Source organism: Gavia stellata, chromosome 28 (genome assembly GCF_030936135.1).
Source record: "Gavia stellata isolate bGavSte3 chromosome 28, bGavSte3.hap2, whole genome shotgun sequence".
NCBI lineage: Eukaryota > Metazoa > Chordata > Aves > Gaviiformes > Gaviidae > Gavia > Gavia stellata.
In genome coordinates this window covers 181,667-324,257 of record NC_082621.1, presented here as the reverse complement: position 1 = coordinate 324,257, position 142,591 = coordinate 181,667, and the positions used below count along the sequence as shown (strand labels likewise).

Below are 142,591 nucleotides of genomic sequence, written 5' to 3'. Positions count from 1 at the left end.
GACCTCTGTGAATCAACGACGTGGCTGGGAGGGCAGCAGGCGGCGGGAGCCGACAATAATCACAGCTTTCATACAGTAGCCTGTCTTTTCACAGCCACTGAGAAATGCAGAGAACGAAGGATGCCGATGGTCCTTCCGACCTAGTGGCAAGTAGTCACTACTCTGCTGCTACCTCTACAGTGTATCTAGTGCCTATTATTTGCCCTCTAAGTGGGAGTGAGCAGGGAGGAGAAATGTGGAGCTGTAGAGGAGGGGCAATCAGGCAACAGAACATTTACAGGCCATTTATCTGGGTGCCTGAGCCCCTTAACTCCCTCACTGCTGCTGTTGTCTGCAGGCATCATGTTTTTAGAGCACTGCAAAGGTTGTATGGGTGGTTGCCTGAATATGTTAAACTGGACAGATGTGATGAATCTTGCTGGTTGTCCATACAGCTCTTGCCCCTGTGCTTTGCTTCATCTTGGGAATGGGGAGGAGGGAGCAACAGCTACCACGGCACTGCTCTGAAGTAGCCTGAGCAGGAACAAGTACAGGCTTACTTCCACATGTTGGAAGCAATGGTGGGGCTCTGGCAGGGACACCATCCCCTGTGAGCTGTGAGACAGACAAAGGGATACCATGACACTTCCCAGGATCTTTCCTGAGGGACCACAGCTGGGAGAGTGGGACGGTGCAGGGCAGCTACCCCTTCCCAAAGGCTTTAACCACATGCATTGCCGCAGCGCTTGTGCAGTGCACCAGACTAAACCTCCCAAAGTAAACCTCCCAAAGCACACCTTGTGGAGATGTGGGGGCCTCAGGCATGAACAAGGTTCATTACAGTCAGGGGAATCTACAGTGCCCACTCCCACAGGATCCCCCCAAGTAAGGTAAGGAGAACATGAAACTCAAAATTGCCTCTGCGAAGAGGCAGCTATATTATATATGATCTTCCCTCTGCCTTCCACAAGACACATTCAGGTGACCTCTCCCAGTCATATTCAGCAGGCAGCACTGCAGGTGAAGCTGCAGTGCCAGAAAAGCAGCTCGTGTTTGGAGTTACCCAAAAAAGACAGGATTTTTTGTGAAATCTTCTGGTTCTGGTTTTGTGAATTTGTTTATCTTCTGTACTGAAGGGAAATGTCATTGCTATATATCGCGCCCCCCCCCCCCCCCCCAAAAGTATAGCTCTAACTAGCTGGAAGCCTGTGGTATGAAAATAATGATATTGGAATGAAAGTATTTTGTGCCCAGCTGCTTCTAGAACAGCCAAAAAAAGACTAAAATGAAAAAACATGTAGCAGCCAAAAAATGTGCATTCTGCCAGAGTGAGCAGCACCAGAGCTCAGATGCAGACCTTGCTGGAGCAGAGCTAGACACAGAAATGTACAGCTTGCTACAAGCTAATGAAAACCAAAATGTAGATGCTGCCACTTCTGAACTGAACCCAAAACATGCATCTGCCACACTCATATACAACCCAGACATCAACTGTTTGAAGCCTTCTTTGAAGGCTTGGGCTCAGGACTTCAGGGTGGGATGGAATTTTGGGCAAATGAGTGTCCCCATCTCCTTCTCTCCCCCTCCTAAGAGGACTGCAAGGGCAGTCTTTGCAGTCACCGTTCAGCAAGCAGCTTAATATTCTGGCACTCACTTCTCCACCAGCTTGCTTGACTATAAAGAGTATTTGGACTCCCACAGTGGTTCATTTAACCAGACTTTTCAAAGGAGTCCCTCTCCCTCTCCCTCGCTCTCCTTCTCTACGGAGGAATAAACAAGATAAAACAGGAAGCAAAATCAAAAGAAGTAGAGAAAGGCAAAACCAAAAAAAAATCTGAAGGAGGAAAGGAGAGCCACAATCACAGAACAGACCAAATAAAACCATTGTTGGTCTGTGCTCCTCCAAAGCAAGCCAGCAGCCTGCCTGGGAGCAGTTTGGGAGAATTCTTTTTTATATGTATAAGGGAGTAGATGGAAAAGTATATAATGAAAGTGTTGTGGGTTTTTTTCCCCTTTTCAGCATGGGAACAGTTCCAAGGAAGCTGCTGAAGTTAATGACAGGTAATTTTGGAATAAATGAAAGGCAACGATACATCTGTGCACAGGATGTGACAGTGGCCCTTACTACCTAGCGGTCAGAGCGCCAGGCACTGTGTTTGTGTTAAAAAGCACCAGGTAACTCAGTAAGTGATGACAACCTGGTGCACCAGCTGCACGGAGCAGTTGGAGCCCACAGTGTGGGATTCTAATTCTCAGCTTCTGCAGCCAGAAGAAATGCACAAGGACCTAACCTCAGTGCATGCTGCCTTACAGATGCATGGAAGGCAGGCATCTCCCCACCTTCATCGGAGTGCAAAAGGAGGATCCAGCACGCATGAGTAGGGCAGGAACTATACTGATTGCAAGCTGGGCAACCTCACAGTCAGGTGGGAATGGGGGTTAGCTTAGGACACTGGATACCCTAGATTCCTGCATTGCCAACGGAGGGAATCAGGTTCCCCGAAAGAATGACTCAAATCACCAAAGCTAGCTTCTGGTCTAAATTACAGCCCAGAGAGCTCTTGGTCAACTGGGAGCGCTGGATCTTGTGAAAGCTGGCTGTAGCTGACATGGTGTGAACTCCAGATTCACACCTTGCTTGCCCATTCTGGCATGGTGCAAATCTTCGACTTACAGGCACAGAACAGAAGGAATGGCTGCCTCCAGAGCTCGCTGCAGGACAACGGCCACCAGCCACCCGAGGAGTCTGCTGACATGTACAGGCTGTCTTTGGCAGATGAGTCAGCACAGAAAAGAGAGAAACAAAAACAAGCAGATGGAAGAAGTGGAACTGACATGTGAAAGACATAGCAAGTGAGGAGGACTTGAGGCCTCTAATTAGTGCCTGCAGAAAAACTAACGAGCAACACTGCCAGTGCAGGTGTCCTGCCTAAAAAAGTATTCCATATCCACAGGGTATGACGAGCAGCTAGCTGACTGGGACAGACAGCCCCTTCAGTCTGGATCATGACAGAAATATTCTGCTCCTGAGAGTAGTAACTTGATAATTGTCTTAAAGCCCAGATCTCCCCCAGGAGAGCTCTGCACCAGCTGCTTCTGCAAGGATGGTGCCCCATCATAGGAGCTGCAGCTTCTGAGGAAGGACACAGGTGTCCGCACACCGGTAGGCAATGCCCCACTGGGGGAGGATATGTCCTGGGAAAGACGAGGTCTGACACCAAGGCTGCATGGATCTGTGGGCTGGGGGTCAGCGGAGGGATGACTCAAGTGACTGAGGCAAAGCACAGGTGCAAGAACTGGGAGAGCAGCTGCTTCTGGATCCCACACTCCCATGACTAACTGCAGTAATTGCAGGGCCATGGAGGAATGGGTGATTCTTGCCAGCCTGCATTAGTAACCAGTGTCCTTGGCTGCCTGCCCATCTCCACAGGAGGTCTGTTTTCCTGTCGGTGTGATTTCTGGATAGCCACTGTATCTAGGAGTAAATTAGCTTCCTCACAAAATATGTTTATACCCTACATATGTAACTCTCTCATTACTCTTGTCATCAGGATCTTACTACAGGGAATAGTCACACCTCAGAAAAATAAGGCCAATTAGTTCTGCTGAAGATAAGGCAAGACACTGCCTATAGGAAAGGAGAGGACATCTATACCAACAGATGTCCCATAACTATTAATACCCCATTATTAAGAACACCTGAGAGGTAAATGGATTCCTTGCTCTTCATTATGTATCACTACTTTATATTACTGAGCATCATTATTGATCTCTGGGATTTTCACAGTCCCAAGCCTGTAAATGAATTAGTGTGTGCATCTGTATACATGGGAACAGGTCCTTCCCCCCAGAGCAATCCTCTTTCATAGAGACTTGGAGGAGTTTTAGGCTGTGTTAACAGAACCCTGAGGGTCTAATCTTTCTTGATGGATTTGGGTGAATGTTCTCCTCTGGTGTCTTCTGTGTCAGCACAGAGATGGATCCTTTAACTTGTTCTTAGAGCTGTTGGAACACAGGTTAAGTCAAAGGTGCTTAACACTGCCAAGCAAAGGAGGGGAGTTTCAGCACATACTGATAAATGAAGAAGTAGTTGCACGGAGAAAATCTGATTTCAGGTCACAAGCATATGTATGGCAGAGCCAGGAAAAGAAACTGTGTCCCCAGAGTCAGCTCTCCCCAACCTAGCACAACACCCAGGGGTTTCCTGCTCCGGCATATGGCTGAGTCCCCTGACTGTGTGCCCAAACCCCAGCAGGTACAGGCATGCAGCCAGGCAAGCCAGACTGAGACAGATCAATTTTAGCCTGATCAGTGGTGGTGCTTGTCTGGGAGACCTGAGCTCCACTCAGATATCTGCAGATGTTCTTTGGAGCACAGACCGAGTGCTGGGGTGGCACTGCTCCTCCTGCCACAGTTATGCAGAGCTGGAAGCCCCGAGGCTGTGGCTCACCCCAGGGACAGACCTAGCACTTGGCCACTGCACCCACAAGTTCCCAGGGCTTAATCACTGAAGTGCTTTTACCAGGTGCAGAGTGTGTTGCTTCTCTCATCTCACAGTATAAGACTGGCAGGTATATAAATAGTTAATTCTTGAAAGTAATGGGAAGCCTGATGTGAGAAAGTTGGCAGCAGGGAGCTGCTTTGGTTCTTCCTGCACAGAAAGCAGAGTGCACCCCCTTAAAGCTGATAACAGGCTTCCAGTCTGAGAGGGGCATTTGGCTGTTGATGAGCAAAGGCTGCTAAGTTACCTTGCATCCTGAGAAAAGCGCATTTGTGTGTGCTGGATTCATTGACAACAGCGCTATTGTCTGCAGCCCCTAAGCCCAGGCTGCCGTAGCTAATTAGCATGTAGAAATCAGCATTCTTGCTCTACCCCTAATGTCACCCAGGGAAGAGTGACACACTGCCAAGCAGCTTCCCAATGCTGTGCCTGCCCCCAACAGGGAACGAGGTCTTTTCTCTCTGCACTTGTGCACGGTTTCTTGGATTTATATCCCTGATACAACACAGGAGCTCCTTATGCACGCTAGAAGCAGGTTCATTAGGACAAGCTGTTGGTGCATCAGTCACAGGGGATCACAAAGCAGCAGAGCTGCTCCCCAGGCACTTGACCCAGAACACGTACTGCAGGAAGCAATACAAATGGGGAACCTCTAGCCCTTATCTTCCCTTCATCAGTCCACTACTGTTGACACCCCAACTCTTACCAGACATCATAAGGGCTGCTATAGCCTACCCAAATAGGTTTCTCTTTTATCTTAACTGCATTCTGCTTATTTAGCCTCCGCTGGGGATGCAGAGATCCCAGAAGAGTTGATAAAGCATCCCATTACCTATATAGGCTTCCCATTGGATTCAGAAGCTGACAAGGTCACAAGAAAAGCACATCTGCTTGTTTCCATAGGATTTCTACTTCCTAGAAAGACTGAAAACTGGGAATGTAGGAAGAAAAGTTTTTTTCTTCTAAAAAGAGAACCTCCTAAACCTCCACAAACCACTAAGAAACTTGCAGCTCCTTTTAAACATTAGGCTGGTATTTCATGTAATTCTGACCCTCTCCATTAACATAAGATTTCTGAAGTTTCCTTTACCAACCACCTCTACCCACAAGGGCCCAAAAAACCCTCAAAGGACACATGACAGCTCCCAGAAGATCTATGCTGCAACCCATCTATATAATAAGTCATGGCAGCTGCGAGACATTTTAATTGCAAAATTAGGTGATAACTGATTTTCTTAGAAACTCAAACAACGGGGTTCCTATGGGTTTACAAATGTTTTGGTCATCATCATGCAACTCTGGGCTGAATCTTAAGTTTTCTGTCTAAAACTGAGTATTTTTTGAGGAACTCCCAAAGACAGCAGCCTATCTCTCCATTGCAAAGCAATGGAAATCAGCCACCTTGTCTGTAGTTGTGCCTGTAAGGCTTCTGCATCAAAAGATGCATCGTATCTGCAAGACCTTTTCCCAGGAGTGCCTTCTCTGCTGTTCACAAGCTCTCAAAGTATCTTTCTTTTACCAGAATCCCCGAGGCACTACCAACATGGTTCAGAGTAATACAAAACTATTTTTATCCTACAGAAAAAATACCAAGATGTTATGAACAACCAACAAAGCGGTGTTTTGATCCATCTAGTTCGGACTAGGCTCAAAACGTTGCACTGTTTCTTGGTATAATGTAGGACAGTTCCACGTGGCTGGTGCACAGGCCAAAATGGTATATTCACTTTCAGGAATCAACCTGAATTTTGCCATTAATTTCAGTCAGGCCTAAGAACGATCCCACGTGCCTAGGGTGTGATGTCTTCCAGTGCAGCCAATACTGCAGCAAAGAAATGGCACAAGTTTGTCCAGAGTTAAGCTGCCATTGTTCAAATGAAACTTTGCTTTAAATGCCAAATATAATTGAGTTAATAGATCAATATCTGCCATTATCTGACAAGAATACGTAAAATACAGCTCTAAAAATCATTTAGGACTGTAACATACTGGAAATACTTTTCTCGTGTGAGATTTCACTATATCCACAGACTTCGGAAAAGGTGATATTGCAATGACACTGATTCAACAATTGGGGCTCGCTGAAAGAAGATGCCTTTCCCATTTTCAACTGGGTTACCTGTTTTTAACAGTTCTGGATGCTTGCTGAAAGAAATTATAAATGTAACAGGTTCTTTGGCGTCGAGGTTAAGTGCAGTTAATGAATAATCACATTCCATGGTAGTATGGGTTTTACCTGCAGGGCCCCAGTTGCTGGATGATTTCTTGCATGGCAACATTTTTGTGGCTCATATCTAGAGTGTGAATTTAAGTATCAGAGCAGCTCTTGAGCACACTTGGATTCATTCCCTGTCTGTGCACCCAGTGCAATGGCCAATTAGTTGTACAGGATTTAGGTTTGGCCGCAAAAGCTGTGCAAGTGATTTTTCTGGTGGGAAAGGCAGAGGAAAAAAAAAAGCAATTCTCTGCGGTTAGCCTGGATGGGAGTGAATGTGATGTTAAGGTTTGCGTTGATAAGCCTGCGTTACTCCGTTTGGAAGCCCTCTGAGACCTCTTCTAACTATGAAGTCCATCACAAAGAGACTCACAGCAAGCCTGCCGTGAGCTTGGTCAGGACTCCAAGCTTTCCTCAAGGGTGAGTTTATGGTCTCTGTAATGAGCTCAGGAGATCTTTACTTCTGATGGAAAATGCTGATTTAAGTCAAAGAAAACCAGCATGAGGTAAAGGTTCCTTGAGCTCTCTAAACCCTGCCTTGGTGCTCTTGCTGTACTGAGTTCCTCCTCAGGCTTGACTGCAGGCTGACTCTGCCACCCAGCCCAGCAAGAGACACCCTTTGTGTGCAAATGACAGGCAGCCTCCGGAGCCCAGCACTGTGGCATGCTGCAGGGAGATGGGGCAGGGGTTAGAGGAGCTTCTGACTCCTCCTGCAAGAGCTGATAAAATGTCTTTGTGCAGGCAGCACTGGGTCATCTGCTCTGCAACAGTCCTTCCAGTAACATTGTTGATGAGAGATTATTAATCAGTATATGTGAGAATGGCAGAACTATAATAAAACTCTATTATGGTTCCAAGTTGGGTTCTAAGTGTTAATTAATGGGCACCTTCCAAGGCAGAATAACGTTACAATGACAATTTCCTGTCAGCAATCCCATCTTTACTAATTAATCTGGTATTTAGTGTAACAGCATTGACCATAATGAACTTAAATTACTGAAAAGAAATATATAAAGCCTTTATTAATCATTAATAGAATCTTTCTGGTGTATTATTTTAATAAAGTTCCATGACCTGTAAGATTAACAATCAGAGGACCCAAGGGAAAACGAAGTAGAATGGATGATCAAATAGAAAGAAATCAAAAGCATTTGAAGAGTTCATTTCTTCTGTTTCAATTTACTTTCAAGCTCATGAACTGCAGTAGGGGCATAAAGTCTTTCCAGGTTTGACCACTAAGTTAGGGTCCTATTGCATTAGAAAGTGGGGCTACAGTAGGACTGCTGAGATGCAGCACACCTAACATCTATTTGAATATAAAATGTCTTTTTGCTTTCTGACAGTGAAGTGAAACTCACATCAAGGACTCTTCAAATGGACTGTCTGAAATGGAAATCTGTCACGGCTCACTGCATGTAACTTTTGAAACGGGCTGAGTGAAATGAAGGTTCTGTGTGGTCAACCAGAGATTTTGAACCAGGCAGGGTCCAGTGCAGCTGCTCACTTCAGGTTATTAGCTGTAATTCTAAGGTAAGCTTGCTAAGAAGTATGTCATTATTTGAAAGGGAAGGGTTGCATGGCACTTCTTCACAGTCTTGCACAGCTATGCTGGAATAAGCGTTGGTATCTTTATAAACAATGTATTGCTATTCAAAAATGCCACCTGTGGTATTCCAAAAAATCTGCTCTTTCCTACATGCCCAGGGTGGTCCTAGAGGCTTGTGTGGATGGGGTACCACCAGAGCTCTTACTAGTTGTTTTGACTGGCTCTAGATAAATCAAGCAGCTTTCTAGTTTTCTTATGGTGCTGGCTGTCAAATTCTGTTGCAACTGCAGCCACAGGGGTCTAGAAAGGAATGTTTGATATATGTACTGATAATCACACATGTAGCCAAATGTAAGTCATCCCTCTGACATCACACGCATAGCTCCTTATTGCAGATCTTATGCTTTAGGCATACTGTTCTTTCAGCACAAGAATGCATTTGCCTTCAGTATATTTTGTAATGTTTATATCCACTTCCAGACTGTTTAGACCACCACCCTTCCAGGAATGAAATGAGATCATTTGCTCCAAAACCATCAGCCTCACATCTTTTGCTCTGATTTGACCTTGCAATCTCCAAACTCTGTTACTTAATAATGTATTTTTCAGTAGTGGCAGTATGAGCAGATGCCCATACGCTTCTGGATACATGTATTACTGTAAGTTTGTTTTTATTAGTCCAATTATTACAATACCTGGACAAATGACAGTCTTGTTATGTGGGGTACCAGTTTTTCAATTTTTGCATGGCAAAGTGTATGTATTTTATAAAAGCAAATTATTGTCATTTCTCTGGAACTGTGTGGTCTCCAGATAAAAGTAATAGTGCCTTATCCTTCCCATTTGGTGTGCTTAACATTTATGATTGTTGCTCTACCTCTATTAGGCATTCTGCCTTTTTTGGAGCACTAGTGCGCTTTTGAATTAAACATTTTCAATTTTTAAACCTGCAAGTCTCCAGGTTCCCTTAAGCTAAGACATCTGAAAAACGATCACGTTTTCAGCAGCCACTGGCCCCCTGCCTTGCAAAGCAACATTTTGATTCAGTATTCCTCCGCGCTTTGCCACTTTGCAAGGGATTGTGTCAGGAAACTTCGCATTTCAGCTCTGCCCTTTGCTCGCTTGGCTGAATGATCTGATTTCCTTTGGATAGGGCATTATCTTGTTGTGTATACACTGACGACATACTGCTGTTTAACAGACATACATACAGTGCTCTTACAAAGGGTAAATAGACTGGAAATGTTGAATTCCCATAGTATTTAAAAGAATCAACACAGAGACAGGAAAACAAACAATCTAGCACAGTACACAGATATGCTTCATGCTCAGCTGCCTGTTGGCGCACAAGTGAGAAACAGATAAATACTAACAATCTTTGCCTCTATAAAATACTTCTACAAGTAACAGGAGAAAATAATCTCTCACAGTCCATTCCCCTGTTAGTGTGTCTTCTCCTTTAGGAGCCAACTTCTCTTGTGTCTGTATTCTCTGACTTCAAAACCTATATGCATCTTCACCCACAAATTCTCCTGCACTGGAATCTATAAGCATCCGAAGTGTTAATGTGGAAACTTTGAGTACAGATGCTGAAGAGGGAGTTAATTTTGCTTTTGGCGTGATTAGTACGGCAGAGTCCTGTCAAAGACAGTCTCATCCATTGAGCAAAGACCACACAGGAATTAGTCAGCTATAGGTAGTCTCAGCGCTTTGCCAATCTAAAGTATCTCCCTCCACCTCGATATATTTCACACTGCTTTACCAACCTTACTTGCTGAACCCTCGCAGGCAAATTCCTTTGTCCCCAGCGATCCCTCTCTAACTCCATAGCTGAACCGCTTTGTGGTGATCATCGCTTCTTCCTAGGACTAGCTATGAGATGAGATGAGATGAGATGAGATGAGATGAGATGAGATGAGATGAGATGAGACAAGGTGACTGACCACAGGCCAGGTCTATGCAGAATATCGCTGCGCTGGACGACATCCCCTGCACCTGTTTTGCATGCTGTTGTCCTCTAGGAAGCCAGCTGATTTTCACAGGAAAGTTCACAGCTTGCTGTGTGCAACCAGATGTTTCTCTGAGCAGTATCACAGCCTTGTGACATTTGCTGCTTAGCAATGATTGAAAGTGATGAAAACTGACCAGGTATACACAGAGGCAAGTAGGTCAATAACTACATACAGCTCGAAAGCTATGTATCAAATATGCCCAACTTCCACACTTCAAGGGGCGCACAAGGGAATGCACATGAGGCAGGACACTTTCCTAATGTCTCTCATTCTACTTCGTCGTTAACTACGAGCCTTTGACCATTAATGAAGGCAAAATACCTAACTATGAAGACCAACACCACTCCGGTGTGGCAGGAAGTGAGCGGCAAGACCAGACAGCCCAGTGTCATGAAATGGAGTATCAAGGAGCTCACATTTTTGCTTCACTCGGGCACAGCAAGAAGAACATACTGCCGGGCAGTGTTTCCCAAGTATCTGCGTAGGTAAATCTGCTTCCCTTTCACAAAATCTCCTGTGCAAACCTGTCTGGGGTGGGACTGATTTTCTCTGACAAGTCACGTGGTGGCAGAAGGAGAAGGGGCGACACAAAAAGCCCAGTGTTCATTAATGCTATTACTACTCACAGAGTCCGTGTATGCAATAACAGTAGTCATTGCACCAATTCTATTGAAAACTTCAGTCAATAAGAAAAAATAAAGCTTATCTGCAAGAAAACACAGTGCTAGCAGAAAGTCTGCAAACATGATGACCAGCCTTGTGCTGAGGAAAACCTGGTTGTCTGCCTGGAATCTCAGCTGGTTCCCGGCCTGAAGCATAGTACTGACTCCAGGATTCAATGGGTTTTGCTTGCAGGCCTTTACTTCCCTGGGGAAAGCATCCATTTGGGTGATACATACATGAGAAGAGTGCCTAAGGGGAATGATGTATTGCACTAATTCATCAGCCTGGCAGCCTGCCGTTCTCATTGATAGGTCTTTATAGGAGTATTTCTCCAATGAGAGAGCCATGCAGCAACCAACTGGCCCGGGATCAGAGTTGGCGTAATTCATACGTGACAATCTTTCTCACACAGGGACACAACTGGGTACCAAGCAGAGGCAAGATATTGTTCTGCTTCTTTGTCTTAGGGATGCCTCCTAGTTGGTCAAAGTTCCTACATCTGCATTGTCTCCAGGCAAGTTGTCTATTGCCGGAGCCATTCCCAAACCTGCTTTTCTGGTCTTTTCTTGTGTAGACAGGTTAATTACTGCTGTCCCAAGCCCAGCCTTGCAACTCTGTCACCATTAGAAAGAGTCCGGCTTAGATGTGTTAAAATACAGCTGGGTATGACCTAAGGGCAGTTATAAGTCTCTAACTAGCAGGAAGCTCTCCGTAGGTAGGATTTGGTATTGGGAGCTCCTACAGGCCGTGAATTGAATCATCTTTTTCTCTCTGACCAGCTCCATTCTTCTGCCTGCATCCCCTCCTTCCCCTCGGCCATGCAGGCTGTGAGCTCCAGGACCAGGGCACCATTTTCCACTGCACAGACATGGCATTCATGCAGTAAGCTCTGGGCAGAATGATGCAGGAGCTACCCTGGAACAAACATTAAAGTCATGCAAACATGAAAAAGGTCATCGCAATTTCAGTTCCTCTGCCCCTTTTTCTCTGTGAGCTTCTCTCCCCTTCCATTTTCATGGTTTTGATTTTCTCGGACTCTCCCCCCCTTTACACTTCCCTCTCCCTCTTTTCTCACACTTCTCTAATCTGCTGGAACGGGGTAAACTCTTCCACAGATGTAGTTACTTCCACAGTTAAGCTGGACACTTAGTGAGAGATGGACTTGTTTGTCCTTGAAAAAAAAACCTTGTAAGGAGGAGCTCTTGGGAGGCACACGCTCTTTGATTTCCCCCAAGAGCCCATAGTTCTTAGGGGTTGAGAAAGTGGAGGAAGTGATGGTTAAATCATTTGAATTTGGGAAAAAAATCACACCTCTCCAGCCACAGAAGCGAAACGACAAAGAGAAAACTCTCCAGATGGAAGGGAATACACAGCACTAAGGAGCAGTGTGGACAAAGAAGTGAGACCTGCTCCCAGAGCTGACTTACCAGGAAAAGATCAAAACCACATCTCAATATATTCAAGCATACTTTGTAAAAATGCAGTTCTGTCCTCCAAATCTGCAAGGACTGATATGCCTCCCAATAGAAACTTAATTCGAGGACCAAACTGTGAATATGCAAAGTTCCTTTTTTCCCTTACATTTTAAGACATACTAGATGAATCATAATGCAAATTTTTAACAGTTTACAAAAAAATATGAGTTTGCAATTGCAGCTATTAATTTTTATTTATTCTTTCGGGTTTTTACCCCTTTTATGCTTTTGTTGTTATAAGACTTATGTGAAGAAATCAGACACTTGTGCTTGTAGTTTTTGGGAGCACTTCAACTGAGTATCAATCTGATTATTTAGTGCTGTGCCTGCACCAGAAATTAGCACATAAACATGCAATCTGTTGTATTTCAAAAAGGAAAAAAGAAAAGTAGTAGATATGATACATAGATGGAAAAATGTCTGTACATTTTCATAAGCTGCCTTTGGAACTGAACCAAGCAATTAATACTAGGGAGTTTCCATTAGTGCTTAGATTTGATGGCTGCCAGCAATGTTTATTTAATATCTATTGGAAAAAAAGTTATCACATTTTGAGGTGACTTTGCGTGATCTATTCTGCTTAGTAAATATTTGCCTTAAACATATTTAACAAAAGTCTTTTCTAAGATGCTCAATCTGTGTTCAGACTTGCTGATGGAGGCAAACTTGAAAGTGATCCCAGCACAGATCACAAGTATAAGAGAAACCCCAGAGCCCCCAGCAGAAGAGACCCCAAGGAGACAAGAGTCAACCACACACCAGGTCACCAGTCTGGGCAGAGAAGACACCCATGCTACAGCACTGCTGGTGCTCTCTGGGCATGCCGTCCTGCTCTCACTGCACGCACAGGCAAACATCGCTGGAGCCTGAGGCAGGCTGCATGGGCAGAGCAGTTCCCTGTGGGAACACTTGGTGAGACTAATTCTGCCTGAGGTCCTGATCTTCTTCTAACTTAACTCAAATAGTCAGGGCACTAAACAACTAACAAGCCATTCTCTTTTCCCTCCAAGAAAATATGTCTCCATTGTCCCATATTTACAGTCAGGAATGAAATGTCATTCCCCAACTGGAAATACATTTTACTTTTGTCCAGACTTTTTGGATCAGATCCAAGCAAAACATTAACAGCATGTGTACCTGCAGTGCACAAATAACCACGTCCTCTCTCACAGGGTTTCCATCTCCATCCAAAGACAAATAGACCTAAGTCACATTCCACAGAGTGGCACTGACACAAACCTTTGTACCCAACACGCATGTTCAATCTTCCTCACAGAAGCGGAAAACAGCCAAGGCATAACATTTCCTCCCTGTCAGTCTCCCAGTTTATATTTCATTGGCATCTCTCAACACACCCCAAGCAAATTATTCAACAAGCTAGATCCCTGTGGAGAGAGGGCGTATGAAACACCTCTCTGGCCAGTGGACCATCAGTAACATCCCATGTGGATCGATGAATATTTTCCATTAGTGTCAGTCAGCCTGTGATGAGGAATGGAAGGGGAGCAAGGATATTGAAATTATTTTCTCAAGCAGTATGTGACATAGAGCATTGCTGAATGGCTGTCTCCTTGCTCAACTCACTCACCATGGCACAGGAACGCAAAGACAGTATCGCATGGCAAGGCCTGGTCTCTGCTAACTTCAGCAGCAGCTAGTAGGTTAATCCTATACCTTCTCAGTCCATAGGTTGTTTATTGTTTAATAAATAGCGTATTCAGGCTCACTGAGCTCAGCATCTTCTTTACAATAGTACTGGGAGTGGGTCCCCTGACAGCCCCATCGTGACACAGCCTGAACTGACCATTCCAAGGAATGAAACAGTTGTGTGTCATCACTGAGCCTGTGAGTCTTGGAAAACCAAATGATCCTAGTCCATCTTTCACTGCAGGCACTGCTATGAGTTATTAGTGATGAAAGGACTTTCTAGCAGCCCACAAGTCCATTACCAGAATGCCAGTTTCAGCCTTCTCAGAGAAAAGCCTGTGCCAGACTTCTTAATAACTGTGACCTTGCAACTCTGACATCCACTGCTTCAGCTCTGATTTGGGTTACTGGAATGCTATCATGTCCCAGAAAGTCCAGAAATTAACAGATTAAAAATGGTTCACAGAACAATGAAATATTATCAGGAAAAGAAGTTTCTCAAATGTACCAGAAATTCTAAGCAAACCTCAAAATACTTGACTTGAATTCTGTTTTTATTTTCTTTTCCCTTGGGAATGAAAAAAAATAGTGTTGTAGCATGCCTAGTGTCACTTGGCACTAAAATCACAGTATTTCTTAAAAATTTTAGCAATATACACCTAAAAACTACCTTGAACCTCTGAAAAAATCGAAAATTCTGTAATGACACTTTAGCAAAATCCGTCTTGGGAAAAAACAACAGTGTAATATCCTATGCTGAAGCATATTTTTCTCATTCTACTAAATCCTGTTGCGAGAGTCCAAAGGGTCGGGGAAAAAAACTTACTACATAATTTCCCCCAGATATTTTCATTTGAAATCCTACTAAGTTACTCATCCTGGCCTCAGTTTAACACATTCATGTATTAGCTGCCACTGTTTCTATTTCACAAGGAGATGACAAGAATGAGAAATAGAAAACCTGAAGACTTCATTCTTACATATGCTAATTCCTGCTTACACTGCTCTGACATAAAACCACATCTATAGCCCATCTGAGCCTTTGTTGTTCTACAGGAGAGATGTAATACAAATGTAATTCAGACCCTATTTGAATACATCTCATCTACCTTTGCTGCTGTTGCAGAAGTGTGCCTTCGTAGTTTTTATGTATGGAAGAGGAGGTAACTACATTTTGGAGATAGCTGTGTAGAGATGTTACCTGCTGCAGCAAGATGATGGTGTAATGCAGAGCAAGTGTGAGCTGATCGGCAGAGCACAAAGTACCCTTTCTGCATTGCAAGACTGTGAAAATACATTATCAATTCAGAGGTGAATATTTATTATTGTTGATTAGCACAGCAAAGTATACACAGTAGTGGTCAAACAGCAAAAATCACAGACTGACTCGGAATTATTTGCCTGTGATTTGTCTGCTTTATCTCTTTAGTTCATAACAGAACAGCCTTTTTAGCGGTTTCCAAGTGTAATACACATTGATAGTGTGCCTTGGTCTAAATGCAAGAAAATACAACTGAGGGTAGGCCTCCCTCTGCATCCCACTCATATGGGCTCCCTGATAAGCTTTAATTACAGATTTGACCTTAGTCTTTGTCTGAAGGAGGAATGTAAGTATGAGATGCTGTGTAATTGCTGTCAGAAGTGGTTTAACTCATTAAATGTCTACATGAGCAACCTTCTCCAGTTCCTGGTGTTGCCAAGTGGGCTTTAAGGAAATTAAAATCCTAGGTCTTTGTAATGAGCCTTATAGCCAGTTGGGTGATAATTAATGAACATATCTGACATCATTAAGCCAGTATGTACTCATCTGCATCACTAGTCAGCATTAACTGTAACGGCGGCATAAAGAATAGCACTGGAGCATTTGAGGGAGGAGCTGCTGGAACAAGGAGAGAGCGGAGGGCTGCAGAAATCCCATGAACTGGAAAACAGCTAACACCTTCTGCTAATAAATAGGCAGCTTCCTTCTGAATGTACCCAAATAACTGAATTTATTCACAGGTGTCAGTGGCCCCCGCTGCTGACCATTGCAAAACCATGAATTTATCCTTAAAAAACACCCTAAAGGTCAGGAAATACCGTTTTCCATGCTTTACAAGTGGGAATGGAAGCACATAAGGATGTGTTCAGGGTCAAAAGAAGAATTGGCATAAGAATTAGAAACAAAACTCTGATTAATTTTTCTTTTATACAGTTGAAGAAAAGGGCTGCCCCCCGCAAGGGTAAAGTTGGTTTCAGCACAAGATAAATTCTTAGGAACTTGCCTGAGACCTTTGGAAAGTACCCAGAGATAACAGTGAAGAGTGGCATAAGAACCCGAACAGCGTCCCAGGGAATTGTGCTGTTCACAAGACTAATCTCATTTTACTCACAGTTTGTACGATCCACCTGGGTTCACCCCGTACATTCAGCAGTACACTGCAAGTCTTCAGTCTGCATGTAGCAGCCTATGTGAAATCCCTAGGAATAAGTAGGGCTAGTGCCTTTTCTTGTACCTGTTATGCTTACCGGCAGCACAGATGTTTCTTGACTGTGTAGATACATCTGCGTGTCTGCCCCCACTAAGTAGAGAGTGCAATCTCAAAGGGTTGCCTGTAATTCATTAAACCAAGAGATCTGGTATTGGATCTGACAATCAGGAATAACATGCTGATTGTTTTTATACAGTAGCTTGGAAGTGAGCTAAATCAAAGGGAATTCTGACATAGATTAGGTGATCCCTGAGATAATTACTAAGTATACTGAACAGAGTAGTGTTTACCTACCTATTAATGTGTCTACCCACATATTTATCTGTGAGATTATCAGACACTCTCACACTGCCCTCTGCTTCCTCTAGGTTTGTGCCTGATAGTTAATGCTTGCTCATTATGCAGCTTCTCAAGCTGGGCTTTTACCTTTCCACCCAGCCTACCCTAGGACTTAATTCTGGAGTTAAGGTCTGTAATTAGCCAGCAGTAATTTGACATTTACATTAAAAATGCCGAATTCTCTTTCAGAAAGAAAATGTTTCTATTCCATTCTAGTGGTAGGAAAGCTCTGCAGACGAAGATAGGCATTGCTGAGGTTCCCACTCTTACAATTAATTTCATGGGCTCTTTGAGTACTGGGGTGGTTTTCACTGCCTTTATCCCTGACAGCCAGTGCTTTCTACTTGTCGAAAATGACAAGTACAGAGATTCCAAACCAGCTGCCATCCATGGGAACGGTGGGGCTGTTGCCTTAGCGTTGCTGCAGTAAGATGATTCCGCAAACTTTGCCGCAACTCATGTTTTCCAGCAGCTGTTGTGATTTCAGTGCTCCTGTTGTGCTGGCTTTTTGCCTCTTTGTTATTTGTCTCTCCTGTAGATGTTGTCAGAATGAGACCCCTTCCCCTGGAAGCACCTGTCACTTTAGTAATAAATAAGCAAAGCTTATCAGTGATGGACTTTCTACTGATTACTTTTCCAAAATTATCTGGACAATCATCAGTCAGTCCTCTTAAGATGGGAAAGGTAGATTGTGTTGAATGGTCTTGAATCCTTCTCTGCTAAAGTGAAGAGGTATTTTCACTTTGGAGCTAGAACTGCAAAATAGTTTATTATCCCTGAGCAACAGAGGGAGCTGGAGAGAAGAATCTATCTAGTCAACAGGTCAAACCAACTTGTGGAAACATAGGTGCCACCCTGGTTGGGTGACTGTAGGGAACAAACGGCAGTTCCATATTTAGTTTTGTAACATTTACTGCTAGTTGCCCTGAAAAATCCCAATGGAATATGTAAGAAACAAACTTCCCTATACATGTAGATTTCTGAATGGCTTGGGTTTTCCTCCTCCTACCTAACGAAGTCTGGTCCCTCTAAGAGATGGAAAACATCAAACCTACTGGTCCCAGGGACTCCTTCCATTCACAAGGCCACCTGACAACCTGGATCCAGTCAGATCTCGTGTGCTGAGTGGGAATACACCACTGAGCAGAAGACTCCCTTTTTTAACTTCAATTCACATTCCTCTCACATCACACATTTGCAGTACGGATGCTGCTTCTCTCCCACTTTGGGATCCCATGTACCAGGTGCTACTGGATGATGGATCTGCACACTGCTGTCAGCCTCTGCTGGTGCCCAGCTTCCCACAGCGAGGGGGATCCAGCCCCGCCCTGCTTCATTCCCATCCCTCGGGCTCTTCTCTGGACTGTGCTCTATCTTTCTTCACCTGTCAAAACTGGGGTCACTTTTGCAGCTCCAAATGAGTCTAACTTAAGGATAGATCAAGTCTGACAGGCAGATATATGGAAAAAGGCATATGGAATGGAATATCACTGCATTTATTACACAGTTATAAATCGTAAAATGTTGAGCAGACTTGCCAGGTATCAGAACAGAGGGTGTGGGGAACCAGATCCCAAAGTTTCAAAACATACCACCTCCCACTGCAGTCAGAGGCAAAAAGCCACCTCATTGTCAGGCTGCTGGGAACAATCCTGCATTGACAGATGGCTAGACTGGAAGACACAAGAGGTCTTTAACATCCGATTTCTGTAACTCTAAGATAGATGCCAAGGGAAGGATTCCATGGTCTTAGCAAGAGGCAAGAGCTTCCTCTAGCCAATCCTAATAGTGTGGCTGTAGAACTAAAACACGTTTTCTGACATTAAGGAACTGGTGTCCTTTTGAGTCCTGTGCTCTGTCCCTCTGCTGATTCAGCATCTCACCTTTCCCCTGCAGCTCCAATTTGTATGCCAGAGCCCTGGTCCTCTGGAGCAGCCTTTTGGGAGACTGTTTTCCTTTCTTATGGCCTTGGCTGTGCAAACTCAATGAAAATGCCATAGTTGGCTTGACTCCAGGCACCAAGCATCATTATGTTACCCTGCAACAGGGCTGGTAAATGACATCTGGTACTGGCGTAACCAAATTCTGCCTTCAAGTTTAGACACACTGATCTGGTCCCCTGAGATCTTCTACAGACACCCTCTAATAGCAATCTTTTTCTAGTGAAAAGCCCTTTGATCTCAGCATATAGCTTCAGATTGGAAGGAGACAGAGGAAGGAACAACTCTGTGTTTCTTGAGTCTCAGCAATACTTGGAGCATTATCTGAACTCTCAGGTCCTGTGTGGTTTTGTGCACTCCCTAGGTGTGGTTTACCTGCTTCACTCAGGTCTCATGTAGCCCAAGGCTCACTTGGCATTTCCTAGCTCTTTACAGCACTCTTGGCGTTCTGGCCAAAAGGCCAAGGGCAGTAAAGTAAAGCAACCTGGAGCAATCCCCACATTTTGGCACACTGGAGTACAGACTCATTTCCAGGAGGAATTTGCCAGGAGTCCAGGCTGGGTTTGTAAGTACACAGACTGTTGCTTTTTTGCTTTTTTTTTTTTTTTTTGAAACATACGTTACTGAAAGGTTGGAACCTCAGACAACTCTACTAGGCTGCACATACCCTTTAGATGATCCTATCCCTACCTCAGCAATGTCCTCCATCTATTACCGAATCAGATATTAAGAACAGGGCTGGTTTCACCTCTGCTGCTCTGTGCTCAGAGGAAGACCAGGACTGGAACACCAGGAGGTGCTGTGGGGAGAAAGGCAGCCTGTCAACAGATGTATGAAGAGATGGGCTGGTGTAACATCGCAGCAGAGCGATCGGAAGTAAGACCAGAGCAGCATCGGTATTGCAGGGTGGGGCTGCAATTTGTGCATGCATATGGATGGGAAGAGATTAACGTAAGAATCTAGCATTGTTCTCAGCGCTGAGCAGCACCATTAACCTTTCACAGTCATGGCAAATAGATAACATGAGAAAGAAATGCGTAGTTCAGAGTGTGGATCTGAGGCTAGGAGCACAGAGAAGATAGTGGGGGTCCTGGCAATAGCGCTGCTTTGCTTGTCAGTGAACAGCGTCTGCCTCTGTCAGAAAGTTCTTCTGTTTGATCAACGCACTGTTCCAATAAAGAGCTCAAAACCCCTGTATCTAAGAAATGACAGAGAACCATTGATCTGAGGTGAAAATCGAACTGCAAGTGAACCACTTGTCTTTTCCATGTGTTTACTCTGACCTCAGCTGATTACTACAACTGTCACTTAATAATCTTATTTCATCAATCAACCCATTGTAATTAATTGAAATGTATGTATGCAAAATGGCAAATGCTTCTCTCAGGAAGGGCCTTAAGGGAATGTGCTGTCAGCAGCAGTGCTCTGGAAAGCTTGTTCCATTTATATAAATGAATAAATATAAATGCTGATGACTTCATGGCCTGAATATTAATGCAGATAATTAAACATGTTTATTCTGGCAGGTAACAGCATGTTAGGCCCTGGCCTGGGGAGGCTCCATAAACAGAACCTCCACCTCAATTCTCTTGCTATTGCCTGTGCTGCATTAATATACTCTTGGCCCTTGATTTATCTCCACAGAAAGGTAGGAAGGGGAGGCACAAAGGCAGTCAGATAGGAAAGCTAATGATGTGCAAGACACAGATGAAATGTCCTCCTTTTTGAGTCAGCTTGTTAATATCTAGGTAGTGGAACAAGCCTGGCGTGCTGCTTTGAAATTGTAACTGAGACTGAAGAGTGGCTCGTGGTGTCTGGCAGTTACAGTCTTGCATGGATATGTTACAACTCTTACCAGTAGGCTAGAGTAGTCTCCAGCCCTCTTTGCAATACACCTCTGGGAGTCTTTCCAAGCAAAGTCTTGCCCAAGTGAAAGCAGCAGGACTGGGCTTGAAGCATGCTGCCCAAAAAGTCCTGACCACTGCCATAGCACCCTGCACCAGTGCTCCCTGGATGAGAGGAGACAATGACACAGCCTCTGGCCTCAGGGTAATCATATGTTTTAGTCTGGCAAGGGTCTGTATGTACCTGGGGCTCTGTCAATGCTGCAGGCTGTTGCACCAGGCTGTGTTACTGCAGTTACCTTTTCCTTCAGGCCCACTTAGGCACCTCTACACCATGCTGTAGTCTGCAACAAAGATGCCCCCAGCACCTCAGCAGGCACACGCACCTCTGCTCCAGCAGTGCCTTTGTCCTGGTTGCTCCCAGCAACAAGTACTCTGCTCCCAACAACAGAACTCTAAAAGAACAACGTACAGAGTAATGAGCTTTATGATGTTTTGGATGTTTCAGGGAAAGGAAAAACCTTTTTAAACAGTTGGCAAGACTCTGTCCCTTAGGAAAACCAGCTCTCATTTCACTCAGGAGCACATTTCCCTCCCAGCACAAGGCCATTGAACAGTTTCTACTCAGAGTCAAGGCCAAGAAGTCTAGGACATGTTGCAAGAGAAAGTTCACACAGCTCCCAGCCATAGTGCTGAAACATTTCCAGTTGGTGGCTATCCTTTTCCAGCCTTCTACCTTCATTTACAGGATCAATTAGAAACTGTTCATGTAGAGATGTTCGTTTCCACAGATTTTATCTGATGGCGGTATGAGAAAAATTACGCTGTGCCTCTTTGTATGGTTACCCCCAGCACTGTGGCTTAGCCTTGGCTTTTTATTGGTTTTTGTTATAACCCTTCATAATTGTAGACATTTAAAGAAATGCTCTGTAGGTCAGGTGTAAGTCCATGTCTTTACTTGTTTACCCATGTACACTTTCACCACATCTAGATGGTTTCTCAGCTGCTTAGTTTTCATTTACAACACCAGAAAGCATTGTACTTGCTATGGGACTGTGGCAGGGGAAACTGCAACCCCTGTAGTCTGGTTGCCAGAGTCAATTTAAGATTAAGAAGGGTTCAGTGGTTTTTGGAAAACTGCATGGTGATCAGCAAAATAATGAGCTGCTACAGTAAAGCAGAAAGTTTGCTGGGCAGGGCTCTGCCAGCAGTTCTTTGATTAGTATTACCAGCACACACTTGCACAGATGCATGTCTGGTTGCTTGGCTAAGGGTAGAGACAATTCAGCCTTCTTTCCCCCTCCTCTGCAACTCTCAAGAGGAGTATTAACTGCAGCACACACCACATAAACCTCTCTACAATTCACTGACCATACAAAAATTAAAATAAATTAATAATTAAAATTTTAAAATTAATATTTTTGTGCTCAGCAGTTCTTAAGGAATGGGTACAGAACTCTGTATGATACACTGAACAGTCTAAAGTCTGCATCCTTTATAGGAACTCAGCACTGAATTTTCTTCCTGGGACAAGGGAAAATAGGTTTCCTTCATCTGCTAATCTAGAGCAAAAGCCTGGTGAGGAAAAAGGGCTATAGGATTGGGTGCACTAGACATTAGAACTTAGTTCCCCAGACAAGCACCAAGAAAGCAGGCCAGACCTGATGCTTTGAACAGAGGGACAGGAACACCATCAGCCTCTGGAGTTCCCTATACGTCAAAGCCCTCCAATCCACATAAAGGCTCTAGTTCCCTGCCTTGATAAATAATCACAATCACCAGGTGAGAAACAGGTTAGACAAAGTTCTTTGAAGATTTCCCTCACACAGTCAGTTTTAGCCTCAGTGACAGTCTGTCAGTACTTGGTTGATGGTGTGAGGCTTTGAGCACCAACTCCTCTTCCTCTAAAGTATAAGCTTTTGATCTATGTTTGTCTAATCCTGAACAGGTTTGAGGCATTTCTCTCACCAGTACTGATGATTTTCCTCAAGAGATTACTTAAGAAATAGAGCCTCAGTGAATCAAAAAGTCCTCCAAGCTAGGAATGAGAAATGTGTGAGAGTGCAAGCAGAGGGGGAAGCCTCCACACACCTCCTAAGAAAGTTTATGGAGAGGTTCTTATGAATAGGAGAAAATGAACCAAGGAATTAAGAGCTCATGGGAAATGGTTGACCCAGCATCCCTGCAGGAATAGTATAAATAGTTGCCCCGATTCACTGCATTCACATTGGATCAGCCTGCCTTTTGTCAAATCTTGCCTGGTAAATGCTTGAAAAGTATCTCAGCAGCAGCTCTGCCAGCTTCAGGAGGCTCAATCTTACCTCAGGGTTTCTTCCTGTTCTGCACTTCTCCACCAAATGGGCTCCCATAGCCTGGCTTGGCTGGAAGAGCTAAGCCAGACCCTAATACAGCTAATGTTGTTGGCAACCCTGCACTATGCAGAGGAGCTAGCTCCAAGTAGCAAGTGTACAGTACAGCGTTGGGCACTAACACCAGCTTGAGCTGAAATGGTACTTTTATCAAGCTTACAAACCGCATTTCAGCAGGATTCATTAGCAGGACACAGCCACGTGTTGATAGCTTTTCTATCTTTGGCTCGCCATTCAACCCATGAGGGCTTTCTGCTCAGTAAAACCTGGCATAGTGCGACACATCCAACTTTCCAGTCTAACACAGACCCACTACAGCATAGCCCTGACCGAAGCACTTCATCCACTGTAAGTTCAGTACCACCCCTCCAAATCTTCAACAGGCTGCTAGAACAGAGCCCACAGATAAAACAGCCACAGCCTCCACCCAAATCCAGCTAGGGCAATTCTCCTCATCTTTAGGACAGGGCACTGATGTTGTGAGTCTCTGCAGATGTGTCTTCATCAGCTAGCTTGGAAACACCCAGCACATACATGTGAACACAGGGGATTGCGCTGTACACATCTGCAAGATGCATGCATGGAAACTCTTTGGTAATGATGCAGCATTAGTATTTATGGACATTTTCGTTCACAGAAAAGAGAATTTAGAGGTTGCTTGGGAGATGCCCAAACAGTCTCAGATTTCATTAGCTGATAAAGCCATAGCATCCAGGAATCTGTTTGCTGCATGGATTGTGACTAGACAGAAACAGAAAGGACTGTAACAAACATGAGTGTACTGGCTACCCACCCATCCTGTCTGATGAAAACATGAACCCTTGCATGGTAGGCACAATGAGCCAGGACAGCTAGTACTCCAGAGTCAGAAGAATTAGCTGTGAACCCGAACAATTTTTTTTGATGAACACTAGCACTGTTCAGCAGTTATAGGGAAGCCAGCTCTCATGTTGTAGGATACCATCGTCAGAGGGAACTAGAAAGAATGAACTGTTTCACTGTACAGCTTGGTCCAACTGAGCACAGCCTTTCTTTTGTGCTTTTCATCCAGGAATTGGCTTCTGATCAGGGAAGGAGGAAAAAAAAAAAGTCAGACCAAAGGTTGCTTTTCACAGAAAGAACTTGCAAATCTTTGTACAATTAAGTACTTAATTTCAAAAGCCTGCAATAACCAGACTCACAGCTCATTAAAAAAAAAAAAAATCCCAGCAACAGTTTCTCCTGCGACCTTTTGACTTCCAACAGCAACTTCAGTACTGGAATTGTTCCTCTGCAGGCAGCCAGCATGTCACCTTAACATCAAAAGTCCATGTCAAGCCTACCTTGAGTTGCATTCAGATCTTCTACCTCTCCATGGGCTAAGTGCTATAGTTCTTTAGCAGGCCTGGTGGCAAACAACGTAGAAGGGAGAGCCTAGCTACTGATTTGACCAGCTACACGAAGGTACGATTACTTTGCATCCTGCTTTAGGTAAAAAGACTTTGTGTTCTGCTGATAATCTGAATTTTACAGAAAATCATATCCTGAATGCTTTTTTTTTTACTTGGATGTTGCAGCAGCACTCAACACAAGTCACAGCCTGCAGAATCTGCCCTCCCTCATGTGCCTGTGAAGATTAAGTACGTGTTGCCTGCTAAATACTATAATTCCTGCATTCTCAACATTAAAGGCTCAGAGCCTGATGAGCTGTGAATGTCTTTACAGCAGAACAAGGAACTGCTTTGCAGAAGTGCTCTTTACATCTAGGTAACAAGCAAACAAGAATTGATGCTTTTCAAGTCTAAGCTAATGCTTATAAGCTGTTGGTAGGCACATAATAAATAGCACATCTTTTCAAATAGAGATGAACCTGCACAGATAAGAATGATTTCCAGAGTCTAATGTGTGTATGACTTGAGAGCAACTTGTACCACCCTCCTCTATTCTGTAAACTCCCGGTAATATGCTGGTCCAAGGCTAAAACTACCTGTCTCAGATCCTGGCCCTTTCATAGACTGCAGGGAATACAAATTAGTCTTCAGCCCTCATCTTGCTGCTACCCAGCAGTTGGCTGCAACTGAAGATGGACTGTCTCCATGCTTTGGGCAAAAGGCAAAGCAAGAGACACTCTGCTATTCCTACCCAGGACAGGATGAAGAGATTAGTTCACACACAAATGCTTAGAAGGACTGTCAGAACCAACTGCTTCTCTGCTTTCCTTAAGTGACTCCTAAACTCAGACCATTGCTTCTGGGAGAGGTGGTTGAGTATCGATCAGCCTTCTTTGTGTTGTCTGTTCTATCTATTGCAGTGGCTCTAGAATCAGATGGGCAGCACAAGTGACAATCCACACAGTTTTGCTTTGCTCCAGCAGCTTTTACAGAATACAGTCACACTGCCACCACAGAAATAAAGATTTCTTGACCTTTGGAAAGTGCACTGCTGTGCTTCACAGGTGAATGACTTGTTGAAGCAAAGACCTGACGTGCAGGCATTCTTGTTTGAGTCCAACACGGCACCTTATGAACCCACATCAGAACTGAAGAACAGTCTCTGACTGCCTCTGCCACCCCAGAAGAACAGAGCCTGTACTCTACCCCTGGCCTCCACACCTTCACGCTTTAGCCTGCAGGTAGCCCCTGCACACATTCCCCCACATTTCTAAAGCGCTGCATTGATTCTATAAGCACGAGTCTTGAAATCCCTTCAGAAAAGCCCTTCTGACCTCTTTTCTGGGAAGATGACTCTTCTTACTGCCTGTTCAAGAAAAGCTATTACCTATACTCCAAACAATTAACATCATATCAAATTCATCTTCTTCAGCAGACTCCACTTTGATCCAAGCCAAACATCTTCAGTGAAGAAAGGTGCATAGTACAACATGTGCTAAAGAACCTCTGCACAAAACCTGGAGAGCCTGAACAGTCCTTTTGTAGTCTCAGGATCATAGCTAAGATTCTAAAGGAGAGCCAGGAAACACCCAGAAAAACGTAGGGAGAGGAGGACAAAGCCCTTACCCTTCACAGCTTAGCCTCAGCTTGCATCATCTACCCTGTGAACCAGGTGAATTCATGGGCATTTTCTACCAAGATGGATCATTATAGATTATGCACAAGGTTTTTATTCATAATATCAGCAAAATAAAACTGACACCAGACTGAAGATGAAAACAATCCAGCAAATCACGAAGAATAATTATAGGAATGTACTGAATATTTCTTTGATTTACCATTAACTCTAGTAGTGAGTCAGACAAGTGTTCTAATTGCATCCATGAATAAGCTGCTCTCTTATAAATGGCTTCAGATCTGCAAGGAAATAACTCTGTGTATGGATCCACATGCAGAGGGACGATTTTGAAGAGTAAACTGCTTCAGCAAAAAGCTATACACGTAGTCATTGCAGCTCATCAGCAGTATTAGTAGGTCAGGTACCGAAATACATACAACTTCACAGAATTCAAAAGGAACACCATTTCAAATTTAAGGCACCCACAGAAAAGCCAGTCTAAGGCAGCAGAATAAAGTTGTTGCAAAAGATACCTTTGTTGAACAACTCCCTATCATCCCAAGCTACAATCAAGCCCTTGTCAGTCTCCTTTCAAAGGGAAGGAACAGTCAGTCTGGCAAACAGACACTATCTAGGGCTGGGATGCCTCCAGCTTGTACACAAAAACGCTCCTGATCTACCTAGGACCAGAAACAACTCAAAGTAGGGGCAGTAATATCTAGTCTCAAGCAGAAGGTGAACAGGAGAGAAGAATCAATCGTATCTGTAAAGTGTTTTGAGATCCACCATTTAATGTGATTGCTGTATGACTGACCCTTGTAATTTAGGCAGTGCCAGCACAACATGCTTGCCAGAGCCCATGTTCCCCTAGTCAGCTTGCACCAGCCTCAGTGTAGAAAAGGCTCAGGCACTCTCTATAAATCAGTGAAGTCTCGTGAACCTTTGCTCCACCATGGGCCTTGGCTCTGTAGAGAAAGACCCTAGCCAGACAACACTGCAGCCCCACTTCCAGCCCTTTCTGGAAGCTCTGTGCCACACCAACACAAACACTAAATTCTGCCATCAGTCCCATAAGCAGGGAGCTACTGCTCCTTTGAGGGAAGGAGGTGGACAAGTTGGAGTCCCAATAAATTAAAGATGCACTTTTAAAGTCCCTTTCCAAACAATAATGACAAAGTGAAGTGGGAAGGCAGGGAGTGCAAGGCTGAAGAGCCCCCCCCCCCCCCCCCCCCCCCCCTTTAAAATCCCAAGCAGGAAAGAACAAGGGAGATCTCTGTACAGCCCAATCAGAACAGAGCCTGCTGTGGGAATCCCAGTTGCTGTCTTCTCCTTCCTTTGCCTCCTACATATGTTAAATAGATTTGCCACTTTAATATTCTTTTAAAGCAAGCCTCAAAGAAGCTCATTTACAATGCATAATGACTACAAGGCTCTGCTAGTAGATGCATTTAAAATCTCTACATCATAGCATGGACAGAAAGCTCCCCTTCACCTCCTTTTTGAGCAGAAGCTACCATCCATAACCTATCAGGAATGTAAAGGGTGTTCCCCAGCAGCCACCAGCCACCACCACCACTTATCCTACCTGTGTAATGATGAGTCTACAAATCAGGCTGCAGAGTCAGAGGTGGAAAAAGCAGTGTGCTGGCACCATCCTGCATGTTCAGGTTGCAGTAAAAACTGACATAATTTGGCAGCTGTATTAAAAGGGGATTCTCAATTATACCCCACCCCCTGCTGCTTTAGCTTTCTCCAGGCTAAACAAACCCAGCTGGAATTTCTAGCTTGTGGACTCTTCCAGCATATCAGTCTTCAACATGCGTGCCATGCAGGTGTTTCCAGTAGCTGCAGCAGCTGTGGTGGCCCCAGACTCTTGCATGTTAAAGAGTTCTGAGCAAAGAACTGGACCAAGGAGGGAAAAAAGGAGTGACAATATGGTTCAGTCTTAACCCCTTATGGGGGAAGTGTCTGATACAGCAAGGAGAAAGGTATCAGAGGCACTGCACAAACATTTCAGATACAGATGTGCTGCACCATGTTCCAGGAGAAAGTCTGCTGTTTTGTTCTCTTAAGGATCAGAAACTCTTTGAGAAGCAGTAGAATCCTACATCAAAATTCAATATTGCCAAACACAAAGGGCTTTTGAGTAATATTTTTACTTTGATGATTACCCCCTACGGTCCACAAACCTCTCCCTGTTCCTTCAGTCTGCAGCCTCCACAATAGCTATGAAGCAAACAGCAATTACACATTTATTCCAACAACATTTACGTAACCTGAGTGGGCTCTGTCAATGCATACCTCCATGCTGCCTAGCAGCAAAACGTAAAGGACAGTCTGAATTGGTAACAGGCTGCTTACTCTCTGCTGGTCTCCACATCAGCATCGCTGATAAGGATGGAAGACAAAGCTATACTTAATTAACATACATGAATTTTAACCAGGAATTCATCCTCATATATTAGAAAGCCCTGGACAGCTTCTGCCTGCCCCCCCATGGCTTCTCAACAGTCTCTCTGGTAAGTTAAGGCAGCCTCAGAAATACTTCAACTCATTTGTGCTGCTGAAAAGGCAGGAACAGAGCCCTGGAACACCTGCTTTGGGCTGTGCCTGATCTCAGATGCTATAACAGACAAGATCCAGGCTAAATGTTTTTGATGAGCCTGCCTGGTGCTACAGCTGTGATTCCTACTCTACATAGCTGAAGGCTCTGTGAAGTAAAGAACAATAGAAACCCTGCATGACATAGCCAGGCATCAGGCAAAATGTATTACGCAGAGTCAGATGCTAAGAATTCTCAACAACACCTTAAGGGGGAAAAAGGGATGGGCTGCAACAATGCTAGTGGAGTGGCTGCGAGACAAAGCCAGTCTCTTACTGCCCCAGTGCAATGTTAGCTCTCATTAGCACAGGATTCACTTTGCTCCCCAAAAGTACTAAATTCCTCTCCTTTGCATTAGGAAATAGTTAGCATTTAATAGCCTAGAGAAAAGGGAAAGGAAAGAAGTCAATTGCTACACCCCCACCCTGTAGTTTTGAAAGTTTCCGTACAGTGAAGCATTACACTGATACACTGGCTCCTACTCATTCAGAGAAAACACAGCCTGGACATGATGTCAAGAAAGTCCTGACCAGAAAGACTGGGTTAAAGCTCTGCATCCAATAGATTCCTCCTGCAGCTGGGACCAGGGAGGGGATGTGTACACCGAACAACAGCAGAGCTCAGGTTTCTTGGAAGTTGACCCTGATGTAGCTGCACTGAGAAAAGCTCCTGTTAAGTTACAAAAGCAGAGCAGTTTTAATTACAAATATGGTACTTGACTGATGTCAAAGCCTCAAGCAAACCTACAGTAAGCACCAGCCTTTCCTTTGTTTCTTCCCTCTCTCTAGTGAATAGCATTCAAGGCACAGGCTGATTGCTAGGACAGTTTATATGCAGCCCCTTTAACTAGGTGTAGAGCTCTTTAATGATGTTTGATTCTGCTACTCCTTGCCCCCAGGTAATTACTGTAAAAGGCACAGCATGGCCTAGCCATGTCTCAAAAATGCATTCACCTCAGAGGCTTCCTACCCTGGGAAGCGTCATAAAGCAATCTGTTCTTGCATATGAGCAAAGAGGGAAGAAATGCAGCTTGAGCCTCATGTATAAAATGGCATTTCCAACCCATATGGTGGTTGTGAAGCTCCAACTGCTGGGGCTTTATTACTGAAGATAGAAATCAGACTAGTGAAGTCAATATGGATTCCATGATGGAGGCCATATTGGCTCCCCTTAAACTGTCTTACTTCTCTGGAAGCATATCCTTCCTTTATCTAACTGTTTATTCAAACCATTTCACTTCATTCAAATCTTAAATGAGATGCAGATTACTACAAAAGTTCAGATTATACTTACTTTATTAGAAGCAAAGTTTCCACAGATGTAGTCTACTCACCTCCAAGGAAGAAGGGCAACGTCACGGGTGTCATTCCTACAGACAATTACCTAGCTGGAGCTAGTACCTTACCTGCTAGAAATCACAACCTTTGCGTCAAGATCTGAGGGACAATTTTACAGTGGCAGACGCAAAACAGTCTTGCTTGGCCTTTTACTGGCATCTAACAGGCAGCATTTAGTCATACCCCCCAGCTATCTTTTGAAATGTAGATTATGAAAAAAAAACAAACCCCAATGTGGGCTCTAGAGATAAGAGGAGCACCAGTCTGAAGGTGAGGCTGTGTTGAACAGTCTCGATAGTTGTGAAATATTGTCACATAGAAGAAAACACTAATGTATGTCAACTGAGCAAATGCTTCCAGCACTTACACTCCCAGCAGCAATGCCTAGTTAGGCTACATTTACCTCCACTTGGCAACTGCAAGACACTTGGTAACACATTTGCTCCTCAGGTTGACGGAAATTACAATTCTGATTCCAGCTCTGAAATTCTAATTTACATTTTTTACCTCCTCCAGCAAGTCTCTGCTCCCTTCCCCCATTCCAGGAGGCTAGACTTCAGATATTTTTTTCATATATGCCTCAATGCAGAGACTGAGTGACTGATTCACGTAAGAAGAGCTAAACAATTAAGTAAAATACTTGCCAAAAAATTTTATTTCTTTTGAGGATTCAAATATTTATAAACATACTTTCTATAACTTTCCAAGACAACCTAGCAGCATCCAAGCACCAAACAATTCTCTGAATTTAGATACTTTTTTTTTAAACAACTTTATGAAAACAGGTTCTGTTGCTGCTCTGAAAATACAGAATTATTTATGAAGTTGAATAGCTTGGCAAAAGAAAGAAGCAACATATTTTCTTCCATAAAAAGCCATTTATTTTCTCTGCACTCTCATTTTGCAGGCAGGGACTATTAGAAGCAGATTCTTATAGGGCTTATTATAGGTCACTGGGATACTAAAGTGCATCTGTTTATTATCTCTTCATAGGTGCCACATACACTTCTCAGAAATAAAAGTGACACAACACTGGTATAGGCTTGTGGTTTTAAGGATTGGTTTACACTGAGAATCAAGTGTTGGCTTTTCAGGGGCTGTACTTGTGGATGATGTTCCTGGTTAGGACAAGTTGGCACTTTTATATACAGCAGGAGAGCTGTTTGTATAGTTTTCAACACAACTGTAATCCATGGCCTAAGATTAACCAGGCTGATGCATTAGCAATCAAAATAATACTCCATCGTATTAGTATACACCCTTATTCAGGGTATGTATTTATGCAAAATGAAAATATGGAGGTTACTCAGGAGTGCAAGTATGTTTTAATTCAAGCCCTGAGCCCAATATTACTCTTGTAAAAGACTGTCTTCAAAATGTCCTCAAGTATATAAACAGGAACTGGCTGCAATGGTAAATAATATCACCATTTCTCTGAGGAGGCCATGTTCTAAATTTTCTAATTTTTTTTTTTTACATTAAATTTAAAGGACTATTTTGAAATTAGAAATGTTAATCTTTAAAGAACAGTGGGTAATTCCATCTTTATATGGCAATGTTGTTTAAGGAACTTTATTGTTAATAAAAATGTAGTTATTTTACTCTGAACAAAAACACTACATGCATATAATCACTGCATAAGTGACTTAAAAATTCTCAGTCCTTAAAATAATTACTAAAGTATGAGCACTGATGAGAATTTATGAGCAATGGAAAAAGAACTGCAGACCACTCTCAGAACACAAGGTAAGCATCAAACTCCTGGCATTCATAGCAAGCAACACTGTCTAATACCCACTCTCGAGTCACCATGGCAACATTGTTCTTTTGCTGGATTGCTGTAAGACAAAGACACAAATGATAAAACTATTACCAATGAGTCAAAGCAAGCTTAAGGTGAGCTTACTGATGTCTTTTAGATTAAGCTATTTGCTTTATCTTTGACATTGTAAAGGCCTTGATAAAAAGCATGAGTCTAAGAACAGTGATGTGGCACTATTACTCCTTTTAACAATGCAGGTAATATTGCTGCTCCAGAAAGAATGGCTGTTTGGCAAATGGTCAGGCAGGAAGTTTTGAACACCACAGAATAAACACTAAAAGCAAAGAGTGCAGTCCTTGTTATCTTTCAGTTTAGGACCTCAGTGACAGAGCCTCAGTTCCTGTCTGCTCAGGCATACTGAGCATGTGACAAGGAATGATTCTCATTAAGAGAGAAGCAACAGAAAATTACTGAAGCAGTCCCAGACTGTTCTTCACTGTTTCAGGATCTCTTTCTTTATTTTCTCATTTTCCCAGTGCCATGGAAACAGCTGTTGTTTTTACATCATCCTCCTGCTCCATTTTTTTGTTGAACTCCACTGTAGCATAACTAGCTTCAATTCATCTGATAACTCCCATTATCTCATTTAAAAGTTAGTCTGGAACACTTACACATTCAAAGTCTCATGGTTTCTCTGGGGCATTTTGATTGGAGAAAAAAAAAAAAGGCCGGGAAAAAAAAGGCAAGGCTATATCTGTTAATCCTTTGTAGCTAGATATTCTTTCCAGTCCAAGATAATCTTGTCCCATCTGAGGCTTTTTCCTAGATCTTACTAGTCTTCCAAGGGCATGCTTCCCCACATTTTAGAAACTATCTCCAATCAGAAAAGTTTCTGTAAAGCTGATGATATGCAGGACAACTGAGCCAAGAATAGGATTTGCCTGCCAGAGCACCTTTTAAGACTCTATTGCTGATTCTTGAGATAATATACCTTGTCGTTTCAGATTTTTCTTCCAAGACATACCTCCTTCTCCAGATGCAGTAGAATTTTACTTCCATTCTTCTACAAACCTCTCTGATATTTAACTATTAAAAGGACTGAGGTGATAAAGACACTCAATGCCTACCATAAAACAGTCCATGACAGTGTGTCGTTTTACCTCTGTAATCTGTGTTTTCCATCCATGCATCTGGCTGCACAACCACAATAGCAGTAGAATTCTAGGATTTCAAGATAAGAAAACAACAACAAAAAAAGTTACTGTTATCGGTACATCATAAAATCACTCTCACACCTATCTGCAGAGAGCGATAACTGGGCTAACTCTGCTTCACTGCATCACTTCAGAGAGGACTTTAAGAAGTGGTAGTAGAGGGAAAAAGACATTAGTTCCTAAGACTTTTCTGCGATTTCTCTTCAGGAATGCTGTGACTAAGTTAAGGCGCTAAAGGCTTTTTGCGCTGGAAAGTGAGGCTCAGTGCTGATTTCAAGAGAGATTAGCTATCTGGCCTACATAGAGTACTCTGGTCAGTTTTCCACTACAAGTTAGCCTGTCTTCTAATATAGAGTGGCCAGAGCCTAAAACACAAGAACTGTTGCCATGCAGTTTGGCATCATTACTGTGCAGACAGTTCTCTCTAACATACCCGTATGCATCAGTCTTTGACGAGCCCATGAAGGCCATGTAATCCTTCAACATGATGTGTACGATGTAACTGTAGACCATTTACTATGTTAAGTGTAACATTCATTAACACTTACTGTTTTGTGTGTGAACAGATGAAGTTGCTTCACTACAGATGCACCACAAAGCTCCACCATCCATTCTAGATGTTCTGAAGAAGTCAGATAAAACAGTCTATTACTTCAGTGTTTTACATCATGTTGAAACTGATACTATTCCCTAAGCTCTCATGTGTTTGTTACAAGAGATGAACTATTATAATTTGAAAGAAGTGTAAGCCTTAGTAGAGAATAAGTCCTTTCACTTTCTAGCCAGCTGAGGAACATCAACTCACCTTCTTCCCTCACCCTCTAGTCAGGACTAAACATAACAAAAAAACCCTGAAAAAGCAAAACACTACATGCCCAAAACTTAAAGAGAAAGTAATTAACAATTTATTTCCTCTTATTATAAGGATGTAAGACATGAAATTAAAATTAAAAATCAGAAATTAGAACTGTGATTATCTCTCATTAACAGAAGTAGCCAAAGTATTTAATTTCCACCAATTTGTTGAATTGATAGTGAAGATGATAAATAACTCTCTCAAGTATAAGAGCCATAATTGATGATCACTGCAGCAGGTGAAAGCACTGCATCCTCTGTAGTAATTATTGTAAATGTCAAGAGATGTCACCCAGTCAAAAATAAAGTTATATCGGACAAATTGGAAAGTACCTGCTGAATAAGCCATAAAAACGGGAAGAGAGGTACAAATATTTTAAGTAGAAAAATTCTAGCTTAAATTTTCAAAACATCTACAATACTTTATTTGATTTTAAACTAACAAAAAGAAGCTATCCTGCCCAGCTTTTTCTATGTATATAAACTCCTGGCTTTGTTGTGTATTTCACTTTTAACATCTGCTGCTAGAAAGAGAAGATTACACTGAGGATGTGTCAACTGCTAGAAAAACAATACTTAGGAACTGTTTACTAAGACAGAAGAAAATAATGCTCAAATACAATTGTTCAATAGCATCTAAAACAATTACCAGACAGCATGATATTAATGTTTTTCCTTCACTGCTAGAGAATCAGAGATAAACTAGATAAAAAGCCTGTTTTGAAATACAAAAAAATTGCCAGAGCAGTTCTCTGAGGACATCCAAAGAGAGAAAACACCATTTCCATTCTCTCTGCAGACAGAACCAGATAACTTTCTTTACCTACACTATACCTCATGTAGGTATTTTGAAAGTTTCAGAGTAAAAGAAGTACAAGAGTATCCAAGAAGAGGTCAAATGTAAAACTCTGGTGAATGCACACAATCCCCCTCCAAATATTTTTTCTATGCTAAGAGTTAATTTAATTCCACTAAAATGACACACCTGTAGTCATATCAGTGAAAGGACCATAGCAACAGATCTCAAAGTCTTTAAATATCTGAAAAACAAGGAACATGTTAACAGAGTACATATAGTATCTTTAAAGGACAATACTTATTATGCTGGTTTCACTGCACTTCTAGGACTGGTTACTAAGCTGTCGCTGTTTCACAAAGTATATCTGAAGCTCTTTGTAACCTACAAAACAAAAGAATATCATCAAAAGCCCCCAACCCTGTGCTATCCTATAACGATGTTATAAAAAGACAGCATTCACTCTAAGCTTAGTGAGTCACTTGAGCATACTTGCACTGCTGCTGACAGAGCTCACCTTTAATGTATAAAAATGCTTAATTTGTACAACTCTGTATATACAGAGCAGCAGACAAATTAGAAGAAGTTCCAGATATTCAGCTAGCATAGCCACATATCTGAAACAGTCACAGCAGGACAGGATTTTCCTCCCTGATGTGCTCGTACCTTTTCAGTCAGAGACTGTCTAGCCCTCTTAGGGCCTTGGTGGTTTCTCCCATTGATTACATCTCCTCTAACTTCAAAGTTCTCCTGGAACGTAACATAAACAAGCAATCAGAAGTTAGAGACTGAGAACACTTTCCTGGTCAGAGTTCTGGATCAGAACAGGAAGAAGCTGTCAGATTTCAGAACTGGAAACCTTACAATTAAGTGTGTGCAGAAAATTAAAAGGCTTTTCAAGAAAAATTATGGAGAGTAGTAATGCCCTGCAGCATCAGAGTTTTTAAAGAAACAAATGATAGTCAATCTGTATAGTAGTCTAGCAAACTGTAGAAAGAAGGGGCACACTCCAAGACTATAGTTAACGTTTCAGTAAAGTCTCATTTGATAGAAATTATCAGTACATAACCTCTAGATCTTCAACATCTATTTTATCTCAAGGCATTCACTTAGTATACAGATTAATACCAAATACAGTGCTGCATGTGATAATTTCAGGCCTACATCTGACTCAAACTCCCATTTCTCCAGCACTTTCTTGAAACTTCTCCAAAGCTTCCATGCAGTCTAACCTGCTACAATAGTATGAAGAGCAGCTGCACATTTTCAGTTTACTTGAACAAAAATTTTGGTTTTCATTATAATTGGAGGCTCTTCTCCTTGCTTAAAGCAATGTGAGAGTGTATGATGATGTTAACAGCTGTGCCAGGGAATTCTGTAGCAACTTCCCCCTTTCAGCCCAAGCACAGGAGGGCCTTTAATACCCCTTCCTAGGGCCTTTTTGGGACTAAGATTTTTTTCTTCTTCACCCTTGGCTTGACAAAAGGGCATATGGATTTCATACCAGAAAGTGGGCATTTCTGCTCATTAGATAAATGAAATCCATACTGTGTCACTAATACAACATTCTCCAAAAATCTGTACTAGAGAATGACAATCCAAATACTACCCAGGAATACAAAAATCCACCTAAATCAGGGTTATATCAAATAAATTTCTACTAGGAAAGGTAGTAAATGCTGGAACGAGTTTTCAGTAGTTGGCTATTCTAAAGTTTAAAAACAAAACAAAACTATGTATATAGCTATGTTCCAACATTATTTCCTTAAGCAGACAATAGTTCTTTTCCTTTATGCTGTAATCCATCAATATCAGCAGGAACACTTAAAATAATATGCCTATAACCTGTTCCAAAAAATAGGGACCCGTTTCGTCTTCAGTAACGACGAGTATAGCCTAAGTGTGGCTTTTGGTCCTAGCATTTTTTAAAATTAGAATCCCAGTTTTCAGAGCCAAATTTCCATATATTAAATGTTTAGACAATATCTGAGGCTACTAATAGGTCTATCAATGTAACAGCATTGCTCACACATTTGACATTTCACTCTTAAGATAAAAGACCTACCTCATCCAGTATCCTTCCTTCTGTAAAAGACTGAATTACCCCTAAAGAAAAAGATCAGAACAGGACAAGTAATTTTATCCAGTAAAATTGTTCTTCCACTGCCAATAGTCTGACTTCATTGCTATATTAAATTGAAGGTATTTGTACCAAGGAAAACTGAACACTGTATGATGCCTGAAAGAACTTAAAGAATTTTTTTACCTTTTATAAATAATACTAATTTTACACTAAGTGATGCTATGCATCTCAAATATCTACGAGGGAGGAAAAGCTTTCGTCAGGGTGGGGAGCAATCTAATGCAGTTATTTGAAAGAAAGAAGCTTGATGTTGCTGTTTGTTTGGTTTGGTTTTTAAAAAAATATTATTTATTTATTTTAAAGTGTTTACAAGAAGCTCTGCAAAACATCAGATGCCAAGACAGGAAGAGAACCTTTTGGGTTTTTTTTACTGGAACAAGTGAAGAGTACATTTGTGGTAGAAGGGCAGAGACCATTTAGCTCCAAACCAAGTTGTACTTACACTGATAACTAACTACCCATTTTCTTCCTGCAATACCCAGAAAGTACTTCAAAGTCCGTTCACACACCAACTCCTCATCTGCAGAGCAAACAAGAATAAGACCTCTTTCAGTTTTGCCATTAGTGAAAAAAACAGCTCGGATTATTTGTACCTAAAAGCAAAAGTTTTTTGCTAAGTGCAGCAGGAAAATATCAACACCATCTATAGAAAGGTTCTGAAATTCTAGTGTCCTGATTCTACTAAACTGAAGGAAGCCAGCAAAAACTAATCACATGCACAATTTCTGAACCCTTTTCTAGTTACTCAGTAAAGATAAGAGGCAAAAAAGTGCAAAAATACTAGTGAAGACAGAGGACACTAACAGTAGGATTCAGTGCCTAATGTTGGCATGAACTTTTAGATGACTAACCATTTCAGATCATCTTCTACTGTACCAGAACGGGCACAACTTCAGAAGGCAATTTAGCCTATCTGTATTTGTATGAAGACAGAACAATCTAGCTCTCCAAAAACATATGGTCATGGTGTCTATGATACACTTCCTGAAGAGAACGGCAAAAATTGAGTCCACAGATTTGGAGTAACACGATTTTCTGGCTCCTTTTCTACGTTAATTTTCAGAAGCAAGAAAGGCTGATGTGATAGATTGTATCCAAATATAAGCCAGCCAGAAGTGCTTCTACAAAGTGAAATGCAAGCACAGTATATAGCATACCCACACCCAGATTTGGCTCAAAATATTTTGCTTTTTAAGAAAACATTGGTTAAAAGCTAGTGGTACGTTCAGTAGAGAGCTTAAATATAACTTATGCCTAGACACAGCAAGATAGTAAATTACTGTTACTGAGGAACATTATGCTTTCCTGAAGTCAATATAATGCTATCTGTTTCAGAATACAACACAAATATATTGTGAAATTTGAAACTGTAGTATTGTACTGAAGTTTCTGTAAAGTTCCTTCAAGCTTTTAATAGTGGGATTCTTCAGCTCTACCAAAGAGCAAAACCTAATTTAAATACCTTAATTAAGCATGCAAATAATAGTTACAATGAAATGTTAGTACTGCTTTGTTCCTATGGAAGCATGCCTTCACCATCAACTACCATTAACTATACATACAGTTAGGTCCCACTTCCAGTTTTCTATTAAAGATAAGTTTCTTCCCAAAATTTAGACTGAAACAGCATTTATAATCCCTGCAAGGAATTAGGAAACCAAAATAGCATTATTTCCAGAATGTTTGTAACTCATTTCTTTAGGAACTATCTTGCTTTCTTTTTGGTTGGTTCTGAACTATGTTAACATGCTATAAACACCTGAAAATTGTGACCAAACAGCTGGAGAAAAAATATTAAGTAACATTAACTTCAAAGCACACAAGGAAACAAAACATACCCTCACTCTGATTCTGTGAAATAGAGTAAGAAAGATTCCCAAGTCTAAACAACAACAACAAAAAAATATAGAGAAGAAAACAATTAATACCTTCTCCTCAGACTTATTCAAATTTATTGCTGAGCTATCTGCTTGTTGGTTGGCCTACAGTTAAAATTCTATATGGTGTCTAAATATAGGATTTGTTCACATAGCTCCCAACAAACCTGTTTTCATTATGACATGGGTTGTTCCTTCAGTAATGTGATTAGATAAAGTGCTCTGAGTTCTTCTTGCAAACTTCCGGACCACCAACTGAAAAGTAGTTGAGAAAATTAATAGCTAGCAAAACAGATTAAAAAAAGGCAACAACTCCACTTCATAGGAATATAACATATTAAGACAGCTACTTTAAAGTAATGGTTTTATTTGTGTTGGCACACATTAAGGGAACCAACCAACGAGCCCCTGCCCCCCCAAGGCTTTCTAGAAATAAAATTCTTGCTTTGGAATAATGTGTTTTTCACCTAGACAGTAGGCACTCATTTAAAAAGTTCAAATTTCACTAAGCTTAATATTGCCATTTACAGGCAGCATTCTTTATATTTTTAGGAGTGAAAAAGTTTGACTTGAGTTGCTGTATTACTGATCTGCAATTCCTGTAAGATTAGTTTCCATTATACTTAGATCTCTCTATGTTGAGGACTATAGTGGTAATCAGGAATAATTAACAAGTGTCCTCTAAAACTTCTGATATATACTTACATGTTCTCTTTGATTCAGACCTGATGCCACAATTGACATTTCTCTCCTGTTAGTCACAACTGGACTTGGAGCATTTTCTTTCCCAGCTGTATTGTGTAGAATAGATACAGGAAAACACACACTTCTCTTCGATTTACATTCTTGAGTACAGCTTTTATTAGCATTCTGAGCCACAACAGAACTATTTGTTGCTTCTGCAGTTTGAGGGTTAAGAAGCCTTACAGGGGAGGAAGAGCTATTTGGACTTCTGGTCACATTTCCAGAGAGATTTGATAAGACAGATGCACTGTTTAGTCTCGTCCCAGATTTCTGCTCATCTGCGTTTTCTGAAGGAAAAGAGAAATTACTCCTTGAAACAATTTCATCCTTCTTGTAGTCATGGTGGAAGGCTGTTGCTCTACCTTTTAAGCTTAAATGCTGCAGTCACTTCCTCCCCTTTTTTTATTACTTCATCTTTGCCTCTATCATTACTTTTTCCTGATCTATAGCTGAGACACTAGAATACCTGTGAAACTTTTTGTAGCATACCTGTCAAGAAGTACCAATTTATATGTGAGGCAGATAATAGCTCCCATTACTGGCAAAATGTTGTCCAACCCCATCCTGATGGGCAGCTATACAGCTGGGCTACCAAACAAAACCAACCAAACAAGTAGTAACATCTATTTAAATTGACCAGGAATATATAAATTAAAATCCTTGATTTACAAGAAAAAGTTGTATCTTGCTGGTATGTAAAAACATTAAAAAAGCAGGAAAAAAGCAGAAATCAAAATGTGTTGGATCCCTCTTAAATGTTACCTGCTTCAAGCTGACACTGACTATATTCTTGCACTGCTTCCTGCACAGGTTTTGTCTTTTCAGGAGCTTTGTTCTTCAGAACACTGTCACACTGAAGGCCTTCCGCCAGATCTGTTCTCTTTAACAAACAAGATTTAGAAGATGGAAGCAACAATTCTGGAGACCTTGAGAGAGGGAAATTGGTTTTAATACCTTTCTTACTCTTCTAAGTATCAGAACCATGTAGCAACAGCTAAGCTATTGTAATTGCTCGAAAGCCGAGAGGTATTTATTTCAAGACTATTATTTTTTTAATACAAGATTAGAAATAAAAGTAAAAAAACCCCAAAACAGAACAAAAAAACCCCATTTACCTTTCTTTTTCTAACTCTTTGATTTTACTGTTGAGAGAATCACTTGGCATAACATGGAAATCGTTGGCTGAAAGTCCCTTTGAACTGCTCCATTTATGGTTTTCAAGATTTCCTTCTGAGGTTGACTTTGCCCCTTTAAAAAAGAAAAATAATTCTTAAACAAGCAAAATAAAAGCAACTGTTCTTAATTGTTTCTTCAGGTAAGAAGTCAAGCATTCTTTGAAATCTCTATCCAGATACACTTTAGAGAGGCAAGTGCCCCAGAACAGAAATCTACACAAAATACTAAGCCAGTTGAGGCACAGCTAACAACTACATTTTATTTCACATATTAAATCATCTACGAAACTAAGATGTCAGCTACGTATTAGGTGGAAAAAGTAGGATATAAAATAGGCTGAAGGCAAATTTACACTATTTAGTGCAGTTTGCTTATGAATCCCCTCAACACATTACCGTACCTCTGTTGATAAGCAGTAGAGAGGCATTTATCTGATGCTAGAGATGCCTATAATTTTTATCAAACCATCAATAACTCTAATCAGTTTAAGTTTTTAAGAGTCAGAAATCCATATTCTAGCGTAACAATGTAAACATGCATTGTATTAATGAAATTATTTTAAGTAGTTTTCCTATCTGAAGGAAACTAACCATTGATTTGCTGACTTAATCTTCAAGCAGCCTATTTATAGTTATCTTCCAAATTTGGTCTACTGGGCTTAGAAATGTCACATTTCAAAGTCTTCTCTATGAAATAATATCCTCAAAGTGTAGTAAGATTGAACACCATGCAATTCAATGAGCTTTGTTAACAAAGCATGGATTGTAGTCAGTCTCTTAGTGTTAAATATACTGTTAATGTTTTAACAGCTCAAGATGTCCAAAAGATGAGATAGAGAAGACTGAAAACACAGTGCAGCTGTTAAATCAGTAACACAAAATCAGAAAAGGATTCCAGCAAATTTCTTCCACAATAAATGGCCCTTCTTTCCTGTCAGGAATCCAAGGATCAAAGCAGCAGCCACAGTAGGGAAGGATGCTGTTACCTCAGATTTTTGAATGAATTGAACAAGTCACTGTGTATCTTTCAAAGACCCAACCTCTTCACTTTTTCTGTCTTAGCTCCCTTTTCTCCATGAAGAAGCTTCCTGATGCAGACTACGCTCTGACAACAAAAACTAACTTACTAACACACAAGCAGAAGACCCATTAGTACAGCTGCACCATACTGGCTGATAATTTCACATTTTTTGTATTCAAGATAGAGGTTAATCTAAAGGTCTCGTACCTCTCACTGTACAACACCATCATTCAGGAGATCAAAAGCAATCTACAGATCGTCTTGTGATATTTGACTAGCACCCACAGCAGTGATGAAAGCCTTTGCATTTAGATAGAAAAGACTCCACAGTGAAAACCAAACACAGTAAAGGCATGATAAGACACTAAATAACTTTGAATTCCAGGATGTTAAGTTAATTCTAGCTGCCTTCGGAAAATAAAGATAACTGACTGAAGTAAGACCACAGAATTAGAAATAAATTTTTAGCAGCAAGTAGGATAACTGGTGCGATTTATCTAAGAGTTCAATAAGCATTAAATCTTTGGAAATCTTGAAATCAGCATTGGGTGCCTTTCCAGAGCATTGAAAACTTCAACAATGAACATCCGGACTTACTATAGGCTTTGTTAAAGAATGCTCTATGCTCTGCTGCAGACAGGTTGTCAGAACAGTAATCTCAGTACCCATCTTGCCTTAAAGAAAAACCTTAAATAAAGCCCTCTCACTATTACTTACATAGCTGGCAGCAGCTCACTTTATCCTCAATATACAATAAGCCTTTGGCAATTACTAAAGTATTCTTCACCATTTATTTACTGCATTGTGCACTTTCCAGCTAGGAACTCTGTGTTCATGTCCTGTTCAGGGGATTCACACATCAACTATAGGTATTCTCCTCTTCTTTGCCCATCAGCAGCCTGACCTGTACTGTATTACTTTTGACAGTTAATACGTTCCTAACCTAATTTCTGTCTTGTTTCTTGATATGCTAAAGGACAATTTCTACCACAGGAATAGAGGCCAAGTCCTTTTGGGCATTCAGCCACTCTCCTAGTCCCTTACCCATTCCAGTGAAAGAAAACAAGAGTACAACAACTAAAACCGACAAAACAGCAACATGGATTACTACTGCCAAGCCACAAGTCCTACTCACACTGTTTATACAATTACACCATGTAATCTCACACAGACCTGCAACAGGAGTTTTTTTAGACTAAGTGTAGTACCTAAGTCATAAATAAATCATGTATGTCTCAATGAACAGCTGAATTTAGGTAAAATTCTGCTAACGTATCAATTTTAAATTAACACTATAATTTGTGGTAGAGGGAAAAAAGAACTAGTAATAGTCACACACTGTTTGTAAGAAAGCTGGGAAAGGTGTCCATTGCTATTTACCTCTTTCTTTTCTCATTTGTTCCATTCCAAGTGTTCCTTCACTACTGGAATGTGGCAGTTCCCTATGGAGAGGTAAAAATTCACAGTCCTGACTTCCATGCTGCTTTAGCACTGCTTCAAGTACAGCCATTTCTTGCTGAAGTTTCTTTAGGTTATTTTGCATAGCATTCTTCTGCTGTAAAGGATACACAATTGTGCCAACAGTAGCAAACTCAGTTTTAAACAGTAAGATTAGTTTCTTTAACAAACACTTGAAAATTAGGAACAGCAAAATTATTTTGAACTATTTTTTACCATGTGTTCAAAAGGCTACTGTGGTGCTTTTACTGTAACAAATAATGCACACATGCTGTATCAAAAGCAAAAGAAAAAAACAACTGCACACTCATTTTGTGTTCAAATTATTTCACTTTAGACAGCTCACCAGAGTTTAATCACTCAGGAAAAAAAAGAACTTCTGCACAGTTTTTTTTAAAAGTCATTTTGCCCCAAATGCATTAGTTTGCATTAGCCAGTTAATTTAAAATTTAATCATGAACATCAAATATTAAACTTCTGCACTTTTCACCATTACTGAAAGTCCCACAGAATGTTTAAAAGGAATAAAGTATTTTGTCCTACTCTTCCTTACTTTCTCTCTCAAAAATTACAATACCCTCTATTAAAACATGTCATATACACCTCCTCATAAGAGCAGCTCAGGGCTTCAAAGGATCCTTTTAAAAACCTAAAACCTTCACCATACAGGATAAAGCAGTTTCCACAGCACCAAATAGTACATTTGTAGCTCTAGCACTGGCACCATGTGGAACTTCCTTGTTACTGAATCAATAACAAACCCCCACCATGCACCAAACCAAAACCTCCCCACCAATCCATACTGCCACTATTCCATTCAACCCAGGCATATCCTAGAATCTCTGTCAATGAAGCTACATCAGGGAGCAGTGTCTTGCCAATTGAACACATTTTGCACTTACGCAGTAAACAGAAGAACCACCCATAAAGTACAAAAAATGAAATTCAATCTTCTTTGACATACATTAAAACCGACAGGGCTGTTAATGCCGAAGAGAGATTTGGCATAAGGGCTACCTTGAAGTTAGAGAAGACAAAAAAACCCTAACACAAAAAACCCACCAAAAAACAAAACCAAAAAAACAAAACACACAACAAAAACAAAAAAAAATCCCAACTGACAACCACCCACACCAATCACCCAATACATAAAGTCCGGTCATCAAGCAGTAAGCAGGAAATTAATAGTAGAGAAAAACGTACTGTGCTAGACACACCTTTCATTGGACAATGCCTGTTGGATTTTATTTCTATAATATTCGAATATGGAATGACTTGATTTAATCTATACCCTTAGAAGGCAAGTCTCCATGCTTCTAAGTATCATAATGTAGCAAATCCAATCCATATCACCAATCATTATAAATTCCTATCAATAAAGCTTTTAAATACAGGAAGCTGAGGTTTCCAGCACTGGTCAAGTGTGGAGATTAACTAGCATCTCCCACAATTAAGCACTATAATCAATACCACATAACAAGTTATGGCCATTAGAATGTAATGCTACCACGGAAGACAAAGTTGGACAAATAATGGCATAGAAGCAGTTCTACAATTCTCAATTATGCTCTTGGAAGTAACCTAGCAACACAAATAATTATGATGAAAGCAGTTTCTCACTACAATGACTTCACAGCTTTCTGGTTCTATCCTAGAACGCAAACTACTTTTAGAATTTAGTGCATAAACTCACTTACCTGTGTAGTAAGGATTTCACCCTGAGAGAACAGTCCACATGAATCTTCTATATTACTTGTTTCACTGTCACATCCAGATGCTTCACCTTGAAGAAGGTGGAAGAAAATGTGAGTTAGTTAAAGAAAAAAACCAAAACAAAACAAACATTATCCGTAATTTCTTCCCACACAGACCTTTTATCATTATAGTTAACAGTTGGCTAAAGTGTCAAGTTTTGAGAATACTTAAGTTAGAAGCACTAGTAAGTAAGGAAGAAGATCTACTTTAAGTTAACATTTTGAAGAATACCATGCCACACATATGGCAAAGTAAATACAACTCAAAGTGTTTCAATAGTGATGAAAGAGTCCTAAATATTTATGAAAGCCATAAAAAGGTCAAAATAAGCACTACAGAATTCTATAGCCAATTTCAGCAAACATTTCATCTGGTGAAACACCTTAGGTAGGCTTTATGAAATTTTGCTGATAGGTGCAAGTATCACATTGCAGTAAGAAAGCTAGCATTTCACTCAAAAATTAATTCCCATCAGACAGACTCAGTCCAGCCTCTACTGCCCAGTCTATTCATTTTTGCTCTGAACAAAGAATACTGGGAGAACTTAATTTTCGGGAAATAAACCACCAAGGGTTTTTTGCTTGATTGTTTAGGGCTGATACATTCCTTTAAAAGAGCAAGCACCACATAAATACAGAACAAAGCTCCCATGCAAACACCAAAAACCTAGGTGCAATGACATTACAAACACAGCTGCAGAGGTAAAAATCTTGGTTTGTACCTAGGTTTGCTCCCATGTTTGGGTCTTCTTGGCATTCATCTTTGAAGTTAGTTTTGCTTCTCTTCAGCCCTCCATTACAATTTTGAAGAGTTTCTTTACTCTCATTCACATTGCTCACTGGTTTGGATGTATGAATGTGTATTAAAGGTTTCTTCAGCTCTTGTGCTCCATCAACTGATTCTTCAGACACGTTGGACTGGGAAGAAAATAAGTTGATGGAGCATTCTGACTCCTGGCTTGGTGAAACACACCCATTACTTAGGGCAGTTTCAGGCATTTTCTGCATATTATTGTCATCATGACTTCCATTGTGAGGCAATGTGATGGGACTTACTGAAGACTCTACCACAGATGTCACCTGTTTATTGATCTGCAAAGGTGTGCTTACTGATTTGCCAAATATTAATGTCTGAAAACATGGTAAATCTTCATCCTCGCTAGATTCTTCATCTGAAGATTGCAGTTTCTGCACTCTTCTTCGAGATCTTTGAATACCTCGAGATCTTGGCTTAGAACTAACATTTCTATTGTGTAGTTCTTTTACCAGGGCATTGTCACATCTTTTTGCAAACACAGCAGATGTCTCTTTCCTATCAGTTTCAGAAAAGCTGGTGTTCTCTTCAATATCATCGTCAGAGCACAGTAAGCCATCAGGGGTTTCAGACAAACCTGTAAAATCACTATTCCCTTTAAAAGGTTCCTCTAGAGCCTCTGTAGCGAAACACTCAGGCATCCCTGTGCTAGCAGTTTGGGTTGCTTGTTCTTCATTCCCCTTTACTTGTTTTCTTTCTCTTTTGCTTTTTTTCCCAGTGACTTCACAGCTGAATTCAGCAGGCCTTTGCTGACAAGTTGCAGGACAAATCATTGATCCAGACTGAAAATGTAGTATTGGTCCTTTGCTGTCAACAACTTTTGCCTTTCCTGCTTGATTGCTTTCTGAACTGAAGCATATTTCATCAACAGTGTTTAAATAGGTTCTTTTGAAAATGTGCTCTTCCGTATTATTCTGATCACTTTGGCTTCTATTACTTTTGACTGGATTCTGTCTCAACTCATTTTCTATCCCTATGTCAGTCTTTTCATTTCCCTGCTCTCCTTTTTGCGACCTGTTTTTGTCTTCAGTTCTAGCAGCATCCATTCTTACTGGTGTCAGATGCCCTTGATTTGCAACATCTTCTTGATGTTCCCCTACGTGCATCCACTCAGTGTTGCCGACAAAGCAAGTCACAGGACTAATGCAAGTAGATTCATAGGTCTTAAGCTTCTCTTTCTCACAAACCCTACCCAAGCTTTCAGCAGTTGTTTTCTCTTCTTGCAAGTTTTCTGTTTTTAAATATTTGCTATGCTTATTTTCTACCTGATCAGCACATGATAGCTTTAAAGTTTCAGAAACAGCATCTTCTACTGCACACACCTTCATGGGAGTAGGATAAAGGCTAAATGATAGGCGTTTTGAATGCCTAAATATATTTCGTAGATACTGTGTGTCTAACTCACTATCTTCCGCTTCTTTGGTCAATTCCAAAACGTCTTTAGCCATTGGCAACTTCTCAGTTCTGAAGTCTCCTGGAACATTTTGCTTATCATGTCCACTACCCTGGGGAAAAGTAGCAGGTGATTCAGTCATCTCTTCAGTCAGGTGGGAAGCAGTTTGTACAACAGTCATTGAAGGACCCTGTAGGAGGAAAGGGCTACCTAGTATTTCACCTTTTTGAGAACCTGCATCAGGTGCAAAGGAACTACAATTTGAACGCTGACATGAAGATGTAGGATTGAAGAGACTTTTTTGAGTTTCTGCAGCATCAGATGAATTCTTTAGACTAATCTGTATTTCATTTGCTTCCAGATCACCACCCTTCGGATTAGTGAGTGGCTTGTAACTCAGCATACCCTGGGACTCACACAGGTCTTTGCATTCGGAAGCGTGAGGTAACACATTCCTTCCATCTCCAGAGAAAGACCCTTCATTATCACTGTCATACTTTCTTGCTCCCTTAATTACTACTCCTTTTCCTGTTTCTTTTGTCATTTCTTCAGAAAGTAACTGAAGCCTCCTGCTGCGCCTGACTTGTCTTTGCTCAGAATCAACTTTCCTTGGTTCTTCACTGCTTGGATAGCTATCAATCTGTGGCTCAGCTGGATCAGGGGAAACAGAGTTTCTATCCACTACTAACTGCAGAGCACACATGGTTCTAGCAGAACGCCTGCATCTTTTTGGTGCAGAACTACTTTTTTTAGTGCTTTTCTGATCACAGTTATTCAGTTCTAGCTCCGCATCACAGTGCTTGCCAGTCACCTTTACAGTAGCTTTTTTCCATATGGATCCTCCTCCTCCCTCAAGTTCTGCTAGTGTATTATCCTCTCTATTCTCAGAGAGGTGACTCACATTAACAGCAGAACTTTCATCACATCTTTTCTCTTCAGCATCTCCAAGGCACCAGTTAACAATTTGAGGACACCCATCTGCCTCTTCTGTATTTTTTTTCTTGATGAAATCCTCAGGTTGCAAGACACAGGCAGTCTTCCTTTTTCGTTTTAGTCCGTTTTTGCTGGAATTATTCAAGCAATTCCCACCAGCAGCCACATCTTCCTTTTTTGTAGTAGGCAAAATCTCTCTCAAGATAATAGAGGGATTTGACTTCCTCTCTCTCTTGTATGTTTTCCCAAATATTTTGTCTTTGATGCTATCTGCTGTTTGTTTTGACCATCTCTTGTTTCCTTCAACCACTGCAATTTCCATGGAATCTACCATAGGGTCAGTCTTTTCTGAAATGCAGGAATCCTTATCTGATAAACATGTATCTCCTTCACCTGAAACATCAGTTTCTCCAGCAGAATCATCCTGAGAAGAACTGGAAGACAGAATCTCACTGCTTTTTGAAAACCACTCATTGACTTTCTGAATGCTTCGCTTCAGTCTCTTCCTAGAGACTTGATTCAGGGCAGCACAGTGAAGTGTCTCTGGCTGAAGCAGTTTCTCCAGAGGAAGTTCTTTTTCATGGAAAGAATCATTCTCAGGTTCATACATTTCCACAGCTTCCGCACTTTGTACTTTTTCCTTGCTTTTATCCAACTTGCTCTCTGAGCTACCTTTTAAGTCAAACTCTTTGCCTTTGCTATTGCACTGAGTTTGCTCTGCATCCATTTCTTCTGTGTTCTTAAAGAAAGATGTGCCCCCATTCCTTAAGGGACTGGCATTACCTATTCTGTCACACTGCTCTGTGAGTAGGTCTACAGCAAGAACATTTAAAGGAGAACTCTGGTATTCAGTCATATTCACTTGGCCAGGTTTGACATATTCAGTGATGCTCCGAGTGCTTTTCTTGCTCAAGCCTTCCTTTGAGAAACCACTTTCACCTGAAGATTTATAGGTATTATAAATTATTAAGACCTATTTTACATGCACAAGAACAATGACAACCTTAATAGCTGTTTTCAAAGAACTGCTCTTATTTCCCCCCAAAACAGAATATTTCACTGCACAAATCTCCCTCTAGAGAAAGGGAGAAAGATCGAATTATGTATGACATATGTTCATCCAACTTCTTACATGAATTACCAGACAGTGCTCTCAACTTGTATTCTAAGGGATAATACGGCTTATGCAGAATAGATTAAGTTTTGCATTTCGACCAAGTTATTTTTTTCCCTTCTGTTCCTGTGCACAGAATATCCACATTTTAAGTATCAAGTCTACAGGTATAGTCTTGTATTGTACTGTCACTAGCTGTAGGCATCAACAAAACTACAACATACTAGACTGCAAGTGAAATCAAAATGTTAACTTGTGGTCTTTCTTTCAAGTTTAATCATTTTTGTTACCAAAATAACAAACACACCTACGACATTTGGTAGAATTATTTCTTTAGCACTCAGCTTGTCAGTCTGTGTATTGCAAGAATATTCATTCCCCTTCTCAGCACTCCTAAGTTCTTCCAGCTTTTCTTGAGGTGAAATCTGAAGCACTTCTTTGTCTTCTAACCTGTTGGGAAGGGAAATCTACTTTCATTACAGTGAAAACCACAATAGACATAACAGATGATGATGCTTAATTTTCCCTCACTGCTCTCTGAAATAGTTTTTGGAGAAGTCATGCTTCATGATTGACACTTCCCACAACTAGATCCCTTCAGAATTTCAGGCCATTTCTTTAAAAGATCCCCTCCCACATTCCTGAATTTAACATTTACTTTCTAAAGCATAGTACATGCTTTTCTCTTGAAGATCTAATGTCTATGTAAGCAACAAAACATTTAGAAAAGAGCTTTAAAGCATATTATATGACAAACTGATGGGAGTCAGCTACCCATTCTGCCTTGATGCCCTTGAAGTTGAACATCACTTGTCAGCTTGAAGAACTCTATCAGTCCTACGTTAAGAAACTAAAACATAGGAATAAGAATACTGAAGTACCGTCTCTAGAAAACATGCAGTCCTCAGTCACCTTTACTCACCCAGTATTGCTTGCCTGTTTAAAAAGCTCTTCAGATGAATCAGAGCCTAAAAACAAATCAGCTGTTACTCTGGTTGAAATGATTCAGAGAAAGATGACTTGCGAGATTCAGTGTTTATTATCACAGAAGCATGCGTGCTTAGTTCTTTCTAGAGGTAGATGCTTTCAACTTTTATCAGATGAAATCAAGTTCAGTTGTGCAGTATTTTACCTAATTATAATGATTTCTATGTATTAATATCTACATGGCTCCAGCATAAAATTCTGTTTAAATACAGTGACTGGTTAACAGAGAGCTACTAAGAGTTAATTAGCTGAGAGTTAGTTTCTAATTTCTAAATTTATACATGCAACAGCTGCTAGTATTTAGAATTTTGAACTGGAGGTCAGAGCAAGATATCCAAATATATGTCTCGGATCCTTTGACTGATCTTGGCAGAAACAATAAGGAAAAAAGAGAGGCAATGAAAACTATCTGTTAAAGGAACAATTCTTTCCTTGAAGGAACAGGGAGAAAATAAACTATGCACAGCATATATCTTGTTTCTCACAGCAGTCAGCATCAGATAAAAAGGAAGTTCTGAAAAGCTAGGATAGACAGAAATGGAATATTTTTTTCTCAATTAATTTCATTCTTATCTCTGGTTATTAACTAGAGCCTCAAGCACTGGTGACAAGGCTTAATATTCTTTATAAAACAGTAGTTATCATTAGTTATAACAACTATAAATTTTCACATCTGTAAGCATCGCCTCTTCTTTGGATCTTGTACACTGAGCCTTAAAGGTTTACTACAGCAACGTTATTTCCTACACTATAATAAGTTATGCAAAAACCCTTTGATTTACCAACTTTTAATTGTCCATCATTTGTCCCTTTGTGCTCATTTTGGGTGTTAAGGAGAAATTAGTGTTTATAAAGACTTGGAACTTCATCACCTTTTCATTTTTTTTGCAAGCATTATACATAAGATCAACTAGTGCAGATCTACAACAGATCTTACCAAACTCTATATAAATCCCTTTTTCAGAGTCACATTTCTGGGTTTTCTTTTTTAGGGGACACTTTTTGACCCTGGTATCTGTAAGCTGTGTATCCACATTAGCTTTCTGCGGACAGGAGAACAGAAAGGAATAGTTATTTATAACAGTAGGCTATTTCAAAAAAATAAGTAGTAATTATTTAAACTACAGCAGGGAGTGTGTGATACATATGAACTAAGTATTTAAAGTAGCAGCTTCTATACAAAAATCCAATACATGTAATTTATCATACTGATATCAGTAATGGAATGTGTTGATAGAAACAATTATCATGCATTTAACAGCTCAAATCATTAACAGTTTTATCTTACTTAACATTCTATCCAGCATCGAGTGGATGAGACATGAACAAACTCATACGCACAGCAATCATCCTAAGTTGGGTAATGTCTTAAGAATTCTTAAACATATTCATGGTCTTACCCCTAAAAAAATAAAAAGCCTATCAATAGTTAGACAGCCTCATTAAACAAGCAGTATGAAAAAGCTTTCAACCCTAGTTTCAGTAACAGAATATATTATGGCAATATTAACTTTAAGGTCAGGTCATTTTATGCAAACAACCTTTTAAAGTAGGTTAGGAAGACAAAAATATTTAGATGTCCTTGTCTAGAATAATATTCCAGTCAAACAGTGATCTGAAAGCAACCCAAAATTTCTTATTCCATTAATTTACATATATGCATGTACACACATTCCAAATAAAACAGTAAACAATCCACAAAAATAAATTGGGGAAAAAAAAAATACCAAGGTGCAGTTTTCTTGTCCATTTTCCTTAGCATTTTTTTTCCTGTTTCTGAAGCCCTTGCTTTGGATGATAGAACTTTCTTCACACAGGAGCTCAGCAGCAGTAGCTTCTGTGGATGTTTTAGGAAAGTGATGACTGTTTAACACTGAAAAATGTCCAATAGGAAAAAAGCAAAAATATTTTCTTACACTGAGCATGACAACAGGTATTATATATTAATAAAATAATCTTGCATAGACCCTATGCAACTAGTACATATACAGCTAAAATACAATTATCAAAGAAAGAAATCTGATTGAATTATTAGTCTGATTGTTCTTTACGAGTACTCTTCAAGTATTAAGTAAAATCTTGATCTTGCCAATTTATTTTCCCAACCCATTTTGCTTATATGGATAATCTAGCAAGAACAGGATCTAATACTAGTGATTTTAGAATGACTGAATAAGTTGAAAAGAATTTGAAAAGAAAGTCTAGTTTTTATAGCACAATATACTAAGGAAAAAAAACAAATCAAAACCCACAACCTGCCCCCAACAATGATATCTTCTTTCCCAAAATACAAACAAGAACATGTCTGACCTGGCAATACCCTTTACAAGGCACTGAGTACTAGAAATGATAGATTTGGATTCTAAAAGGATATATCTGAATGGGACAAGTTAACATACACTGTTATAGCACTTGCTAATTCAGGCTTTAAGACTGTCCAAGAAGTTAAAGCTGCAAGGTTGGGCATAATCAAGAGCAGGACTTTGCCACACAGTCATAGATCAAAGATTACTTGATACACATTTGATACACATATTTCAGGAACTGAAAATAAGATTGGTAGGAGTCATCAAATGCACAGTAAATACCCTTAAGACTGTTCAAGAGGTTACTGTAGGAAAACCTTGGGAACTTAATGGAACTTATGCTTCTACACCCAAGAAAAAACTTTTGATAATTCTTCCCATATTGACCACTGCCCAGTAAATGAGATACCCTGCAAGTAATTATGATACAAATGTCAAAATGTTATTTAAAAAAAGCGGAGGGCATACATTCACAACACTTACACTTTATTCCAGTGTCAAGCTCAAACGCATGGATAGTTTCCAACAATCCTTCAATTAGTTGCTTAAATCTAGAATTTTCTTTCAGACTTCTGAAATAACATCACCACATGAGTTGTTTTAAGATGAATGTATGGGTAAACTAATAGTTCTGCTAGAATTTAGGCTGAATTAAAAAAAAAGGAGTAAGACTGCAAAGTGGAAGATGAGACAATGAGAAATTGTTGCCAAGGAATAACACCACAATTCCCCAAAAGAACCGCTACTATGGGAAATAAAACAAAGTGAAAATTTCATGTTTTTCCTCACATAGGTTTAGCAGAGAGAAAGTAGTTGCAATGACTGAACAATAGTACAGTCTATATTGGATAGCACTAACGTTTGCTAAGAACAGTGTCTGCACCTGATAATCACTTGAAAAAAGTTTAATTAGGTCAGGCACTAAAGAGGTACTCCTTTAGAAACTGACAGTTTACTTAATAACCACCTTTTCCTGTTTATTTCAGTCTTCTGCTAAGATATTTTTAAGACAATGATTAACTTTTCCTTAGAGTTCAAACTTCTCATCCTCAAGCCCACTTGCAAAGGTGCATTACCTCTTGGTAACTTCAGTCTTACACAGAGGACACTGTATCACACCTTTTTTCTTTTTGCTGAGGAGTTTGAACATGCAGAACCTAGGAAAAAAGAATAACCACGATGGTAACAAAAGGCAGGATTTTCTTTTCTTTAAAACTGAGTCTAGGCGTGCACTGCTTAGTAGAAATCCTTCATTATCAAGTTGAATGCCTGTATACTTGTTCTGGTGTTACAATGAATTAATCAATCCCCTTTGACACATCTGTGAAACTGCAGTTATTTGTTATTCAGAATTGATTTTTCTCCAATACAGCTACACATTAAGTTATCAAAACACAGTATACATCATTAGCATTAAAAACTATACATGGAGAATAAGAACAGATTGACTAAGCATTGCAATTACAAGTTTTCAAACCCACCTGCAGAATATGTGATCACATTTTGTTGAAACTGGCTCTTCCACCACATCCAAGCTACAAAAAGAAAAATGAAGGAAAACAACAACACAGAAGTTACATATAAAATAGCAGCAACAAAGTAAGATTCAGAAATACAGTCACTTTTCTGAACTTAAAAAAAAATTAAAAAAATCTTGGTGGGGAAGAGAAGTAGGACACATTTGACAATTTTTCGTTTGAGAACCAGGTACCGTAACAAATACTGTCATTATGTGATATATGTATATCTATTAGCTCTTCACAACCTTTGCCTGCCTCTGGCAAAAAGACAGCATTTTCTGGAAATGCCAGTTCAGCAGGTCAGGAAACTTGGTGTTAGAACACCACTGTCTTCTTTTTCAACGCTGACCTCCCGTGACAAGAGTAAAGGACAATGTAGTTCTGTTGGGTTCAGGAGCCCACTGGGCTCTTACTATGTTTGTATAAACCAAATGTACAGATGTGTCAACACAAATAAATATTTAAGGTACTCCTTTCCCCCCCGGGTTTTCTATTCTAAACCCATTCTTGTCTAGCACAGTCTGAAAATTAACATTTAACTTGATACTAGGGCTTTCAGAAAAGCTCTAACCAATTCACTATTCAACTCACCTTAAAATATAATGGACCTTGAACACATACTAAAAACAAACAAAAATCACTTTAAAAAATACTGCTCTAATTTAGCCATACACTGTGTTACAAACCCTAGTTACGTAAGAAAGGTTTCATGAGTTTAATAGACTGTGTATGTACATAAGGAAACCTCTCTGTGGGTGTGTTTTGTCTACAGCCTAGTAGTATGTAAAAAAGTTTATATTATGATTCCAATTAAACCACCACAACAACATAACTTGGATGAAAACAGCCAAAACAAATATAATGCTATTATTACAGAACAGTCTAACTTGTGCCTATAGCAAAATATACACCAAGAGCCAAAAGCCACCTCAGTATTACTTTTGCATGCATTATTCATTCCCCAATCTCATTCGTTCATATTTTGGGATGTTTTAGTATTTTAATTTGCCATAATAGAAAAGAAAGATTCTATCTTTATACCTTAATGTCACATACAGAAATAAAGCAAGACAAGCCCAACCTCACCATATTCATAGCCTTCTGCCCAGTTAATAACTACCAAAAAACCAGCTAGGTGTGTTAAAATCCTGGTTTTGAACTGCCGTTCACAACGTGTCTTGCTATTTAAGCTAAACAGTACACACTTCCATGATCTTTATTGCACAAATACAAGAAAAGTAGACATTGAACATCTCCATTCCATATTGAAGTCAGCTTCCTCCTATCAATCAGCAGTACCAGACTATATAAAATCACTTTCTGAGATATTTCATTACTCCATCAAATTCCACATGCAATAAAGAGCAGCAGAGATAGAAAATAGTTTCTGCTCTAGCTCTTGTGACATTTTTTGGTTAAGTCAACGAATAACCAAGCCAACTATCCAACAGCAATACCTCAGCAAAAAGCATGCTGCATTTTCAGAAAAGTTTGGATGCAAGTTTTTTCTGCATAGCGCTACAGCCATTCTGTGCTTTCTGCTCTGTGCCTTTGTAATAGATGTTATTACCAACACAGAAATTATTTTGGTTTTCCAAAGGCAGTAAAGTAAAATATTTCCAAATGGACTTAAAATGTAAGGATTTAAAAACATTTGCCACCATAGGCAAAATAAACTTCAGGAGTTTAATGGAAGCAAGAGTGTTTCAAGAGCTCATCAGATGTTCTAGGTATCTAGGCTTTAACTAGAATCTATGCTATTTCAGCATTTGTTTGCATTAAAGAACTACAGACCTCACTTACCTTTCAGAGTCAAAGGACAACAACCCAGGCTGCTTTACAAACAATACTCTAATCCAATCAGTTATGGTTTTTTCCTAATTGGATAGAGGACTGACACATTTAGGTTGTAATAGAAAAGCAAAATTTATTAGAGCATAAAAGCAAAGAGGTTCTGTCTTGCACCTTCTCACTTGAGCCTTACAAAATGTTAATATACTTCACCTTAAAATACAACTCTTTTTGCTTTCTGATAACCCATACAACTGACAAAGCATTTGAAAAGAAAGGAAAAGAAAGAGAGAGAGAAAACCAAAAGACTCATTAATTATACTAATACAGAGTTCACATTATTCTCCTGGCATACCATATTGGGCACTCCAAGTTCTTCTGCATAGCTGAAAGCACATTTTGTACATCTCTAATAGCAATCACTGAGAAGTCCATCCTTCACATCCAAAAATACCCTACAGAAAAGAAAAGTAATCAGCTTTGTTTCTGATCTGTTGCATCCTGTGACCATGTTTTCTCCTGCATGACTTTTCTGTAACATGCTAAACAGTATCGAACACTTAGCTGCTATTTCTTGAGAGGCTTTACAGCATTGGTAAAGTTCGTACTCAGAATGTTAACAATTAAAACCTGTCAAGTCTTTTGTAGTCAAAGGGGCAAACTGAGAGGGCTTACAAAAGCAGCATTCAGCAGAAACTCAGCAAGGGCACACACAATCCGAACAGTGGAAAAAAAGGAGCTTTCTAGGCTTGTAAAGGAGACAGCACACATGCTTACACGAGGGACCCTGGGAACCCCCTACACCAACCAGCACAGATAAGACCCAAGAGCAAGTATCGCAAATCCTGAAAACAAAGAGAAACCACTTGACCTTTACACAGCGGCAGCTCAGGAGCCGGGACAGGCCCTGTAGTGAGGCCTATCCGCAGGCCGAAACGAAGCGGCCCCGCGCCCAGCTCACCGCACCCCGGCCGCCCGGCCCCTGCTATTCCGCCGCCGCAGGGAGACCGGATCGCCGCTGGCGCGGCCCACTGGGACGCTACCGAAGCAAAGGCAAAAGCAAGTGGCGGTCAGCCAGTCCAGAGGCACTCACCACCCTCAGGAGCCACCCTGCAGTATCGCATTTCGCGCCCTTTCCACCACCCCGGAACACAACACACCTGAACAACCAATCCTACACCCAGGCCACAACACGTGGGCCCAGAAGCGTCCTCTTATTAGCTCCCTCCTGTCTCGTGACACTCCTGCCCCTGCCACGGCAGGGCGGGGCGGGGCAGAGAAGAGCATGGGTGATTGGCTCTGCCGCTGCCGCGTGACCCTGCCGCACGTATTTCACCGGAGTGCGCAGGTGCTAGCGCGGCGTAGTGTGGGAGCTGTGGTATAGTCTCGGAAGTGCGTGTCTGCCGGTGGCGCACCAAGCCCCCCCCTCCCGGCCTGCGTGCTCCCCGGCTCTGTTTATTGTTGTGGTTTCACAGTGTCTGGCCCCGCCCCCGCCAACCAGGGCGGCGGGAAAGATGAGTGGCAGGTGGGACCGCCAATAGTATCGCGCGGAGGGCGCGGGGCTGGCCGCGTTCGATCCGCCATGTTAGGATTGTCGGGCAGCCTGACAGGGATTCACTTGCCTTCTCAGGAGCGCGGCATGGAACCGCAAGTGAACCTCCGCGTCGCCTGCCGTGGAGAGACCCAGAGTTTCCTGGTGTCAGACTCGGCGCACACGACGTGGGCGGATGTGGAGGCCATGGTGAGCGCTGCCCATCCCGCCTCGCCACAGGAGGCAGAGCGGAGGGCCCGCCGCGGGGCAGCGCTGCCGTAGCCGCGGTGCTGCAGCTGTGGGGAGCTGTCTTGGTGAGGCGCTGGGAGTTTAAGCGCCTCCGAGAGCCTAGCATCTTCTCTCTGGACTTCCTAAGCCGTGTCCCATATTTCACAGGCTGTTAGAACTGGTATTCTATTCTGCTGCGGTCTCAGGTTTTTCTTTAAGCGTTAACAGGAACTTTTACTCCTGTTACATACTTAGAGTGGCATGAAAGGCCTGTTTTGCTTAAAGCTTCATATCGGTCACTTGTTTTTCTGTGGGAGCAGGTCGCCGTAGCTGTGTGCTTTGCTCTTTTCCAGTTACGTATACTTGCTTTTGGCACTGTACTCGTGTAACGTACAGTCTGTTCCTCTTAATCTCCCATTCTTTTACTCATTCGAGTAGATATGGTGCAGTAACACTCTCCTGTTGCTTATAGAACGTTTTGCTGAAGATTTATCTTTGCTTTCTGGGGTACTGAGTCACTAACATACATTTTTTGGTTCCATCCTTCCTGGTGCCTTATGTGTGCTTGTTTGCATATAACTGTTTTTGCTAATGGGCCATGCATGCATACACAGTTGCGTATGAAGGTCTGTGTATCGTGCACTTGGTATATTGAGTAGTTTTTGTTAGGATGTTTATTTCCAGTGCTATTTAGTGAAAATTCCTGTATTGGCTAAGGTTGAAATTGTGTAGTAAGGATTCCCTTGATTACAATGAAGCTGCAGTGATTTTTTTTTTGTATTCTGTATCAACTGTTCTGCTTTTTTTAGCTTACTCAAAGTTGCATCTTAACAGATCTTGCCAGTATTTTATTTTCTCTTTTTCAGTTCTTTTTTTATCTAACATATTCCAGTGTATCTTGTAGGAGGTTCTTGCATTGTGAATTATTCAAATTTAAAGTTTGAACTGCATCAACTTCACTCATTGTATTTCAGTCATCTAGAAGAGGCTGTAGTTCAGGCTTAAAATACTTGGCAAGTAGATCATGCAGGAACGTATGAACTATTAGGAATCCTACTTGAATCAAAGCTGGAAGCAGATTGCTATGTAAGCATGGTGTTGCCCTTAATCTTAAGTAGTCTGAGAGGGAGGGTGTGTTTGTTCAAGGTGTGGTGTTCTATTATGATAACGTTTCTCTAAGCAAGGTAGTACCACTGGGTGTCTCTGCATTATGTTGTGTGAATTACTGTTTCAAGGTAGTATCAGTTAAACTGTGTCCTTCCTACGTTTTAATGTATTATTAAACATGTCTGGTGTTCATAAGGAATAACCTGATCTCTGATTCTAGCTTGAGTTCTAGGGGAACAATTTGTGGTACTAGATAGTGTAGATACAGACCACAGTTTCTTCTTGACAAGCTGAGTTGGTTCTCTTGCTGCACTCCCAAAATTAATTTGGGATATGTCACTGGAAGAACCCGCCTGTAGCACGTTCACTTGCAGAATGCATGTAGCTATGTCATTGTGCTCTTATGGTGCTATGTAAGTCCCAGCCATTTACTGTCTTCTAAGGCTGCTGGTGTTCTTCTGTTCGGTCCAGGGTAGCAGAATGTGTCTCAGATATAGCAGTTTTTCAGAGAGAGTTTCTATCGAGAAAAATACAGCTTGTGTAGGTAAATGATACAAAAATGCTCATGAGCCTCAAAGACTGTTACACAATGTAGAGAAACAACCGCCTTCATTTATGGTTAATTTGATGTTGGTTGTTCTGCCCTATTAATACAAGATACAAAATAGCTGCTCAGCTTTATTCTTCTGATTCTGATCTTTATAATGGATTTATATGTTCAAATGTACAGTGCATCAGCCAGTGAGTGGTAGAATGAGATACTTCGCTCTTCTTAATACTTGAATTAATCCTAGTTTCTCAAAACACAAATAGATTTGTGAAAAAAGTCTGTTTGCCTGTGTGAGCTGTCTTCCTAGTGCTTTTTAATGTAAAATTTAGCATTCAGTGATTGCTGGCTTTAGCCTTTATATATTGCAGTGTTTACTGTGACTGAGTTCATTAACCCTGAGCTAGTCCTCTTATAATGGAAAGGTTGTTATTATTTATTTTGAGGTAAACTTTAACTAGGGAAGGTGAAACATGAAAGAAATTAACTTTTTCATTATAGCACGTTAGTAAATGTTGGAGGCAAGGCACTGGGGAGAGTTGTTCAACTCCAGAAGAATGGATTTTGTAAAATAGTGTTTATTTCAACTGAGAAACTGAAGGGAGGGGTGGAAGGGTTAAAACATTTTTCCCTGTTAGTAGTAATGGTTAACTGAAAACATATGTAGTCCTGTCTCATTGTGGCTTTGCATTCTTTTTTCTTTACAGGTTAAAGTTTCCTTTGACCTGGACAACATTCAGATCAAATACATTGATGAGGATAATGATGAGGTAAAATACCCCCACCCCCCCCAGCAGGTCTACCAAAATATGACTGTTGTGAACCTTTCTGCCTCTTGATAATTTGTAGTGGGTCCTTCAGAGTGTGGATCAGAGGTGATGTTTTTGCCCCTTCGATAAGAAAATAACTATTAGTCTTGTGGTTTTACTCTTAATGTAGCGTACTTATTTTAAAATATTTTTTTGGAAGCTACTACCTTTCTTTTTCCCACCCTATAGAAACAGCCAGTGGTTCAGTGTGCTCTGAGGCGGGGATGCTTCTGTTGAGGGACTTTTTTATTTTTCATTTTATCAGAATAAGGTAGTTGTAACTATTTGTGTTTACAGCCATGGTAAAGTCCTGTCTCTTCAATCTATACTCCTTCCTCTGAAAAAAGTAGGTCCCCTGTCATTAGCATATGTTTACTTCAGTGATCTGGTGTACTCAAATCCTCTGCTTGTTTTATGCAAATGCTGTAATCTCCAAGCAGATTACTGACTCAGAAAACAAATTGGATACTTCTAGTTGTCCTTGTTGAGTAACTTCCTGCTTGGCATAACATCACCCTCTCATATTCTTTGTGTTTATCTAGAGATTTAGAGTAGAATGTAGCTCACAAACAGAACATAACTTTTGCAAACTCTGTGTTCCACTACTTGGTTTGTAGCTCTACTAAATTATGGAGATAGGGATCTTTGGTTTTCCCCCCCTGCCCCTAAGGGGAAATGTCAAGAGGCTTCCAGCAACATTTCAGGGAAAGATTGTCCCTTTATTTTCCAGCCTGTATTTATATAAATCTATAGATGCATCTGTTACTCTATCAGTATTTGAAAAAGATCTGTAAACGTTGTTCAGAATCCTGCAATACTGTAGTGATTAAATAGCTTCTTGTATTAGTAACTTCTATGTGCAAAATTGATAAATCATCACCTGTAGAAGGTGGGCTTGGCTTGTATCTAAATCAAAAGAACAATTAAGTGTTTCATGTTGGGCATTACAAGCAACTGGGTCCAACCTCTGTATACTTGTGTAGTGAACCCAGTGGTACCAGTGCTAGCTTACTTCCAGTAGATGACACCACACTTGTTCTGGATGCTAGTAGGTGCCAGAGACCTTGGTTATTGTGCAAATCTAATAAAGAACATGGTCTACTCCAGAACATCACAACATTGATTAATGATTAAACATGGCAGCAATAACAAATACGTGGGTGTTGGTCTCTTCTCCCTTCTAACTAGCAATAGAACGAGAGGAAATGGCCTCAAGTTGTGCCAGAGGAGGTTTAGACTGGATATTAGGAAAAATTTCTTTACTGAGAGAGTGGTCAAACATTGGAACAGGCTGTCCAGGGAGGTGGTGGAGTCACCATCACTGGAGGCGTTCAAAAAACATGTAGACATGGCATTTTGGGACATGGTTTAGTGAGCATGGTGGTGTCAGGTTGATGGTTGGACTTGATGATCTTACAGGTCTTTTCCAACCTTAATGATTCTGTGATTCTGTAATATCTGAAGGAGTGGTCTTTTAGAAACTCTGAATAAAAATACATTTATTCTGAAAACATGTTAAGAGAATCACAAAAATGTATCAGTGGCTATTACTCACTATTATTTCTCTTTGCAGGTCTCTGTGAATAGCAAAGGTGAGTTGCTACTTTACTGAAGTGAAAGCAGTAAACAGACTCCAATTGTTGTTCTGTTTCTGGAGAAACAGTTGAGAATGCTTGCTTTTTGATTTTGTGTATGGTTGGGCATCAAATTCTTCCCAAAGGAAGGAGCTTTTGATCCATAGGAACAAATTGGAAATTACTAAATTAAAGGAATGTGAAGTCTCTAGGCTGTGAGAACATGTTTGCTGTTACCGTATATACAGCTCCTTCCTTCAGTAGCACTATTTTAAAAGAATTTACAGAAGGTATGGGAGACACTCCTTGATGTAAGGGTCCCTAAATACTATGTACTAAACTTACATCTGTTGTTTGAGACAGGGGAAATTCACATTTCTTTCCCTTTTTCTTTAGAGGAATATGAAGAAGCTCTGAAGGTAAATGTTCTCTTTGACTTTTTCAATATATTTATCCTTCTCCAATGAGAATTGGTATCGCTGAGAAAAAAACAGCATTACCTGGCCCATGGAAATCAGAATAGCTCAGTTTTCTAGCTTTGGACACTAGCTTGAATGTTTTGCTACAATTTTTTTTCCATCCAGGCTAATTTTGATTTGTATAAATTAGTTGAATAGGCAGTTGTGATTCAGGGCCCTGAGCAGCCAAATCATGGGTTAAATGACTGGCTTTCTCAAACATTTAAACAGTAATTCCATGTTTGGAGATACTGGGCTCAAATGGGATCCCTTCAAAAATCCTGCCACGTAGACTCCAATATTGTACTTTCTGGCAATAAAACTTTTAATTAGTATCAATGCTTAGTTACTTTATAAGCAGTTAATTTTTCTTAAACAAAATAAAAATTGCATTCCTTTAAATTTCAGTTGTACAATACTAATGCTTTCAAGAACTTCTTGCTCGTGGTCTGAATTTCAAATCTGATAATAATTTGAAAATAATAATAAATTAAAATTTACTGTAAGTTCCTGGACAGAATCTCTATTGTTTACTGGCTCATATGAACAGCTTTATTGTAGATTGAAAAATTCCTTCAGAATAGCTACATAATTAACCTTTTGCTTATAATAAACTTTTCATAAGCATATTGGTAACCTTTAAGAAAGGCAGAGTAGACTATCACCTGGCTGTACCTTGGCATTTCACTCCGTCTTTCTTTTTATGTATGTTAGTCTTTCTTCAACCTCTCCAGTGTAGTGTAGTGCTGTATTTTTACAGGATTTTTTTATGGTGGTTGTAAGTGGAGTAAATGTGGTGTATGTATGTACTGTTTATTTAGATTGCAGTTAAACAAGGAAATCAACTTCAGATGAATGTGTATGGAGAAAACTCTTCTCTGAAAGAAACTTCATATTCTTCTTTGCAACTACATGGAAAAACTGTGACAGAAAAGTTGGCACCTCTTAAAGATGAGAAGAAACCTCTTTCGCACTATTCCATGCCAGCTCAGGGATTAGAGGAAGACTTAAAAAATGAAAAGGAGCTGACAATTCAGGTAGGATGCAGAGCTGGGTTATACGTTCATTAAAACAAAGAATTCATAAGTGTAATTCACTTTATAGACTGATCGTCATTTTTACCCATACATAAAAACTCTGAGTTCAGGAGTTGGTCTTCATTTTCAGCTACCTGCATCCACTGAAGCTTGCAAAATTGTTTTGAATGTCTTCAAGAGTGTATTTTGATGCTGCATTTAGAAATGCAGGTTCTTTCCTGTTGACCATTCTTAAGTATTTTGATAAACAAAGCAATTGGTCTCCTGAAGCCCTGATTGCCATCTAGTAACTTCTGCTTGACTTGGTTTCTTTGGCTTTGATGTGTAATTACACTCAAATGCTAATAAGGCAAAAATCTTTCAGGAAAATGTCCGTGGCTTCCTTGTCTTGCTTTTCCACTGTTTTCCAAAGCACTTGAAATTTTTTTTTGTAGAGACACTTGAGGGGAAAGGTATTTGAACGTGGTTAACTTGCTGTATTGAGGGTTTTTTGCAGCTTTGCATGCTTAAGGTTTGTGACTTATTTTTGTGGTGTGTGGTTTTGTTTGTTTTGTTTTTTCCCCAGCAAAAGTTAAACCACACTAGAACAGGAAGAACAAATGAAAATCCTCCAGGATGGTTTACTAGCTACTTGGAAACAGTAAGTGTGTTTTCTTCTGAATTTTAGTATTCTTAAAGGAATACATAAGAGGCTGTGGGTGGCGAAGATACCTCTGATGCATAGCTCTATACATCTGATCACACTTGCTCTCAGTACTTGTGACCAGGATCTAAAAGGGCATTTAGGCATCTAACCATTTTGCTTTTGTGGTGTTAAATGGAAACTAGATGTCTAACTATGACTTTACTGTGTAGGTGTTACCTTTAAAAAAAAAAGTTTGTTACATGCCACTTGTCAAAAGTGGATTGTTTGGTTTATGCACTTGATCAGTTTGAGTGTAGTTTTAAGTAGCTCCCATGCCAGAATCCTTGTTGCACTCCAGATAGTCATAGGGACTTCAGGGCACTCATGATGAGAGAGAGCATGAAATATGGTGTTGCTATTGGAGTCTCTTGTTTGACCAGTTTCAGTAGGGTAATGCTTAGGGTCTCTTGAGACTTGAAGCATAGCATTTGATGACCTTGCTTTTCTTGATTGTTCCGTTTAAGAAAATACTTTCAGAAGACCAATGAGTATAACCTATAAATTTATAAGATGTGGGTGTTAACTTGTTTTGAACAGCTAATAAACATCACTGAGAAGCAGTTAGATAGGAATGCTAAGAATTAATTAGCTAGTGAGTTCTTGAAACTGAAAAGTACAGTGGTACAATAGTATATGCATTTATTTTTAAGCTTTCTTTTCTAGCATCTCCCTTCCTTGGCCACTTCTTTCTGCAAACTAAAGATAGGGGAACTTGATGGTTGTATTTAAAACATCCCTGGTGGACAAAATCAGGACTTAATAATGATAGAGACTCCAGAGGGGTTTGTTGGGAGTGGTTAGTTGTCTCAGAGATTAGTTTCCTCCCCTTTGTGCCAGATTATGGGAGAACCTTAATATTGTAAACTTGAATATATGATTTTTAATTTGCCTTGTTAAAACTTATGGGCTGGTATTTTCTAAAATACAAATCTTCTTTGAGGAATGTGATACTTGTTTAACTTCATCTGGAATGTGCTGGGGGGATGGGAAGTGGATTCTGACCTGCTTATGACTTATGGATTGGGAGACTTGGGACAATGTAATCCAACTTTTGAAGCTGCATAGGTGGGTCTCATCCATGACTACTTTAATTTTTTTCCAGTTCAGGGAACAAGTAGTTAAGGAAACTGTTGAGAAACTGGAACAGAAGCTATATGAGAAGCTTGTTCATCACAATCAGCCTACAGATTTTTCTGAGAGCTCTGTTACAGCAGCACCTCCAACTTCAGAGAGCCAGTCAGAGAATGGCAACCAGTGTGACTGGCTGATCTCCTGCTGCAACTGCCAGGCCCGAATTGTTGGAGTTCGCTACCAGTGCAGGTAGAAAATGGTGGGAGATGGGAGTGTGGGAAACCTAACATGTAAGGCATGTGAATGAGTCTGAGAAACTATCTTGGTGTTGTAGACTTCTAGATTTATAATCTGCAGCGTGCTGTACATTTCAGAACCCCTAGCATGTGTCTCAAACTGCTTATGATCTCTGTTGTGGTGACTAGACCTTATCTACATAAGAGCAAAATTAATACTATTTTGAGAAAATGTGATTGTTAAAACAAAGTGAGAGAACTTTATCACACTTGCTATGTTCTCAAACACTCTTTGTTTTTTGCATATAACATGCAGTAATTGTAAAGGAAAATGTTTCATTCAGTTAACTAAACAAAAAACCCAACACTTATAAACACCAGTCTGTAATAGTTCTGTATTTAGTTCTGACAGTGAGACTAAGGCAGGTCATGCTTTTTTTGACCTCACTGTTGTCAGTTTAATAACATGAAATATGTTTTGATGAGTGTCTTAAGTGAGGTGTCAAAAGTGAGGTAAATATTTTAGGACTAGGCAGCAGCAGTGATTGGAATGCCAACAGGGGTTTTTCTTTGGATGTTTATTTTTCTTGCTGGCAGGAGTTGACAGTCTGTGTTTTACCAGTCCTATTCCTGCAGGAGCAATCTGCTTTGCATCCCTGAATACTTCAGTTGACATACCCTCTATGTTTTCAGAATTATGATGCTGTTTCTGGCATTGGATTTTGGTATAATGTTTTATCCTTTATGGCAACAATTGTTAGTCACTTGTGCTAGAGGAAACGTAAGTTTTTTTCAATGTGTATTCAAGAAGGAAGTGAGAACTGTGTTGCAGTTTTGCCAGGAGAGATACTGATCTAGATATTCCAGATGGCTCCAAATTTTGATGTGTAAGTGAGAGAACTAGCTTCTGTTTCACTTGGGCACTGCTTACAATGGTAGTATGATAAAGAATTGTTTCCCTGCAGAAATGTAAGGATTAATTATCCTTCAGTGTCTTTTTCTAGTGCATTGATTCTTTGTCTGCCTCTTGGTAACCTCCTGCCTTTTCTGCTTTGCAGCCTTTGTCCAGCCTACAATATCTGTGAACAGTGTGAAGCGGGAACATATGCACATGACCCTAATCATGTCCTGTTAAAGCTGCGAAGACCTATACTATGTATTGCTGAAAATTGCAGCCTTGCAGAGTTTTCACCTCGCCTGCCTGCTACTCTGGAGCAAGTTAGGTAAATGGTGGTACCTGTCAGTACCTGACAAGATTATCCTGATAGCAAAGTGGAAACACCTGTATTGGGGCTGATGTTCAGCTTTTTATTTTAGATTTAGAGATAACAAGAATTGGAAATGGTGCTCAAACTTTATTGTGGGTAGCTAAAAATAACTATGTATTTATAAATGGCTTAAGTCATGAATCTTACAGGTTTTTTAATAACAAAGTAGAAAAGACAGAATTTTGTGTCATAGGTGGGTAGCAAACTTTGAGACCTTGCTTTTTCTTTGAGCATATTCTAATCTGCCTTTAAGTTTGCTCTTTCACTGAGGACATTCAAAATATCTTCACAAGCAACTGTGAAGATGTTCTCTTAAAATCATCTGGTATCCAATCTAGAAGCATAAGACATTTTGTGAAGTGTTCCCTTTGAGGGTAAGACTGGGTTGGCTAAAGCTAAATTGTAAGCAACTTAATGTATTGTAACAAGGTGGCTTATTCTTTCTGCAGGCTCCAGAAACAGATGGACAAAAGATTTCTGAAGGCAGAAAAGCAAAGATTACGAGCAGAGAAGAAACAGCGAAAGGCAGAGGTCCGAGAGCTCAAAAAGCAGCTAAAATTGCACAGGAAAATTAATCTGTGGAACTCTGTCCATGTATTGGAAACTAGTGGCTCACCTACTCTGAAATCTGAGAGTCTCCAACCTAATACCTTCCTGTAAGAGACGTTGTTAGCTGAGCATTTCTTAGTTGTGCTGTCTGTCCTTTCGTGATGAGACCAAGTTAAAGTTACAGGAGGGTGGTTGTGAAATGGCTTATTTAAAGTATTATTTGTCACTGGTCCCTGTGAGAACTTTGTCTAAATAGAATTTGCAAGGTGGAGTGTTTTTATTGTTTTTACTTGGGAGGAGAGTAGGAGAAGAAAAAAAGCAACTGATGGTTATTGCCAGAAACTTAGATTGATACAGATTTAGGAGGAAGGGGAGTACCTAGGGTTACATGTATACTCATGCATGTGCCTACAGTGTAAGTTAACATTACTGCCAGTTTCAAAAAGTCTGTATCTTCCTGTTATATGTTAAGTGTCTCTGCATAGTCAAATATGTTCTGAGTGCCTATGTTCAGTAATCTTTTTCTTCTTTTTTCCTTTTTTACGTGCTCTTAGGCTGAGACTCTTAGACAGCAGCTTTTGCAGGCAAACACTTCGCATTTTCCGTTCCCTTTGGTTTTATGAATGTACAGGTGTAAAACTTGTATAGTTCTAATTTCTTTAATTCATCCCTTCTGTTTAAGTTATTTAAAAGTCAAATTAACATTAATCAGTTACTTACATGTGTGGGGAGCTTGAAATAGCTATCTTTGCTTCCTTTTTGATAAACAAGCATATTACAGGAACAAACCTGATGCTAATTAGGGCTGATTTTTTTATCTTTTGAAGTTGGCATGCATATGAGCTGCTTCACAAGCTCCCTCTCAGTGTGCCCAAATTAACAGTAAAGCTTTGGATTAAATCTATTTTTGAGGCCCTTTCAGGGAAAGTCTGTGGTTTCTTGCTGAAAAATGATGCTTGTAAGGCCAAATAAAAGACACTAGTGCTTAGACTATAGCACAATCTTTTTGATTCAATACCATAAAGATAATGACTTCCTTCTCTAAGAGAATAGCATAGCCTGAAGTGCTGTAAGACTAAATCAAATGAAGAACAGTGAACTTTCCTCTGTTAAACCTGAGTTCTGTAATTATAATATTCCCCCAAGTAAGCAAATCTTGTTTTGAGGTGTTTCTTCTTTCCTTGAGCAAAGGAAAGCAAACTGCTTTGTGGTGTTAAGTCTAAACATGAAAACGGTAGCTGAAACATTAGAATTTTGAAACACTTCTAGAGGTGAAAGAAGAAAACAAACTAAATGGCCTCCTCCATTTTTAGCCAGTGAAATAGCAGCTGTACAACTTCCTCAATAATGGTGTTTTTCTGGTGTATTTGTTTGTTTCCTCCCCCCCCCAATCCCAGGAGTCCTAGTCAACCCTTCCAAGCAATTGTCCCAACACTAAGTGCAGTATTTGTGGATGAGAATTTGCCAGACGGGACTCACTTGCAACCAGGGACAAAGTTTATCAAACACTGGCGAATGAAAAATACTGGCAGTGTGGAATGGAGCTCAGACACAAAGGTATCTTTCCTTTGCTATTACTTTTACACACTGATATAGTTCTGGAAGATAATATTTGTATGCATTAGGAATCTGAATTCTCTGTCAGAACCCTTTTAGGATTTCATTTGACCTGTTAATTCACAAGCTGGGAATTCTGGGGCAATAACCTGTCTAGGTACTCTTCACAACTGCAGACTATAGGAGAAAAGCAATCAAAATTAACATCACTGAACAGTCTTCCAGTGCTGTTACAATGTTACAGTTCAACCCTGTTTACAACAGCTGTGTTGCTTTTCTGGCTTCAAAAAGCCTTTCTTCTGCGAGTGACTGAGTTCTTGCTGAAAGATGGGGATATCTTCTTACTTTGTGGTGATAGTGACTAATGTGAGAATGTTTACTAGCAGCCTCTCTTCTCCATGCCTAGTGTCTACAGAGCCTTTCAGCAGAGGACCTTTAAGTGCTCCTTACTGCCCACAGTTTGCAGAGAAGCTTGTGAAGTTAACTTCTGCTTTTTCTGTTGTATATTTCAGCTGAAACTTATGTGGGGAAATCTGACCTTGGCATCTTCTGAAAAAAAAGATGTGTTAGTGCCATCCCTTCCATCGGGGCAAGTAGGAACTGTTTCAGTGGAGTTTGTAGCTCCTAATATAGAAGGAACTTACACGTCTCACTGGAGACTGTCACACAGAGGGGAGCAGTTTGGGCCCAGGATCTGGTGCAGTATTGTCGTGGATCCCTCCCCAGCTACTGACTATCTAGAAAGCAATTTGAAGGATTCTGACTTCTGTCAGAAGGATAAAGTTCCCAGCACCAAACAGGCAAGTAACTCATATAGTATTTGGGGCAGTTCTGAATTGCCTAGTAAAGGAGCAATGAATATTGTTTGGTGCAAAGGCGTAGTGTTCCTAACTATATGAATTGCGAGGGGATTATTTTTAGTTGTTTGCTTCTAACTTTTTAATAAAAGAAACACAACTTTTATTGCATTTGTAAGTTCTAAAATGGTCATTCTTCTTGACAGGCATGGGATTAGTAATCAGTCTGCAGCTATTCGTCTAGTTCTTTGATTGAACTGAAACACTTCAGGATTTCTCTTTATGTTAGCTCTTGTCCCTTTGGCTCTAAAATAAGTTGAATTAAACCTCTTTTCAAGTTACTTGTGTTCTTATACACAGTATTCAGGCTTTACATTTAATGTAATTGTTTTGTTTGCTGCCTGCCTTAAGGGGCTTCTGGGACATTGGTTTTTTTGCTTTTGCAGGATGCTTCCTTAAAGGCAGAAGCAGGTGCTCAACTGATGGGGAAAATCATGGAACAGGCTGAAATACCTCTGCCAAGTATTCCTTTAAACATCAAAAATCTGCCAAGTGAGAGAGAATTTTATATCCCATCTGTTGATCTCCTCACTGCACAGGTAAAATGCTAAAATTCAGCTAGAGATAAAACAAACCACCTTGGGTTTGATATATAGGTACAAAGAAGAATAATAAGAATAAAAAGCTTCTGAGCTCCAAAATAACTACTGTATTTTCAGGAAGAGTACATTGCATTTTATATGGCAGAAGTATTTTCTTGAGTTAGTATTGGGGACTGTCACTATATGGAAGGCGTATGTGCAGGACAGACTAAGATTCTCAATAGTCACAGGGTTGGGTTTTTCTCTGGTGCATAACAAGGGAGTATTTAGCTTTGCTTTTTGCTGCCCTAATTTGTGTGTCATATATTCTATGACCTGGATGTATGTTCTGCCCTCTCTCCGAGATCATTCTGAGTAATTAACAAAGTGGAGTAGACTTATTTGTAAGTTAATGGGATCTAATGCTGGGAAGTACAGCATAAAATTCCACTTCAGGGTTTGCTGATGAAAACTGTGTGATGTTTCCTTCTGTAGGATTTGCTGTCCTTTGAGCTGTTGGACATTAATATTGTGCAGGAATTGGAGCGAGTGCCACACAATACTCCTGTTGGTAAGGTTCTTCTTACATTCTGTGCGCTGTCTCTGGCATTCTGAGTTAACTGTTTACCCAATGAAAACCTGAACTTATTTGTGCAAAAGGCTTATTTGCTCTTCAGGGTAGAGTGTCTTCCCAGCTCTCCTGTCTTTTCATTTTAATTCTTGCTGCAGTCTTAGAGGAGATATTTGATAGTGCTTTGTATCCTTTGTATTTTTCAGTCTTAGCTTCTTTTCAGCTTCACATCCCCAAGACCATAAGATTCCAGACGTTGAAGGCGGCTGCCATTTTCTTTGCTCAACCAGTGCCACTGTAATGCAAAGCTAGTTGTTGTTTATTTCACCAAATTATCTTGTAAGATAACTGGGTTTCTTCAGTCCTGGAAGAACATCCCTTAAAAAAGGATAACCACTTAAAAGGTTGCCTCCTGGAGGAAGGAAGGTTCCTACTCCTTTAGTGCCAATTATCTTTGCTACCTTTGTTTTTCAGACATGACTCCATGCATGTCCCCTTTGCCACATGATAGCCCCTTGCTGGAGAAACCTGGCTTAGGTCAGATAGAGGAGGAGAATGAGGGGAGTGGATTTAAACTAGTGCCTGGTAAGCAGTAGTTGTGGGGAGCTTGGGGGTGAGGGGAGGAGGATATTGTCACTTCCATGCAGTCAGCAGTCTTAATGTCTAAAAAGAATTCTAACTCCTGTCTTTCCCTTCTGTGGAGAAACAAACAGTTGTTTGGCTCATAAACCTGTAGTCTGACGCTAGTCTGTGATTGTAGAGGCTGAGCATAATACATGTAGAATTTAGCAATACAAATGCTTCTCTTGACTTGTCTACTAGAATTGTTGGGGGAATTAATAATTTGCCCTTTATAGACTAGATTATACTCAAACACTCCAGGTATGGCCTCCATACTTCTCAATCACTTTCACATCCAACTTGAACTGAATTCCAAAATATTTCAGTTTTTAAAAAGAATTAACACATGGAGTCAATATTAGCCTTGGCTAGCCTAAAAAAATTTTTATACTTACATTTCCTTGTGGTGGTGTTAAAATAATTGATTATGTTTCCCTTTCAAAGGAATGACAGAAACCTGCTTTTCTGCAGATACTTGCATAGTGAAAGTGAAAGCTGAACATCCATTGAACCAGGAGGAAGGGGAAGAAGATATGAGTGGGACTCAGTTTGTCTGTGAAACTGTAATTCGCTCTCTAACTCTGGATGCTGCACCTGACCATAAGCCCCCACAAAAAAAGAAAATTATCCAGAGTAAGTACTGTTTGTAGCTGGCTTCTGTGGCTTTACTTTTTTGCAGTCAGACATTGGCCACAAATTACCCTGCACTGCAGGTGGTGATATTGCTTTGTTTTTCCTGATTATTTTATTAGACTCTTTACAAACATTGCAAGACACCTTCAGTTGCAATGTGATAAATGAAGAATCTCCTAGGATAAAAACTAATTCCACTTCCAAAAAGGAAGCAAAGATTCATCAGTCAGAGGCAATGACAGAAAATGACTGTGGTAAGTAAAATAGGTTTGAATTTAAGATACAGCTGTAATAAAGGCTACAAAAAAAGCAGGTGTAGAAAGATCTGATGCTGTTCTAGGAAATTTGATCTTCATTAGGTCAAGAGAATCATTATTACATCAGAAAATTGGTGTTAGTACTCTGAACAAGCAGCTAGTTTAACAACTGCTTTAAAAAAAGTGAAATTGAGACATAAAGGTTCCAGTGGGGTATTCAGATAAGCGCTCATATGTTAAGCATGGCTGGTGCTTCCATATTTTGTACGTGTAGCTTGAAGTCAGTGCTTTGAACTTTCCGATGCATGTAATTTAGGCGCTGAAAACTACTGTTTAAGTTCTCAGTGTAGCTCTTACTCATATTTTTATTGTAAGCATTAGTACCAGCAGCATATCTGCATAGGCTTAACATTAAGATCTATCACTGTTTCATACTACATCCCCACCCTCCCCACAATAGACAAAGAAAATTATACCATTAATATCAGCAGCAGAGGTTTACAGTTGTTTCAGAATACTTGCCTTTTATATCTGGACAATACTGTCTTTGCTGTTATCCATACAAAATGAACAATTGTTAATACTTCACTTTTTTTTTTCTGTTAGGGGATCTTCCACTGTCTGATGAGAGAGCAAGCCCCTGTAGTGATATTGGCAATTCTGATGAAGAGGAAGATGATGATAAAGATGATGTTCAAAGTCAAGGCTCCTCTGCTTCATCAGAGGATTATATCATCGTTCTCCCTGAGTGCTTTGACACCAGTCGTCCTTTAGGGGAGTCTATGTATAGTTCGGCTCTTTCTCAGCCCAGTTTGGAAAAGACAGGAGAACCTGAAACAGGAGCCGAGAATCCAGAAGGGGGAAGCCAGCCACAGATCCACAGCGTCAGCGATATTTTGACAACTTCGCAAACACTGGCTGTAGTACCATTAACCCCAGAGATCGTGGACACCTTACCCCAGACACAAAGGTATGCTTCTTCAACAAGAACAAAATGGTTATTTCAGTGTTGCTGTAGAGTCTGCAGTGTGTTGTGCTTGAAGTTCAGTGTCCAAACAGAAATTGTTGCAACAAAAGTTTTGCCACATACTGGAGTGAACATCCTAAATCCTGCAACTTTTTATAAAGCCTGTACTCACTGATTAGGTGAGTGTAAGAGGGAAAGAAGGGAGTGTGTGAAGCTTTTTCTTCTGTCTGTTGATCTTGACTTACCTACGTGTGTACATGTAGAATAAAAGTAGTAAAAGTAGGGTTTTTTGCCTTATGTTCTCAGGAATCTTGCATGTCTTCAGAATCATATCTTCCAAGAACCAAACATACCTGCTTCAGAGAATATCTCTTCTACTCCTCATAATCAAATAAGAGAAGGTATTGACAGTACTTAATGAAGGGTTCATCCACAGTTATCACCTGTTCCTTATGCCTTGTATTGGATTTGATGTCTTGATTTCTGCTGTCCTCAAGAATAACTACCAAGTAATGATTGTTTTTTTCTCTGGGTGTTGAAATTTCACTGTATAGAAGATTTGAATAAAGAAGTAATTGGCTTTGTGGATCAGCTAAGACCATCTATTAATTAGAAATGGTAGGATGGTACTCAGAAGTATTTGTAGACATCTGGAAAACTACCTCAGTCTGCAGTTAATGAGCTATGTATTTAAGCTGTTACAGTCACTGGGAGCTCAGGCAGCAGTTCATGTCATGTTAAAGTACACACCCACTGACTAATCAGCCAGTGGCTTCTGAAATACTTCTAATTGTTTTGACTGCAGTGAGAATCCTGTATGGATAGTTTGTGTCTGGATAACTAAACTTGAAAGTATTAATTTTGGACTGAATCCCACTCCTTACCATTTATGTACATATTGCATCTCTTCAGCTTGTCATTAACTGGACATGTTGATAAGGTATTTTTTTCTTCCTGTTCCAGAACCCAGTGGTGAAGACAGTCATGGACCAGGATCTTCTGGATTTCTAACTAGTAAACGGAAGTGCTCAGAATACCCAAGGTAATGAAGCTGAAGCTGTGACTTCCCAAATACTGTTTTAAATGAAGAATTGCGAAATTAGGCACCTAGGAAAAAGCACTAGCTTACACATTTCATGTAGTCAGTATTTTGGTAGAAAGGCCTCCCTTCTTAAAGGAAACATATGCTGAATTATATAATGTTATATTTTCATAAGATGTCGGTTTCTTATGAAGAAAGGATGAAGGATGCAGAATTGGCAAGCAAAAGTGTATGAAGAGCTCAAGCTGAATCCTTCTAAAATTCTGTGGGGGTTTTCTGGAAAATCTCAGGATTCTTAAAATAGGGATTTCGTAAGTTAGCTGCAAAGTTAAGCATCTTAAGATACTGAGACTGGAGGAATAAGACAAAACATTGAGCAGAACATTAAGTGACTTAAGAATTGATGGAAAATAAACGGAGGTTACCCTGGCCTGAATGGACATGTTGCAGTGCACAGCTTTCATTTATAGATGTACTCTTCTGCGTGAGAATACTTAATTCTTTACAAACGGCCATGTTACGGAAACCAAGCTAATGTACTTCAGCATAAACCCACAATTTAATAGAGGGTATCAAGAAAGGAGTGAGCTTCCTGGATAGCTCAATTCCCAAACAGCAATCATTCCTTTGCATCATAGGTTGTTCTCTCCAACAAGAACTAAATCTCAGATGGCACATCAACAGGGAGAGACTTGCATTTCACGTGAAACAAACACTTGGCTTTACTGACCCTAAAGTAATACCTGACTTCTCTGCAGATACCCTCAAGGAAGCAGCATTGCAGGAGAACTAGTTAAAGGAGCTTTGTCAGTTGCTGCTTCTGCCTACAAAGCATTATTTGCTGGACCACCCGTTATAGAACAGGTAAATGTCTTTCCTGTATGCTATGTGAGTTTCCTAGAATATCAACCTTAAAATTACAGGTCTATGTTTTATGAATTATCAAAATCCTACATAGGCCTTCATGCAGCAGTAAAATGTTAAGCTTGGTGGCATCCCTTTGAAGTATGCTCCACCAGCAGATAAGGAAATCCATACCGTGGAGATAGAAGCAAGTGTCTTACAGCGTCGTGTAAGAATAGTAATTCACCTTTGTAAGTGAATAGTGAAAGTGAATATAAACAGTTTAATTGTGGACAGAATGGCCTCTGTGCCTTAATTATATTACAGTATAATGCAGGACCACAGCTTCAAATGGCAAAAATCAATTATCTTTACTATCTTTTTGTTTTCAGCAGCCTGCAGCTACAGAAGAGCACACTGCCACTCTTCTATCAAGTCTGTGTGAGATGGGATTCTGTGACAGGCGGTTAAACCTGCGACTGCTGAAGAAACACAACAATAATATGGTTCAAGTGGTAACTGAATTGCTTCAGATCAGTAACAGTGACTGGTACAGCAGTAGATGCTGAACCTTCCTAGTGGAGGAATTGTCTTCATTGAGTAAACTCTCATTAAACACTGCAACAGTAGCAGGCTGCTCCTCAGCTGTTTTTGGTTTCGAGGCATGACTAAAACTTTGATATGTCTTTGAGCTTTTGACTTTTTTCTCATGGAAATGTCAAACACTGTTTGTCACAGCATCTTATGAATTGGAGACCAGAATTTCAACTGTTATTTTGACCTCGTAGTGAAATGAGTAGTCTTTAAGTCTCTAATTCCATATTGAATCCTTTTATCAGGGAATCCTGTAGAATTACTTTAAACTTTGATCCAGATGAAACTTCCCCTTTTATTGTGTGCAAGATATTTTTTTTTTTAGGCAGCTGGAAGCCTGTTTTGTTGACTTTTAACAAGCTTTGGAATAGGAACCAATGTAAAATGCTGCTCTAAAATGTAGTCTTGCCTAATTTACAAGAGATGCCCACAACTAGCAAGTTGTTTCTTCTGATACGATTTAGTAATGGATTTGTCTAATGCATGACAGTAATGTAACAGACTTAAGCTTTACAAATGATTCTTAGAAAAAGGTTGCTCATACATGAAAGCCATCTTGAACCATCAAACAACTTGTGAAAAGTCTGAAAGTGTAACCACTGTTAAACTGATGAATACCAGGAAAGTCATTGTTTCTTGCAGCAGAATGAAGCAGGAGAGTGAATTTACCAGCAGCAGTTGAACCATCTCTAGTATTGATAGTGCAAAACATATCTCTAACAGGAAAATATAGCCTACATAAAATACTTTGTTAAAAATGGAGCGCTAGGGTAGGAAAGGCCTTTCTAAGAATCTTTACAGGCTCTTTGTAAAAATGTTAAAAATCTTACTACTATCGTTTTTCAGTATTGTGCACACCTTTTATTCTGTTAATATTACATAGAAGAATTGAAGAATGTGTAGAAACCTAGACCTGAATTGGAGTACAAATTCTGGTAAAGTTTAGGAATGGGAAGAGTGCTTGAGGTAGGGATTGTGTGACTTGCATCATAGTTTGAAAAATGCATTAACTTAAGCAGTTTTAAGTGTATGGTCTCCTGTGATGGTTCTAGCTGCTCCCGTGTTTCCATAGATACATCTGTAGGATTCATTTTTCTCACAAGATTTTGCTTTAGATGCCCATATTTAATGTGTAAATCTAAGAATTCCCCTCTAAATGTGAGAGAGATTCTATTCTGAAGAATCACGAGGAATGAGCAACATACACTGCTGTGCAGTGGTGTATCCGTAGATAACTTTTTCAGAGTCCATCCTCTGAGGGCAACAGCAGTGTTGGTTATGTTCTTACTTTCAAGCAAACTTTTTTCCTTGCTGCAGTAAGAGACCATTGATCCTAAAATATTTTATTACTGCTGCTTCAAACTAAGGTGTCCTGGTTTTGTCACAACGTAGCTGAAGCAGAATCAGTATTGTGACTGACCAGATGATCAGTAGTAGTAATTTTTTTAAAAGACATAATACCCTTAGAGATAAGATGCCATTAAAATAATTGAAGAAAAAAATGTATCATACCATTTTTGTTTTAAACCTATTTTTATAGATTGTGGAAGATATACTCTGAAATGTTTATTTTGAAATAAGTAGAATTATTTTGCAGTGTTTCCCATCTCTCTGTACACCAGTACAGCTGTCTGCTGTGGACCAGATAGAACTTGAAACTACTGGGTTTTTCCCATGTGAACTTATGCATAATGTTTTGAGTACCTTTTGGCTTATGCCTCCTCTAGAACGAGGAGGAGGATGGGACATGGATGAAGTGCAGTATCTGGTGAAATTTCTAAGCATAGTGTGGCTGTCTGCTTTTATCTGGAATGCCCAGCAGGACACGTGTTCTTTCTGTGTGTACCTTCATATTTAGAATGTTAATGTGTTCTATAAATTAACAAAACACTAAAATGTTTGAGGAGGGAACACTTCATTGCAGATTGAAATGTGAAGTGTGAAATGCTGTTTTCTTTAGGTTACTTTTTACTAGGGTTTAGATATGTATGCTCAGGCTTAAGATGTATTTCTGTTGGCTTTGTATATTTTGTTAATGGATGCATGGTATAATTTATAATACATTCTATAGTGCAGATATGACCTCTCTATCTCATTTAGGGTGAGCACTTTAACGTCCTCTGTGATGGGGGGGAGGGAGAGGACCGCCTTTCCCCCCGTCCTTACAATAAAACTTTTTCCCTCCGCCTCTCCCTCGGGCTCTTCACCAGCGGCGGGTGGCGCGGCAGGCCGGGCAGGAGCGCTCGGCGGTGGCCGTGGGCGGCCCGCCCCGCTCCCCCGGGCCGCTGCCTTCCAGCGGCGGCGTGAGGGCCGCGGCCGGGCGGCCGCCCCCGCTTCCGCCGGGGGCACGTGCCCTCGGCCGGAGCCGTTCCGCCCCGCGGCGCTTTCGGTTCTGCTTCGCTGGGCTCGGCTGCTGCCCGCGGCGGGCGCCCGGTAAGCAGGGGCGGCTGGAGGGGCACCGCAGCGCCCGCCCCGGGCGACGGGGCAGCTGCGGGGCGGATGGCGGCCGCCCCGCCGGGGGGTGTGGGGCTGCCGGGGGGACGGTGCAGGGCCCGGAGAAGCACGCTGTGAACGGCGGGGTCGAGCCGGGCCTGCGGGAGCTGGCGGTGTCCCGTGCGCCTTCCGTGCTTCGTGGTAGTGAGGCGACGGTCCTCGAAGCCCGTGTTAGTTACTGCCTTTGCTTTCTGCTTCCCCTTGCAGATCTCGGGACTCTCCCCAGCGGTACTGGTGCGTGGAGGTGGGGGGAGAGTAGGGGTTCATGGTGAACCTTAAAGACTGCCTAAGGGCAGTACATGAAGGGGTTAAACTTCACCCGCTGTGCCTTTCACTTGGTCTCTCTGATACACTCATGACTTTCCCAGCTTTCGTGGTTGGTTGTCCCAGTTCTGTGACAAGGCTGCCACTCCTTCTCACTGAAAAGCTAGTAAATGTTTAACTGAGAGTGTAGGTAAAGCTGCAGCTTTGCTGCTTGGGGCCCTCAAGAGACTGCAGAGATGGGGACTTGTGGTACAGTATAATGAGGCCCTTCCTGTGTTAGAGAAGCCCAGATCCTTCTGGCATCATGGGGAACGCTGAATTACCTTGAGCTTCCAAGCGGTGTCTTGCAGAATTTCATAGTCTGGGGTAATGGGCTGCTGTGAAATGTCCTTCTGTGGCCCTCCAGGGCTGAATGGGCAGTGCTGCAGCTGTGTGTGCTGCTGCTAGTTAAATGAGATCCTGGCTCTTCCTTTGTCAGCAAGGAAAACCGCAGCTGCCCCTGGAATCAGCACGTGTCCTGCTATTGTGGCCCAGGTTTGTGGGCTGTGGAATGAGCCTTGTGCTCTGCAGTTCTGTCATGGTGTGTTTTATAATAGTATGTTATATAATAGAGCCCTAAGGATTTCTTCATGCAAAGCCTCTGGATCAGCTGGGCAAAGGTATAAGCTGCTGTTTATCAAAGCTAAATGTCCTACCTATATCCGAGTTGCTGAAACAAGACTGCCTAGAGGGAAGACTGGCACAGGTAGGAAATGGCATTCAGCTGATGTCTTTGCGATGAAAATACGGTTGCTTTTCCTCAGCTTGGTATTGTCAATGCTTTTGGGAAGATTACTAGGAGCTGATGTAAAAGTTTTTGATTGTCAGAAGCCTGGGAAAATGAGTTCAACTGTATTTTTAACTTTTAAAAGTAGACTATCTTTAGATTCTATTATTGTATTTTATCTATTTTTAGATTCTGTTCATGCACTATTTGATTTTAGTCAGGCTACTGTTACTGTTAATGATACTGTGCTTGATTGAGAATGCCGTGGCCTTGATGTTCAGGTGAGTTCCCCATTGAATGTAGGTGAATAATGACCAGTCAAGAACTTGGCAGTTCTTCTGGGCTTTGTCATCATCTTGAAACCTTCAGGAGCTTTGAGTCAGTATTCTCCTCTCTTACCGAATACTATGAGATAAAGAGGAGTCTGGTATGCTGTTCTGTAGGGTGGCATTCTCGGACACTTTTCCTGCAACCAGGGTGTCTAGAAGATTGAACGTTTAGAGTGAGTTACTGCAAGTAACTCAGCTTTTAAAGCAACTTTAGAGCTGTGCTTTAGGAAACTTGCTAAATGTTAGGATACTTCTGATCTACTACAAATGCTAATGGTGTTGCTCTTGAAGGTTGGTTCACAGAGACAATTTTCTTAATGCATTTTTGTGTTGGACACCTAGTGAGAGTTCTTCTTTCAACCATGGGTGGAAAACTTTCACTGTTCTGGAAAACACCTGACCAAAAGGAGAGTGAAGGCAAACTGATTTTACCCAGGCAACTTGATGGTGAAGACAAAATCGCCAATTATGCTAGTATCAATGACTCTGCTACATCTCGTGCGCCCTGTGTGGGCATTGCACGTCAAAGCTATGTCAACTGTCCAACATGTCAGGGAACAGGAAGGATCCCCAGGGGTAGGTGATTCTTCTGTGTATTGTGTCAGTGCTTTTTGAGCCTTCTGAGGTTGATACATGTCTCTTTGCCTAAAGACCTTGGTTGAACCAGTTGGTCTTTATTGTATCCAGTCTAGGAATGTCCTGTCTTGGTATCTCCAGCTCACTTGTGACTTGTGTGGGCTGCCTCTATTGGGGGAGGATGGGGTGGGAAGGCAGGTAGTGCTGTTTCTAGATAATTACTCAAAGCCTACCCTGGAGCCCCTGGGGAGTTGCTTCTGCACAGAGATGGGAATGCTCAAACTGAAATCTTAGTTGCATCACGCTTGCCTTCTAATTGGACAGCATCACCTGTGAAGTGAGCGCAAATGGACACTAGGCTGCTGTGCAATGTCCTGCAATGCAATTTGCTTTATTTACTTGCGTGCTTGGTGTGGTTTCTGATCTGCTGACACCTCTTTCAGAGCAAGAGAAGCAGCTGGTGGCTCTTATACCATATGGTGACCAGAGGCTGAAGCCTAGACGAACGTAAGACCTATTAAATTTTCCCCTTTTCTCATCTTCTGAATGTTTCTTCTGGGTATGAAGGAAAGACTGAGTACTTCAGGTGTTTTGCTTTTTGTGCTCTGACTGCAGTAAGTTAGTGTTTACTGTGTCTTTTCAGCAACAGCAGATGTTGGACAGTCTTCTGTGTGCAGTTGTTGGGGATGTCCAGCAATTTGTACTGTAATGCACCATGTCAGTGCATGGGACTCTACCCTGCTTCTGCTGGGATTCAGTAGCTGGCAAATAGTTCTGCACAAACCCATCCCGGTTTTCTGGCACCCAAGCTTTTATTGTCCTCTTCCTTTTGAGCTGGAGCAGAACTGCAAGTGCTTGCAGCTGACAAACCAAAAGAATGATTGTGGCCCTGGTGCTGTTTTGCAGGAAACTCTATGTATGTCTTGCTGTGACAATCTGCCTGCTGACAACATCTCTCAGTATTTTCTTCCTGTTTCCTCACTCCATTACTGTGCTGCCTGCAGGGCTGAATGCCTCCTCCATTGGCTTTAATGCCACCACCAGCAGTATATACCTCAACGTGACGGTAAGTGCTCAGCTCACAGTCGAAGAGTGGATCTGAAGGGCTCCCTCCTTATCTCCTGTGCCACTCCATGTGCAGGCTGACTAACTGATCACTGTCTGAAGTTAGTCTTACCATTCCCACCATCTCAGTCCACTCTCTGGCTGCTTGGAATCAATGTCCAGAGTGTGTTACAGCATCAGAGGTGTGGCTGGCCTGGCTCACACAAGCAAGTCACACAAAGTGGCCGAAGGGGCTGTGTAGAAGAAGCACTGTGATTAATTCTGGGAATCCTGTTTCTTTTGCATCCTTGAGCTGCTTGGTTGTCCTCCTTTGACTGTCATGGTGACATTGCAGCGTACATGCCTTTGTGGCCAGGCTGGATGTACGTCTGAGGATTTGAAAGGGACGATGTGGTCCAGTGTTGCTGTAAGGTGATAGCAGGAATATATTTAAAGTAGCTTTGCAACAGTAACATATGGCCCTGCTGCAAGGTGATTTGGGTTGTTGTTTTTTTGTTTCTTTACCTAGAACGTGCTGAACATAACTAATAACAACTTCTACCTGGTCACTGTTGTGCAGCTAGACATAGAGGTTCTGCACCAGTCCCTGGTAGTAGGGAAGACCACCATAAAAACCCTGCTGAATATGAGCCCTTTGCAGAGCAGCCAGGTGAGCTCTGCTGTTTCTTGCATTTTCTTCTAAACTAATCTGGATGTCCTGGACAGAGATGTGCTTATTGTATACTTGATCCACTCCTTTGGTATCTGTCTGACAAATACTTAAAGCTCTTCCACATGCAGCTTCCCACATTCCACTTCAGGAAGGGGTGTTGTAAGAATTTACAAGTTGCTGAGTTTGAAGCTAATGCATTCCTGGGCAAGGAACATCTGTCTGCTCTTCGGGTAGATGGCAAGCTTAAAAACAGGTTAAACAAAACCCTGGTGGGAACAGTTTGAGCACAACCTATCCATTCTTGGTGTAAAGGTCAGGTGTGTGGCCTAGATGACCTTTTTAAGGCCTTTTTAAATCTAATTTCTGATTCTATTTTCTTACCTACTGTTAAAAACAATTGTTATGTTAGATCTTGAAATTCAGGTTCAGACACCTAATGAGAGTCCAGTTCTCCCTACTTCAGCTCTCTGAATTGTATAAAAACATAACTGTAGTTCTTGTGTACTTCCTGCTTTCCTCTTCTGTTCACATTTGCAGATCTATTATATGGTGGCCAGCAGGATATTGGATGACAACACCTAGTGAGTAATTCTTGAAGATTTCTTCCCTTGATTAGTAAGTAACATAAATGCTTATAGGCTTTTCATGAGTAGATTTTTGTGCTGGTCCCGTCTGTAGAGCGAACCTTGAGTGAGTGTGTCCTTTTCAGTTTAATGTGTGGAGCTGATCTGGATACAAGTCTGGCACATCCATTTTAAACTCATTTCTTTTTCTATTTATTAGTATTTTCTGCTTAGTGTTGGCTCAACAATGTTGTTTTCCATACATTCTGATGAGTAAGTGATGATATCAATTTGATATCTACGTTGTCAACTTTAAATGCTCCATTTGTGAGCTGCTAAAGGTACCTTGTACAAACTGCATTTCTCTGCAAGTGACCAGCAAATTATGAAGTTCATAGCAACCAAAGCTTCTGTGCAGATAGGGTGGTGCATTGCATATTTATGAGGCCCATGCTTACTAGATCCACAGCTACAGACTTACAGCAGCAAAAACATGTTTTACTGGTGTAGATGCTGCTGTGCTTCAATAACTTTGCCTACGTAGCTGTTGTCTGAATATCGCAAAGGCAGACCTTTTTGGAGAAGCAGAGAAGCAATGGAATAATTGAGGACAGGAGGCACATGGTGCAGGCAGCTCCTGTGAAATTAACTCTCTCTTTTCTCTTGTAGTAACATTTGCACCTGGACAAAAGTCAAAGTTCACAATGTTCTGCTGCATATACAGTAAGTGATGCCTGGTTCAGAGCTATAACTAACATCCATGTCACCTACCCTGTTTCTCAGCTCACTTAAAGAAGGTCTACAGTCACTGTTCTTCAAGATCAGGACTGCCTGCAGTGTGAATGTGCTGTTACCCAGATAAGTGTGCTGAGGTGTGAGGAGGAGATAATTCTCCAAAGCCATTGCTGCCCTGAGAAGTCCCCTGGGTTCAGGCTTACTGGCAGCTCAAGCTGTCACTGTTGCTTACAGCAAGCTGGCCTGGCAAATTTCCTTCTGGAATACTGATTGCAGCTGTTGGGAAGTAATTCTTTGGTCCAGAGCTAGAAGTACTGACTGGTTTGATTATGCCTGACTGCCTTGTGGTGTTGGGGGCAGACTGATTCAGCCTGTACTCTGTGCAGATGTGTGGATGATTGTCTCCAAGCGTTCTGACAGCAGATGCTGAGAGCAAGGCAGGACAAAGCAGGCTCTTCTGCAGATTCTGTTGCCTGAGGCAGCTCCTGTTCAGGGAATGGACCAGAGGACCATGCTCAGCTTGACTGTGTTTTAGACCACGACAGGCCCTGCTGGGAAAGCAAATGCAGGTTGGCTGTTCCATCCAGGGAGGAAGGAGCACAACTGCAGTTTTACAATACAGATCCTGCTGGAACAGGTTGCTACGGTTCTGGTCTGAGTTATTGGTAAACCCAGTGTGTGAGATGGGGAAGCTCTTATGAGGTAAAGCAGTGCTAGAATGCTTCCATGCAGCCATGAAAGAAGAGTGGTCTTCATTAGCTGAGTTTAAGCCACTTTGGAAAACACTACAGCAGAAATTGTCTCCTGGTGTAGCCTGTGTGCACCAGAGGGATCTCCCTGCACATCTGAAAGATGCTTTCCCTCTTCAACATGTGAAATTGAGCTTGAGGGTATCCTGACTGTTGTGTTCTGGGGCTATGTAATAGGGACAAAACAGGATGGCAGTGGGAGCTCACCATGGAACCTTTACATAATGAGAAGTCTCATCTGGGACAATCGTAAGTGCATTCTGGTCTGCTTTTGCCTTGCAGGGGTACCCTGACCTGCACGTACCTGTGTCATTCAGAGCAGCTGGCTTTTGAAGACTACCAGTACGTGGACTGCCGGGGGAATGCCACGCTACCTCACCCATTGTACCGCCGCCTGCCATGACAGGGCCAGGTTGGCAGAGCTTTTGGGTGCAGCATATTCCACCACAAAGGCAAGTCATAGGCAGACAAACTTCTGGGGCTTCTTCTCAATCCATGCCTTAAACAGGAGGCTCAGAGTGTCCTGGATAAGACTTCTAACTCTCATGCAAAGATGGTAAAATACTGGGCCCTATGAATGTGGACCCTGCTGCCCTCAGATAGCAGCTTTCTTTTTTCAGTGCCTTATAATGGCTGATGCTTCAGCAGAGTGACCAGTGCATCGGGTGTCTCTGTGTGGCTAATGAGAGTGGGCCACACTCCTGGGTTTCCCTGCTACTTTGGAGGCAGCGCCCTGTTAGTTAGACTAACTCTAGTTGTTTCCTCCTTGCATAATTTTGCACTTGTGTCCTGAATTTAAGTATTTCATACCTTGAAAAAGAAGGACTGTGATGAGACTTTTTGTCTGGATTTACATCTACAAATGCAATGTCTAATGACACTTGCACAACCTGCACAACAGGAGCAAGAAACAGGACTGTTGTCTCTGTATCTCTGAGTCTTAGAAAAACTGCATGTCATGCCAGAACACCTTGTGAGAGTGGCTCTTGGGTGACTGGTGTTTTAAGCTGTCCAGTATAGCAGGTGAGAATATGCATTTTTGTATATATGTATTTTTAAAACAAGCTTATCCACCACTAGCTTGTTCCTTAATGGCATCCATTTCAGTGAGAGGAAAAAGCATTTTGTATCATGAACCAAAAAGATAGGTGCTTTCCAGCCAGTGGTGTGTAGTGGCCAGCACATGCTGTTTGTTGTATTGTTTTCTTGTATGCTTTGGCATTTAATGCTTTCAACTTGAACAAGCATGAGAGAGTTTCTCTCTGACTGGAAAAGCTTAGTTTGCACAAACATCAGGAAACAGCTGTTTTTGGGGTGTGGTGTTTTGGGCTTTTTTGGTCTAAAGCTGCAGAACTACCCAACAGACTTTACAGGAGGAACAGCCCTGGCAGCCTTCTCTCCTCCCAGAGCTGGCAGTTGTATACCCCAAATGATGCAGGGGTTAAACATTATTCCTTAGGTTCTAGTTTAGAGGCTGCCTGATGCATTCTAGATGGTAAAATAGGAGCCTGGAAGTTATTGAACTAAAATTTTTACTCAGCAGTTCAGCATATTCCTGCATCTGTCCCACTGAAGGATAGAATCAAAGTGTCAGAATAGTTTAAGACTACTGAAGAAAGTCTCTGATCCTGTCTTCAAAATTCGCTTCCTTAAACCAGCACCTCTTACAGAGCTGTTGCGGAGTGTTGCTCCTCACTATATCGTCCCTTGAGATCACACTGAAATGGTAACTAGTCAGCTTCCTCTCTGAAGCAGGCATGAAGAAGCTCCATGCCTCATTCTCAAATCCTCCCTGCTCGTCACATCTTTACAGCACTTTTTGTATTTCCCATATTGTTGATTCTGCTACACACTTCCTTCCCCTGGTGCTTGGTTTCCAGCTGTGCTTCTATACTGCTGTTACCCCTTGTACCATTATCATCTGTTCACCAATAAAGGGCCTTGTGCAACCAGAGATGGATGACTTCTCTGTGCCGTGGCTCTTCCCCCTTGTAGCCTCTGTACAGCTCCAGTGATGCAGCAGCTTGTTCATCAGCAGGTACATGGGCATGAAGGGAGACAGGAGACTTTATGGGGAGGAGGCTTTATGAAAGATGCAGAGCTGAGACCAGGGAATAGCTGTTCCCTGGAAGGCACCTGAGGCTGAACCAGACGGTGATGGCCAGCTATGCCTTTACCATACGTGGATGCAAGCAGCCCAGCGGAAAAAGAGTAGCTCGCCCTACGTAGGAGCTGGAAAGCCTCCATGGCTGCAGCCCGCGCTCCTTGCCCACGTCCTTGCGACCGTTGCCCGTTTTCTTGCGGCGAGATCCTCGCTGAGGGTGGCCCGGGTGCGACCCCTCCGCGAAGGGAGCCGAGCGGCCGCGGCCCTCGCCCCCGCCCTCACCCCCGCCGCCACAAATCACAAAGCTGGTGTCGTAGACTGGCCCCAGGCACGACTCGTTCTAGTGCCCTCCGCCCTCTCTATGATGGGTGCCAGCGTGACCCGTGACCCGCCACCTCACTACTTCCGTGGCGCCCCGGATACGGAAGTGGTGTCTGATGTGCGCGTGCGTGGAAGGAAGCGGCGTTATGGCGGACCCGGCGGCTTTGGAGGAGCTGGCGAAGCTCGAATACTTGTCGCTAGTCTCCAAGGTCTGCACCGAGCTGGACAACCACCTGGGCATCAACGACAAGGACCTGGGTGAGTGCGGCGGGCCCCAGCCCGGCAGTTGGGCAGACGCCCGCGGGCTCCACGGCCTTTGGGGATCTCCCTTGGGCGCCTCGGGCGCGACAGCCGGTGTCTGTGGGCAGCTGTGGGAAGGGCTGTAGCAGCCGTTTCTGTCGGCCAGGACGCGTTTTGGGAAGGGGCTTTTCGAATTCAGAAAAAACCCATGATTTTTCTTCAAAAAACTTGTGAACGTGAGAAAATGCTTCGATTTGGGCTCCTAGAAAAGGACTTGGAAAGGAAGCCGCTGCTATTGTGAGCAGCGCTGTAGCTTTTCCGTATGTAGATAGACCTAGCTGGTCACTGTCTTGCCGGGAGAACAGCTTTTATCCAAATATGAAGTACTTATACTGCCTTTTAATTATTTGTTCTAATCGACTTTCTGGGTGGGGTTTTTTGTTTTTGTTTTTTTTTTTCAGCCGAGTTTGTGATAAGTCTTGCTGAGAAGAATACTACGTTTGACACGTTTAAAGCAGTACTTGTAAAGAATGGTGCTGAGTTCACTGTGAGTGAGATCTGAACATTATTTACGTGTTCTTCTTGTTATCGTGTATTTTATAGAGCTTTTTATTTTAAAGAGAAGGGTGTGAGAAGTGATTATTGGTTTTCTTCAGTTGGAAAACCAAGCACTAATTAGCTTTTGAGTATTCCAGTCTCATCAAGCCAAGCCTCCTCCTCCCTCCTTTTTTTTAAAAATTGTAGTTTTTGTGAAGCATCCTTCTAAGGACTTGAACTGTCTCGTAAGGCTTACTGTCTTGTTGAGCATATGAAATATGGAAGAAACAACTTTTCACGAAGGCAAATGTTGTTGTAAGTCTTTTTATGATATTTAGATGCTGGGTGCTTTCTTAGATTAAAGTATTTTATTAAAATTTTCAGGATTCTCTTATTAGTAATCTGCTACGTCTCATACAGACAATGCGACCTCCACCAAAGCCATCTGCAAGCAAAGGTATGCATAATCTTGTCCCTCTTATCAGTTCAGTCCAAAACTCTTAGTCTTTTGTAGTTTTTGGCCATGTTTGGTGAGATTGATGTAATTATTGTTATAATCTTGTAAGGCAAGACTTTCTGTCTTATTGTTGCAGTTGGAGTCTCTCTGTTGTTAGTGGTAGATTAGCAAAGTTGTTTAGGCACTAAAAACATACTGAGTACGCTATTTAGAGTATTTATGTATTTCACAGATTCACTAATGATCAGAATTTTATTTGTTGGAAGGTAATGTGGTAATCTTTGAATCGAATCTCTGTAAAATCTGTATCAGTCTTTGCGTTCGGATGAAAGTTAAACTTTATATTCAATTATATAAAAACCAAGAGTGAATCATTCTAGCTCTTCTAAGTTTTAGGGTTTTTTGTTTTAAATTTCAAAATCAGAGACAGTTGGCAAACCCAAATCGGAGAAGGAAAAGTTGAAGGAATTGTTTCCAGCCCTTTGCAGGCCAGACAATCCCAACATCAGGGTAAGGTCACAATTTCAGATTTCTTTTGTGAGTATGTGAAAACATTTTTTTTTTTGTTTCTCTTAGTTTCAAAGTTTTTTTCACGTTAATGTGAATGTCTCCTGCTAATGCATAGATAAAAGTGGATGATGAGAAATGAAATACAAAAGAGACAGAAAGGCTGGTATTATTCCATTATAGCTGTTACAGCGATTGCCACGTTGATACTGTTTTGCAGAATACCTGCAAGATGAGGCTCTTGTGATACGAAATTTGTAGCCTGGCCTTTCTGACATAATGTTCAAAGTAACGATTGATTACAAACTAGATAAAAATTTTTGACATTCAGATGCTACAAGGGACTTGCATTTTATATTTCTGTAATAATTTGAGGTGTTGAGATGAAGTTGTCTTTTGTATAAAAGCAGAATTGTCTTAGTGTGGCAAAATAGGGAGGTAGCTTTATTACTTTTTTTCCTGTATCACGTATTCTGTCTGATCTCTTTTTATCTTACATTCCTTCTAAATAGATACACATGTGATTATTCTTTCTGTAGATTAATTCTCTGTGGCAGACTTCTTACCAGCCTTCTTACAGAATGGTTCTCTGTTCTTGCAGAATATGCTGGATGAAGATGATGTGAAAGTGGCAGCTGATGCACTTAAAGAACTTGAAGCTCTAATGCCTAGCGCAGACAGGCAAAGCAAGCAAAGGAGCAGTGACCACCGGTAGGTTTCTAGTATGTCTTTGGGGGATGGGTATTGGCAGTTGGTATTGCCTGCTCACTCTGTTCTTATGTGGAATTTCACTGCAAGTATGTTATGTATGTTTGTTTGCTAGGGCAAAGAAAAAGAGGAAGAGCCGAAGTCATAGCAGGGACAGGAAACGAAGGCACAGATCTCGCTCAAGGTCTCGTTCTAGGACTCGAGATAAGAACAGGGGAAAATCAAGATACCGGTCAAGGAGCAGAAGTCAGAGTCCCGGTAGGGACCGCAAGGATCGAGAGAAGTACATCGAGAAGAGCAATGAGAGATGGAGAGACAAGCACATAGACCGTCCACCACCTGAGGAGCCTTCCATTGGAGACATTTACAATGGCAAAGTCACAAGTATAATGCAATTTGGATGCTTTGTGCAGCTGGAAGGACTAAGGTACCTTCTGTTCTTCACAATAAATCTGGTACTATTCCATCTGAGTTCTCTTTTCTGCTAGTATCTTAAAGACGTTATGAGGCTACAATAAGGTATGCTGGATTTTGATGCCAAAACGAAGGTCTGTTTCAGAAAAAAATTCGACAGCAGAGAATATTCTCCTTATAAAAAAGTTTATGAACATACACAAACAATCAGTTGACAACAAAATATTTTAATCCAGGCTCTGAATGATCTGAAGGACTGTTGGAGTAATAATGTACAACATCTCATGCTCCTCTGTTTGTTTCACCTACAGGAAGCGTTGGGAGGGCTTGGTCCACATCTCGGAGCTTCGAAGAGAAGGACGGGTTGCAAATGTTGCCGATGTTGTGAGCAAAGGACAAAGAGTAAAAGTCAAAGTGTTATCCTTTACTGGATCTAAAACCAGCCTGAGCATGAAGGTAGGGAATACATTCTCTAGTGCTTATAATAGTTTGTGGTGCCAAAATTTTTAAAGATTATGCCTCTTTGCTATTTTTTCTCTTTTTGATGAAAACGAATACATAAGCCTTCAAGTGGGAGTTAAAAAAATTGAGTTACTGTTCTGTGTTTAAGTGGCCTATTACTTTTTACTCATTTTCTGTAGGTTCTTGATTTTGATGTCATGTTCCTAACAATTTTTTGACTTGTTGTGTTAGCTAAGTGATGAGGCAAACCTCAAGCTGTTGCTATGTTTGCTTTCCTTTTTCAATTTGAGAGGAACATTTAATTTTAAATGAAATCACTGCCACTGCCAGGGCAGAGTAGAGTGTTCCAGGCCTTGGGGTATACTTACCTCACAATACCAGCTGGGGAAAAAAAAAAAAGCAAAATAGCATTTTCTGTGTATGGGCTGGTGTTGGCAGTAGTCTGTCTGAGAAACGTACTCTGCTTTTTCTCGTGTTAGAGGAAGCACCAGTGCTAATAGATAAGTGCAATATACATAGAGCTGATTAGATTGATTAATCAATGTAGGATGTTGATCAAGACACTGGGGAAGACTTGAACCCAAACCGGAGGAGAAACCTGGTTGGTGAAACCAATGAAGAAACCTCTATGAGAAACCCGGACAGACCCAGTCACCTGTCCCTGGTGAATGCCCCAGAGGTGGAGGATGACAGCCTTGAACGGAAACGCCTCACCCGAATTTCAGACCCAGAGAAATGGGAAATAAAACAGGTGTGTTTTGTATTTAGGGAAATAGGGTGTCAGTAAAATTGCTAGGGAGTTTCATGAACTAGAATACAGCTCCTTGATTGTTTGCTTGTGTAACCTACTCTTTACCTCTACATTGCTGCCTTCTTGTGATTTGGGACTTCCATCTTAGTTTGAACTATGAAGTTAGCCCTGCTTTGAGCAGGAGGATGGACCAGGTGACCTCCAGAGATCACTCTGACGTGGGGGATCACGATCGTTATCCAGCGACACTTAGGTGGCATTTGATTATCAGTGCAGTCCTGCCATGCATGAGCCAGCTGTCTCACACTGATTGTATTTAGAATAACAAAAGGACTGTTTGCTCAGAGACTGGATGACTTGGGGAGATGTGCCAGAATGTGGGACCATTCCTTTGTTCTGAAATCACAACATTCCTTTGTTTCCTGTTTTACAAGTCTGGCAATAGCATTAGAACTGAGACCTTGCAGGCATAAGTTGTGTTCGTCCATGGGGACAAATTCACATTGTATTTATTCTGTTCCCAGATGATTGCAGCTAATGTGCTTTCCAAGGAAGAGTTTCCTGACTTTGATGAGGAGACTGGGATTCTTCCTAAAGTTGATGATGAAGAAGGTAGTATTTCCACATAGTCTTGTTGTTGTTGTAAATTCCTCATGTTTCTGGATGATGATGATATAAGTGGATGTGAAGCATCTTACAATTTGCTGTAATCTTAAACATTTGGAACTAGGATCGGTCTAGCCTTATTATTAGTGACATTTGGATGCACCCTGCCTGTGCATTCTTTTTATTTGTGGTGTTTTCACTTTTAAAACTATCTAATTACACCATTTGAAGAGGTACTTTTATGTACCTGAAAGATGTTCAGCTTTTCTATAAAAATTGTCACTTGTGGATTTTAGATGAGGACCTTGAGATTGAGTTAGTTGAAGAAGAGCCACCGTTCCTTCGAGGTCATACTAAACAGAGCATGGATATGAGTCCCATCAAAATAGTAAAGGTAAGATTTCCAGGCCTAAAACCAATACACTTGATTTAATTAAATAAATATTTGGGAATTTAACAACCAGTTTTCCACCTGGACATTACTGAGAGCCCTGAAAAACATTACCACTGAACCGAAGATCACTTCTTTACTCATAAAGCTGGTTTCTTACTTAACTGGTGACTGTGAAGTGGAATAATAGAACCTGTCCTGGTTTTGGCTGGGATGGAGTTAATTTTTGTCATAGTAGCTAGTTATGGGGCTGTGTTTTGGATTTGTGCAGGAAACAGTGTTGATAATACAGGTATGTTTTAGTTACTGATGAGTAGTGCTTACATAAAGTCAAGGCCTTTTCTCCTTTTCACCCCACCCCACCAGCGAGTAGGCTGGGGGTGCACAAGAAGTTGGGAGGGGACACAGCTAGGACAGCTGACCCAACTGATCAAAGGGATATTCCAGACCATACTATGTCATGCTCAGCATACAAACTAGGGGGAAAGCTGGCCAGGAGACCACTGCTCAGGGACAGGCTGGGCATCGGTTGGTGAGTGGTGAGCAATTGTTTTCATTTGCATCACTTGTCTTGGGTTTTATGTCTCTCTTTTTTTAATTTTCCTTTTCATTACAATTTTTTATTATTATTTTATTTCAAGTATTAAACTGTTCTTATCTCAACCCATGAGCTTTCTTACTTTTACTGTTCCGATTCTTTCCCCCATCCCGCTGGGCGGAGGAGTGAGTGACTGGCTGTGTGGTGCTTAATTGCTGTCTGGGGTTAAATCACCACAGAACCAAAATGCGCGTTAGCCTGCAGCAGCAACCGTTTCACATAAGTGTGTTAGAAGATACTTTCTTTGTTCTACCTTTTAAAAGTAGAAAGCGGTAGAGAAATACTTATTTTTCATTGGTTGTGCCCATAATCCTTCTGACTGGACAGCTTAGGGATGCTCCATATTAGTCATGACCATGGAGGTTCATGAGGCTGGGCTAATGGAAATATCCTGGAACTCAAATAGATGAAAAGTTAACATCTTTTAAAGCATCTCCAGAAGAGGCTGCTAAAGGACAGTGGTGACAGAGAGATAGTTGAAGGACTGGGAGTACTTGACATCTTAATTTTTTTCTTTCTTTCCAGAATCCAGATGGTTCCTTGTCCCAGGCTGCAATGATGCAGAGTGCTTTAGCTAAAGAAAGACGAGAACTTAAACAAGCCCAGAGAGAAGCAGAGATGGATTCTATCCCCATGGGACTCAACACACACTGGGTGGATCCTCTCCCTGATGGTATCGTCTGAACACTTCTAAGTGTGAACTGTACTTTTTTGTGATAGTTGAGCAACCCAGGAGAAATGTCTTGATTTTATGTTTGTCTGCCTCACTTTAAAAACGAGGCAAAGAAGAAACGCTTTTCCACTGAAGTGGAAGTAGGCATGTCAAGGGAAATGTACAGGTATATCCTGCTATCTGTCAAGAATGCTTTACTAAAAGGTGTGATAGATGGTGAAGTAATTTTTTTACATGGAAATCAATGTAATAGTGGAGGTGTACATTTAGGAATTTAAAATACTTAAACACACAAGTACAGAAGGTATGGATGATGGAACAATAGGAGCAGGATGATCAGGGTCTGTGCTGTGTGTACCTAAACATAATGGTGAAATTGTTTCTTTTCTAGTGGATGGAAGACAAATAGCTGCAAACATGCGAGGTATTGGGATGATGCCCAATGATATACCAGAGTGGAAGAAACATGCATTTGGTGGCAACAAAGCTTCTTATGGTAAAAAGACCCAGCTTTCCATTATTGAGCAGAGAGAGAGTCTCCCAATCTTTAGGCTGAAGGAGCAGCTGATACAAGTAAGACTTTTGAAATGGCATTCTTGTTTGAGCAAGCAATAATTCAAAATAAATATTCTTGGTTTAGCTTGTTGATAGGTGGATAGCCAGTTGATAATTTTAAGTGCAGAACTGTAGTTCGGAATAATTATTTTAAAGGATTGTATACATCCGTATATTTTCATAAAGGTCCAGATATTTATTGACGCAAATCAAAATTGAAACTAGTATTATGTTGGCAAGGGATGAGTCGGCTAAACAGTTAAGCAGTTTGCTGACTTGATCAGTAAGAACTCTTGTGTGATTTTTGGTCTGGGTCAGCTGGAGCAAGAGCAGTAGGTGCTTAGTCTAGCCCTAGATATACTGTGTTGGTTTGTTTTTTGTTGTTTGGTTTTTGGTTTTCAATTTTAACAAGGGTATCTATTATGACCTTTTCTAGGCTGTGCATGACAACCAGATTCTGATTGTTATTGGAGAGACAGGATCTGGGAAAACAACACAGATTACCCAATACCTGGCTGAGGCGGGGTACACATCAAGAGGAAAGATTGGATGTACTCAGCCTCGCAGAGTGGCTGCAATGTCTGTTGCGAAGAGGGTGTCAGAGGAATTTGGTTGCTGCTTGGGACAAGAGGTGAATTTCCGTGCTGAAGAACATGCCAAAATAAGTATGAGGCAAAGTAGGAAAAATCAGTACTGGAACTAGTTTGCTTGTGTGTCCACGTGTCTGTTCCCTTGTAGGCTGTAAAATGAGCTTGCGGAATAATCAAACTGCGAATCAATGGTGCTAATAACTTAATTCTGTAGCTTCAGTTTCTGTACAACTCTTCTTTCTAGGTTGGCTACACCATTCGATTTGAAGACTGCACTAGCCCTGAAACTGTTATCAAATACATGACAGATGGTATGTTACTGAGGGAGTGCTTGATAGATCCTGATCTGACTCAGTATGCCATTATCATGCTGGATGAAGCCCATGAGAGGACCATACATACAGATGTGCTCTTTGGACTCCTGAAGAAGGTAATGTAGCATTTGATTTTTTTTTTTTATTGTTTCAGTGTCCTCTGCATGCTACGTACGGGTAGGAGTGCACAGGGAAAGGCAAAGTCACACAAGTCAAGTTCATTCATGCACTCTTAAGAGTCTCTTCTGAAGCAAAGCAAATGTTCCTAAGGGTTTGTAGTTCAAATTTTCATAAGGTGAGCCTCTGTGTGAAGATAAAGCAAGCAAAATTCAGCAGAAACAATGAGAATTGGCTGTCCAGGATGTTTTTAATGGTGGATGAGCAGAGGAGTGTTCTTGCTTTGTTCTTCCTTATCTGACAAAGGCTTTCTGTGATAGGTGCTGCTAAGAAAGGTTTGAAATGTGACATTAGTGGTCAGTTGTTTGAAATTGTGCATACTGGAATGAGCTGCCCCTCTACTTACACATCAAAATGCCTGATATTACTGGTCATATTTCTCTGACTTAAGTGCCATTTGTTAATAGTCCCAAAGGCAATAAATGACTTGAGAACTTTCTATCCTGCTATAGACAGTGCAGAAACGGCAGGATATGAAGTTGATAGTGACATCAGCAACACTGGATGCTGTGAAATTCTCTCAGTACTTCTATGAAGCGCCAATCTTCACAATACCTGGCAGAACATACCCAGTAGAAATTTTGTACACAAAAGAGCCAGAGACAGATTATTTGGATGCCAGTCTGATTACAGTAATGCAGATCCACTTAACAGAGCCACCAGGTGAGTGGAGGATGGTCTAGATTGACTGGTGATTCAAGGACTCTAATACCTATGAGCAACGTCTTTCTGTAAGTCATGGATTGTGTATTAGTAACACGAGCAAAATGCTCTCAGCACTATCCTCTATTGTTCACAAATACAGTAAATAAAATGCTGAAAAAGTTGGGTGAAAGACTGAAGTATGTTGTTTCTGGCTAAGAGTTGTGCCCAGGGACTAGCAGAAGTTGGGGATCCTCTGCTTTAAATGGAAAAGGTGGGGGATTGAAATGTGGTAATGCAGGAGTTATACGGAACAGAATTGATTCTGTGGTTGTTTTAATTTACTTCCTGTGTAGGTGACATTTTGGTGTTTCTAACTGGTCAGGAAGAGATTGACACTGCCTGTGAAATCCTCTATGAGAGGATGAAATCTCTAGGACCTGATGTTCCAGAGTTAATTATCCTACCAGTATATTCGGCTTTACCCAGTGAAATGCAAACCAGGATCTTTGACCCAGCCCCACCAGGAAGCAGAAAGGTAATTTCAGTTAAGTGTGGCTTCATCTTCTGCTGATGCATTTTAGTAGTGAGGTGTATTACACTGCTAATCATAGGTCCTTTTCGTTTTTTTTCTTTTGCACTTCTGATTCTGTTAGTTACAACTTTAGACAAAATGTAGCTTATATGTAGCTTAGAGCATGTTTTTGATTGCTGTTATCTAAGCCCTTGAAAATGTATATAAAAACGTCTGGTGTAGCAAACTTCTGTGGGGGATGTTCTTGGTGTGGTTTTTTTAATGCTGCCTTTAAAGCATATCAACTTCAGTGAAACCTAAATGCATCCATGTTGGATGGATGTAAATTTCCTATCAAACAGCTAATGAGTATCTAGAGATATATTCTCTGGAAGATTCTTCTCTAAGTATGGACTGTGTTTGAGTGATAGGCAAAAATTCTCCCTGAAGTCAGTACAGTCTGCTTACAAACTTAGAACGATCTTTCACCTGGTTTTAATTATGGATTTTATCATGCTCTTTTCCCATATTGCCCAAATCTAAAACAAATGTAGGTACTTAAAACCTGTCCATCTTTGACTGTGGATAACACTTAGTTCTGTTTCTCTGTGAACACATCTCTTCTTTCAATGTTAAATGATAGTATTTGCATTTATAACAAACTGCTAATATCATGTAGAATGTATTGTTTTAAGTTGAGCAGCATGGTTGGCTTGGCAACCAGAGTCAGAACTGGTACTGAATCAGACTGTTACTTGCAGGTTGTCATCGCCACTAACATTGCTGAGACATCTTTGACTATTGATGGAATATATTATGTAGTTGATCCTGGCTTTGTGAAGCAGAAAGTTTATAACTCCAAGACTGGAATTGACCAGCTGGTTGTTACACCGATTTCACAGGTAGGCTTTCTGTGCTTGACTTTTTTTTTTTTTTTTTTTTTCTTGCTGGTAATGTGATGTGGCATCCAACCACATGGAAGCAAAGTAAGGCAATGGTAGAACCACGTTTTTGATAACTCCCTGAGACTCCTTGAGGCTATGCCTAAGGAATACATACTTTCCTGGGTTGTATTGGAAATCTCTTTCTATTAATACAAGTAAAACTGTGAATAATTAATCATTTTTTTTAACTTGTTTTTTACCTGTGCCTGTTTGCACCTGTTCACTGAGATGCCTTGTTACCTTTAGGCTCAAGCAAAGCAGCGAGCAGGAAGGGCTGGGAGAACAGGACCAGGAAAATGCTATAGGTTATATACAGAGCGTGCTTATCGAGATGAAATGCTAACCACCAATGTGCCTGAAATCCAGAGAACTAATTTGGCCAGTACCGTACTTTCCCTGAAGGTGGGTATTTCACCAACTTGTAGCAAGCCAACATAATCATAAGCGTTTCAATAAATGAGTCTCTGCCTTTATGAGCCTCATGAAGTACTTCTGTAATTTCAGATCCTTCTAGTGAACAGAGGTATTTTGGAAGGGAGGCTGCATTGAATGCAATTCTTGGGCACTGAGCTTGCTCCTGCATTTTTCTATTGAGGGTTATAATGTTGGATATCCACCTAAATTACGAGTCTCAGCTGCATAGAAGAGTTAGTTGCAGGAGGTTTGAGAAACAGGAATCTTACGGGCAGGATATGTTTCCTATGTAAGGTACATTTATGTTGTTAAGAGATAAAACACAGTTTTAGAGTGGTTTGTGATCTCCAAACGTACACATCTTCTAAGTGTGTACTATCCCTCTGGGAGTCCGCAAACTGGATCTGACCCAGTTCTTAACAGCTGGGGAAGTTGCTGCCTTTCCCCCTTTCTGGGAACAAGGGGAAGAGTGGAGACATATTTAGTGTCCATTGGAGCTGTCAAGCCACACTGATTTACAAGGCAGGAATTCCTCAAAACTAGCATTTAGCCTATGTGTTTCCTCGATTGAATCATCTTGCTCGAGAGATGTATGGAACAGTACCAAAGAAACAAACCAGAAAACTGAATGGTGGGTGAAAGCCCCAGGCCAATGCGGATTATCTCAAGTGTAGAAGTATAGCCATGTATTTGTGACTGCAGTTACAGTCAGGATAAGGACATGAGGCTAGGGTTGCTTAAAGTTCTGTAGTGCCTCGTTGATGGTTGTATATCTCTGGCTGGAGTTTGGGGTCTTCCATCTCAGTATTTTAACTTGGGTTTTCTCCATTCTCTCTGTTCAGGCTATGGGCATCAATGATTTGCTCTCCTTCGACTTCATGGATGCTCCCCCAATGGAAACTCTCATAACTGCCATGGAGCAGCTGTATACCCTGGGAGCTCTGGATGATGAGGGACTGCTCACTCGACTTGGGCGCAGGGTAGGCAAAATGGAATACTACTTAGCACTGGCTGGGTTGCAAATATTTAGGGGGTAGTACTTGTACAGGACTTGCCTAGCACTGTTGGTTTCCTTTTCTTATTATTCTCTTGTGGTTTTGGTAGCTTTTCACTTACCATAGTTATGTATCTTCTGCTTTTTAAGGAGCAGCTATTACTTCTCCTTATTCATAAGGTTGCTTTTATTAACATCTAAAAATTTTCTCTAAGTATTGGGATATTCTTATGATAGTGAATATAGACAAATAACTTGTTTCATTTTTGAGTAAAGTTATTCTGGGAAAAGCACACTGCTTTGGAAAAGAAGCATGGAAGAAAGGGCATTGCTCTCTTTTGCACTGAGAGGACTCAAGATTTTTCTAAGATGTTGCAGGGTACCCTGAAACAGGTTTCTTACAGATGGCAGAATTCCCCTTGGAGCCTATGTTGTGTAAGATGTTGATCATGTCTGTACATCTGGGATGCAGTGAGGAAATGTTGACAATAGTCTCCATGCTGTCTGTACAGAATGTGTTCTACAGGCCAAAGGTAAGGAATGCAGCCAAGAAGCAGCAGTGTTACAGTTTGGGTGTCTTTTGTGTGCCTGCCTCAGGTGTTAAGAATGAGCTTATTTGCCAAAATAAACTTGGTTAGACTGTGGTCATACGTTACATTTCTGATGTATCTTCTGGTTAAACACTCTGTAGCTGTGGATGTTGGTAGTTTCTCTGCAGGTGGGAAGATGGAAGTTAGAAGTCTCACATGCTCTTTCGCATTTCCCAGTAAACACATGCAACCTTGAAACCAAGTCAGTCCTGGCTCTGGAGTTCAGAATGGCTTTGTCATTTTCCAATACACAGAATGTATTTCTTCATGGCAATCCTATTCTGTGCTGATTTATTTTAAGTCAGCAAGCAGCAGACTATACTGTGGTAGATTCCTCAATGGCAGACTCCTCTTGAATCCGTTATTTCTGCATTATGATGGCCTACTGCAGTTTAGTCTGTTAACTTCAATTTTGATCTATGTAGCCACAGTGTTTGATTAATGTTTTATCTGCAGATTGAAGAAGTGGAGAGAGGTGGGTAGGTCAGCAGGGTCAGAGCTGTTGCTTCAGCACCTTTGTTAATGAGTAATTGAGGTTGCTTCTAGAGCAACAAAAAACTAGCTAGTTCAATGCATGCATATGCTTCCTTACAGTATAAATGAGCCACTTACTTTGAAGTGTCCTTTCAAAAGTAGGACTGAAATTGAATTTAAAAAATCAGTAAACTAATAGGCAAAAAAAAAAAGTTCATCTTTTCTGGTCAAGTCCTTGTCACCCATGGTAGAGTCTTTAGGAGAGTCTACATGAGGTCTCTCTTTGGCAAGAACAGTTCTAGGCTTTCATACAGGCATATTTTTTGCTTAGTGAGAGTAGTCCCAGTGGCCTTTAGATTCTCATCACTTGGTCCTTAGTCACTCACCACTCAAAATTTTGTGTTGCCTTCTCAGTCTTATATCATCTGTTTCTTGGTAGATGTAAAAAGTCATGGTATGAATGACAAGGAGCCCGTGTCCTTCATGTTGCATAAGGATTGTCTCTACGATGTAGATACCCGATTGATAGATATTTTGTCTGTTAGGATAAACAAGCACTTGCTGATCAAAAGAAAGCCAAGTTCCATCAGACAGAAGGTGACCACCTCACTCTGCTGGCTGTGTACAATTCCTGGAAGAATAATAAGTTTTCAAATCCCTGGTGCTATGAAAATTTTATCCAGGCCCGATCCTTACGCAGGGCACAGGACATCCGCAAGCAGATGTTGGGCATTATGGACAGGTGAGCATGTAGAGAAGGACAAGTAGTGACTTTGTTTTCTTAGTATTCTTTCACTGTAGTAGCTAAACAAAATTTGCTACTCTGATGTTGGTAGCTGCACCCAAATCTGGAGAACTCTAATAATTTTTCTCTCTAACTCTTGTCTGGCAGGCACAAGCTGGATGTGGTATCCTGTGGGAAGGCAACAGTTCGAGTCCAGAAGGCCATCTGTAGTGGCTTCTTCAGAAATGCAGCGAAGAAGGATCCCCAGGAAGGTTATCGGACACTCATTGATCAACAAGTAGTCTACATCCACCCATCCAGTGCTCTATTCAACAGGCAGCCAGAATGGTAAGGAAGGCAACATTATGTAATTTTCTATTTCAGTTCAGACTATATAAGTGAAAAGGTTGTGGTGTGCACTATTTGTGGAGTACAGATCAAAGTATAGGCTGCTGATTCCTCAGCAACGAGCACAGTGAGAGAAGTTTCAAGTCTGCTTTTGGCTCTTTGGGCTGCTAAAATTAGTGCCTGTGCAGAAATGAGACTTGCTTTTTGAGCCACGGGCAGGCCTGAAGCCTACAGTTCTGTGTTTCTGTATTGTGGAAGTGAGTTTAAAACACTGAGTGTTGAGGAGCGGAGGGAGAGAATTGTTTTAAATGGAATGAAGTAGTTCTATGCTGAAGAGCAGTTGTGAGGTAGGAGGGAAAAAAGAAGATGGTTTTTCTGGATGGTTCTTTTGGAGCCTGCGTTGGAGCTTCTAAGGAGCCTTATGCTGGAGGAGGGTGAAACGGAGATAAAGGGGCAAGCTTAGATACTCCAGCCCTTGCCTTGCCTCTTCTTGTTTGGAAAAACTAGTTTCCAAGGTTGCTGTCCCTTTTCACAGGGTGGTGTATCATGAACTGGTGCTGACCACCAAGGAATATATGCGTGAAGTGACAACTATTGATCCTCGCTGGCTGGTGGAATTTGCACCAGCTTTCTTCAAGGTTTCTGATCCAACCAAGCTCAGCAAACAGAAAAAGCAGCAGCGGCTGGAACCCCTGTACAATCGCTATGAGGAGCCCAATGCTTGGAGGATATCACGTGCATTCAGACGGCGATGAGCCTAGTTCCCTCATGGACTCTTACTGGTTTTGTATTTGTGGGACTGTAACTTTTGCACTGTTGCAGGTGTCCTGAAAGAAAGGACATTCAATTGAAGCTTACCTACAGAATGAATAGAAAATAAGTATTTCCAGAGCAAAAGCACAAGGGGGCGATGTCTGCTCATTTCAGCTACCCTTCAGACTCCACAGCTGCATGATAAATGTCTTGGGTCTCCTCAGTGTGTTGCATCATCTCAAAAATGGTTCTTGAAGCACTTCTTTAGTCACTCCTCTTTTAAGAGACAAAAACCTAAGACTGTATCTGGGTACTGAGCTGAACAACAACAAAAAGGTAATGATTGAAAAATAGTTGCTCACCAACCTAACTGTGTTCTGAATGACCAGACAAATAGAGGCTGGAATAGTTTATTTCTTTACCCTGCTAAAAGGGATTTATTTCTACTTATGCTCTTGGACAGTGGCTGTTTTTTGGGAGCTGCTTGTTCTCAATTTTTCCTATTTTATGCATTTTCCTGTTCAGTGTAACTATTTGTCTTTTATGCAAGCCATCTGTGGTGAGATATTTAGTATCTGTGGCTTTGGGATAAGGCAGGAAAGATCCCTTGAAACCCAGCTAGAATATCAGTTATACTTGGACAATGGTACAGGTCAGACTGCAAGTCTTATCCTTCATCACCATCTCCTGTGTGCTGAAGGCTAGTATATCAAACGGTAATTAACCACATCCACTCTGTAGCACGGCTCTGTCTGTGAACATAAGTGGTTACAGATGTTTAGACTTTCTATGCAATGTGTCATGTGTTTTATTTCCACTTACAATGTTTGCTAACATCACAACTGTTGGGTTTTTTAATAGAATATGCTCTTACAGCTAAAATGTCTGTTACATTGTGTAACAGTTCCTTGTTTGAAAAGAAATTGACTATCCAGTGTGTGCTGTGTTGTGCTGAAGCTATCTGTAAACTATTTTTTCTCTTGCAGACAGATGAAACTTATTTGACTCCATAGCTGCAGATACCCTTTTTCTTCCCCAAAGCTGGGACATTTGCTAAAATTATTGTCGAAATGAGTAGAATGAAGTGGGCTGGTTGTTTTACACTCAATGAATTTGAAGAATGTTTCATACTGAAAAGTAGTTATATTGGAAATTTGTGTCTGTGTACAAAGGTGGGCAGGGATGTTGTATGTACTGTTTTATTATGTTGTATAAATGCCCTGAGCTTTCCCATGGTGTTACATCTTCATAAAGTTAAATAGAATTAGAAAGTTCATAAGTTTGGAGGCTTTTGGAGGCAGAGAAGGTTGTCCTATTGAATACTCTTCCAAGCATATTTTCCTTCCACGAACTCTGCAGCTGCATCTGTTACTGTTTTCTATGAAAATTTGCACTTGACTTTCAAAAGTCAAATGAAGGATGTAAAAGAGAAAATGTACACAGTGGAAGTCCCAGTTGTACAGCATACTTTGAGGTATTTCTGTTCCAAATTAATTTTGTATTTGCTTCTCTAGTGTAGCCTCCTCTTTCTGACTTGTGGTAAGGGGAAATGCATCAACAGAGAGGATTTTCTTTTTTTAAAGTGAACAATGGTGTGTGTTATTTGTTTCCTTGGTGTAATTTTTTCAGTAATATCCTTTAATTAATTTACAGAAACTTTTCCACGCTGACCTCAGCTGCTTGCTTTGGGAATACCCTGCATCCAAAACTAGCCTGTGCAACAGGAATGCTGGCTTACAAACTTGAACCACTTACACATTTTTTTTTTTTAAAGCAAGTTTTATCAACCTGTTACTGCTTTGAGGTTTCTGAGTGTAACACCCTAATGTCTTCTGCTGTTTATGTGACTTTTAGTTGGTTTATCTTGTGTAAAAACCTGAAAATAAGCTGCCTGATCCTAGGATAAAACCAGACATAATGCTTTATTCTGGCAGTACTTACATAACTGAATAGGTATTTTAGCCCCTTGCTGGGGAAAGTGTTCCTTGAGCTCTCCTGTGTGAGGTACTTGTGTAAGCACTTGCTAACCTGCCTCTGTCTAAATGAACTGCATTGTTTTAAATGGTATAAGTTGTAGATCTTCTGGTTCATTTTGACTGTTCTGAGTTAATGCAGTAGAACTGGTAACACAAGTTTCTTACCTAAAGGCAAAAATTCTGCCAGCAGAGGCCATGTGTCTAGTCTGGAATGTTTGTGGAGGTGTTACGTTTAGCATAACTGCTAAAAATTTCCTGAACAATTTAAGTACGGTATGTGTGTGTGTGCACTCTTTGCATGTGCCCCTTTGTCAGCAATAAGTAGCCTTCTGGTCTTTAGTAGGTCTGGTGCTGCAGACTGCTAGTGTGGAGTGGAAGTGTTTCTATAAAAGTGCCATGAGGAGAGGAGCTTGCCCTATATCTAGTCTCACAGGACAGGAAGAGATAAATGTGCTTGCCTTATCTCCATTCTCATTACTGCCAGCAACAGCAGCAAATACAGCCACTGAAAAGCCCTCCCTTAGGCATGGGTGGCTCCCTACTTCCAGAAATACTTGGTTAAGGTGTTAAAAAGAGTCTTCAGCTGTAAATAAGGGGGAAAGCTTAGGCTGCCAAAGCACTGGGGTTATTCATATACCTGCTGGCAGAGAACAAACTAACAGTAGTTAGCTATAAGCAAACAGAGGGGAAAAACAGGGATACGGACAGGGTGAGAATAACTAAACAAGAATAAACTGAAGGATCATGATGAGTGCCAGTCCCACAAGAGGTTGGCAGAATGGCACCAGCCTTTGGGGTGGGGTGGGTGTAGATGAAGGCTGAAGCTATGGTTGTCTTATTTTTTTCTCCTCCTGGAAGACCGAGGAGCAATGTGAAATGCTGAATGGTTCCTCTGAGGAATTCCAAGCCAGCTGTGAACCTCTCTATCTCTCAGCAACATTGTGGCTTGTGGAACATTTAATGCAAGTTGCATGGACTAAGCATTGCTGGTTCCTGTCACCCTTCTGGTTCCCCAGAGGTTGATGTGTTCCTCACCTAGCTGGGGACCTCATTCTACTTGTGGAGATGTGAATCTTTCTGAATGGATGGAGCAAACAATCTTTTGTCTCTAACTCCAGCAGCGTGTGCCATAGGCCAATTTCCACGCTGATTGTCACAAGCAGAGGATTCACAGCAAAAGAATAACTCTCACATCCATGTGTACATGCGCACACACACTCACATACATCCAAACCCAACCTTTTGCCCTTAATGCAAGAAAGATAAATATGATTTTTACAGCCAGCCCCACATACGCTCCATCTGTTATAGTAACTACCTTAACCTCATTAATGGGCTTGTTACCAGAGCCAGTGTGACAGCAATGTGCTACTTACACAATGGGGGTTTTGTTTTTTAGTAATTCAGTTTTCATGAGATTTCTGTGACAATTGCAGAAGGCTGTGATACTGACCCATTAGCAGTTTCCTGGAATTTTTCATTTATGAATGTATTGTTCTTTCAAGCCAGCTGGGAATACAGTGAGCGAGTATCTGATTTTAGCAAATGTGTTTTGTATGTGTATGTTCTGTAACCTACATAAATCTTCTGGCTGGTCTGTCCATACACTGGAGGTGGAGAAGGGCTGCACTGATCTGGATGTGCTGGTTTATTTGGATCAAAAATGGTCTTGTAGTTCTTGTAGCTGGTAGGCCTGTGGGTCTGACCAAATACAGCTCTGCTCCGCAAGCTACACTGAAAGTAGTGCTTTTTATTGAGTGTAGAAAAGTCTCCTATTTGTGTTCAATATTAGTTCACTTTTACTAGAAAAAAGACAAGGAGATACCTGGAAGTGAGCTGGATCATAGTCAGTGGCAGATCCTGGCTGATTTGGAATGTAAATGTTAGTTTCTATGATTTAGGTCTGCCACAGTGACAGTGTCTGAAAAGCCTGTTGATGGAAATCCAGTCTTGTTTCCTAAACTTGAAGAAAATCTAAAATCTATCAGAGGAGTGGGGAGAAACCTTGAATTCTTATGCCTCTCTTGCCTTTGGTTCATTCTCCACCATGTCCATTTAGGACTTAAACATGTGTGTTGTAGAAGCTTCTGCTCTGACCTATCCCCCTACATATAAGCCTGGCTCCCTGAAAAGTTGAGGTGGATTTGTGGCCCTGAGGTGGATTTATTTTTTTACTTAAGTAATTTGAGTGCCATGGTTCTCTCCTCCACCCTCTGCGCTGCACTCATGTTCAAGCTCTTCTCTACAGCTATGAAGCTTTCGGCCTCGCTCTGAAGCAGGATCAGCGGGAATTCCCTGGCGACTTTTGCATCCAGGATTTAGGGTGTTCAGAAGAACACTGGCTGTCACCAGCCACAGGACTGCAGGTAGCCTGCCCTCTGAGAAAGCAGTGGGCTGAGGACACATGGTCTATTGCAAGGGAGCTCTTGTGTGACAGAGATAAGGAGCACGCATTTGCACAGTTGAGTTGAGCAGAGCCAGTGAAGGGACGAGGACCTGCTGGGTGACAAAGGAGTTGATCAGTGCCTACAGTGTCTCTTAGTCCCTACAGACATAAATGGTCAGAATAGGCACTCCTCAGCCTATGCTGAGAAGTTAGTGCAGTTTGCTGTGCTGATTTCTTGCTATGCTTCTCTTAACAAAAATAGGCGGATCTCATAATTTCTCTGTTATGTGTTCTTGCAAGTGATTTTAAAACACCATATCTGCTGGACTGCTTAAAAGCATTTTTTTCCTTCAGTAGCTCTTCCCCTTTATGGGGTTTGGTTAATTTGTGGTAGGATACTTCCATTGTGTGGAAATCTTCAAATAGGTAGAAATCAGTTTGGCAGATGCAGTGTTAGCCAGTGGGACATGCCTGGGTAACCCTGGCTGAGGGGGGATCTGTGTTTCTGTCTCGCAGAATCAAAGCAAAAACGACAGCAAAGGTAGTGCCTTCAAAACATGCTTAAAGCTAATTCAGGGAAATGGAAACAGGTGCTGCAAAGCAACAGCTCAGCAAGAACATCAGAGGCACTTCAGGTGCCATTAGCTATTTCAGCTAATAAGCTCCCCTGAGATACCTCCCTTTCTACTGCTTTGCTTTCTCACCTGATACCTGTCCATAGCTCCATAACGGCCAAGAGAATGGTTATTAATCTCCTAAGCAGAGGCCCTGACTAAGCAGTGACTCTCTGGTGCAAAGGAGTATGTTTGTTCAGCTACTCTTTCTGAAGAGACCAGACGCAGGAAAGCCTTTGAGGAGTTTACAACTAGATGGGCTGGTATCTGTTGACGTGCTCTTCAGAAAGAGGAGTGGGCTGCAGAGGAAGGCTGTGCATGGCTGCCCTCCCTGGCTGCAGGAAGCAGGGAGGGGAATGTGCTGTCTGCCAGCCTGAGGGGTGAATACTGCTCTGGGGCAGTAAATGCTGCCCTCAAGATTGACTGGTGGTAGTGTCCTGCTGAGGCCTCCACTGAGTTCAGTTTTGCTCTTCTCTGCCTGTGTTCAGCATGCGGGCGGGCACTTCCCGCTCTGCTGTCTCATCAACATGTCAGCCATGCACTGACTTGACAAACCTGAGTGAAACATGGAGCTAAAATTTCATCCAAATGTGAACTAGCTCCCTGAATTCCCTTTCTGAAAGGAAGATTGGCTGGGCAGATGGTAGCCCAAAAAATACTGGAAAAATGTAAAATTCTTGGGAATCCTACAGGTGGATATAAAAAAAAAAAAAGCAAGCTAGTAGTCTCATTCGTTAGAAACAGTGTTGCAGCAGGGTACAGCCTGCACCTACATTTTGTCTCCAGAAGGCCTAAGTACTTCCCTTAGGAGGTACCTGACTCTCTTGACGAAGCTGTAGTGTGAAAGGGCTCCTCCACTTTAGGGTAACTCCTGGCCTTGCTGTAGCCTTTGCTGAAGCCCACGTGGGTGGCTGTGTCCTCGCAGGGCTCTGAGCTCTGCCGCCTGGGACAGGGTGCCGGTGCCGCTCTCGTTGCTGGTGTGCCCTGCACGGCCCTGGTCATGTTACCAGCTCTAGCAGGTGGTAAGATGCTCACTTTCCTAGCAAGCAACCTGCCACTGCTCAAGACAGAGATGAAGTTCAGGGAAAAGCTAATTAAAACCATGGACCTTGGCTCAGTGGCTGGTATATTGTCAGTGTGGGAGCGTGGGCTCTGCTGCTGCAGAGACCTGTTCCCCTGACACCAGGTGCAGCCAGAGGTTACATATTTCATTGCGATCTTTCAGTCCTTGTTGTATGACTGGTTGTGAGGATGTTGAGTGAAGTGTTTGTTTCTTGAACTCCACCAAGATTCAGAAGTTAACACGCATCCCTGAACTCTCTGGATCAGCTACCCAAAGCTGCAAGCTGATGCCAAGGAGATGGGCAAAGCAAGCTCAGAAGGTAGAAGGGAGGACTAGCCAGGGGCTGAATGAAGGTGCACTGGCCAAAGTCATAGACCAATTTATTAATTGTAGTGTTTTTACACTCAATAAATAGTAAAGGCTGCTTATACCAATGGAAGGGTTCCCCTTCACCCTCACTTCTGGGACACCAGAGGAAGTGTGCTTGCCAGGTGGGAGCAGGGCAAGGCAGGAGGACCAGCAGCTGCCAGAACACCAAGGCCCTGGACTGCACAGGGCAGGCAAAGGCATCAGCAGAGCAGGTTACTCTGAGTATCTGGCCTCTCCTTAGGCAGGGAGAGCTGCCTTTCCTGGCCCTCATGCCCAGGGACAAGGTTGAGAGGATTGGCATTAGCCATGCAGGGGAGAGTCATCGGGGGACATCAGGCTTTCAATCAACATACAGAATTTCCTCTACAGGCTACCACATTGGCGATGCTCTGTATTCAGCAGCTGGAACATCACTCTGAAGCAGTAGGAAACAGGCTTTTTCTCTATGGGTACACTGTACTGCTCCTCGTCTAACTGTGCACATGGTCAGAGCTGCTAATTAAAAAGTGAGACACCTCTCACTGAGGAGATGGTGCCCATTATAAATGTTTGCTATTGTGGAAAACCAGTCAAAGTCTAGTTAAGTTAAAACTTGTATGTGCTGCATTGGGCTGCAGAGTTAGCTACCTTCCCAACATACCAGGTTTTCCCTCAAATATGCAAACATCTGTGGAGGTTAAGTCTAAATTCAAACATTAAGACCTATGTATGGTTTAGGTTACTTTGTAAAGCATTTTCTTAACACACATCCACCAGGTTCTTTTCTTGCCTCAGATGATTTTCTAGCCCAGCCCAGGATGGGCACACTCAAGAGCCTGACAGGTCTTCAAATATCCTGAAGATGTTTGTTGAAAAAGTTGTTCAGTTTGGAAAAGCCACAACACTACAATGAAGTGGTGCCTCAGGCCTTGCTGCCTCCTGCAGTCCCTCTACCTGAAGGGGACATTGGCTTTGACCTGTGTCCCATACCAATGCAGTCAGGCAGCTCTGTAGTTCTCCTAAATTGTATGTAGTGCCATGTAATCCAGGACTGCTCTAATCCTGGCCAGTGCCTCCAGGCACTCTGATCAGACAGAGTGCCTAAATACCAGAAAGCCCTGGCGTGAAGTGTTATGAGCAAGGAAGTGATAAGGCAGGAGCATGCACATACAAGACAAGTATTCCCCAGTCCCACAAAGCAGTTCACAGGGAAGGCATATGATCTGTGACCACTGTGTTGCAGCCATCCTGGAAAGAAGGCAAGACTGGTCTTGTAGAGGTGAGTCCATGTGGGTCAGAGCCATTCCTTGCTGAGGGCAAGTTATACAGAGGTTCAGTGCATGTACTGGAGGAATGGAGTCAGCAGCAGCATTGTAGCATCCTCATATCTGAAAAAAAAGCCCAGTAGGACGGCATCTCCTCCCTTGCCAAAGAGAGGGACTGTGACAGGCTTGTTTGTTCCGGCCGGAGGTAGCAATTACCTGATATGCTGCTGAAGCTGCTCAGATGATGTTCGCATCACTGAGAACGAGTCCCATCCTGACAAATATGAGGGTCTTATCACAAGCACACAAGAGCCCTGTCACCTGTCAGGTGATTATCCACCTGTGTACCTGAACACTTTTCCTGACCAAAGCAGGTGTTCATAGTTTAGTGCTGCCCTAGGCTGGCCTGGAAAAATGCTTATACTGATTGAATACTAACCAGACATCTCCTATATACACAAGCAAGGGTGGCACAGTGTGCTCCCAACTGCTAGTATGTGTAGCCTTTGCTGTAAAGCTGTGGAGGGAGGCTCCCAAGGTCTGGTAGATAGGTGGCATTCTCATCCAGGTGAGAAAGAGGCACTGTGTCCTCCTCACTGATCTGCCGGTCAAACTCTGCCTTCAGAGGTGGCCGCTGATTATCAGGGAAGGCCAGAGAGAACAAGGCTTCAGGCTCACACACAAACTTGTACACGTAGCGCTCTCCAGCCACCTGCAGGGAAGATATGAGACAAATGCTGCAGGCACACAGGCAGCACTAGGCAATGCTCCTCAGCAGCTGAGAAGGCTTGCAAAACCATCTGGCTGCTCTAGCCCATTGCCCTGAGACATGTCAGAGTTGTAAACTTCTCCTTGTGCTGTCCTCCTGCTTCTCTGCTGCTCTGGTTTCCCCTGGCACAGCTCCTGGGAAATGGGATGCTGCCAGCTGACTCTTTGTCCAGGTAGCAACAGCATCAACAGTCCCTGACCAGTCTGTACTGTGACATAATGACACTCATTTATCCTCTCCAGTGACCTGGATCTGGAAAAGACCATCCCTACCACATAGGACCAACCCCCAGGCAGCCTTTCTCTCACCAACAGCAAGTCTAAACTGATTGTATGTCCTTGCAGCTGCATAAATTCCAACTCTCCTGACTGCAGACATATATGGAAAAAGAAAGAAATCACGATTCCCCTTTGTTTTATTTCCCATATGTTGCCTAGATTCAGCTCCTTTACGTCTTCCTCATTTAAATGCTGCATAGAGAAGTTATAGGGAAAGAAAACTCAGGATGCCTGGCTAGTTCAAGCACATTCTGTACCTGTAAGACTTCCTGTCTCAAACAAGAGAAGCATCAGTAAAGGCATAAAAACTCCATCTGCTTTGCAAACTGACCTTCTGCATGATGCCTTTCTCATAATAGTAGCGAAGGGATCGGCTCAGCTTGTCATAGTTCATGGCTGGACGGTTCTTTTGGATACCCCAGAGCCTGGCTACCTGTAGAATAAAGCATCGAAGTCCATGAATGTCTGTTAACCCAACCCAAGGGCAAAAGAACATTATACAGCTGATTCTCTTGTGAGGAACAGTACCACAACACATACAAACATTTAATAACATTTAAATAATAGACTCAAACAGTAATTATTTAGCAGCTTTTTAACAAGGAGAGTAGAACTCAAACTGAAGCACCCTAGATCACAGAGAGGCATTCTCCTTGCCACTACAGAGGTCTTTTGCTGTCACCACTTCTCCTCACTCTCCAGTACTCTGAAAGCTTGAGGATGCTAAAGGACTGCTTCATCCTATGCTACGCTTTATCTTCAAGGATCACACATTTACCAGGAGCCCAAGTACGAGGGAACACCTCTGTTGGAAGACCCATGTGCTGTTCTTCCTCCTACTACATGATTTTCAGCTTTGTCCATGAGACTCAGAAATGCTTACACATGTAAGCATATGTCAGCCCACTAAAACAACTCATCTATGCTGAAAGTGCCCGTAAAGGTTGATATGTAGCAAGAACAGTGCTAAATGCAGGTCTAATTGGAGCAAGATATGACCAGATATTACAGACACATCTCCCAGATATTGTCAGATATTGGGGTTTTTTTGGAACATGGCGGCATTAGAAATGACACCTTAGTTAACGCCATTTTGATATAAAATGATATTTAGACTAGGACGTAGTTTCTTCCAGATTTTTATGAAAACTTCTGCGGCCAGTAGGGTTCAAAACTCCAAACCTCAATGACAGCCTCAAGTATGGAGTGTGATAGAACAGCACAAGTCACTGCAAGCTTGAGAGTGAAGTGTCTAGGGAAGTGAAGGCAGTGGGCAATTTGACTCACTGCATTTCTGAGATTCTAAACTTACAAGCAACCTTTCTTAAACCTGATATTTGTGTCACCCAAGTGTTTTGACCTCTTCTAAAAAACTTGACTTGCTGCAGGGTCTAGCAAGTACCACTGGTAGGCAGGAGCCTTCACAAGGCAGAGGAAAAGCCAGTTGGGATTTTACAGCTTCAGAAACAGTGGCTGCTCCCCCTGAGCCTCTAGAGAAACTAAATGGTTTCACCTCTTCTGGCTCAATGAGCTTGAACTCCATCCCTCTACCAGTCCAGGCAATGAAGTGGGAATTGGTTGGATCATCCAATAAAGCCACAAGAAATTGCCAGAGCTGGAGAGATCCCCGTCTCTGGTAGGGAGGTCCTTCCCGGTACCCTCCAGCTTCCTGCTTGATGTCTCCTGCTGAAAAGAACAAACAAGGTGTTTCTAAGGGTAACACTGCAAAAACAGTTGCAAAAAAAAGCACATTTCACAAATGTTTACCTGGAATATTTCAGTTCACAGAAAACAGAGCAGCCAATTCACCAGCAGCTCTTCCAAGAGGAGCTCTAATGAACCTCACAATTAAGCCACTTATGCTAGAAGGCCTGTTTGCTGCTAAAAAAGCTCAAAAAACGGGATACCAAAAAGCCAGGTATCAACCACAGCTAACACACCTGCAAAAACACAAGGTAACGAACTATGTAGACAGTGGTCAAGTGGCTAGCAAAGATGCTGGATAACCCTATCTTACACCCAAACTGGAAGCCATTCTTTCTCTGACCTTCAAATTTTTCAGGAACAACACAGACATCATCAGTAAAGGACCTCATCTGCTTGTCATAGCTGCAGCCTGAAAGAGAAAGCAACATAGGCAGTCATAGACAAAGACAGGGTAGTACTAGAGGGCAATGCAAAGCAGGGAAAAGACGATAGTCACTGAGTTTCTTACCTAATGCATCTTCTGTATTTGAATGGCTTGGATAACTTTCAACATTTATGTACATGGAAGGACAGCCAGGAACATCTACAGAACAATTAACACACTAATTTAATTAAAAAGCGCAGGAGGCAGAATGATCGTGCTCTCCAGAGGTTGACAGGTAAGTGCAGCTGTCTAACCAATGTCCTCTTAGGGCCCTCCTAAAGGGTTAGTGGCAGACTGATAACTTTCTGTGTCTCAGGCATCCCACCACAACTTCATCTTCATCATGTTTCCAGTCATGAATTACACTAGTAAATTTTTGTGGTACTATCACACGACTTCCTTCAGAGTAGCCATGATAGCCAGTCAGTCACCTACACACCACTCAATACAAAAATATGGACAGTAGGCTAAATTTGTATGACACCTCTCCCTCATCTTAGTTTAAGATAACTATGCACTCTTCTACTGTTTTCAGAGGTGAGAAGGCATTACATTTTTCCAGGGGTACTATGATGATGTTAATGGAGAGCAGCAGCATCTGAATCTTTACTACAGACAGTGTCTCACAAATGTAATTTCGTATGTCTTTAAGTCTCCCTGGCTTTTTCACATCATAATGGGGTGTTCTCGCAAACAGTTGAGAAAACATAAAGGAAAAAATAGCCTGAGTTTGAAAACAAGCATAAAGTCTTTTCATGATAGCTGTGCAGCATATATTGTTGCCTGGGCACTGCAATTTGTATCTTCTGTACCTTGTGTTTTCTGAATCGAACCTATTTTCCATCCACAGCTGAAATGGATCCTGTAACTGGAAGCTTTGGAAAGATTTACCTTACGTTTCCCTCATACTCCTGTGTGTGGCCATTGCTTTCAGCAGACATTTTGCTGATGCTGAGGGCAGAAGGGTACTCTGAGCTGGCAGGCTGTGTCTTATTACAATCATAAACTACTCTCACAAAAAGCATTCTTCTGGGTTTGCACATTTTTTTCCCCTGTCTGGACAGAAGGACCCAGTGAAAGTGTAATATCAGCATAGCCACAGTAGTGGAGTCTATACGCTCATAGGAGCTTTTTATTTATGTATTTATTTCTGCTAAAGGAAACAATTCAAAATGTCCATTAAAATACCAGGAAACCAGAAGTAACATTCCCTCTAGAAGAGGGTATTGTGATGTCAGGGTAGCAAGTCTTTACACAGGTCTCCTGAAAAAATAAGATTTATCCCTTTTAAACAAATAAGAGGATTACCTGATTGATCTGGTATCTAGAGAGCTGTTTTTGGAATTATTAACTTTTTTCCGCTTGTGATTCTCTAAAATCTCTGCTATCTGCTCTGTGTGCCTGGTTTCTATGGGAAGTAGCAGGTGGTGGTTGACACTGCACAGACACAAAGCAGCACACTTGCACTTAGCCAAGTCAACCCAGACCCCACCCTGTGCTTATGCCTGTCCTTGGAATTGGCCAGTTTATTGTTAGCCACCCAAGTCTTTTTACACTGTTCTAGTTTTAGACTTCTAGATCTGTTTGTCAGGACAAAGCTAGTTTATCTTGCATGGCAAGCTCCCAAATGGAGCATCAGCTCTCTCTGTGACCTGCTGCAGTGAGTTTCCAGTGGGTGTCAGCTGCCTGTGAGACACCTCAGCAGTGAAAGCTGACACCCTCCAGTGGGCTGGGAGAGTGCATCTTTGCCTCTGTTTTGTGAATTAAATTCTTCTGCCTCCAGTCAGGGAAAAGCCACAGGGCCAATCAGTGTCGTGAGCTGCAGCTCAGGGTTGTGCAGTGCACTCCCTGCACCCAGAGTAGCTTTCCTCTGCCAGTGCTTGAAGGTCCCCTTCTGCTGCAGGGATCTGAGATGTTTTTTCTGTACAAGCTCCAAGATATTTGATTCCTTCCTTTCTGCTGCCATTTACAGAACATTTTCAGTATAATTTCTTCAAAGCTGACCTCACTTCTCTCCCTTTCTACAACCTACGAGCTCATACATCCCCCTGAAGACAAAAACTCCCTGTGAAACTAGGAACACCCTTTTCTCCATTTCTGATGGTCTGAGTGGGCTAATTATGAATTTTGACAGTCTCCTCAATGGCTACTTTTTCCCTTGAAAAAAAATGCATACCTTTGATGTAGTTTGAATAGGTTTAACATCTCCTGTATCTTGTTAAAGCTTTCCACTATCTACCAGAAAGTCCTTCTCAGAATAAAGTCCAGAAAGCCAATGTCCCAGCCTTCTCTTGGATGCAGTAAAGAGACAGTACAGCTTGCATTTCCTGCTACGCAGCCAGTTTCCCAGACCACACACGCTCCTGAAGATGAAGTAGTACTGTTTCAAAGCCCGAAGACCACCAGTGATGGCTGTTCACCCAGGAAGTTGCTCAACCCCACTGATGCCTGGTTTACGCAGTCAGAAAGAGCTAGTTCTGCCTACCTGAGTCATACATGTAGTCCACCTGCTCCTGCTTGATCACCCCAGCTGCTGGGTACTGATGGCTGCTGCCCGCACGGCTTGATTGCTCATACCGCGGGTCGTGGTACTCCTGTTTGAAGCCCTGATGAGGGTACTGGAGGCAGGGCTCGGCCATCCGGCGCTGGTAGATGATGGGGTCTTCCTGGGCCATGCCCTGAGAAGAGGGGAAGGAACGGCACATCTCCACAGGTGGCTGGTATGCAGAGCTAGAAGAGGGGAGAGGACATGGGATGGCTGCTTTCTTGGTCCTCTGATCTCGGCCCTGGTGCAGGGCTGGTTGAGGGACAGAAACTTCCCCAGCCTCAGCCTGTTACTAGGGCTGTAGGAGCTGCAGGCATAGCTGGGGCAAGGAAGTGAAAGATGTTTCCAAGGGCAGCTACACAGCCCACCATTCACAGAATTTGATGGCAGCAGTGGTGGGTCCCAAGTATTGGGAGGGCGGGGGGGTGTGGGGATCCTGTGATTCCTGGAAACTGAGGACTTTAATCTGGATGCTGCAGCCCCTCCTCCCTGAATCACCAAGGAGGGCGATCCTTCTTGCCAGTGGCTGCCTCCTCCTGGTAGTAACTCACCTGTTTTCACTGAGGTATCCACAGCTGGACATGGGGCCGGGTGGCCCCGCAGGGGTCAGGAAGCTCCTGTCCTGTCTAGGGAACTGTTGGAGCGGTGACTGTATCGGGGTTCCTGGGTTGGGGGACTTGATTCCAACTTGTCTGGGTTGATCATAGGCACTGGGACAGTCAAACAGATATTGGAGCATTACAGTTCTCCAAGAAGGACTGGCGGCAGCACCTGGGGAGAACGTGTCACAGGCAGACACGCTGTCCCTCTATGCAGCCATCTGTGCCAGAAAACTCCCAGCATAAACTCCTTCCTTTCTCATTATTTGTTGCCCCCACGCACAATAGCAACAACCCTTCAAGCAGAAAACTGGAGAAGGTGTGTTCTGAAGAAGTCATACTATAACTCAGGCAAATAGCTGGGACTGTGGGCAATGGTGTCAGGGAGCTCCTAGCGGGACAGATTTTGGAAAGCAATGGCGGGGAGAGAGGCATATGACAGACGTCAAGACTGCTTTCAGCATCAGGACAGCTGAGAAAAAGCACTAGGGAGAAGAAAAAAGAGGCAAGCCCAGATCTATTCTACACAGGTCTGAGCTATCCAGTGCAATAAATGTCAGTCTGAGCAGGCTGCCGTGAGCTGACCCACTGGTTAATTTGTATTGCAGCACATGTGCACTGCCCTTACCCAGCAGACAGACCAGTGTTGTCATAACACTTCATTATTAAATAATGCAGTAGCACTTGATTTCATAACAGCTCCTGTCCCTCCCCTGTGTAACCTGTGTTACCTGGTGTAAAGACACTGTTCGCCATTGTGGTACTGGAATGGCTGCTTATGGTTGCAGGACAGCGTGGGGTCCGAGGAGGGACTCTGCGGCTCCTTTTTAATCTTAGCAGGAGGACTGTGAAAAGCTACTGTGGGAGAGAAATGAAAGATCAAGTTGACACTTTTCTTTTTTATGGAGAGATATCTTTGTCAGCCAGTAAAAAGTCAGTTGAGTTGCCACCACCTTGTCCTTGTTCAGCTGGCTCTGAGAGAAACAGAATACCAATACGCACAACTGTTCACTGGACTTTCCTGCGCTCTGCCCTTGATTCAGTGAGGTTTGTATGATGCATAAACCTTGAAAAAGCAAATCTAAGGCTGTGTTAACATGCTCTGTGATAATCCAGAGCACTTTGAAAAGGATTTAGAGTGGGTGTTTCTTAAGCTGTTCAGGCCTGGGACAGACATTTTCTGTTATGTCTTAAGGGGTAGCATGCACATACTCTGTTTTTCAACACATAAAAGCAGAGTTTTGATTTGCATCATGCAAAATGCTCTTTCATTGACATACCTAGTAAGCGTGTCTTGTGAGTAGCATTACCATGTATGTATTACCAATGTATTACCATTACATTATAATGCACTAATATGATGACACATTGTAGATCTCCTGATAGTATCATTTGTCCTGTAGGACAATAAATGTAAGGGTTTTTGTAGACATAGCTACAAAAGCTGAAGGTTTTGTGTGGGAAAATACTATTATATGTATTGCATACTATTACAGGCCATCACCAGGCTAACTTGCTCACAGACACCTTATGCAAGGAGTGTTTTCAGAAGCTCCTAACCAATTTAGATAGCTAAAATCCCTTTTCCAAAGGAACTGCATCAGTGTTAAAGCACAGTACAAAACAGAAGTCTGACCTCCAAGTCCTTGCTTTCACTATAATAAGCCTCATAGTTCAAAGAGCAGCTTGCAGTCCTCTCAGTAGCCTCCCTTTGAAGTATCTAATTTCCTTAATTGTATCAGGTTTATGCTTCAGCACTCAGGAAAAAGGTCAGGCCCTTCTACAGGACACTGTGATTCCTGGGCAGGAGGCTGACACGCTGGCACTCAGCAGCTACTCGTATCATTTCCAAATGCAGGTTTCCCTTTGTTGAATCTCTTCTGTGCTAACAGTTCAACATCCCTGAATGTGGGATTGGCAGAATCTCATAACTGCTCTGCTCATCCAAAACACCAGTGACAGTCCAGGAAAAAAGTAAAAAAGTTCCTTTTCATTTTCAGTGCACTGGTCTGTGGTCATGGCCTGATGCAGACGAGGAGGGAAACACCCAGAAAGGTACATAGGTGTAGGCTTGTTTTTCAAACAAGGGAAAGATCTGCGCTCCAAATCAAAACTGTAAGCTTTTAATAAGGCTAGCTCCAGTCCTTCTTCGCCAGCTTACTCCCACCTCTTCAAGCTGACACGATGCTACTTACAAAGCCTGGGATGTTCAGAGCTGTGATTACAGTTTTAAGCATGCAAAGTAACATCCTGATCTGTTAATACCTCGTATTTTTGATGAGTTTATTTCAGGACTGACCTGAACTGTATGTGCACCAGCCATCCTCAAGCCAGTTCTCCCTCACATAAAGGACTAATTGTCCCTTCAGAAGTGCTGCAGCAAGCAGCTATCAAAAGGGCTGGAGAAAGGGCTGCTGCTGTCTCTCTTAGCATAGGATATTAAGGCTACTCTCGATTGCGAACATCCCTCCCTGAAATAAATTTTCTCAGCAAGAGGGGAAAAAAACCCCAAACCTGACTCCTTTTGCCTGCCTTTGGTTTCAGCCTACACCAGAAAAGCCCATCTTTACTCTTTACATCATGCCAGCACCCAAAGGGATCCAAACAGCTTGACAGAATCAATATAAACAAATAAATCCATAAGATAGCAGAGCCTCATATTGTTTCTGGCTCCTACGCCTTCTCAGGGACAACTGGCTCCCACAGCCACTCCCGGGGCTGCCATCAATCACAGCAGAGGGGCCTGTTCACAACAGCTCTTGGCACTGTCCAAACTGATGGCAAGCGTGAGTGCGCCGACCCAGTGGGCCTGCCCCACACCTGGGATGCATTCAGTATCCCAAGCATGTCACTCCTGCATCTGTGCAAACACCCCGGGCCCAGGGAAGGGTTGAAAGAGAAAAGGGGTCTTTCTATCTCTTTCCCTTCTGTCTGCAGCAGCTCTTTTCAATGTATGGAGTAAACAGATATATAGAACCCATCTAAAAATGCCAATGTGGCGGCTGAGTCTTGGGGTGGGGGGGAGGAAAATTGCTCTGTCCAGTACACTGAACTCCACTGAAGTTTCAAGAAGCTAGATGTGCTAGGAGCAGCCAATTCTTTCCGGCCCCTAATAGCTGGAACAGGCTATCACATTACAACCGGCTCATTCATTCATTCAGAGTGAAACATGGGACCAGCCCTCTCCTCAGTTCTAGGTCAAACAGAGGAAGAAACAATATATATGACTCAGAGAGCAAGCCCGGCTGTGCTGCATGGCCAAGTCCAGGGGAATGAGGTAGACAAGAACAACCAGAAAAAAGTGCTTCATTTCAGTTTTCATGGGGAAAACTGCCCTGGGCAGAGAGGGGTATCAGCATAGGAAGGGCACCAAAGCCAACTGCACCGGCTTTAAATGGACATCTCTACTCTCAGTGAGCTGCCAGACATGTATATGCCCGGGGAACAGTGAAGCATCTTCTTGAAGCCTTGACATGCCTGACAAAAGTCAGGCTCCAGGTTCCTGCGGCTGCTTGCAACACAGAGCTATTCAGAACAGCCTGTATTCACTTCAGGCATGTAGTCTTAGCTCAGCATCAGTGTCCAAATGCTGAAGCAGGCCTAGTGTGAGGAAAGCAGAAAGAGTTCCATGGCCATTGTGTGGAAGGTTCCAATACTTGTACCTGTGCAACATTCAGCTCCTTTGTAAGGTGAAGTGCTTTGACCAGTTCTCAGAGCAAACATTTGTGGTACAGTTCCTAAGAACAGAGAGCAAGCAGGCTAGTGAGCATATCCCTTCAGGGATACTGTGCCCTCATGCTGTGGCAGGCAGCAGACAGGACCATCATCTCACAGAGGCCATGCTGGCAGCAGATACTCAGCCAGAGGCCACAGAGCAGAGCCCCCAGAAAGCTCCTGCAGGAGACACAGCACCCATAATTCCATGTACAGTCCAATGTCTTTTGCTTTGGGAGGAGTAATAGCACAAATTTTACCTTTGATTGTCATAGTAATGCATCTTCTCAGCTGTTCAGAGGTGCCTAATTTTTTACGCATACACCAACTAAAATATACATCTGTTGAAACCACTCTGCATAAGGGACTGTGGTAGTTACCACCACACAAAGATACTTTTGCGTTGTCCAGGTGTGGACAGTTAGCCTGTTTTTTTGTCACCGTCACAACAATGTAGAAATAAAATTAGTACTTTAGCCTCAATGTCCGTGTGTTGCATTTATGTATTTTTTTTGACTTAAGTGTCCCTTCTCCCAAGATGTGTGATCGCCCCCATGCTACTTACAGTTTTCTGAATGAAAGTCAGGCACAAATTGCTCATCACTGTCTGGAACCTGAGCTGCCAGGGGAGGGTGGGAAGGAGGGGAGGAGGGAGAGTGGGGGAGAGAGAGAGAGAGAGAGAGAGAGAATTAGATTTGGCACTTTGTATGGTATAATTAACAGCAAGGTAGAAATAAGTCTATGCAGAAAAGATCTGAGCTTTCTGCTGGAATGCACTTTAGTGACTAAGGATAGTTTTCCGTTGGGATTAATGAATACAGTTCTTCTGCCTGCAGATTTACCTCTTAACAGCCTGCCAGTTTCCTTCTCCCTTACCTTGGAAATAAGGACAACAGCAAGTTTATTAGCTCAGGGTTCACAGTTTTGGTTAGAAACATATCATGCAGGGATTTTTAAGCATTTAGTATAGGAAAAACACCTACCAACGGCTAAATTTGGAAAGGCTATGCCAAAGTGATGAGCTGAACAGAGTCTATGCCTTCATATACAATCTTTTCAGTAGCTCCAGAAGCAGTGGATAACTTGGAACAATTTGTAAATCAGCAGGAAAACATTTCAGAAGAAGAAAATAAAATTATCTGGTAGCAAGAGAGGGAAATGGTTAACAGTGCCTTGCATCGATGTGTGATTTTGCAAATAGCAAATGTAAGAGGAAGTGCTGGTGCAGTCATAGAGAACCTGAGAGCAAACAGCTGCTCTTTCCCCACAAATCAGTGCAGTAAAGCTTATTTCTAGGCATCTGCCCTGTGGACAGCAGTGTTAGTACAACTCCAAGAATAACAGCGAGGTCGAAAACATTTGAATATTTCAAAGACTGTCAATAAAGATATCTGAAAATCTGCAGAGGCCTCATTTACCTTGGAACAGCCTACCTCACTGGAACAAGATGTAGCGGAATGTGGTAAGCAGTGAAATAGTTAACAACATTAGCACCTCAATGTTAAGAAGCTTCAGGCTTAATGGTGAGGCTCACCTGTGTTTGTCTGCAGGCTTGAAAAGTCAGCAGCACACTTTATAATTCGATGCCTCTTCATAACTCGGGGGCTCATATTTATTCTGATTTACATTAAAGATTAGACTTTGCAAAAGCTGTAAAGCCCACGTGGATAGAGTTTCCCACAGCATCCAAAATGGAGGCACTAGAAGTCTTTCACTATGTACTTCACAGTATGTTTCATCAATTCCTGGAGTAAATACTTATTTTAAATTAAAACTTAAAGTATCAGAATTCTTCTTCCTGTGATGCCTATGAAAGATGTAACAGTGATTGGAAGCTCGTATCTAGTGAAGACTGGCAGCTGTGCTGACCCTTATGGCATCATTCATGCGAATACCTCATCTGCCTATACATAGCTGCCTGCCTTTTCTGATCTCCAGCTTAGATCATTCTGTTCATGGATCACCTACTACAATGTGGCCTTAGCCCATGTCTGAGCTGCATTGAAGCCATTGAAAAATATATCATAAAACAATGAAATGGCACAGTGGAAGAAAAATAATTTTATTGTCCTTCTTCACCTACAGGTTGACTCAGCAAGGTACACAGGTGTGTCCTTGAGAGATTACTCCAACATACAAAATCAAATGTTACAATAGTCCATAGTGCTATTATACTAAAATTCCTGTGTTGAAACAGTGTATATGTAATTAGAGCTTTTCTGATTTCACAGAGGAATCCGCTATAGATAGTCTCCTCTAGCTCCTGCTTCCCTTATTTTCTGAGAAAAGCTTTAATCAACATTGCCCTCACACATTCACAGAGGGAACAATTCATTCAGATTTTCCAACTGTGAATATAGTTGTGCATGCTTGCCCCATTCTACAAGATGGTCTGTGCCTATCTTTCCTTTGCAAGAGCTGTATAAGCAAGACAGAACAGTACTCTTGGACAGCCTGCACAGTCTAGAACGTATGGTTTTGTTGAAGCAATCACATAAGCAATAGGATACCAAAGAAAGTGATCCAATCTGGCTTTCTCCCTGACAGCAGCATCTGTATTTATTTACAAATACCTTTGCATTCTTCCCTGCCACAGAAAGAAAAGGTGGTAAGGAAGCAAGAGAGGCACACCATCCTGATGTCAGGAACACACTACTAATCAGAATTTAGCCCATATTTTAATACGCAGCTATTTTTTCCTCTATTACTCAGAGCCTAGCTCAGATGTGACCTCAGTTCACCTCCTGAGCAGTCCTCCATTACCCAGAGACAGCAACTAATGTGGTAAATTCAGGTCTGACAAAGAACTAAGCTTCTGGGTGTGCCCTGAGAGAAACTGGGGAGAACCTTACCAAAGCACATGTTGTGTTAGACTATTTTATTACTACTAACAATTACTTTTATGTCCCTTTCAACTGCAGGGAAGGGAAAGCTTGCAGCACATTGTTATTCCACAAAATCTCTCACAAACTATTGCTGAAAGAAATGCTGCTACTAGTACATAACAGACAAACCTAGAGTTTTTGTTATTGCAGAGCAGACAAAAGATTGCACTCTCTCAGCTCTAAAGCAAAGGTGATGTAGTCAAAGTAAAGGAACATGAGGAATGGAAGCCCACTAATCTCAGTCACTTGAACCTAAGCTAGAAGACAAGACATGCCAAAAATAAACCTTAGGGAATAACACTGCATTAACAACAGGCAGTGGATTAGAATGAAACCAGCCAAGCTCTTCGCACTGCAATCACTGTTCCTTAAAATAACCTGTATGACAACAAACTGGAAATATAAATGATAAAAGGTGGGGAACAGAAAAACAAAACCTTAAAAAATTCATTTTATTAATTATCTTTAAAAAGCAACATTGTAGTAGAAGAAATAGAAAGAAACGTGACCAGTGATGAGCAGCATTCCTCAGGGCTTGGCATTGGGACCAGCGTTGTTGGCGACACGGACAATGCAATCAAATGCACCCTCAGCAAGTTTGCCAATGACACCAAGCGGTGTGGTGCAGTTGACACGCTGGAGGGAAGGGATGCCATCCAGAGGGACCTTGACAGGCTTGAGAAGTGGGCCCATGCAAACCTCATGAAGTTCAGCAAGGCCAAGTGCAAGGTCCTGAACATGGGTCAGGGCAATCCCAAGCACAAATACAGGGTGGGCAGAGAAGGGACTGAGAGCAGCCCTGAGGAGAAGGATTTGGGGGTGTTGGTTGATGAGAAGCTCAACATGAGCCAGCATTGTGTGCTTGCAGTCCAGAAAGCTGACCGTATCCTGGGCTGCATCAAAAGAAGCATGACCAGCAGGTCAAGGGCGGTGATTCTCCCCCTCTGCTCTTGTGAGACCCCACCTGGCGTCCTGCATCCAGCTCTGGGGCCTCCAACGTAAGAAGGACACAGACCTGTTGGAGCGAGTCCAGAGGAGGGCCACAAAGATGATCAGAGGGCTGGAGCACCTCTCCTATGAAGACAGGCTGAGAGAGTTGGGGTTGTTCAGCCTGGAGAAGAGAAGGCTCCAGGGAGACCTTCTAGCAGCCTTCCAGTACCTGAAAGGGGCCTACAAGAAAGCTGGAGAGGGACTTTTTACAAGGGCATGTAGTGATAGGACAAGGGGTAATGGCTTTAAGCTGAAAGAGGGTAGATTTAGATTAGATATAAGGAAGAAATTCTTCACCATGAGGGTGGTGAGGCACTGGAACATGTTGCCCAGAGAAGTTGTAGATGCCCCCCCTCCCTGGAAGGCTTCAAGGCCAGGTTGGATGGGGCTTTGAGCAACCTGGTCTACTGGAAGGTGACATGGTAGGGGGGTTGGAACTAGATGATCTTTAAGGTCCCTTCCAACACAAACCATTCTATGAAATAACAGGGATCACATTGTATGAGCTGAGTTTGGATTTCACAGCCTACTGCCTTGAGGCTACTACTGTCTATCGCACTGCTGACAATCTCACTAAGAAAATTACATACTAAAAGCAATAGACCACAGAAAAGATGTGAAATGAAGAGCATGGCTGAAGCGAGAGCACACAGCCTTCCTGCTGGACAGTGATGCATGCAGACAGCTACAGTCCTGTACTAGAAGGCTAAAGTGCCAGTTGCCAGAAGAAAATTTAAATTTTTATATTGATTATCTACTTCATATGCTTGCAATACAGATAGTATTTTCTTGTTCTCCCAAAACCAGCATCTATACTTAAAATAACGGGGATACTTAATCAGACATTTAAAGCCCAACCACAGGCTTATTTTAGTCACTCAGACTGCATGCATCAACCTGTGCCTTGCCATCTCCCACACTGCTCTCAAGATTTGGAGCACCATAACTAAAGCTTTCTGACTAAGGATACACAAAGAAGTGCATCTCTCCCCTCCTTGCAATCAGCACAGATAACTACCTGGGCAACTTTTGTCCAAGGAAGTTTTTTTTGTTTCTCTGAATGCCAAATCACTTTTATAAATTATTTGGCTTTAAATTAGTTCCATACAGTTACCAGCTTCACATCATTGCATTCTAACAGATTCTGGTAAAAATGGTGCAGAGGAAAACTTTATATTTTTAGTAACGAGGCCTAGGATTTTTCAACATCTGTTTCTTTTAAGAGTCATCTATATGCAGACATTATTCTTTTACCTTGCAAAAGGGGAATCAGGTGTTAATTGACACTATTAAAATATTCTAAAAAGCTAACAAAGAGTTACCTCATGAATGAAATCACGCAAATTATATATATTGACTCATATACACACACACCTATACATACACATGTATATGTGGTTTAAATTTGTTAACATTTTTCATACGGCTGATTGTTTGTTGGGAAATAATGTTTCCAGTTTGCTTCCTTCCTAGGTTTGCTTCTCTTTTATTTCAAAAGTAACACCAAGAACTGTAAATAAAATTATAAAATAAAATAGCTAAATTTCTCAACTAAATGTGGTAAAGGCAGAGTATAAATAACATTTCATATTTTCACTTTCTTTCCTTTTTCTTCTGCATTATTTAGGAAGGTACTCTTAAGTTTTCAGTTGCCTTCATCTCATGAGCAAATGCTAACATACAGACATGTACAAGACATTAATAAAAAAAATTCACAATTCAGGAAAATAATTTGACATACTGGTGAATACAGAAAGACAAATGATAGTTTGCTTCAGAGGGCAACTTTTGTTGTTAAAAGTCTGGAAATGGAAGTCATCCGAGAAGAAAGTAATTCCCCATATATGCGGTCTAAAGTCATAAGCTTGAATATTAAAACATGCATTGAATTTCCCAAAGATTTCACCTGGGCTCTGACTAGATGCTATGAGCTTTATAAAAAGAGATATCTGCCTATATTCTAAAAACATGCAATAGGGTTTGCATTATCATTTACTGATCATGTATAATAGCAGATTACCTCTTTCTATACAGTGCTATGAGACCACGTGTGACCTTCCCTTCACCCCAGGGTACTTAGGAATTCATTCTACAAACACTCTGCTACTGACAAACATATTGTAAGAAATTCTATGCAAATTCTTTAGATTAGTGAGCTAAAAATATTATCAAACATTAGAAAGCCTGAAAATGAAAGGCTACCAGAAATCAGCTCTGAGGCAAACTTATTTTATTGGCAGCTCAAGGTTTTTGAAGATTTAAGAGAAACCTGTCTCAAGCATGTGTGCACATTCAGCAGATCTGTTAGGTGACAAGCAATTAATGCCTATTTTTCTCCTCTAAGTTAGGCGAGTGTTTCAATCCTGGAAGAGCCTCCAGGTAATTCCTCTTGCATCCTTACAATCCTCGCACTCATGAATACTGCCTGATCAATGTCATTTCATCTCAGTTTGAAATTAACATCAAATATTTGATTTTTTTCCTTAATAATCATACTTGGTTGGCAAATACCTTTTTGGAGGCTTAAAAAAAACCTGTTTGAGAGGATGGTCCTTCACTTGTGGTAAAATTAGGGGAAATAACCCTGCTCAAAATTCCATGCATATTTTTGTATTATTATTGTTAAATATTTGTTAATTACCTATATCACAGTAAGTACTTTTATATTTATCAGGAGTCTGTACTTGAGGATATGTTTTGACTTTTCTAGAAAATGGATCATTTGTAGTACTGGAATTAGAGCAAATTCACCATACTGTTTAAAACTAGTTTCACTTAAAATCCCAGGGAGTTCTGTTAATTTCAAGTTTTCTCTTCCTTGAAGTCAAAAGGCAAAACAATTTAGACACCAAACTGGGCAGTGTGTAAGTTCCAGGAAGGTCCCTTCAAAGATTTATCTTAAAAAAAGAAAAGAAAAAGTTGAGAGGCACTTCCTTCCCCAAATTAAAAGAATAGTTTATTGTTTGTTTAAAAAATATCAACGTTTTGGCAACCAACAGATAAGTGACAAATTAGCATAAAATCGAACCAGTCCCAAGCAGCCTGAAACGAAACTTGTAACCAGGAAAGTGGGCCAACTGCCAAGTTCCATTCATAAGCAAATACCCAGCACAATAGTGCGATTCACGCGTCCGCATTTTCACGAGCCAGAGGTTGGCAAGTCTGAAAAAAACACTTCATGTTTGGAGCTAGGCAAACAAAACAAAGGAGCGATGCAAACATCAAGAGACAAACAACTAAAAGACGAACAAAACAAAACAGAGAAAGGGGAAGGAGCCCACCTACCTTCTGTCAGCCAAGTCTCCTGGAACGGGCTCAAGTCCTGGAAGAGGTCTGCGTGAAAAGCGAGAGGTTTCCTCAGGGGAGCGCCGGGGAGGCACCGCAGGATGCTCCAGCGGCGGAGGTGCCGCGCGGAACGAGGGGGCGGAGGCGCAGGGGGAGGACCTGGTCCCGGAAGCCTTCCCCATCTCCATCCATCCCTCCACCCCCCAGCCCCCCTCACCTTCCGAATCCTGCGCCGGCGGCAAGCCCGGGTCCCCGGGTCTCTTCCTAGCGCCCATCCGAGCTCCGCCACCGGGAGCCGCCTGGCCCGGAGGCTGCTGCGGAAGGAGCAGCTCAGCGCGGGGTCCCTGACCGGAGCGGGCCCCGGCCCAGAGCCCCCCGCTCGGCGGAGCCGTCACTCACCTGCGGGAAAGTGAACGGCACCTGCTGGTCCAGGTACCCCTTCATCCTGCCGCCCGTGCGCTACCTCCGCGGGCGCGGGGCTCCCGGCGGGCACCTGGGGAAGGCACAGGGGGAGGCTCGCGGCGGGCCGGGCCTCCCGGGGCGGCACCGCGGGGCGGCCGCCACCTGCTGAGCTCAGCGGCCGCCGCGGGACAGCCCGCCCGCCGGCGGGCGGGCAGCGCGACCCGCACGGCTCCCCGGCACTCCCACCGTCCCTGAGAGGCGGCGATCGCGCCGCAGCTGCCGAAACCCGGGATACGAGGCGGAACCGAGCCCGCCAGCCCCCAGCCGGGACGAGCCCCCTCCGCCGCGGGACAGCAGCCCCCGCCCCGGAGGGTCCCCGCCCCTCACCCGGTGGTGGCTCGCGGCCCACGCGGAGCCCGGAGCAGCCCCGCCCCGCCCGTGCAGTGAGGCCGTCGTGCGCCCGGGGGCGGCCTCCCATTGGTGCATCGCCTCGTTCACAGATTCGGCTCGCCTGCTCCTTTGTTTCATTGAATTTGTGAATGAAGCTCTGGGTTGGGACACGCCCGCCAATCCCAGCTCTTTTTGGCCCTCACCCAGTGAAAAGTGGGAGTAGCTTTAGCCTTCAGGGCCAATCAGATCGCAGTACTCGAGTAGTCATTCAAGGACGGAGCTCCCATTCATAAATATACCTCCCAAAGTTCATTCACGAAAGGTTGCAAAGGCGCTTCGACTATGCCTACAGTGCAAGGCAGAAGTATGCTCAGACTGCACTTTCAGACTCCCACCCAGCGTGGCACACGACCAGGCCTGCCCGTTCTCATGCACACTGCAGTCAATTTAAAACAGTCTTCAGGTATGTTCAGTTCTGTTCTGGGCAAGTTCTTTAAGTTTCAACAAGATTTGGAAAAAATCTCGCTCATCTGAAGTGAAAATAATTAAAGCCCTGGCTACCAAAATCAGTTTTATTCTTACAAATGTTAAGGCACAAGAACATAAAATAAAAACCTAGTCCTGGTATTTGCACACCAAAAAAAGTGGTTTTGCGTGCTTTTGTGCATACCAGTTGCTGTCTTTTGGGCCATGTGCTTACATCCTGTTATTTTTTCAAATTTCTCCTTTAAAGTTCCATTTAACATTTATTGATCCTATTTATCCTACAAAAAAATATCAGTAACAGTTGGGATCTGGTAATAATAAGATAATAATTCATGGAATGTCATTTCCCGGAAGAGAAGTAGATGCTCAAGAGAAAAAGAAGGAAAGGGGAAAGTTATCCCTAAGGCTAAATGGAAACTGTACACTTTTGACATGTTTCCTCTATAGCTAACACCACCAGTGTGATCTACTGATATGCTTACTATGAAAGGGATATCTGTTATGCAGAATAACATGTTTAAATATCTAGTCAATATATATTTTGATCTTTCTGCTAGCAGGCTACAGCCCCAGTGTTCCCACGACCCCACTCTGTCAGGAAACCTGGCTGCAACACGGTTCTGACTTGTCTATGGGAGCAGAACGAAAACATGCTAACTGTCAGGAAGTTTACATCTAGCAACCGCTCTCACATCCCCAAACATTGTAGACATGTGGTTAAATGCAGCACTGGAATTTAAACTTACTCTGGTTTGAGAAGATCACTGAAGCATATGAGTTAACCTTCTGAATTTTCAGTTTTACTGAATTTGTTTCTGCTCTGTATATTTTGTAACAATCTATTCAGGCTGTTAATTTTAATCTAGTTTTATCGGAGAACTGGAAGAGAATATTTCTCCCGGTTAGATTGTTGTTAGGCAATTTATACTTTAAATGTCTTACAAAGTCTAAATGTCAACAGATACTCATGCTTTGCACTTTTATCTATACGTATCATTGCAAAATGGCAGTTTGACTCTCAGTTATTAGTGCTACATTTCCTCGTTAAGAGATAATGGAACCTTTGTTACTTTAGATGAGTTTTCAATATATGGCTATGGTCTGAACTCTAAACTGGATGGGATTTTCTACTGTAATATTTGTTTACTTTATGATGTTCTAATTTCCCTTCCAACTGGCAGTAACACAACTGCTGATGTAGGAGGAACCTTAGGTCTCAGCACAGTTGTCTTTTTACTTCCCTATCACTGTGAAGAGGGACTAGAGACTCTCTAGAGCACAAGTCTTATGAGAAGCGGCTGAGGGAACTGGGGTTGTTTAGTCCGGAGAAAAGGAGGCTGAGGCAAGACCTTATTGCTCTCTACAACTGCCTGAAAGGATGTTGTAGCGTGGTGGGTGTCGGTCTCGTCTCCCAAGTAACAAGTGATAGGATGGAGGAAACAGCCTCAAGTTGCACCAAGGGAGGTGTAGATTGGATATTAGGAAAAATTTCTTCACTGAAAGGGTTGTCAAGCATTGGAACAGGCTGCCCAGGGAGATGGTTGAGTCACCATCCCTGGAGGTATTTAAAAGACCTGTAGATGTGGCACTTAGGGACATGGTTTAGTGGTGGACTTGGCAGTGCTAGGTTTACAGTTGGACTCGATGATCTTAAAGGTCTTTTCCAACCTAAATGATTCTATGATTCCTAATCAGAGTGGTCACTACAGTGCATGAGTGCATATGTGTGAATGAAAAAGCAGAAGGGCACAGCGTATATATGAGCTACAGTGATTGACTGCGTGCATTTGACATAGCAAAGTCACCATTTGTACTAACCAGGCAGCAATGGTACTTTTTTTGCTGTGACTGAGATATTTTTCTATTTATTTGAATTAAATTATGATCAACTCATGCCCATTTGTATTGGGACCCTTCTGTAATGTGAATGTATATACATGTTTACATATGTGTGTGTATTTATGTCTGTGCATACCTATGTAGGATACCTAAAATTTTCCTGACACCCATAAAAGTACTCCACAGAAGATGAACTACATAGAAGGTTTTTATTTGAGGGCTGCACAGAGGCAGGATCTGGGACAAACTTTGCAGGTTTTTATTGCTTTTGGCCTGTAAAAAATGCCATACAACCTAATTAGAAGGATAATAATTAGGGCTAGACATACTACCCATTGAAGGGAAAATCACTGAGAATTTGGGACTTCCAGATCAAGCCATGTTATTATAACCTTTTTGTTATTGTAGCTCTTTTTCCCCTTCAAACCCAAACTCCTAGAGCAGATTCAGGTTTTAGTATCTTTTGTTTGTCGAAGCAATTCACTAGCAGTAAAAAGCTGGAAAGCTTGAATCCCAATGCTAAGAATGTTAGAAAGCAAATGGACATATGGAACTAAATTGCTAAATTTACCATTTAAAGTACCTCATGATTTTGAGTCAATTTCAAGAGATTTGGGGAAAGGAGTTTTTAGTTTCAATTAGCTGGGTGTGACATTAATATAAACTGATATATTGTTCCTTTTGTTTCTAGGAAACATTCTGACTCCACCAAGTAGGATTCAGTAGGCTACTTCTGGGTTCCAGTATCCAGGGAGTAATTAGTGATAAAGAGAAAAGAAGCATAAAATTCACAAAACCAGAAAAATATTTTTCCTCCACTGGTCTGGGCAACTTAGTCCAATTATTTGACACATTTCACTTATATTATGAGCTCTTAGGCTGGAAACAAAAAGCACATAGTATGTCACCTTAAAAGCGAAGAAACCATTAAGCAACAGTACAAGAGATGCAGTAATAGAATGGGACAGTCATTATCATAGCACAGCTGATCCTGATGGTCAGTTAAGTATTGCAAGGTGAAACTGATGCTGCTGATCATGAGCAAGGCCAGTCTCTGATTTATCCCTTGATGACAACAATGGACTTGGGGGATGAATCATGCTTTAAATCAGTTTGCTTGTCCACCTACCTCTTTCTGTGTCCTGTACTCTCCTCAGTGATCTATATGAATCCTTCTTTCTGTTTTCATAAAATTGTAATAGGAAAAATATTGTTGGTCAATAATTTGGAGGATGCAGAGTTTATAAACAGGATATGAGAGAAGGCCTGGATTCCCGGGAAAACTGCTGACTTCGTATCAGAAAATATTCAGGATGGGAAAAAGGTTAGTAGAAGTTGCAAGTAACAAATTATGTAACTTGCTCCGTTCCTCATGCGCTTGTTGTACAAATATGTCACATTTGTTTTCAAAGGCTGACTAATCAGATGTGGGAATATTATTCTGGAGTTTCTCTTTGCAGGCTCAGCAATTAACATCTAGGGTGATTAATTACCTTCTGTTATTTTTTTCTTAGAGTATAGAGTGTGTGAAGAGTTCAGAAGTGATATGCAAACCAGAGGGGAACTGATTCTTGCTTATAAAGTATTAGCAATTCATTTATTCCAATGTTGTAATCCACACTGCTGAGATGTTTCTTCCCTAGGTTTATAGCTTATTTTTCTTAGTTACCAATTGAGTTCTGTGTCTAATTCCCCACCTGTGTCCACCCCCATGATTTAACTGTTTCCATCTATCATACTGGTTTGAGAAAACCCAGTCCTGAGTTTCAGATGCATCCCCTGCAGCCGGCACCAGCTATGGTTAGTGCAATGTAAAGCTCCCGGTGATAGATCCTGACACAAACGGGAACAAATGGCAAATGTCTTGGAAAGCAACAAACTGAAAGTTGAAAAAACTCTCTGTACTGTAGAATGGAGTATGAGCAGACCTGCAGTTTTATAAAAATAATAATAAAGAAACAGCTGGATGAAGAGCTCAGGTTTCTTAACATCAGGCATGAAATCAGCCCAGCCACTCTTCAATACCCTGTTGTTCCCTGGGCAGGAATATCATGATTAAGGTGCTGAGTCTAGTCATTGCCTACTGATATCAGCCATCTTTGCGCAGTAAGATGATGCAATACCTGAGAAAACACAGAAATCCTGACACTGGAAACACCTGCTAAATGCTTGTGTGTAGTTCCAGCTCAACCTCACTAATGACAGTGTGCAAAGAAGAGGCTAGGGAGAAGGGGCATGTTCCCTGAGCTCTCCTAATCCTCTTCTCTCAGTCACTGCTTCTCTGTCTCTTGTTGTCTGGCATGTGGCAGGAAACATCAAGCTGGTTTCTTACACTATAGAGAAGCAAAATGCAAAAGTCTGCTAACTGAAGAATGTTCCTAGAGCTAATGTCTCTGCTTATGTTTTAATGAACAGTTGAACATACAGGCATTACATGTGAAACAACCAGCAAGAGAATCTCACTAGGGGAAAATACCTTGTCTGTGTTTCTAGCTACTTTTCTCCTGTATCACACATGACAGTGGCCTGCACTTTGACATGAAAGGTCTGAGGGTCAAGCCCTCACAATCTATCAATCACAGCTTTGTTGTATTCTGCTGCCACTGCAACAGTCTCTTGTTAATGCTGTTCAGGCTGTGGAATTTTGAGCCTATGCAGCTGATGAGTCTGTGGGCAAAGACATTTGCCTCTGGAATATGTGCGATCTTCCACCCAGTTTGATAAAGAGTGACTCAGGCCAGAATCCTAACGAGGGTTTTCCAAAGCAACATATTCAGCAAGGGACTGGTAAAAGAGTGTTGTGGAGCTTAGTAGCTAACCATCTGACTACAGTGGGGTGGTGTACAGAAACAGAAAATGTGAGTTTTCCCTTGGTAACATGTGGACTACTCTGCAATCCACTTCCTAATGTGTCTGTCACTTAGCATTTTCAGGTATTATAGCTGTTCTCAATGATCTGGTTTAGTAATGTGGATGACTTTATATCCTTGAACTGCATTTTTTTTTTTCCTCCAGATTAAGATGAAAAAGTGTTAATTCTCTTTAACTATTGAAGTTAGTCTCCCTCCATCAACACAACTGAATTTTAACAATGCTATCAGATAATCGCTTACAAAGTTATGTCCAGAGATCAGGAGTATTGTTAGTTGACTAAGTCACAAACTTCTCTTGGTCCTTTTATTTTGCAAACTGTAACATTAAAATTAGCTGGAATGAGTAAAAGAAACAACGTCATCCAATTTCCAAGAAGGATGTTTGGCAGCGTCCCCATCCTAACTCATTTTGAGGCAAGACGTGAAGCAAAGAAAGGCCGTGCCCAATGAAGCCCAAAACCAGATCTGGCATAATCAGTCCATATTCCTAGAAATAGGGTGGATATAATTGGTAGAAGACTAGGGAAGTCTAAACTGCAGACACAGGTTATTGATCAAAGTTTGAAATGCACAGCATGTCTTCCTGCTAGTAAGTTCTCCTTCTCAAGCCTAAATATGTAAATTGCAAAGATTGCTTTTGTTCACTCTTTTTCTGCAAGAGGATCTATAGTAGCATGAGTTATTTACTTATAATTTGAATTTTGTGTTTTAATTTCAAGATGTTGTATAGAGGCGACATGACAGGAGATTTCCACTAGCCCATGGAACTTTGCTTATGACACTTGCCAGGCTCTTCATCTCTAGGTGACTTTCTATAGTGAAGGTAGTCCCAGTATGTAAGGAAGTGTCTGGGTAGGTTTCTTGCACCTTTGTGGCTGTCTGAGACACAACACAGAGGCTCTGGAGAAAGCAGTTTTCTATAAGGTCTTGTGAATAAAACACCCCTTTTAGGTATTCATGCCAGCTACTTTTTATAATGTTCTGAATGAGAGAAGACCGTTCAGGCACTTTGTCTGCAGGAAGGAAGCAATTAAATTATTAGCACTTTGATAAATTAAATGATGTAAGTTATGGCAGAATAAGTTTAGCAAAATGTTATAATGTAGGAAAACAATTAAAAAGAGTTATATAAGGTTGGGTGGCTTCTTTATTGTGATAGAGTGAGCAGTTAATTGATTGTCATATTGCTGTAATGTACCAGGGCAGTTGTGAGAGCAAATAGAGAAATCTTTGCTCAGGATGTATGGAGATAAAATGCCGAGAAAGGGACATGCCTTCTATGGAAACAGGAGTGAGCAGTAGTCTGCTACCCTCAATTCCTTTTCCCTGCATCCTGTGAAGAGAGATGAAGTACAGAGAAATTCCCTATCATTCTCTTCAACTTCCAAGGCCTGAATGCTGCAAGATTACCTTTAGCTCTCCTCATGACAGTGACGTGGGAAGCAGAAGCGCTTCAGAATTGGATCCCCAAAACAGGAGAAGCACAGAGGTTGCTCTGTCAGCACTGGCAATGGAGCTATGCAGCTTTGTACTAGCCCTGCCACAGGCATCCTTTTCCTTTCTGAGAGTGCTCATGAATCTGCAAACTCTCCTGGGCTGTTAGTCAGATGTTTTGTGAAAGAAGCTGGAAGAAAATTACATCCTTTCCCATAAGCCTATTGCATTTTATTTAGCACAAAGAGAAGCATGTAGTTTCTGGCCAGGAAAGCAGCTGTATTAGATGAAAGGACATTAAGCTAGAAGTAGCAAGTTGCAAATCACTTGTATTGTTGCTCTGAAGAATCAGTTTCTTAAAATCTTTGAAGATAACTCTGTGCTTGCTGGTACTTATAGATTTTACACTATGCACAGGTAGTACCACCTCTTCTGCTTCATTTTTTAGCATGGCTCATACCTTTGCTGTGGCTGCTTGGGTCCTGCCCTGCACCTTCATGAAGCTCAGAAACAAAACCAAAAAACCTAAGAGTATCAGGTCATAGACGGCATCCCTCAGGCAGATCAGGAGCATGTGTGCACACAGGCAACTCACTAGTCTGTCTCTGGATCTGGGAGGAGTGTTGGGGCAGCGGACTGGCAGGAAGGAGTCCTGCTTGCAGCTCCACCACTGTCTGGATCTGGGTGAGCTCCCTCAACTTCTGTGCCTCAGTTCCTCATCTGCAGAGGGGCAAGGTATTTGTATACTTAATGGACACTGGAGATGCATCATTAATTAGTGCTTGCAGAGTACTGAAGTTGACCAGAAAGGGGGAAGGATTGGGTTAAATTCTGTTGCAATGAAGGTTATAATAATTATAATCATAGTAATTGCTTTCTTATAATACAGTTTGGCACCTTCATTGCTCTAATTGCAGAAATCATAGCAACTTCTCTCTAAATGTCTACATGTTACCACTTAAAACAAAGGCGCTGAAAGGCATATGCAGGTGAAAGATATGCATAGGCCATCACTCTGCAAAGTGTTGTGGATTTGGGGAAGAGTCTGGAAGAGAGTCACATAGCTTGAGCAGCATGAAGAATATGACGCTGAGAAAAGCTTGGAGGAGTTTAGAGCATGGAGCCTGCATTGTTCAGGAGTCACAAAAAAGGTACAGCTCCCTTTTAAGGCATTTGAAGAAATGTCTGCCTTGATTACCAATTTCTGCTTCTAAGAGACATGACGTTAAGACTCCCAACCTTTCTTTCATACCGGATAAGGCAACAGAATTAAGCATTAAAGGTCAAGAGTGTGAGAGGAGGGCCCCTCAATGTAGTCAGGTCTGCAAGCTCTGCTCTTTACCTTTCTTTGCTCTACTCCTCAGTTTTCACTATTAAAAAAAAAAATCTGCCCTCAAACACTCCACTCAGTTTTGTCTTGAAAGTGGTGATCTTCTGGCTTCATCTGTCCTTGTGATGCTTGCTGGTATGCAGCTCTTCAGTTGGGGGATATTTGTGTGACTGCAGGGATGACCAGAGGTAAACACAGACACTACTGGAATAAGATGCCACATGCAAAAAGTAGGGGATTTTGTCAGCAACATTTGGCCATGCAGCTGACTTGCTGTACTGAAATGAAAAAGGACAAAAGCAACTGAGGTAGTAAGGAGGTAAAGAAGGTGCTAGTAATTACCAAACACTCAATCAAAATAGGAAAGAGGAACCCAGACTTTGCTTATAGATGTACAGAGCCAGGGTACCAAAGCAAGACACATAGCTCTTAGCAGGTACTGGCAACTTATCCCATTATGGTTGAAGTAACCACCAATAAAACCTAATCAATGAAATCCCTTTTAAGTTGGTTGGATCAGTGACCCAGAAAATAGCTCTCCTGCAGAAAAGGAAATGATAGTCTATAAAGTGAGAAGTCAATGGGAAAAAATCTATTAAAGCGAGTGAGCTATAAGGAGACCTTTGGTGTTAACTGAAACCTTTTGGAAAGAAGCCACAAAACTTACAGCGGACTTTTAACCCTCCAAGTGCTGTCATGCCAGAAAAGGGCCATCTGTCCTGCTGTAGTCCCGTAGAGGGCACTGCAGACAGCCCATCTCCCACCTTGGTCATTTGCACATTTGCAAGGAGATGCCTATCGGGTGGAAAGAGATGCAGCAGAAATACCAGGGCAATCAGTCGAGTTTTCAGACTCAGCTGAGAAGTTCACAACAGGGAACTGCAGAGTACCCAACAGTGTGGGTGAGAATGGTGATCACTGGTCTAGTGACAGGCTCATCTTGCAGGACTTTGAACTAATTTCCCCCCCTGCTAAACAGTCAGTTCACAGTATACCTAGAATTATCACTCAGCTTTTTTGTACTACAGAAGTCAGTCAGAAGCCTAGTAATCAGCATAGCATCTTGAGTCTAGGACAGTACAGAAGATGAATCTGGTGGACCCAAGACTGCATTATGAAGGAAAGGATTTCCTGGCACCCAAATTCAAAATAACCCACCCAACAAAAGAAGCTGAAAAAAATCATTCCATTTCTCATAGGATTCTTCTTTTATTCCCAAAAGCAGCTTTTCATTGCCTAGCTTTAGACAGTATTGATTGATTGTTAAGACTAGAAGACAAAAAGCAGAGTCTCTGCCTTGCTACTGCCTCATCTCAGGAAATTGCTGCGTTATGTCAGAAACTAAACAGGGATCCAACAGACATAGGAACGTAATTAAATCACAACAAAACTGGGAAAAGCATCTTGAAAGAAGTTATTAACACATGCCTCCTGAAAATCTAATCATTCAGATTATGCTATGCATTGAATTCCAGCTAAGCTTAATTTGGCTCAATTAACTTTTAAAATATTTTTACAAAGTGCTAGATCATCTGCCAACCCCATTCATTACATAAAAATGAAGACAAATTCAGTGATGCAAAATAAGTCAGGTATCTAGGAAAAATCAGTTATCCAGAGCTAGACCAATCAATACAGACTTTATTCTTGCACATTAATCACCGTAAAGAAGCTCAGAACATCCATGTGGAAGCAGAAGTATCAGTCAAATCTGTTTCCACATTTTCAGTTTTTAAGATATTGGAAGTAATACAGCAAATCTGCCCCCAGGACACTTAGCCCCTTTTGCTTTTCTCTTTACTTGTTGCCTCTGAATTTATTACATGTAAGCAGAAAGGCGGGGGGAGGGAGGGGGAGGACAAAGCTTGTAAACATCAGGAAACTGAGTGAAAAACATGTGTAACCCCTGCATACCCTTTTTAAAAGCAGTAAGAAAAATCCATAGAATTACAATCTGAGAACTTATTTTCTAAAGAAGCTGCCTTGAGACTGGAAGGTCATAGTCCTGCAGGAGCTGAGATTTTCTTCCTGTAGTAACCATTATGTTAAAATTCCAGATTCTGAAAGTCTGAAAAGAGGACCCTACTTTATCAGATTTTTACCTTGTTTTGTTCATAAACTGTTTAGTCCTGGTGTTTGGCCAAGTAGGCTTGCCAGAGAGAACTTTGTGCTTAGTGAGGGGAAGAAGCGAGTCATCCATTTAAAGCACAACACATTTTCTGAATGAAGACCCTGATGGGATGGGGTTCATTCTTCTTTGCCAGACAAACTGGTATATGACGTACTGAAAACCTAAAGATGTACAAATATAATACGTATTTTACGTGAAATTAATTTTCAATTTGCTATTTAAAAGCTATTTTAAGTCAGCAGAAATGTGCCTCACAGAATAGTCCACTCCTGGTCTTGAAGGGTTAAATAGTGCCTTCTTTTTCTGACTGTGGATATATTTATACGGGGAAGCTAGGGAAGTCCCCTTCCGAACCCCACTGTGAGTAATGGTAAAAGACATTAGGAGATACCACTGGCCAAGATGTGTGCCCTCCCTAGAGCTGGGGAAGGGGGCAGCTCTGCATGCTTTGGGGGTGCGGGGATGGTAAGGTTCCTGAGCAGCGGAGGTAGCGAAACAGCCTTGTCCCACCACATCCTGCCAGAGTTTCAGGCCTTCATGCACCTCTGCCTGCCTGGCCAGACCTCATGCCTCCTGTCGTACTTTCTCTTCCTTGTAAAGGGCAGCAACAGTGCAAAAAATCCTCAGCTCTGAACTGAATTGAAATTACTCTTTCTTAGTAGCCCCAAACTAAAAACAATAATCCAAGTTTTTGAAATAAACCTTTATTTTTTCTTACAATAATTTTCAGTGTAAGAACATTTTAGGAATTGCTCACAAGAAAAAACCCATAAATTTCCCAACCAACTCTAACAATGTTTTAAAGCACCTATGAATTACTTCTGTTCGTCAGAGTTTTCAGCGTAAATTCATGGTGATGTACTGGCCAGATATTTCTTAGGGAGCCATGCTGTCTGGTCAGGCTGTTGCAGCGCCTTTCTCCTTTTCAGAGCACTTCTCTCTATAAGAGACCGTGATGGCCCCTTCTGAAAGCTGCTGAAGTTATGGAGTACAGGGCCCGGCAAAGCCATGTGTAACACAGCAGAGCACTGGGTTGCTTCGAACTTTCACTCCATATACACTTCCCCATCATCCAAAGGTTTTCTTCTCCCTTGGTGTTTAATCCTTTTGCAGACTTGGACAAAAGAAAAATACTTCTTTGGCTTTAAGAGGCTTCCATCTAAAACGTGGTCAGGGCTGGTGGTTCCCATGAAATGCTGAGTCAACTTGTCTTATCTGCCTCTCTGAGCTGCGGTGGCCCTGACCACTCCGGTACTGACACATCTCAGTCATTCAACACAGCAGCTGAGGCTCAAAGGTATTGTGGTTCTCTCCTAACTTGTGGCATCTGCGGTGGTCTAAAAAGTGAAGTTATAGTATGCCTGGATCCTGAAAAACAAGACTCCATACTGTCCTTGCCTCAGTGTGTCAGAGGCCTTCATGGAAAGGGGCACTGCTTTGTGCCTTATGGAGGAAGATACACACTTTAGATCAGGAAATAAAAAAAAAAATCTATGCCCAAACCCCTGGATGTCAGAAGCTGGGAGTATACCCTTGCTCCTCTGAGACAAATCAGACAGGAGCAGGGAGTAGCTGATCCACATTCTTTTCAATGTCTATATGGTAAGAAACATTTCCCACCTTGGGTGCAGCACAGGGTATACCAGTCAAGATGCTGCTTGATCTGTTGGGAGGGACAGAAAGGAGTTTTTTGGACCGTTGCTCAATCCCATTTTGTGCTCCCTTTATCATCTGTAGTCACCCCAGCTAATCTTCCCCTCCTTCCAGTGAAGGAACTTTGTGCTCTTTTAGTGAAGGTGTCCTTTTCAGCAAACCCTATGCATCACAGAACCTCCTGAGCAAAGACAACCCCCTGTGGCTCCTCGTGTTTACTCCAGCCAAGAATGAAGTGATTAATGAGGCCAGAACATATCTTATCTCCCCAGGATCCACAAGAGAGGCACAGCTGAATAAATACCCCATGTTATTGCGGTCCGCTTGGTTGGGAGTTAAACGGCAGGTAGCAAAGAGCACTGCCAAATGTAGTTATTGCCACACTCTGTGTCCACTGACAATCCTGCAGATGAGAACAAGTCAGAAAGATTTATAAGAACAAAGTTACATTCCTAGCTTTCCCTGTGCTGGAACTGGGCTTTTGGCTTTCACTGGGGGCAGGGGATGACTCAGTCTCATGCTCTTCTGCTCTTTCAGCATATGCCTTTAGATGAAGTCTCTGAGATATAGCATAGATGATCCAGTATAGGCTGTTCTTTGCATTGTCAGTTGTCTCTGCCCTTATACAGCATTTTGCACCCCTCCATAGTGAGAATTCATTTTCCTAATAAGCTTTATATGTGTTGGGCTCGTATCCCTATGGAATAGTATGCAAAGACCCTCTTACGGCACAGGAAGGTAAAGGGTTAATGCACTCTCCACTTAGCCAGCAGGTGAAGGTATGTGTAAACAAGATTGGGTTCAATAAGGAGCACAGGATCCTACCACAGTTCTTCTAACCACCACTCCTGGGCTTGCAACAATTATACTTTCTCTGCTTCCCTTCCTCTGCCTATTTTAATAGACATTAGCAGACTAGAGCTGATTTTTCTGCTTTAAAAAAAAATTAATATTTTGGACAAAATTTTCCTGTGAAAGAACTTCTGTGCTGATGAAATCTTTCTATTTTATAGCTGGGAAGTGGTAGCCAAGAAAAAGGTGGGCATGCTGGAATGAGTTTACTTAATTTTCATTTTTTCTTGAATAATATGAGTTTCAAAACAATGAGTTCAGCTGTGTTGCTTACTTTCAGGTAGACTAGCCTTCTGAGTGGTCTGTATTTTCCTGTGACTCCTGTCTTCTCTTCTTTTGGTGCTATTCTTGTCCAGTTTAAGGTGCTCCTCTGCACTTTGTAGTTCTAGAATAATTGTGAATTTGTCTTCCTAAATGGAATATCAAATCCTTTGAGCTGAGGCTAACATTATTTAACGCAAAGCTATTAAACCTATGAAAGATGCTGTTCTGTATCTCAGTCAATATGGTGGCTAAAGAACCATGAATGCTCAGTTCCATATTCTATAGGGTGTTTTTGCTTTTTTTTAAACAACACTCCAAAAGAGCCCAAGATAATAGTACAAGACCTGCAGTATGACATCTTATTCCTGCTCTCTGGGAGGTATGTGAGTGCTGGAAGGAGTAGGAAAGCGTTGTCTGTGAGATTTTCAATCTTTGTTAGTGCTTTTGTTCTCCACAGGTTGTTTCATAGACTTTTGTCTGAATGCCAATAAGAAAATGGGGTTTAAAAAACTAAACCAAAACAGCAAAAAAGGAACAAAACTAAGTCTTCAGGATGTGTACAGTGCTTAGGTCTCAGTAATAATACGCTGTCAGGAGACGATGGCTTCCTTCACGGTCTTTTAGAAAAGCAGTACACAGAAGGCTGATTCCTAATGGTTGCAGACTCAATATATCACATTTCCAGACTTTCACAGAATGCATTAAGGTTAAAACTTGCGCTAATGTCTGGAGGAATCTTAAGCAGCAGATGGAGTAATTTGAATATCCATCCCTGGCTGTTTACAGAACCTGATTATTGTCAGTCTTGCACATACCTTTCTTCTGTGACATGACAAGGCATAGCCATTTGCAGTTGCTCTAGCAGCAATGCGGTGTATTTCCTGAAATAAGACATTTGCAGGATTGATTGTAAGGCTCCTTGCTGGGCTTTCCAAGCTTGTTGAAGTACCTCTCAGTATTAGAGGGCAAACGGGTATGCCCAGAGTTTGTGTTCAGTCACTGGTTTCACTGGGCTCATGAATGGTTGCATCCTGTGTAATTAAGAACAGGATGCATAGTTAGCAAGAATGGAGAAGCAGACTCATAACTAGGAAAGAAAACGCCAGTGAATTTTTTCAAAGAAAATCAGTATTGAATTAATTTATTTTCATTTTGCATTTAACTTCTGAAGTGTGTTAAAGTGCCTTGGACTTGAAAACAGAGTAACTCTTCTGTAATGGTTTTCTAAACCCCCCAGAGAAAATGAAGATGTTGATTTAAGATATACAGCAAAAGGCATGGGGTAACCTGCTGAAGGCTCCTGCTGTTTAGGGTCATGGGTTACACTGCACAGCCCACTGACTTGAGATCAAGCTCAAGGTTCTTGAGTGATGGAAAAAACGTTTGACACTATTTTTCAGTGAGCCTAACTTGCTAACAAGAGCTGGCTGAGTGAACACAGACACTGTAACTGGGACAAATCCCACCTTCCTCTGAAATTTCCAAACCTTTATTTTTTTTTTCCTGTCAGATTCCAGACAGATTAAATTTTCTCGGCATAGACCCACTCCTGGCAACATCTCTCCTCTGAATCATGATAAATCATTCTTGAAGGTTAACTGATTGACAGTGTGGAAAGAGAAGGTGCCTGGCTTTGTAGATCAAATACAGCCTCATCTGCCCACTACCTTGCCTTTTCCCTCAGGTGTTGTCTATGCTATTTCTCATTTTCTGGAAAATCCCAATTTTAATTTGATTCCAAAGGTTGCTAAGCCCAGTTGATACTGTTATTTGTATGATATTGTCAAGAGTGAGTACATTCCTCAGGTAATAAATCATCCCAACCTGACCCCAATTAACTACAGACCCTGGATTTCATTTCTCTCAGTTCTTACCAGCCATAACAAATTAGGTCATTCTGTGTCAGTGAGACACTGGAGCAGACACCACTGGGAAAGTCACAGGGGACTCAGTGATCCAGTTATATTGCAGGAAGAGCGAAGGAGATGGAATGGGTCATATCTTCTTATTGCTTTCTAAATAGGAGCCATGGGATACTTGCCAGCATAGGTAGAGGTTTTTCATAAGGATACAGGAAAACTATATATCTTTAAGTTTTATTTAAATTTTCGTCACATAGAGAATGAGGCAATCTTTGACACTATGGATACCTATTTTGCATAAAATGGTTTAGTTGTACCTGTCCAAGCCCTTGTGCAAAAATCTAGCCAACCAGTCAAACACATCATGAGCTCAGATGTAAGTTACAGATATCTGAACTGTCTTTCCCTGTTGAAGACTCCTTCATTTTTTTGCAAAACACTGCAAAGATTGCATGAGGCTTGTATAAGAGACTGTGCCTCTGGCTTTCTTAGAAAATGCACTGCTGGAGAGATGATGGTTGATAGGTCTCTTAGTTTAGAGAGATTCTACTGAAGTAGTACAGCACCATTGAGAAGGATTCATTGTTCTGTGGAATAAGAACTTTTTGAGCTCAGAGCTGAATCTGTCATTCCAGAGGCTGAGATTTGTACCTTGGGCTTGAACAGGAAAATCCAAATGACTCTTTCTTATAATTCACTGTTTTCGCTATGTTGTTTTACCAATAACATTTGTCTTGTTCATTTAGTATTAAGTCATAAAAGTGCAGTAACAATACAATAATGGTGGATAATCAGAAATTCCATCCCTATGGAAGGGCAATCAGATCAGTTCTGTAAGGACTACCAGCAAGAGAAATTTGCTAGGTACCCTAGATCCCTTCTCCTTTAAAAAGCCCGTGTGATAACACGAAAAGAGATGCAGAATTGAATCACAGCTGTACAAGCCCTTTTGAGGAAAGGTCTAGCTAAGGAAATGTCCATACTGTCTGTGACTCTCTGAAGTTCAACATTTCTAATGCCTCTACCTCACAGACAGCTTGTATCCTAGACTGGAGCAGACCACCAAAATCCTTTATTAACATATTATTGGTTATGGCATAGACATTATGAAGCATGGAAAAAAGGAAGCCTTTGCAAACTGGAACCAGGGTAGAAATACAGAGCTTACATTTTGGATTAGTAGTTTGTTTATAGGCAAGTCCTAAAACGAGAAAAATTTCAGGCTGAGTGTGAATAGATAATTGTGTGTTCTGACATAATTCTTGACACACAGCAGTGGTGCTGTATGCTACCATTTCCTCACCTGCTGCACAGGGAGTTGGAAGTTAGCAATTTGAACACATAGCTTACTCTGCAAACAACAGTCACTTGCATTTGCCTTCACCCCTGCTGGGGTGGGAACAACCAACCTTAAAGGGAATGTTTAACATTTGTAACAGAAGACATAAGTGACCACAGCCAGGAAATCCTCAGAGACAAGAGCAGGGGCTGAACTAAGCAGCAGTATGCACTTAAACACTAATTCCAGTACCTGACAAACAATCAAGGCAGGCACCCAGTCCACCTTCTTCCTGTTGTCCCTTAACAGCTTCTTGCAAAGTCCCAGATGGTCTAAGGAACACACTCATAGTCTACATTCTGCAGTTTTGCAGCTAAAAGCTCAGTGGATATCCTAGAGCAAGAGAAAAGCAGCTTGCAACGCTGCCAGCAGTGTGCAATGGAGGTGGAGGCATCTCAAGCACTGCAGCATTTATACTCATGACCAGACTTTAAATTCTAAGGCTTAATCTGTGTATAAAGTACACAGGTGCATTCCAAAATATATGCATTGTCTTCTCGCATGCCCTTTATAGTTATATCTTCACTGATTCAGCAATGGCCTGATTTCAAATTACCTAAACCGAGAACAAATGTCATGAAAGCAAGTCAAAGCTGCCAACTTCCAGCGCGTTTGAACGTCACTCTCCCATAAGCAGCTGTAGGACAGATAAATACATCCATTAGTGAGTGGTATGCCAGTCTGGCAAGTGGTGGGGTAGGTTATTTAGTATTTCAAGAAATGTACTCTCAACATTAGCAGCCAGT

The 142,591-nt window shown here is 41.7% G+C and overlaps 5 protein-coding genes across 6 annotated transcripts; 3 read left to right on the top strand and 2 right to left on the bottom strand.

The window, feature by feature from the left end:
- Positions 1 to 31,655: 31,655 nt before the first annotated feature.
- On the bottom strand, positions 31,656 to 56,020 carry BRCA1 (BRCA1 DNA repair associated). Its single transcript, XM_009810299.2, has 22 exons — positions 55,941 to 56,020; positions 53,756 to 53,809; positions 53,351 to 53,431; positions 52,758 to 52,846; positions 51,696 to 51,841; positions 50,906 to 51,011; positions 49,904 to 49,949; positions 49,289 to 49,431; positions 45,450 to 48,806; positions 44,671 to 44,756; positions 42,896 to 43,070; positions 40,435 to 40,567; positions 40,082 to 40,245; positions 39,281 to 39,606; positions 38,743 to 38,830; positions 37,141 to 37,218; positions 36,621 to 36,661; positions 35,222 to 35,305; positions 34,745 to 34,799; positions 33,453 to 33,526; positions 32,851 to 32,911; positions 31,656 to 31,766 (listed from the first exon to the last, which is right to left on the bottom strand). The coding sequence occupies exons 1-22, from the start codon at positions 56,018 to 56,020 to the stop codon at positions 31,663 to 31,665; spliced, it is 5,571 nt and encodes a 1,856-aa protein (XP_009808601.2). The 3' UTR covers positions 31,656 to 31,662.
- A 1,196-nt stretch (positions 56,021 to 57,216) lies between these two features.
- NBR1 (NBR1 autophagy cargo receptor) lies at positions 57,217 to 77,227 on the top strand. Its single transcript, XM_009819338.2, has 21 exons — positions 57,217 to 57,326; positions 59,706 to 59,768; positions 61,381 to 61,399; positions 61,778 to 61,800; positions 62,661 to 62,876; positions 63,442 to 63,516; positions 64,664 to 64,881; positions 65,927 to 66,091; positions 66,586 to 66,792; positions 68,083 to 68,242; positions 68,755 to 69,042; positions 69,486 to 69,638; positions 70,116 to 70,191; positions 70,666 to 70,776; positions 71,257 to 71,445; positions 71,565 to 71,699; positions 72,309 to 72,672; positions 72,976 to 73,070; positions 73,633 to 73,711; positions 74,470 to 74,575; positions 74,947 to 77,227. The coding sequence occupies exons 1-21, from the start codon at positions 57,225 to 57,227 to the stop codon at positions 75,121 to 75,123; spliced, it is 3,021 nt and encodes a 1,006-aa protein (XP_009817640.2). The 5' UTR covers positions 57,217 to 57,224; the 3' UTR covers positions 75,124 to 77,227.
- A 2,119-nt stretch (positions 77,228 to 79,346) lies between these two features.
- TMEM106A (transmembrane protein 106A) lies at positions 79,347 to 83,813 on the top strand. The gene is made up of 7 exons (XM_009815078.2): positions 79,347 to 79,576; positions 80,020 to 80,083; positions 80,483 to 80,642; positions 81,150 to 81,290; positions 81,831 to 81,874; positions 82,526 to 82,579; positions 83,623 to 83,813. The coding sequence occupies exons 1-7, from the start codon at positions 79,363 to 79,365 to the stop codon at positions 83,741 to 83,743; spliced, it is 798 nt and encodes a 265-aa protein (XP_009813380.1). The 5' UTR covers positions 79,347 to 79,362; the 3' UTR covers positions 83,744 to 83,813.
- A 2,113-nt stretch (positions 83,814 to 85,926) lies between these two features.
- On the top strand, positions 85,927 to 101,793 carry DHX8 (DEAH-box helicase 8). Its single transcript, XM_059830265.1, has 23 exons — positions 85,927 to 86,023; positions 86,467 to 86,552; positions 86,927 to 86,999; positions 87,424 to 87,509; positions 88,108 to 88,217; positions 88,330 to 88,641; positions 88,940 to 89,084; positions 89,638 to 89,841; positions 90,366 to 90,453; positions 90,744 to 90,841; positions 91,962 to 92,109; positions 92,501 to 92,682; positions 93,101 to 93,295; positions 93,499 to 93,684; positions 94,198 to 94,408; positions 94,744 to 94,925; positions 95,663 to 95,803; positions 96,092 to 96,247; positions 97,102 to 97,239; positions 97,658 to 97,786; positions 98,863 to 99,059; positions 99,210 to 99,389; positions 99,925 to 101,793. Exons 3-23 carry the CDS (start codon positions 86,966 to 86,968, stop codon positions 100,142 to 100,144), a joined length of 3,342 nt encoding a protein of 1,113 aa, XP_059686248.1. The 5' UTR covers positions 85,927 to 86,023; positions 86,467 to 86,552; positions 86,927 to 86,965; the 3' UTR covers positions 100,145 to 101,793.
- A 6,491-nt stretch (positions 101,794 to 108,284) lies between these two features.
- ETV4 (ETS variant transcription factor 4) lies at positions 108,285 to 125,434 on the bottom strand. Of its 2 annotated transcripts, XM_059830480.1 has the most exons (12): positions 125,390 to 125,434; positions 125,208 to 125,289; positions 124,991 to 125,038; positions 118,396 to 118,449; positions 114,848 to 114,974; positions 114,069 to 114,227; positions 113,458 to 113,702; positions 111,057 to 111,131; positions 110,889 to 110,957; positions 110,355 to 110,527; positions 109,173 to 109,274; positions 108,285 to 108,506 (listed from the first exon to the last, which is right to left on the bottom strand). In XM_059830480.1, the coding sequence occupies exons 1-12, from the start codon at positions 125,432 to 125,434 to the stop codon at positions 108,285 to 108,287; spliced, it is 1,401 nt and encodes a 466-aa protein (XP_059686463.1). The 2 variants fall into 2 exon arrangements, with proteins under 2 accessions (XP_059686463.1, XP_059686464.1); XM_059830481.1 differs by lacking the exon at positions 111,057 to 111,131 and having other exon boundaries at positions 125,208 to 125,304.
- Between the last annotated feature and the right edge of the window lie 17,157 nt (positions 125,435 to 142,591).

Bases quoted from the DNA above. Each gene is read 5' to 3' on its own strand.
- BRCA1 (XM_009810299.2), bottom strand. From the start codon at position 56,020: ATGGACTTCTCAGTGATTGCTATTAGAGATGTACAAAATGTGCTTTCA. The intron at 53,810-55,940 runs GTATGCCAGGAG...TTCTTTTTGTAG, and splicing joins AACTTGGAGTGCCCAATATG to CTTGGATGTGGTGGAAGAGC. The intron at 40,246-40,434 runs GTAAATGGGGTT...CCCTCTCTCAAG, and splicing joins AAAGAGTTAGAAAAAGAAAG to GTCTCCAGAATTGTTGCTTC.
- NBR1 (XM_009819338.2), top strand. From the start codon at position 57,225: ATGGAACCGCAAGTGAACCTCCGCGTCGCCTGCCGTGGAGAGACCCAG. The intron at 72,673-72,975 runs GTATGCTTCTTC...TTATGTTCTCAG, and splicing joins ACCTTACCCCAGACACAAAG to GAATCTTGCATGTCTTCAGA. The intron at 73,071-73,632 runs GTATTGACAGTA...TTCCTGTTCCAG, and splicing joins TCATAATCAAATAAGAGAAG to AACCCAGTGGTGAAGACAGT.
- TMEM106A (XM_009815078.2), top strand. From the start codon at position 79,363: ATGGGTGGAAAACTTTCACTGTTCTGGAAAACACCTGACCAAAAGGAG. The intron at 79,577-80,019 runs GTAGGTGATTCT...CACCTCTTTCAG, and splicing joins AACAGGAAGGATCCCCAGGG to AGCAAGAGAAGCAGCTGGTG. The intron at 80,084-80,482 runs GTAAGACCTATT...GCTGTTTTGCAG, and splicing joins AGGCTGAAGCCTAGACGAAC to GAAACTCTATGTATGTCTTG.
- DHX8 (XM_059830265.1), top strand. From the start codon at position 86,966: ATGCGACCTCCACCAAAGCCATCTGCAAGCAAAG. The intron at 90,842-91,961 runs GTAAGATTTCCA...CTTTCTTTCCAG, and splicing joins GTCCCATCAAAATAGTAAAG to AATCCAGATGGTTCCTTGTC. The intron at 95,804-96,091 runs GTAGGCTTTCTG...TGTTACCTTTAG, and splicing joins TTGTTACACCGATTTCACAG to GCTCAAGCAAAGCAGCGAGC.
- ETV4 (XM_059830480.1), bottom strand. From the start codon at position 125,434: ATGAAGGGGTACCTGGACCAGCAGGTGCCGTTCACTTTCCCGCAG. The intron at 114,228-114,847 runs GTAACACAGGTT...TGACTGTCCCAG, and splicing joins GAACAGTGTCTTTACACCAG to TGCCTATGATCAACCCAGAC. The intron at 108,507-109,172 runs GTCAGTTTGCAA...TCTTCCCTGCAG, and splicing joins AGAAAGGCATCATGCAGAAG to GTGGCTGGAGAGCGCTACGT.